This window comes from Papaver somniferum, chromosome 6 (genome assembly GCF_003573695.1).
Source record: "Papaver somniferum cultivar HN1 chromosome 6, ASM357369v1, whole genome shotgun sequence".
In the NCBI taxonomy this organism is placed as follows: domain Eukaryota; kingdom Viridiplantae; phylum Streptophyta; class Magnoliopsida; order Ranunculales; family Papaveraceae; genus Papaver; species Papaver somniferum.
In genome coordinates, this window is record NC_039363.1 from 5,874,435 (window position 1) to 6,003,165 (window position 128,731).

Consider the following 128,731-nt stretch of genomic DNA (forward strand, 5'->3'; position numbering starts at 1 on the left):
ATTTTCGACAATGATGCAAAACTTACTTAGTTTTTGCCGTTGTCTACCCGTTTAATTCCTACAAGTAAGTAATTCTTAATTTTTGGTATCCATGTATCACTTATCCATTTGGCTCAGAACGGGAAAGAAAGAATCTGTTGCATTTTTATCTTGGAGCTAAATTTCGAGGATGATGCAGCTGTAACCTTAGAGCACAACTTAGAAGACTTTATACGGCAACCCAGCAGAATCAGGTGCAATGTTGGTGTAGTTGCAGAAAATCTAACAATATACTAAAAAATTATGGCGAAAATTATTCATTTATTTATTAGAATCTTAAGTTGGATACAAGATAATCAATGACTTTACTTGCTCTCCAAATAAACTTTCTCTCTCCTAATTTCTTATCTAACACACCTTCTCAGATCTCTCATTACATGATAACCCTTCCCTTTATATAGGATTTTACATAGTGGATGACAGCTAATAGATCCCTTATTTTCGGAATCATTGTGCGTTACAATCGCTCATACACATTCACTCAACTTTGCACACTTTACACTTCGCACAGATCATCACACTTTACTCGTGATTGTGCTGACATCACCAGATACGTCATCTTAATTCTTCTATGTGCGATGGTCTTCGCTTGTGTTAGATGATCTTTGTTTCGCATATATAATGAATGTGCGATATTTCACTCCTACGTTTTTCCTCTTCTCATGTCGTTCTCTTTATAGAGTGAGCGATATGAGAAATCCCCATCCTAAAGTATCGCACGTGTTCAACTTTTCATATTCTGCCTTGCCAACACACTTCCGGAATCTGAGCTTTCCTAATTTACGCGTGTCTTCTTGACCATTCATTATCTGACACGTCCTTATAACCGCTCCTTTTTATCCGTTTATTCTTCGCATTAAATGAAATAAACCTCGGGAAAAGAGAGTAAATCATCTTATATATCTTCCTTCATCTTCTTCTTTTTACTTCTTCTTTCTTTTTCACCTGTTACTGCAATTTTTATCTTCTTCATCATCTTTTTTTTTTTTTTTTTTTTACAGTCTATCATCTCTTCCCTATCTTCTTTATTGTTCTCCGCGTTTTCCTCTCTTTTTCTTATAATCTAATCTCAATTTCACTGATTTGATCTTGATCAAGATTTTTTTTTTTTTTTACTTATAAACCCATCATTCCCATTCTTACAATGGCTCCTGCTGGCAAAAAGATAGAGATAGAATTCACCAAACTCAAGAAAGAATTTGATACTAGAGGTTATTCGCTTCCTTTTTTTTCTGATTCTGATTATTCATCCAAACTCAATCTTGAGTTAATCAATTCCGTACAATGGACTGATCAGAAGATTATCGTATCATTAAGACAACTTCTGAGTAATATCCTATCCCATTGTATAATCCAGAAATCCCCTTGTTTTACGAAATTCTGGCTGATAATTGATTCGCACGGGGGATATTTCAGCTTAGTGGTGATGCTATTAGAATAATTTTGGAATATTCGCGTCGCGTAGCAGGATTAGGAACTTCTTATTCTTATGAAGTACGGAATGAATTGTTCCATGATAAAGCTATGTATACTGCTGATTATACTCTTGATAACTTCTTCAAACACTACCATGTTGCGATCATGAAGAATGAATCAACCAAGTGGGCCATTCGCTTAAGAAGAAAGGATGGCATTTCTGAAGATGAGAAGATTATGCGAGATGTAGATTGGAATGAAAAATCCAATAGTACTGTTCGCAGGTCCAATGACACATGTTGGCTTAATTTCCCTGTAATCTTAGAAGGTCCTTATGTGTTGGGAAAATCTGCTGATGGTTGCGATCTTCCCTTGCCTGAGAAATTTTCTGCTTATCAGCCTTGGAAACTATCTCTGTCCGAAGATGAGAATAAGAAAGCGGTATGAGATTTTCGCAGAAGTATTCTAAATTTCGCATAACTTTATTTTCTTTTTTCTTATTTTCGTACTCTTTCAATTCCAGATTGTTAAGTCAAAGAATATGGCTAAATGGGCCAAGACTTCGCACGATGCGTCATCTTCGCAAAATATCGAAGTAAGGAACATTCTTTCTCTAATTTTAACATTATTGTTGCCTCTGTTCCTTATCTTGGTTATTCACGCAGGTTGAAACTTCGGGTGTTAAAACTATGGGTAAAACTAAGAATCAACCTAAGAAACCCATGTCTAAATCTTCATCCAAAACGTATTCTTCGGATCTTTCCAAGAAGCATAAAGAATTTGACCCTTCTTCAAGCCCTGAATCTGACGATGATGATATTCTTGCTTCTGAAGATCCATCGATCAACTCCTCCATGAAAGATTTATATACCCTTTTCTCTGATACAATGTCAGCTATTAATGATGATGAATTACAACGCACTTTTGGAATGGTTTCTAAATTCTGCGATGCTTCCATTTTGTAGGATCCATCTCTTCGCGGAGCTGCTTCTGTAATAAACCCAAGTTTCCAATATGCGTTTGGTTCTATGATAATTTTCTCATCTTCGCAGTTTCTTTAATTATTACTTTTATTCTTTCTTTTTATTTCATAATTCCTCCCTTATACTTTCGCAGGTATCTCGCTTATCTTATGTGGTTTCCTCAGATTACCAAAGGAAACTCCTCAAGCTGAAGGGAGAGAATTCCAAGCTTAAAGCTGAAAATTCTTCCAACTCCGAGCGTATTCGCGAAATCCGAGAAAGAAATGATAAACTTATGGGTACGTAATTTTTATCATTCCCATTCTCCTTGCTTTATGTGATAATTCGCGCTTCTTATTTTTCCATATTCGCAGACATTTATAACCTTTCTGGTGAAGCATCCAATTTTTCCGATGAGGAAACTCTTTTAGAACATCTCAATTCTTCTTTAAACAATTATCCTACCAAAGGATTTGAGAATCTTAGTTGGAAGAATTAAGACTGAAGTATACCGCTCTTATAATGGATCATAGACCCCTATTGATTACACTCAATAACTTCAGATGTCGTCTCCATGAGAATAAAGAGACAATTCAAATTTTGGAACCAAGGAAGAACAAACTCATTAGTGAAAAAGATGAGGTTGCTCTCAAGGGTGCGAAGGCACTAGAAAAATTCCAAGAAACTGTCCTTAAATCTCAAGTTGAACGTGACTTAGCTTTGAGCGAAAAGAACGCACTTATTGAGGAAAAAAATTTAATTCTCTCTCAACTACTTATAGAAAGTGACGCTGAATTTAGTTGGGTTGCTAGGGTTATGAACGATGCCATCTAGGGTTTAGCCGTAAACGTGAGCCTTCAATCTGAACATTCTGCACTGGTTAAAGACATTATTTCCAATCATGAAGGTCATTAGTTGCTCTGTCTTACTTGTCATTTCTTCAGGATGATACCTTGTTTAACTCTAACTTGCTTATTTATTCTTCGCAGAGAAAGAGAAGAACTATCTTGAGATGATTGAAGAATTAGAGATGCAATTATCTTCCCGCAACTCCAAGTATCATAAGTTAAAGAAGAATTACATCCTTACTGTTTCGAATAATGGCAAGGATGCCACTCGCGCTCGTGATGCAGCCGTTAAGAAAGTATGTGTGGAAGATGCTATTCCTTTCTCTAAGTATATATTCGTAGACGTTCCACCCGATGAGATTGTTCCTGATATCTTTGACAGCGAGGAAGAATATGAAGAATATGAAGAAGAAGCTAGTGATTCTGAGGCCGAGCGAAATGATGAAGATAAAAATTAGTCATTCTTCACTTGCTTTTAAATTATTTTTCTGCCTCTTGTATATCTTCATGTTTCTTGGAATGAACATGTCTTTTGGAATGAGCATCTTTTCTCCTTTAATATATGTTCCCTTTGATTTATACTTGTATTCGCACATAGGTTTAACACTCTTTAAAATGTCATTATTTCTTGCACGTGCATGAGACTATCAAATGGGGAAAATAACATTCCCCTTACGTTTGCATTCCCATTCTTGCCTCTATTAGTTGTCACATATTGATAGGCTGATGAACATAATGTCGTCCTAATGCAAAGTTATTCGCAGTGTATTCATTTTTCATGCAAAAAAAAGTTAGAATATTTTTGTCACGAGGTCTTATTTTTCCTTCATAATTAAAGGTCTTATTTTGCCCAAAAAAATTGCTTATTCTTGTGCGACGAAATCGCACGACGTCTTTACACTGCAGTGTATCGACCCATTGATCTCTCCTTATCTTTTTCTTGTATTATTACCTCTTCAGGTCTCTTATGTGCGTAAATATGACAATCCTTAATACTCCCATGAGTAAAAAGCCTCATGACATTTAAGTCTTTTGACACAATTCAGCTCCCTAATGGAGGGTGTCGTCCTTATCTTCCCCCTGGTTGCCCCTTCGAGGAATATTACCTATACCGAGTTAAGGTTGGCTCCTCCCATCCGGTAATACAAAAACCAGTTGATTTCGCAGTCTCTTATCCCTCCACCGATTAGGTTTATGGTTACGAGACTGCACCCTAAGTGGGGTATCTTAGGACCGAGTGCATCATAGTCAGGAATTGTCAAGAGTGGCAAGGTACCGCCCCCGGCAGTCTTGACTCAACCGTGTACCTCGGCGCCCTGATCGAGTTTCTGCACTCCTTGGGAAAGATCTTATTACCCCAACCTTTCGATTTAGGTGTCTTTCCTGGATAGGTATTTTCGTTTTTCTCACCCCAAATCTCCATGACTCAAGTTCCAGGGTCGATGTAGCTTTCCCTTGATTCATGCTTACCAGGTTTTCCCCGAATATGACGTGCGATAGGTCTTACTTTTTTCCTCTTGCATTTATGCGAACTAGGTTGCACGCCACATTCGGATGCCTAGCCTCCCTAATTAGAGTTTTTATTTTTGTTGCCTTCTATTAAGGTCTTATTATTATGACTTACATTTTCCTTCTCTTGATATGATATCATCATATGAAAATAGAATTTTTCATTCCATTCTTACTCTTGAGTTATACAACTCTAGTACATAGAATTCTTTTTAATTTCTTACTCATGAAGAAAAACATTTGCGCCTTTCATACTATTCATTTTTTTCATCTCTTAAAGTTCGCAGAGACTCCTCTGTGCGAGAATCGTCACACACTTCACTTTTTTCTTAAAAACACAACTTCTGTCTCTGCATTCGTTCTCCTTCTTTAGAAATAATCTTTCTGGCTCGTTTGGTATTATTATTCGCAGAAGATTTTGCTTCAGTACCCTGTTTATCTGTTTTTCCATCTTTGGACACTACATCTACCATTAATCTTTCACCTCTTTGATTATCTTTAGCATGCTTCTTCCAATTTCTTCGTTTGTATTCCCGCTCTTCGCACTTGTCAATATCAATTTCCTAACAGCTTCTTCCTTCATTTGTATATCCTGTTATTATGCCAAGACCTTGAGGTAAAGGAAACTTTATGCATTGATGGAACGTCGAAGCCACACCCAAAATACTATGCAGCCATGGTCTTCCAATCAAAGCATTATAAGGGGACTCGACATCAACAACGCAGAATACAATTCGGATTGTCACTTCTCCTTTTGGCTTATTCGCAGCACCATTAAAGCCGTAAATTTTATAAGTTGAAGGAATTAATTCGTCATCTCTCCCGCCCATAGTCTTGTATGTATGATAAAATAGAATTTCAACATAACTCCTAGGATCTATGAGTATTCTATTTATAGACCAAGTATTCGCTTCAACCTTTTCGTCATCCTCTACTTTAGCCTTCGGATTAATCCCTAACCTCACTACTAGTGGACATTCATGTGGTTCTCCTACTCCCGGTGTTTTTTCTGCACTGAACGAAATAGTATGCTTTTGCCAATACTTTAATGGTGACACCTTCGCAAGGTTAAAGATTTCTCTTCCATAATTGTCTCTCGTATCCACCCGACTTAAGATGTTGTCATGAAAGTCTTCTATATTCTTGAACGAATGTGTAATCGAATTACAATACAGGTTCTTCGTCTTCGTACCAACTTCAATTATGTATGTATTCTTTCCTTTCTCCGCACCATATGCATTTCCTCCTGGTGGTAGTGGTGGTAAATTCTGTGGCTGTTGTGCTAAGAAGTGATCCAATTTTCCTTGCTCAATCATTCGCAGTATGATTTTCCTCACATTTCTATAATTACTTGTTGTGTGACCATGAAAGCGATGATATACACAAAATTATTTGATCCTTCTTCCTGGTGGTGGCTCATTTCCTACATTATGTGGTTCAGGAATTTCTTCCATTAGTATAACAACTTCCCAGATTTTGTCCACTGTAATATTCAACTTTGGCAAGTTTATCTATTCCCAAACTATTTTCCCAGTTCCTTGTTTCCTATTATAATATAGTTGTTGTCCTCCATAGCCTTCTGTAGGGTTATCCATTCTTTGAATCTTATTATTTCCTCCATGATTTTGAAATTGTTTTTTTTTACATTCTCTTTCGAATTCTTCTTGATCTGCGCTATCCATGGCTACCAACTTTTGTTCCACCTCTTTAATGTTCTTTCCTTGATTTCCCTATGATGTACTCGCAACAGCATTTGTCATCCTTGGAAGTAAACTTGTATTCCCATTATTCGCATTAGATATCGCAACTGGGTAAGACTCCATATCTCTCTGCTTCTCCTCAAGTGATATATCCTCCTCTTGAAATTCGCACAACTCTGACATTGTTATGGTATCCTTTATCCTGAAGATCTGTGTATATAATAAATCTGTAGGAAAAAGATCATTGATAGAAGCTAGTATAAGATTTCGTTCATCCACTCGTCTTGCCATTTCACTACACATGGTCCTCCAACGCGTGGTTAGATGACGCAAACTCTCATTGATCCTTCTGCGAAGTCCAAAGGCCATCTCAATCCCTGGTCTTGACATATTATTACTGATATATTGTCCCATAAAGACGTTCTGTAAATGACGAAATGATCTAATGGTCCCCACCGGCAACCCTTTGAACCATTGCAAAGCTTCCCCTGTTAAGCTCGCAGGGAAATACTTGCACAATACTGCATCATTCTCTTCCCATTGCAACAGAGATCGGCTGTAAGCTTTTATATGTCGTAGTGAACATGTGCTTCCATCAAATATACTTGTGAATACTGTTAAATTTCACTTAGGTGGTATTATTGCAACTTGTATTTTCCTCGCGAAGGGTGTTTTTCCAGCTTCCTCTACCGCTTCTTCCAACATTTCTGCGCGCAGTCATCATTTCTCTTAGCTATGCCATTTCTCTAAGAATTTCTTCACTCATAGTTTGATCTAAATCATGTCGCATGGGTCTTTTTAATATCGCTTGCCTCAATATATTCTCATGATTATTTTGTCGCATGGCCTCTTGGATCTCTCGTTCTTCAGATTTTTCTCTTCTTGGCCTACGCCTTTCTCTTTCATCTCTCATTCGTTCACGAATAACATTATTTCTTTCATCCTCTTCTTCGCATGCATATTTATCTCTCAATATTTCTCTACCATGCAATATAATTCTTCCTTGTTCTGGATCATTTTCTTCATCATTACCTGACCCATAGCGTGTGCGACGCTCGCCTGCATTTTGATGTCTGTTATTCCTTTGACCTTCTTGTCGATGATGATGCTCACGCGGTTGCTCTTATTGGTCATATTCTATGCGTCTCTCATCACGTTGATCTTGTAAATTATCACCTACCTGTAAGTTCTCATCAATATTATCAAAAGATTTCTCTCGCCTAGCATCTCTTTCATTAGATTGACTTTGTCTTGATGAACTTCTGCTTGCCCTAGATCTTGATCGCGTAGTACTTATTGATCTATGTTCTTGTAATCTAAGATTCTCTTGTCTTAGATCATCATTATGACATATCAAGTTCGTACGCTCTTCTTCTTCTCTTCGCCGTTGTGCAATCAATCTTTATCTAAGTTCTGCAATTGTCACAATTTCTTCATTTCCTTCAATCCTTCCTGCATCTCCAGTTTGTTGTTCCTATTCATTCGTAGAATTCATTCGTGCAGTATGAACACTCACTCGATCGTAATCAATATCATTTTTCTGCTCTTGTATGCGCTAAGGTCCAATTGGATTTGCATTTCTTTGATTTTCCCTTTCTCCTACCTCTGGTTGTTCAGGAATTTCGCCTCTTCTTCTTTCAGCAATTCTTTTACTCCTCCTAGTTGTCGTCGTTCGTTCAACAGTAGATCCGATTCGTTCCATTACCACTTTCTTGTAACAACAAATGAAAGACTATTTTAAAAAGAATTGAAAGGTTCTAATGATGAAAATATCAATTGTTTAAAGAAAAATGTGAGATCTAAAACTCCACAGACTTGATTTCTAAACGAATTCACCAACAGGGTATATCACTCCAAGTTGTTTCCAGCGCCAACATGTAGTTGCAGAAAATCTTACAGCCACATCCATACAAGAATCTAACAATACACTAAGAAATCATGGTGAAAGTTATTCATTTACTCATTAGAATCTTAAGTTGGATACAAGATAATCAATGACTTTACTTGCTCTCCAAATAAACTCTCTCTTCTAATTTCTTGTCTAAAACACCTTCTAAGATCTCTCTCATTACATGATAACCTTTCCCTTTTATATAGGATTTTACATAGTGGATGACAGCTAATAGATCCCTTATTTTCGGAATCACTGTGCGTTACCATCGCTCCTATACATTCACTCAACTTCGTACACTTTACACTTCGCACAGATCATCACACTTTACTCGTGACTGTGCTGACATCACCAGATACGTCATCTTAATTTTGCTATGTGCGATGGTCTTCGCTTGTGTTAGATGATCTTTGTTTCGCAGACATAATGAATGTGCGATATTTCATTCCTACAGTTGGAATTATAATTTAACTGGGAATCTGTCATATATATGGTTGTTTTTGTCTTAAAAAAAGAAAAACAATTACCTTCCTTATATAGGATTTGTAGAGTTGTAAGTTTTAAGAAGTTGTTTTAGGGTTTGTAATAATGCCTATTAAAAGACACCGGTTATCCACTTTGAAAGACATAACGTTGCCCCTTTTTCTTTGTTTTTCCGATTCAATATCAAGAGCGTTTTAGGGTTTTGAACTTTTGATAACTTCTCCAATAATTCAAAGATGCATCCTGTAAATCAAAACCGTCTAGATATTAATCAATCATACGGTCACAATAATGGCGTGATAAACAACAATATTATTGCGGCAAACTATCAAATTATGGATCGAGTCACTGTATCTTATCAAGGAAATACCTGGGTTTATGATTCTGTTTCACCTGATAATGTACAAGCTGTGCTGTCGTTATTAGGTGGATATAAAGTGCCTAGTTTTGGATTAACTACTACTCCTCTGAATGTTGATCAGACTCAAAAGGATGGTGATAGTGATATTCCAGGACGTTTCAATCAGCAAGAGAGGGCTATTGCCTTGAATAGATATCGTGAGAAAAGGAATCATCGTTGCTTTGACAAGAATAAAATTCGATATTCAGTTCGCAAAGAAGTTGCAGAAAGGATGCAGCGTAAAAAGGGTCAGTTTGCGTCCTCGAAACCCACTCCAACAGATTCTGCATTCGGGTCTGCTTCCGATGCTCTGGTTCCATTTGAACAATTAGAAACTATGTGCACACACTGCGGTACCAGTTCAAAAAACACTCCAATGATGCGTGGTGGACCTCAGGGACCAAGGTGTCTTTGCAATGCGTGTGGGCTTAGGTGGAAAAGCAAGGGAACTTTGACAGATCTTCCAAGAACTGTAACTGCAGCCATGAACAAATCTGTGAGCCAAGACGAGGCTAAAGTTGACGGTGACGGCGGAAGTGGTGAAATGGGATGCACTAGTCAGGCACTTGACATTGTTCCTTCCACACAAACAAGACATGAGGAATACAACTTTGCATGCTTATTGACGGACAAAAAGACAGAAGATGGATGGATGTGCAGCCGAACAAATGGATAGAAGATGGTAATTGATTATCTTTTTCATCTTGATTTTATATACTTATTTCTATGTACAGTTAATTATCAGTTCTCGAATCTTGAAACCCTTTTACATGTATATGTCATCGTTTTGGTGGGGAAGAAAACTTCAAATCAAAAGCTATAAATTTTTATTTTGATTAATAAGGTGCCAGACAAATTTCGAGCTCAAAACATTAGTATATTGGTGCCCAATAACTTTACCATTGTTGCTGACATCGATAAAGAAGAAAATTATAATTGTGAACCACATAAGAATCTCAGTTAAAATTTGTTTTCCATGTGTAAGATTGTGATCTAGCGAGATGAGTCCAATACAATAGGGGAAGATTTTTCTAGCAGAGACCCACACCAATAGATGCAGGAGCCAGGCATCCTCTTCAAAATAAGAGGTTAAGGACTAAAAAAAACATTTTCTTCAAAATAAACATCTTCCGATTCGTTTAGATGACGACTAAAAAGAACCATCCATGATCCGAACTAAAAATACTGCTAAGTAGTAGTAGTAACACTCAGCCCCTTGGGTGTGAATTTCTTTTTCATCTTCGGTGGAGGTGGTGGAATTTTCCTTACTATTGCTGGGAGTTTCCTTACTATTGGTGGAATTTTTTTTCATATTCTGCCATATGCGGCGCGCTGGTTTTACTGGCTTCTTTGGTTGTTTTCGAGGCACATAAATTGGCTTCTTCAGTGGTTTTGGAGGCACATAAATTGGATTCTTCCGTGGTTGTGGAGGCACATATGTAGCTTCTTTGGTGGTGAAGGTGGAGATTTCTTAAATATTGGTGGATATGATCTCCTATTTGGTGGTCTTGGAAAGTTGGTGGTTAGGCAGAGGTGAAACTCATAGCAATTATCACTGGTAGAGAACCAGTAGTTAAAAAAGTCTTAACCGTGCAACATGGAAACTAATTAGTATGTTATTAAACTAGAAAACAAAGGCTTAACTAGTTTTAGAGATGACAAGGAATCAAATGGTTTGCTTAAAAAATTACGACGAAGTTTCCTTATGTCAACCTCTGTTGGTATAATGGCCATTCAAAACCATTTATGAGTAGCATGGTTTCCTTTTGCCAGTTGACACTCGTTGCATATTTTTATCCAGATTTAATCCTATGACTAGATCAGACGCCTATAGCTAAGAATATCTTTAAATATTATCTCACGTGAGAGGTAATTTAATGGGGTTGTGACTTGAACGTGCATCCATTTAGTAAAAAAAGAATGTTCTTCTACTCAATCAACTTGGCATCCATGCAGATGGAGATCTATTCTATATGAGCTGACTATTTGAATTGTACGCCACGATGACACGCCGGCAACTTCATTTATCCAGTTTGCAATTACTCTAGATAATCTCTTGTGACACTCAAAACCAGCTGCCTCCTAATGACTCGTTACCAACTTGGTTCATTGTATACTAGAATGACAAGGATAGGAATTAATGTCAATGGTAGTCACAGTGTCAAACCTTTGGCTCTTTCCTAACAGCTCCCTCTAAATTTCAAAGCATATTCGTTTCTTTTTGCATCCTATATAAACACAATGTGATAGCATCAACTATTCACATCATTCATCTTGTTAATCAAACACAACACTTGATTAAAAACATTACTTGTTTCTGATTAAACAAAAACTTTCAATCAATGGCTTCTTTCGTTTTGTGTTTCCTTTTATTTCGTTTGTCTCTTCCATTTCTCTTCAGCTACAGGCAGGAAACTCAATGAGTTAGTCCAAGACCCACCTGCTGTGCCGTTATTATACCACGACGGCCCACTTCTTTCCGGTCAGATTTCTGTTAATCTCATCTGGTACGGCAATTTCAAACCTGCCCAAAGAGATATAGTCTCTGATTACTTCAATTCTCTTTACATCACACCTAAAAGTACTCAATCTCCTTCAGTTTCGTTGTGGTGGAAAAAAGTTGAAAAGTACTACAATCTTCCATATTCTTCCGAGAAACCCACTTCTTTGGTTTTGAAATCAGGGAGACAAATCTTGGATAATAAATATTCATTGGGTAAATCTCTTAACAATAAGAAAATTGTTAGATTAGCATCAAGAGGTGAACAGAGTAACGCAATCAATGTTGTGTTAACTTCAGCAGATGTTACTGTTGATGGGTTCTGTTCAGGTAGATGTGGTACTCATGGTTCTTCATATTCTGCATCAAAGAAAACAAAATTTGCATACATTTGGGTTGGTAACTCTGAGATTCAATGTCCCGGGCAATGCGCTTGGCCTTTCCACCAGACGATTTATGGACCTCAGGGTTCACCATTAGTTGCACCAAACAATGATGTTGGTATTGACGGTATGGTTATCAATCTTGCTAGTTTATTAGCTGGTACTGCGACAAATCCTTTCGGAAATGGGTATTATCAAGGACCAGCTGGAGGCTCGTTAGAAGTCTCTTCGGCTTGTACTGGTATATACGGCAAAGGAGCTTACCCTGGTTATCCAGGGAATTTGCTAGTTGATTCGAGTACGCGTGCAAATTATAATGCGAATGGAGCTAATAGAAGAAAGTACTTGTTACCTGCATTGTTTGATCACTCAACTTCCACTTGTTGTACTCTAGTGTAAAACAGGTGGTGGTATGAAGTACGAACACTACAAAAAACTTAATATATTGCAGCATCCTATGGTTATGGCATAAACCCCTATTAGTGTCGCGATAGGCTATGTAGCAAGAAGTCTTTATTGCGGTACCTATCTTTATTGGTGCAGAAAGAGATTATATTTTTTTGCCTCACTCTTTTTTCATATTGTTGCTACATTTGTGTGGCAAAAGTTTCATTTTGCATCAGGAAATTATAGTTTTTAGCTACAGTTTAAATGTATTGTGACTAGAAATTTATTTTTGCAACACCTATATTAAAGGTGTGGCAATATATGGTGTAGCAATAGCTATATTTTCTTGTAGTGGAAGTTGGAAGTAGATTCGTACAACCTGGGGAACCAAGCAGGACTAAGGATGTAAATCTGATACAGCGTGGTGACTTGTATATATAATGTACTTCATTTATTAGCCAAATATATCTCACGTATATTTGGCAATGTGTTGTATATAATATCTTACCTAGTTTAGGATATATATTGTGCATATCTTGTATATTATCTTGCCTAGCTTAAGAGATCTTGTTTTGATGATAGATTATTTTCTAGCACTAGACTTGTTTATATAGGAAACCATTCTTTGTAAATCGCAAGAATCAAATCAAAAGAAAAGATTGTGTTCTTCATATTCTAGTGGTTCCACAAACCTTCATGGTATTGTGAGTCAAATTTTCGATCCATGGGAGAGAATTTAGTTCACCAAACATTGGTTCAACAACCTTCGGTTGAACTACCTCCTAAGTCACAACCTTCGGTTGAACTACCTCCTAAGTCATTGTATGCATTAGCTCCTAATGATGGTCCGGGAACGCTTATTACTCATGTTGTCCTCAAAGGTTCCAATTATGAAGAATGGGCTAAAGGTTTTCGAGTCTCCTTGGGTGCTAAACGCAAGCTTGGTTTCATCAACGATACGTATAGTAAACCTGATGATAGTTCCACTGATCTTGAGGATTGGTGGACTGCAAACTATATGATTGTTGCTTGGATTTTTAATACCATTGAGCCAAGCGTTCGCTCCACAATTTCTTATCGTGACACTGCTTATGATCTTTGGGAAGATATTAAACTTCGTTTTTCACTGGGTAATGGTATAAAGATATATCAATTGAAGTCCGCTGTTGCTAGTTGTAAACAACAGCCTTCTGAGCCTATGTTAGAATATTATGGACGTTTAAAGAAGATATGGGATGACATCAATGACTTTGATGCTCTTCCTTCTTGCACTTGCACTGGTTGTAGCTGTGGACTCAATGTTACTCTCCGTAACAGACGTATGGCTGATCAGGTGCGTCAATTCCTTATGGGTCTTCAACCATGCTATGACAATGTTAGATCTAATCTCTTGGGTACAGAACCGCTGCCTTCTATACATGATGTATACTCACGTCTTATACAAGAAGAGGAAGTTCAGATGCATATTCAACGCAGAGCTGAGACATCTGTTACCCCTATGGCGTTTGCTACACCCAGCCAAAAGCCGTCAGCTTCCAAATCAGGAGGGGGGTCGAAATCCCTATTAAAGTGCACTTACTGTGGTTTTCATGGTCATCTGGAGGACCGATGCTGGGAGAAACATGGTTATCCGGAAGGCCGAGAACCTCGACGTTTAACTGCAGGCCGTGGTAAACTTGACAAATCTTTCAAAACTAATGTTACTCTTGGTGACGTTTCCGCTTCTTTGAATCATGTTCGTCTCAATGGTAAGGATGCTCATATTTGGATTATCGACACTGGTGCTTCCAATCATGTTTGTTGTGATGAATCTCTTTTTCATTCTCTTTATACCATTCGACCTATTCAAATAGGATTACCTAATGGTGAAAGCATTAAGGCGACCAAAATGGGAGTTGTGAAGTTAAATCAATCTCTCGTTTTATCTGATGTATTCTTTGTGCCCACATTCACCTGCAATCTCATATCTGTATCTCAATTCTTAACCTCTCGACATGTTAAGAATATGATTCGTTTTCAATTCACTAACTCTGAATGTGTTATACAGGACCATACCTTGATGATGACGATTGGTACGGGTAAACTTATGGGAGGGCTTTATTGCCTAAAGTCGTGGGAACCAACTCGTGTTAATGTCATGTCCGGGACGTCTTCTATATCTTTATGGCACCAACGGCTCGGTCATCCCTCCATGCAAGCAATGAAGTTCTTACCTCCAATTTGTGGCACTACTAGTCAGTTAGATTTCCATGCTTGTGATATCTGTTATAGAGCCAAGCAGACTCGTAATGTTTTTCCATTAAGTGATAATAAAGCTACTGATTTATTTGAGTTAATTCACTGTGATGTTTGGGGTCCTTATCACGCTAATCGGGAATGCAGCTCAAGATATTTTTTGACTATTGTGGATGATTATTCTCGTTTTGTTTGGGTTCTTTTGATGAAAACTAAAGATGAGGTGCCTCATTTAATGAGAAATTTTTTTGCTTTGATCGAACGACAATTCTCCAAAAGGGTGAAAATCATGCGAAGTGACAATGGGACCGAGTTCAAAGGTCTTGCAGAATACTTTCGCATGAACGGTATTATTCATCAAACTTCTATAGTCAAAACACCTCAAAAAATGCTAGGGTGGAACGAAAGCATCGTCATATTCTCAATGTTGCTCGTGCTCTTCGTTTCCAAGCTTCTTTACCTATTGATTTTTGGGGAGAATGTGTATTAACCGCTGCGTATTTGATTAACCGAACCCCTTCTCGTGTACTCGATTTCAAAACTCCATATGAGTTTTTATATGGTACTGCTCCCACTCTCGATTCCCTTCGAGTGTTCGGATGCTTATGCTATGCAAAGAATCTTCATCTTGCGACAAGTTTGATAGTCGTAGTCGACGGTGTATTTTTCTTGGATATCCTTTTGGGAAGAAAGGTTGGTATCTGTTTGATCTCTCGACAGGCAATTATTTTGCGTCCCGTGATGTTCAGTTTCTGGAAGACACCTTTCCTTTGGCTGATCCCCAAGAGCTGTCGAAGTTTCCTTCTCTTTACTCCGATGATTCGAGTGCTGTGTATCATCATCTTCAAGCTGCTGACTTCTCTGACAGCGTGCATGATTCTCTCAACGTCCCTGAATCTGTTACTCAGTCACTGCAGCTTTCAGCCACTTCTGCAAACGAAACTGGAAATCCTGCTAATACTTCAACGCTTCCAGTTTCCAGTTCAGACTCCCTGGTACTTCTGCGAACGAAACTGGCAGCTCTGGCAGTTCTTCAACGCTTCCAGTTTCCAGTTCAGACATCACCGGCAGTTCTGCAGACGACACTGGTAGCTCTTCAGTACTTCCACTATTCAGTCCATCACCAGAACTGCGTGGACGTCATGGCAGGGACTCAGCAGCGAGTTTTCTACCAGTTTCTGTGTCCGACAGCATTGAAACAACACCGTTATCAGTAGAAGAGGATGTGAATACCAGGATGTTGACTGATGATGCCCTTGGTCGTGGCAAACGCACTCGTACAGAAAATGTTAGACACCGAGATTATGTTCAATGGGAGAACGTTAACACGACTTTGGGTTCTCTCGACTCCTCACCTGTACCTGTCCAATCCTCAGGTAATCCCTATCCTATAACTCATTTTGTGAATTGTAATGCTTTCTCTCCTGTCCATCGTCACTTTCTTGCAGCTATTTTATGTGATAAAGAGCCAACTTCATTCAAGGAAGCAATGGCTGATCCACGATGGCGACAGGCAATGAGAAGAGAGATTGATGCCTTACTGCTCAATCACACATGGACAGTTGAATCTCTACCTCCGGGAAAGACTGCTATTGGTTGTATGTGGGTCTTTCGCATCAAACACAGATCTGACGGCTCAGTTGAGAGATATAAAGCCAGATTGGTTGTATTCGGTAATCATCAAAAGGAAGGGATTGACTTCACAGAGACTTTTGCTCCTACTGTCAAAATGGTTACCGTACGCACTTTTTTGGCTGTTGCTGCTATTTACAATTGGGAATTGGTTCAAATGGACGTTCATAATGCTTTTCTTCACGGTGAGTTGAATGAGGAAGTATATATGCGACTACCTCCCGGGTTTAGTCATGGCATGTCTGGCAAGGTATGTAAATTGCGTAAATCGTTGTATGGCTTACGACAAGCTCCACGATGTTGGTATGCAAAGTTGGCGAGCGCTTTGCGATCATATGGTTTTTCTTCCAGTCCTTCTGATCATTCTTTATTTGTTTATCGGAAGAACGACGTTATTCTGCATATTCTTGTGTATGTAGATGATCTTGTTATTGCCGGCAATAATAGCATTGCTATTCGTAAGTTTCAGACTTATCTTCATAAGTGTTTTCATATGAAGGATTTAGAAAATTGAAATATTTTCTTGGTATTGAGGTAGCTCGAAGTTCAAAAGGGATATTTCTATGTCAACGTAAGTATGCTCTTGACATTCTAAAAGAGACAGGTCTTCTTGGTTCTAAACCTGCGAGCATTCCAATGGAAGAAAATCACAAACTAGCTCTTGCGTCAGACAAGCTCATGAGTGAACCCGCTCGTTTTCGGCGCTTGGTGGGAAAGTTAATTTATCTTACTATCACACGGCCTGAACTTTCTTACTCCGTTCATATTTTATCTCAGTTTATGCAACGCCCAACTCACTCGCAATGGGATGCTGCTTTACGTGTTGTTCGTTACTTAAAGAGCAGCCCTGGACAAGGTATTTTGCTTCGATGTGATTCTACTCTTGTTCTTAATGCTTATTATGACGCTGACTGGGCCAGTTGTCCTCTTAGTCGTCGATCTTTTACCGCGTATTTTATTTTACTCGGGGGGTCTCCTATTTCTTGGAAAACAAAGAAGCAAACGACAGTATCTCGATCATCTCCTGAAGCTGAATATCGCGCAATGGCCTCAACTACTTGTGAAATTATATGGTTAAAAGGTTTGCTTCGAAGTCTTGGTATAAAGCATCCTACATCAGTTCCTCTTCATTGTGATAGTCAGGCTGCTTTACACATTGCCAATAATCCTGTTTTTCACGAACGAACCAAGCATATCGAGATTGATTGTCACTTCATACGTGATGAACTTCTTCGTGGTACTATCGCTCCATCTTATGTTCATACTACTTCTCAGTTGGCTGACATTCTCACTAAAGCATTGGGTCGTAAACAATTCCAGTCTCTTCTTCTCAAGTTGGGCATTTCGACTCTTCATGCTCCAACTTGAGGGGGGTATTAGCCAAATATATCTCACGTATATTTGGCAATGTGTTGTATATAATATCTTACCTAGTTTAGGATATATATTGTGCATATCTTGTATATTATCTTGCCTAGCTTAAGAGATCTTGTTTTGATGATAGATTATTTTCTAGCACTAGACTTGTTTATATAGGAAACCATTCTTTGTAAATCGCAAGAATCAAATCAAAAAAAAAGATTGTGTTCTTCATATTCTAGTGGTTCCACAAACCTTCATCATTCAATTTGAATATATGTAATTTGCGGATTATTTTGGCACAAGGCCCATGCGCCTAAAATTTCAACAATGATCGTTTGATTGTTTGGTATCACAAAATCTCATAAATTGTTTGGTAGTCTACAGCTATGAGCCCAAGAAACTTATTTTGCATTTGTTTATGAGAATCATATTCTGCCATATCCTAACTCAAATCTTACGCCAAATTCTTCAGTGTAATCTTCTTAACTGCGACAAGTTTGCAAAGCGAGTATCTCACTAATCAGACTAATGAACACTTGAGTTCAATATTCTCCACGCAAAATAAACAAACAACAGTCCGTTGTAGTCTAGGTGGTCAGGATACTCGGCTCTCACCCGAGAGTCCCGGCAACGGAATTCCTTTTTCGGTGATACGATCACCTACTATGGGGTTGCCAGTTGGACCCTCGTAGAATATAAGCAGATTTATTTTTATTTATTTTTTTGGAATCCCATTTTTCGGTGGTACGATCACCTACTATGGGGTTGCAAGTTGGACCCTCCTAAAATACAAGCAGTTTTTTTTTGTTTTTCTTTTTGAATAAATAATTATATTAATCATCATCCTCATTTACAAGAGAGTTGGTTGGTAGCCCAGCAACAAGCTGGGTACCACTCTCTTTCGCAATAACAACCCAAATTCTATGAAAAATAAAATTACTTACTTTCGCATTAAAGTCATGGCTAGCTATGCAAGATCAGAGTCTCTTCAGAAAAGCTACAAAATCCTCGCGGAGCTCTCCAAGAGTAGTAAAGGTCAAAACCCCCAAACTGTAACCCTAAGATCTACATTTTTCAAAATATTTCTTGTGTTTTCGGATAATCGCATTAGAGATAGCACGACCGGGCAAAAGAGCACCACCACCAGCAAAGGGAGAGACTCCAGTAACATCAAAGAAGGTGTCTTGACCATTGTTCCATCCGTAGACCACTATATCTGCGGTCTTAAGGTGGAACCATCATCAGCTAAAAGACCCAAAAACATCTCTTTTCTGGCAGGCACCCCAGCTCTGTAACAAGCATCATCTAAAATATCACGCATAAAGTCATGACGAAAATTTAGACCAACTTCGTGGGCACAATGTAAACTGTGATCACCATGAATATCCATCCCTCCTTTACAACAAGGGCACAACACTACCTTCCTCAAAAAGTGGGATACCCATTCGTTAACATAAAACTGAAGCAAACTGGCGTGGACCAATGTTTTGATGCAACCCAGTAATAGGAATAGCCAGTAGATAGTCTTGTGCATGCTTGATTTTGTTACACTCCCAGAGAAACAAGTCGCCCTCAGACATAGAATACTTTGTCGGCATATTTTTCTTAACAGCATCGAAGTAAGGAACTGCCAAGGTACTCATTAGGTGGGGGCAGTATCAACGACGCTGAAAGAGGAAGGGAGGGAGCCACAAATTTGTAAATAATTATCAAGCGCGCACTGGCAAATGAGGCTAATTCCAGTAATTAGAGTTTTTCTCAAAATATTGTCTTGCAAGTTCTTAGTCTGAGCCCAGGAAGCCACAAAGCAGTAGTGTGCTGAGTCTTCCATGGTATAAAGGCCCAAACCTCCATCTCTAAGGGGGAGAGTGGCTAGGCGCTAATGTAGAGGCCCAAAACCAGGCCCATCTAAAGTAATGAGAGAACGAAGATACTGAAACAAATAGTTATGGTACCTTGTTTGAGCTCGTCGAATAGCATCAGGAATAGTCGTTCGCACAGAAAAGTACATGCGTGAAACCCCAGCGCAAATGCGCAAGAGAAGCAATTCACATTGTGGGTCGCGTAGTTTACGAACAGAATCCATCAAGACTATTATTTTATCGACTCTTTTCAGCACCATCTCGGCCGAGAACTGCAATTCCAAACTGACAGGATCTCCTAACAGCTTAACACCATCAACTAGCCTGCCAATATTTTCGGGAAAAACCCCAACCTCCAGGCACCTAGGATCAATGGTGGGCCAAAAAACTTCAGTCTTGGATATATTTAACTGCAACCCTCTAGCAAGTCCCTCTTTTTGTATGATCTTAAGAGCTTTAGAAACCTCCATTGTGTCACCAATAAGAGTGTTATCATCTAACTACCATGCATGTAACCCTAGGTTGCAGCTGCTGTCAATCTTACGCACGAGAGGATGTAAAGCAAGGGCAAAAAGTAAGGGCCCCAAAGGATCACCCTGTTGAACACCCTGCGTTGAAGCTAATAAATTGTCCCTATAGTAACAAAATTCAACCCACCTAGAAATGGATGGACAAACACTTCTAGCTTCATCAATAAGTGTGGTTCTGTCGACTAGATTGAAAGCGTTGCTAAAATCTACCAGAACCATGGCCATGTTGCCTTGTTTACCTTTCTCCTCTAAAATCTTGTTGACTGAATGAAGGATACCCTCCCCGCCATAAGGAACACCCACCCCAAATTGGAAATCTCCCAAGTAAGAAGCCATTTCCTTGCCTACTGAAGCTGCAGCTAACTTTGAAACCAGTCTTCCCCACACCGTACCAACAACAATGGGTCTCAAACCACCACCAAGTTTTAACAGAGGGGTCAGTGGCGCACTTGCTATGAACTCTCCTAGCTCAGCTGGGCAAGAGCCCACCAGCCAAAGATTAACCAGTCCAGTAATGGAAGCGAGCAAGTCATCTGCCACAGCAACCGCCGGTCCACTTATAACATCAACTAGGTGTTGTTCTCTTAATCCATCTATGCCACAAGCTGTGCCCTTGGTAAAGCTTTTTATGCCGCCTAGAACATGAGAGGAACTGACAGAGATTGCTGCCACGTTGATAGGTGTCTTTGGGATGAAGGGTGGGGGCGCAAAGGGGTGTTTCAGCTGCAGTTCATGTAAAGTGTCAGGCGTAGGTGGAGCTACACCGTCTGAGTTGAGAACCCTGACAGCAGCAGCATAATGACCGCAGCTGATTTTCCTGTTGGCAGCAACCAAGTTCCCAGTTTTGCGCTTCTTAGTCTGTCTCTTAGTAGTAGCTTTAGCAGTTATATCATCCTACAGAAGCTTGGAAACTAGAATAGAGCATCCATTAGGTTCCCTACAAGTACTCAGGGCATGGTTTATGCTATCCATTTGCATCTTCTTGCGATTATCAGACCTTTCTTCTTGGGATTTAGAAGGGGTAAACACACCAAGTGTGCAGATAGGGAGAAACAGCAATTGGATCCATGAGACTAAATCTTTAGGTCTCTGCAGTACAATATCGATAGTGGACTTTAAAGCCCTGGAAAAATTCAACCTGCACTGCACAGGAATACAAGAAACAGTTCGAAATTGTTTATTGTACAAGTGATTAAGCATCTCCAGATCAAGTTTTTCAAGGCCGGCTGTTTCAGTGATATCACAGTCAAGAACCGTCCATGAGCTAGGCCTGACAATACCCATGATAGGTTTACCTTCAACGGGAACTGATGCAACTTCACCATCATGAGACTTACAAGATTTATTCAGAGAATACAGCTGCATACATTTGGAACATAGCCACTGGTTAATCTGAAAAAGTGTCTCCTCCATAGCATCATAGGTATGAGCCAAGGTAGATAATATCTCCCTGCATGCGTTTTTCCCTTCAACTGAAGCCATATGCTTTGTCTTCAAATGCCCAATAATGGAGGTCTTGGCCAATCCTCTACCACTGCCATTACGACATCCATCAAAGTCCTTGAACGGGCAGTGAAATCTATCACATTGAGATTCAACATTCAAAACCTGTGATAAAGATGTACCAAAAGCATTATTCTGTGAAGAAGAAACGTCTGAAAATATAGGCTGCCAAGAAGATGCAGTCGTAGCCCTAGGCATGAGAATCCAGAAGAGAATCAAAACCCCTGAAGCAACTCTAGACGGGATGTGAAAGCAGTAGAAGAGCAGGTTAGGGGGTGCATTCGAAAGGGGAGAACATGCTTGATTGAAATGGGAAACAGGTGTTGTAGATTCTGAGATTCAAACACAGCAAGATGGAGCGAAATCAATTTTTTGGGTTTTCGGTCGCCCAAAAAATCATGCCCTAGGAAAATCGATTGTCTGCAAAAATCGCTTGTCCGCAATTGTTGTTTCGAAACAACAATAATACTCACCCATATTGTAATCGCCTGTCCGCAATTGTTGTCCGCAAGATTTAATTATTCTTTTGATTTTTCCAATCCCCTCCTCTACCATGAGAAATCAAAAAGCCTAACCAGCTGGATTCCTCCACTCCAAAAAAAATCATGTTGAAATCTTTGAACCCTGCCATTCCATTCCTCAATATTGGTTTCTAGACCTCTTTCATGATCATTATTGACACATTCGTTCATACTATGTTGTATAATCATGGCCCATGCTACACTTAGGCTGAGTCTTGTGGAGAAATTGTAGGTAACGATGGTATATAAAACCGTGGTCTAAATTAAAAAGTTTTTAATCCCCTTTCTCTCTGCTCGAAAACAGGTAACGTATACGAGGATTTCAAAATAGGTGAGAATTTAATCCTCACCCAAAATAGTGAAAAGCGAGAGACAATCCTCGCTTTTTCTTTTATTATAATAAAAAATCTAATAAAATATATTAATATCAGACTTTGGAACCACCTTTAGACTAAGACCTTTATATTATAATATGGCTGAGGAAACAATTCTCAACCATATTATAATTACCTCCCTTACCACTAGACTAAGACTTTTCTCCTACGTGATGTTTTGGCACTGTACAAGTACCCCTTACCTCCTCCACTAGACTTAGTCTTAGAACCAAGAAAATATTGGTTTTAAGGTTGAAAATGATAAACAAAATTGGTGTAGACATTTTTCAGTCTTAAAGTGATCTACTACTACCGAATCCACGCTATACATCTAGTCACACGTCCATTAAATCGCCTAAAATTTTCATGGGACATGGCCGGCAATGATTGTGGTTCAGTGAATCAACTTCATCCAAAATCACTCATCCTTGCATACTTGCATCAAAGTACGCATATTCCTTCACTCTAAAGGTTTTGCACAACGGAAGTCTTTACTTCTTTCTCTCTAACTCTTCATTCCCCCATAAGCATAAGAGGTTCTGTCATACATCAATAAATCTCACAAAATCAGCAAACAATCAACACAAAGGCATACTGCAACAAACCCATTTTATTGCGCTAAAGGAAGATTATGTCAAACAGTCCATCGCATAGACCAAACAGGCCCTCACCCTCTTGGTGATGCCTTATTCTCTCAATTATGAGACTACATGTCTACAAAACTATTTATATATAAGACTAGTGATTTTCCCACTCCTTAGGACTATTTATACATCAAACTCACTAGCCAAAACCGTGCAGAACACTTGCACTGTTCCATGTGTCCCATAAAGTAGTTTCCCTAACCGCCTACATTGATTTTCAACTGCTAACTTTTGTGTTGTCTAGCCAATTGACGCCACACCTGTTCTTGGTGGTTATGAACACTCCCACATGGTTATAAACTCCTTCTATAATTGTTCTACCTTGTCTCGAGTCATTGGCATGCTTGTGAAGCCCGTAATCAACTTATAACCGTCACTTGAGCTGTATTGCACAACTGTTGCGCTTTACTGAAGCCTTGATCCCTTGTTCAGCCGTCTCGGCCCTGCCAACTTTTTGCTCTAAGATAATGCACGTACCATCCTTGTGTTTCAATCATGAAGTCTAATTCCTTATACTCGTTCTAGTTACTCATGGCGTCATATGCTTCACTTAGCCAATTTTTCTTGACAATAGCAATGCAACTCTTGCATTACTAGCTTGTTTGCATTGTTCAAGCTTTGGACCTGCCTTGAACTAATGCATATACCAACTCTTGGTCTATTCTACCTTATTGCATCATCCTTTAGTTAGGGCCAACTCAATTCCATGGATATGCCTTAATGCCAACATCGCATGTTGCATCTTGTCACTTTGGCATGTCTTGTCTTTCTCTCAATGAAGCTTCATTGTGTCATCCAATAAGGTTCATTACTTAGCCAAATGTATTTACAATTTATCTCCACTCTTGCGCTTCATTGGCCCTGTAGGGTTATGCCATTCTTAGCAGTTGACAGTCTATGCAGTATCGCGCAATCATTATTGGACACTAACTTGGCCTGCAACTTTGTAACGCGCAATCATTGTGCGCCACTTGCCTGACCCGTAATAGACCTCCCCCACCTAATTGTTAAACGTCATCGTTGAACGTAACAAAGTATACTCGTTATACTTGTTCCCTGGCCTTGTACACTTCTGAGCCTATGTCAGAAATCAGCAAACTTGCTTGGCATTTTCCCTAGCAAAAACTTCTCTTCCTAGTACATATGCCATCACTTAGCTTACTTCCTTGTCATTGATCTTACTGACTTGTATTTTTGTGGTCACGTTGGCCTACGCTCCAACTCCCACTACAATCGCATATCAACACCCAAATGCAAACTGGAAATTCCTCTTTCCAATTATATGAATTAGGCTTGAATTTCGCTTGAATCATTTGCACCTAAGTGTACGCAAGAAATGATTCTTCCCAACTAATCACAATGATTGATTCCTTAGTCTTATGCCTTCACTTTCCGACTTTAGTTGCACCACGCAACATAACAGGACTTATACAAGACTCGGCCTCATTCTTTAATCATATATGCCTACGCCAAATCACTCCATGTCTTAAGGCATGCACCCTATGATTCGATACCATTCTTGGTAAGTGCCACAATCTATAGCCTTTGCTGCACTTTGTAAACTTCAGGACTTTCACTATATTTGGCCTCCAAATCATATTGCAAACTTCACCTTCTTGGACTTGCATCATCTGTATGCCAAAGAACTCGCACCTTGCTGTTCTTTTCATGTATTGTCGCAACATCATGGTTGAAATGCATGACTTTTGTATCCCACCGTCAGTTTGGGACAGGCATCTTCTTCACGCGCCTTCGAAACCAGCAATTTAAGCATCACTATTTTTCAAACTGTTACGCTTTAATGTGGCGGAAAAACAACATCATGTTCTTCCAAATTATGAGTTACTCTTAACTCATATACTTGATGGGCTTACATCTCCATTCTTGATTCGTTACTCTATGATATCGTTGCCAAATACTGCACTTCCACATAACTCTCAACAGCAAACTCGACTATGCCACCAACTCTATTCGCTTCTTTCACTTCCAGCGTCTTCTATTTCATATTTTGGCTGAATATGCTACGTAGCATCTTCCAGGCGAACTAGCTTTACTTTGAACGAAAGAGACAAGAAATCTCGTTTCAAATACCCTCATTCACTACTACCTTACATAGAGAGACTTCATTCCAACACCAAGGTCCACTCGACCCAAACTGAAAGTATACTCAAACTTGAGGAAATACTCGCGCCAACTGATTGCAACTTGTAAGACCTAACAAGCCTTGCAATATTGATTTCATCTTCACTTCTAAGCAACAAAGGAAGCAAGACATCACCTAATGTCCCCAATGTAGCAATTCACTTTGCCACATGCACTCTTCCAACTATCAACGTTCTTATGCAACTTCCATAACGAAGCACAATATAATTGACACTTAGTTGAATACTCCTTCAAACTGATGCTATCATGTTGCTTTATCTTTAATGAAGATTTATCCAAAAATGACCTCATGTCATTCTCATGCATCACCACTACTTTTTCCTTCCTTTCCCGCATCCATAGTTTGGCCTAACTTACACCTCCAACCGCATCATGCATCCTGTCCATGCCTAAATCTCAGTTGGCGCATGCTACTGTTGCATTCATGCTATGCCAATTAGCACCCAAATCTTGACACAAACTTGTGAACCTTTGCACAATTGGAACGTACTTAACTTGGTGATTCTAAGCATCACCATAGAGCTCAGCAAAATCATATCACTCAAAGAATTTCGCAGACAAATTCCCTTGGACAATCTTAACAAGGACACAATCCTTGCAAATGAGGCGCCACTTCCCACGTTCCATGAAGAAAGAATGCCACATTCTTCTTCAAACTTGGAACTCATTTTTACTGCCCATGCACAACCGGTTACTCTTGTCTTTCCCCTTCTCCAAAATCATCTTTGTAGCAATACTGAGTTGTAGTTGAAAAGAACATCCTCTTGTGCTTATGATCAAATACAGGTCTTTGGATACCCCTGTCCAAGCATATTGATCTCACTCATAAACCAGGTGCAAACACACTCTTTATGCGCATCTAGCATCAATGAATAACTCTTTGCAAACACAAGACCGTGGTTTATCGGTTTTTCCCTAACTTGCGCTTCTTTCTTCAGCCTTCCCATAAGCTTTATGTTAGATAAGAATGGGCCTTCCAATTCTCCTTTTATGGAATCACATTGCCACAAAAATGTTGATTCACAATCATACTTTGCATTACCACAAAGGTACATGCATTTAAGAGAGATAACTTTAATCTTCCATCAAAATGGCTACGATGAGACACCTTTAATTCTATCGCATATATATGTCCTACATCTTTTTTGCCACTGCAAAGGCCAACAACAATTTCGCATTAAGGAATTTTCGCAAAATTCCCATTACTACTTGTGATGTACTCGCTACTGATAACAATACGAAAATACGCATTCTAAATGCATAATCTTCGCATACTTGTGAGAAACATAGACTTAAACTTCTGAATCGAATCATAGAAGTCCGCATACTCCTTAGTTTTGTCATGCAATCACTTGAAAACCCGGTTTCCAATGATTCTTTCACGTTTGTCTAACACTTTGGGCAGGAATTTTGACAACTGTGTCATAAACTTTCATGGCCTGTTGCAACTTTAAACTTCAAAGTTCATTCCAATTAATATTTCCACACAAGATCAAATTCTTCTAGTCTCCATACTAAAGAAACCCAAAAATTCACCACTGAATTTGATAAACAAATGACACCAACTTGAGTAAAAGAGAGAAAAATCAAGAACAGTGTCCCCAAACACCGCTCTGATACCTGCTGTCACACGCCCATTAAATCTCCTAAAATTTTCATGGGACATGACAGACAACGATTGTGTTTCTGTGAATCAACTTCACCCAAAATCACTCAGCCTTGCATAATTGCATCAAAGTACGCATCTGCCTTCACTCTAAAGGCTTTGCACAACGAAAGTCTTTACTTATTTCTCTCTAACTCTTCATGCCCCCATAAACATAAGAGGTTATGTCATACATCAATTCCAATTGACAATATCACAACATCAGCAACACAATCAACAAAGGCATACTGCAACAAACCCATTTTATTGCACTAAAGGAAGATTACATCAAACAGTCCATCGCATGGACCAAACAGGCCATCACCCTCTTGGTGATGCCTTATTCTCTCAATTATGAGACTGCATGTCTACAAGACTCTTTCTATGTAAGACTACTGATTTTACAACTCCTTAGGACTATTTATACAGCAAACTCACTAGCCAAAACCGTGATGAACACTTGCACACACATGGAACAGCCATGTGTCCCATAAAGTAGTTTCCATAACCGCCTACATTGATTTTCAACTGCTAACTTTTGTGTTGTCTAGCCAATTGACGCCACACCTGTTCTTGGTGGTTATGAACACTCCCACATGGTTATAAACTCCTTCTATAACCGTTCTACATTGTCTCGCGTCATTGGCATGCTTGTGAAGCCCGTAACCAACTCCTAACTGTCACTTGAGCTGTATTGTACAACTGTTGCGCTTTACTGAATTTAGCCTTGATCCCTTGCTCAGCCGTCTTGGCCCTGCCAACTTTTTGCTCTAAGATAATGCACATACCATCCTCGTGATTCAATCATCAAGTCCAATTCCTTAAACTCGTTCTAGTTACTCATGGCGTCATATGCTTCGCTTAGCCAATTTTGCTTGACAATAGCAATGCAACTCTTGCATTACTAGCTTGTTTGCACTGTTCAATCTTTGGCCCTGCCTTGAATTAATGCATATACCAACTCTTGGTCTATTCTACCTTATTGCATCATCTTTGAGTTTGGGCCAACTCAATTCCATGGATATGCTTTAATGCCAACATCGCATGTTGCATCTTGTCACTTTGGCATTCTTTTATTTCTCTCAATGAAGCTTCATTGTGTTGGCCAATATGCTTCATCACTTAGCCAAATGTATCTACAATGTAGCTCCACTCTTGCACTTCATTGGCCCTGTTGGGTTATGCGATGCTTAGCACTTGACAGTCTATGCAGTATCGCGCAATCATTTTCGGACATTGACTTGGCCTGCAAATCTGTAACGTGCAATCATTTTGCGCCACTTTTCTGACCCCTAATACAGCTAATAAGTCCGAGATGGCGTGGTCCACTTTAGTCAGCTGGTGGTTCTTTCAGTTTTGTGTTTAAGAGGAGAGTGGAATGGATGAATATGTAGCTTACTTAACTACTCCATAGAGATGGTCGATGTGCTGCTGTTGCTGCCTTGGTGGAATGATCTTGACTGCTCACCATGCTCGGTTCATGCATCCCAACATGATGCCTATCCTCCTTGAATTCATTTGTCCAAGTACTTGTAGCAATTTCCACTCGTGCACTCCCCCTTTCATATCTCACGCATGCTGTGCTGTTTTAGGGACATATTTTATTCCTTTTTTTCGGATTCGAGCTAGTCATACAAAAATTGCAAGTGGCTGAGCCAGCCTATTGAAAAGATGTGCACTTGCATCCGTGCCCAGTTGGTTCATAAGCCTATTTTAGGTCCATTAGGAAAAAAGATTCTATATCTTATATTTGCATTTTTGCACCCCATAAAAAAAAAATTGTTTGCACCTATAACAAATTTTGCACCCTTCGTAATAAAATTTTTGGCTCCGCCCCTAATTGCAGCCACCTTGAAGAGAACACTGCTACAACCGCCGCCGACCACCACCACACTACTAGCACATCCCTCGGGTTACTGTCTTGGGACTTTGGAGAAAATCCTACTCCAAAACCAAAATTTGACTTCTTGTCCGTACACGATCAACATAGTCGATCAATGACAACAATAGTAAACATCTCTTACTGTACCATTCCTCGTCTTGGCAATATAGCCATATCATTGTCCCTAGAATGGGATAGCATTGTACAGTTAACTAGATTTGTGTTCGTGCTATGCACCTAGCATTTTTTTTTTTAACTTGGTGTATCGCGGGATTTCGTCCCGCCCCGTGGTTATGTATTTTTGATTTAGTGTAGTGGGATGAACACATTAAATAGGTGGAGAAAAAATAGGAAATATGATGGATTTTATTAAAATGTTTTCTTTTATTTTCGCATTATTTATTTTTCTCCATTTATTTTCACATAAAAAATATGAGTGAAATACGTGGGTTACTTTTTTTTTTCTTTTACGTATTAATTTGGAGAAAAGAATCCTAATATGATAGGTATTCGATTTCTAAATCAAATTTGGACTTCCATAAAAATGGAATTTGGATTTCCGTATAATTCCAAACACTAAATTTTTCTTTTGAGTTTGTAATTTTTAAATTTATTGTACGTTGCCTAGTGTCTTCACAAAGACGCTCGTTTCACAAATCTCAAAAAAAAAAAAAAAAAAATGTTTATATCCGCCTATTTAAGGTTAAAAACTGGTCTCTAGCACAGAGCTTGCGTTCCTACTTATCTTTCTCATTTGGGTCTGCTGGTTCACCCGGTGTGCCTAGGTTTTCAGGTTGTCATTCATTGTCATGATGCTCCGTTTGGAAAGCTTCTTCCGCATTCAATATCTTTCCAACACCACAAAGTTACAAAACTTCTTTGGACTCGTATGAAGTACATGAATCTAAACCAGGTTAAAACAAAAAAAAAATAGTGTCATGAATTCACCGTTCAATATACAGGGTATATTTGTAGTCAATTAGAGATAGAACAAGTGTGGGTTTCAGACTCAGTTCATTGTCTCCACATTTCATGACTATCTCTAAATGTCATGATATCTTTGGTAACTGCCATCAGAATGATTTAGTACGGAGAAACAAATCACAAAAATGTTACCATTCTTGATGTTCTTATTTCACGGTCGCAAGGAATGAAAGAAGTCTCTCTTTACTGCCAGCACTACTGATGGACTTATATTCAAGAATACGTATTCATGCTGAGAATGCGTAATTTCTCGCCATGTACCCCAAGTCCAGCCATCATGCAAAAAATGAAAGCAAGAAGCTTCCAAACATCAATGGCATTATTTCTCCTTTATAAGCGGTCAGTATTAAGACCACACTTTAAGTGGTGCTGTACAAGTCACGGTCGGTTTGTATCCGGTTGTAATTTTCATTTTCGGTCTTGTTTTAATCAATTCTTATTTCTTCAATAGAATGACTCTTTCACGATAAAAAGAAAAACACTTTCGAGTGAAGAAAGAACCAAATTCAGGACCACCACATTACGCAGTTTTAGTTCTTCCTCAGGTTTGAAAGGTACGGCCATCAATAGTTCTACTGATATGACCGTTTATTTAACATGGAACATACATTTAAGAAATCATCCAACTTTGTACTCAATTTATTTGATTAATTATATGTAGTATCTCTACACAGCTTTTATAGCAATAGTACTCTTGGATTCATTCACGCGTACATCGAGAAGTGTTTAATCCTGTTTGAGTAGCCGAGAAGGAAACCCTACCGTAATCGTACGCAGGTAGTTGATAAAAGCTGTTAGAAATTGGACATCTCCATTGGCGGGGTTCTCGAGAGTCACTAACCATTTTACCAAACAGAATCCCTCACCTGTCGGAGTAACAGAGACCAACTTGAGCTCAAAATTCATCGCGTCTCCCTCCACAATCCAAGTGATTTCTCTACGTTTGTTGTTCACGGATACCATCCTTTCCTTGGCTGTGATAAAATGACCATCTGTTCATGAAAAACAAAAATATGTAAAACACGTGCATCTTTATGTGGAAATGGAAGAATTTAAATATGATAAGTTCCCCGTAGGACAATGGATTATAAAATTATGTATGTGTGCCGTATATATAAAGTTACTGAATACCGAGATTATATTTCCAGAGCCTGACGCTGCCAACATTAGGTCCTTATCCTTCAATAACATGAATGCTCTCATACATCTCGGGAAAGAGATTTTTGAGCTCAGTTATGTTGTTCTTGAATAACCCATAAAACACATCAGCGGAACACTTGATTTCAGCTTCGAACCCTCGCGCAGGAGCCATGGCCCTACTATGAATAGCGATATATCTAGCAAGTGAAGGTCACAAATCACAAGTAGTTAAGTGAATGAATTGTCTGGCCGGTCTATGTATATATAGAAGATTAATGCCGTGCACATAATAATTAATATCAACTGCAAAACCTAACTTGTGCGTTTATCAGAAAGGAAGCATAAACTTAAGTGGAAATGTGGGCTCTCTTATACCTCATTGTTCTTGGAAGAAAGCCAAAACATATGCGGCTCCAGTCACAATCTTATAATCTTGGTAATGGAAACAAAAAGAAAAATCCATCGAAAATGCTCCATTGCCAAACTATTTAAAGTTTCCCCGGACAGATATTGGTTTCCATACTGCCTCACCTTTTAAGGAAAAAAGTTCAAATCTATTTAAGGAAAAAGAAGAAATGAGATTCAAGAAAAGATCGACTTTTCGAAATAATATTAAATGAAAAGCCTCATTTGTGCATTCATCATGGTTATACACTCTGCTTGCACTAAGCTAATGTCTCTTAATTATTTCCAGATTTAGCAAGTGGAAATGTTGGCGCTTTTGCCTGAATGGTTCTTAAAAGGTATCTGGTCTTTGTAAGGAATATAAATAAAACCATAAAAAGTGTCGAAGTGTTGCAGTGGAAAATACACCCAAAGTAAAGAGGCAAAGAGAGGTTTCTATTAGTCAGGATAATAGGGATACATGGATACAATTTCCTCTATATACATGTAAATGTAAAGGTAAACTCTAGCTAATTAGATGGACCGTACATCCATGGGACGTAGGCCCTGTAAAACTCCCCCTTATGCGGTTCAATAACAAAACTTTATACATAGTACTTCACATATAGTGCTTTGATTCAAGTGTCGTTCTCTCCTTGATGACTTGTGCCGAAATCAATTGCCTTACTAAAATTTTGACAAGGAAATACCCAGTGGGATAAAAACTTGGTACAACTCTTCACATGTAGTACTTCACATGTTGTCTCATACTTTACATGTAGTTCATCACATGCAATACGATCTTCAAAGATCGATGAGTCTATGTTAATTGTCTCGTTAAAACTTCGTCAGGCTAACCCAGAGGGACAAAACCTGAACTAAAGAAAAATAGTACAATATTAAGCAAACTTAAAACATAGTTGGACTCGAATATGTTGCATCATTAAAACCTTGACAAGGAAAACCCAGTGGGATAAAACCTCGACGAAAGGAAAAGAGTACAATGTGACAGATGCAAGTAAAGGTGATCTGTTGCTGATGATCACTTTGTTCCATTGAAGTTGACTAGTTGCTTGACAACTCTAAAGGCCTCGTGGAAAACACAATAGCCTTGGCTTGGAAATTACATTCCCGGTGTTTGTTGTTGTCGCATTAAAAACCTTGCCGAGGAACAAACACATGTGGGAAAAAGCAACCTCGATGAAGGAAAATAGTTCAATACACTAATAGATGCTCTCCCTGATGTCAGACAATTCTTATTAGTCTAATGCAGTCAAAAAGAGTTTATCACACTTTACCTTGGTGAGTTAGATGCTTATAAGACCATGTTGTTGATTCTGGAAGTTACGTTGCTAAACAGACTATCGCGTTTCATTTCTTTGATTCAGATATTTTCAATAATATCAACGTGATTTTTATGCCTTCAACGTTCAATATACTTGATGTTTTAGTATTGTCTCGCTGAAAACCTCGTGGAGTAACAAAACCCTTTGGGAAAAACTATTCTCGATCGAAGGGAAAACGAGTACAACACGGCTTCAATTTCGAAGTAAAATATGTCGACATCATATCCTTGGATCCTCCCCCTGATGTCGGCATCTCCCCCTGATTACTTTTAGAGTTGTTCCAGATAGTTCCTTTAGTCATGTATTTTTCGAAACTGAATATTGGTAATGACTTAGAAAGTAGTATACAATATCTCCCCTGATTACTTTCATCCGGGAAGAGATTATTGTTCCTTCATAATCAACAAATTTTGGATTTCACTTTCATTAGCATTCCTTTTTATGTCTTTGCAGGAATAAAAAAAATTTATGTCAATGGTTACTTTTAAGTACATGATTACATTCATTATACATTCATTATACTTTTAAGTACATGACTTACTTGTCTATCCCCTCCAAATCAAATAGCCACTTAGACGGGTATACAACATCCACCTGATTGATTCAATCTATAACTGAATGTTTTATCTAACTGTAAACGCACTCCGTCATTTAGAGTCACTTGATTTGGGAAACAAAATGCTATCAATTACTTTTGTAAATATCTACTATCTCTTGATTCATTCAGAGATACCTAACAACCACATACATATGCTGCATTCCAAGTCCTTTTGAAATTACCAAGCTAACTAAGTAGCGGAATGTTATAACGTTTATTACAAGAGAACAATTCCAGGGCTTTGTGAGAAACCTCGCACCACAAGGCGAGTCTTTATACTATAAGATTGCTTTCTTCTCACTATGCTTTGTGACAATTTAATCATGTATGTCCCATAGGCTTTAAACTTGGTTGGTTAGCACTACCACACCAAATACTTGTATATTTGTCAAAGAATCAAGTTCTACCTAGATTGTGTAGGCCAAATATGCTCTTTGTTGATATTCAAACAATAAGAAGCATGGTTCGATCTCATCGTCTTCAATTTTCTTGAGCAACTATATATGAAAATAATAATCAGTAATATGATCGCATGATCTTTCCATTGACTCGTATGTGTTCTCATAATCCTTTTGGATTTCATTGTTATCTGGAATCATTAGACTTCGGAGTGTCCTCCAGTTTGATTCATGGACATAATCAGAGAAGATATAATGAGATGATTTAATTAATCCGGTGCGGCTCGATGATTTAATTAGGTTATGCCTTACTCATTTAATTAATGATACAAATTAGGTTGTGCCTTACTCATTTACATCCTTTCTGTGTGAGTATTGATCCGGTGCGGCTACGATGTGGAAGTATGTGTCCCTTCTTTAAATGATGACACGTCGCATAAAGTAAGAAAAAGTTTGGAAAACAGTTTTATTATTTAACTATTTTTCTTCTTTCTTTCTATAACTTCCTACTTTTTCTCAAAAAGTGAAATAGTTACGGGGATTTGGAGGGGGCGGGTTTTTTAGTTAAATAGGTGTCAAAAAATGAAGAGAGGCCCCATATAGAATAGATGTAGCCCGACCATATCGTATATGGGGAGGTATTGATCGAACCTGGTGGTCTCTCCATCTTCCATGGTGGATCCATGTCCTTAACTACACTTCCACCAAGTGTAGTTTCAACACCTTAGTCTATGGTGTATTCCATACTGAGGATTTCTAACTATTAGAGAATTGCTTAGTTGAACCCACTAGCGTTGGTATGTCAAGTTAGTTGTTAATTTTAGTTGCCAAAATGCATCTTGATTTAGTATACTAAAGATAGTTTCGGACTAGATTAAATCTAAGAAGTAGAATCGAAGCTATCCTTGAAGCATGAAGTTTGAAGACTACAAGAAGACATCCACGAGGACTTCATCAACAAATGTATGTGGTAATTGATTTCATTTGTATTTTTTCAATTCTATCTTTCTAATATATCCAAACAAATGCTCACCCTATGGAACAATTCCTATGACGGTATATGTACTTTTTTGTATACAAACTCGAGTTTATTTGAACCACGACTTTTGTGAAAATAACTTTTATCCCTAGAAAGGTTGTTATTCTATAGTGGATGTTATGAATCCAACGAGCCAAGAATCACTCAATTCCGAGTTATAACGATGAAGTTATGAGTGATTTATTAAAGTGATAGTTATAAGTGTTGTTGTAACTGTTACAGTTCGTTAGTAGGAAACAATCCATGGACTGTTTGCAACGGTTCACGGACTTGGGCCCAATTATGTGACTAGAAGTCTTTTTTAGTCAAGTTGGTGATGTTTCCTTATCTAGGCAAGATGTCTATTAATCCAAACATATTTGATTACCATATTAAAGTGTTTGTGATAACTTCTAATTCCTGCCTAAGTTAAAATGTGATTTATTCACGTAAATAGAATATTTGCTAATTAATTATTTATTTAGTTATTTTGGCATGAGTTGTAACTTAGAAAATACTCCCAAAATTAGGAGAGTCTTGAAAAAAGAAAATATAATTTCTTAGCTTTCAAGCTATTGTTCACTATAAATAAAGGGTTAGAGAGTGCTACACGTTTTTATCCCTTTTGGAAAATTGGTGTAAGCTTCATAAGGTTGTTTTCCATGTCTTATGTTCTTCGGGAACGAAAGTGAGATAAAAGTCTTTGTATTGGGGATCACAAAGCCGAGTTGGATTTAATCTTCGTGATTGATTATACAACTTGTAATCTAGGTTTTTCACCTCTTGTCTATTATAATGTTTTCTCTTCTGATATAAAACCATTCAAGAGTTGTTGATCATAAACCCTAACTTTTGATAGATTTCAGTTTCCGATTGTATACCAACAATTGTTAGTCGAAATTGGCGACTAGAAAGAAAACTTCGATTAAGGTATCTCGTAAAAATCCTTAAGAAGTTTTTAAACAATATATCTCTAGATGTATTCTAGTTGTTCTTGTTGTCTCTTCCTATTTTTGAAGAGTATAATAATCCCTAATCTACAAGTTTGTTTTGATATTACTTTTACCTAGTAATTGTTTTTCTCAAAACAAACACGAGATTTCCAAAACCTTGATTCACACCTAAATGGAAATCGATTCGGTGTTTTGTGAAAACAAAAGATCGAAAAGTATCAATCGTGTTGGTGCATCTTCTAAAGAGAACTAATGTTCTGCTAGAAGATTTATGAGAATAATTCCTAAAGAGAATCGGTGTTCTGCTAGGAGTTCTATAAGTGCTTGAATACAGCTGAAGCAGGTATTACATCTAGTCCGAATAGGTAGTAGGAAATTGGTGTAACAGCTTTTAATCAGTTTGTGTTTATTCTGGACTAGGTCCCGGGGTTTTCTGCATTTGCGGTTTCCTCGTTAAAAAAAATTCTGGTGTTTTTGCTATTTCTTTTCCGAATTATATTTGGTTATATAATTGAAATATCACAGGTTGTGTGTAAGTTCAATCAATTGTGAATCCGACCTTTGGGTTGTTGATTAAATTGGTTGACACTTGGATATTGGTTTTTGATACCGTCCAAGTTATTTCTTATATTCAATTGGGCTCGCAAATTCTTGTTTGTTTGATTACGGAATGAATTGAGAAATTGATATATAAATCTTTGATATACTTCTCTTAAGATTGAGTCTGACTGCCTAGTTGATTCTCTTGAAAGTATATTGGAGTTAGTCCATAAAGATTTCCAAATGAATTATTGGGTGTTCTTTTCAGACCCCCACTTTTTCAATTGGTATCAGAGCAGGCAAACACACTAAGACCTCATAAGTTTGTAGCAATCTGATTCTATGGACAGAAGTGATCTCTCTATACACGTACCGCCAGCCTTCGATGGCATGCACTATTTATCGTGGAAAATTGCTAGCGTGCTTTTATTCAAGCGCGAGATTTTCAATCATGGGTTCGTATTGTTAATGGCTATAATCCTCCATTAGTTACAGTAAATGGTGTAACTAGGATACTGGTGATTACGATGATCTTGAGATTCTTGCTGCAAAGAAAAATTCTGATGGATTAAATGCTATCATCCATGCCATTATCCCAGATCTTCGGCATCACGTGACTACGTGCAATAAGTCTAGAGATGCGTGGGATATCTTAGAGACCGTATTTGAAGGGAATGTCACAGAGAACGAAGCAAGGTTTCAAAACCTAGCATCTGACTGGGAAAACCTTCGCATGTATGATGATGAAACCTTTGATGAGTTTAACCAAAGACTTTCTCAAATAGTTAACTCCTCATATTTATTAGGAAGAACTATTCCGGAGAAAGTTATTGTGTGCAAAATTCTCAAGTATCTACCATCAAGATACGAGTCTAAAAAACATGTCATTGAAGAAGAAAATGATCTTTCTATACTCTCCAGAAATATTCTTGTTGGAAAGTTAAAGATCTTTGAAAATAAACACCGGTATGGAGAAGAGGTGATATCTTTTAAAGCTGCAAACAATTTAGAAAAATCTGGATCCTCTAAGGATAAATCTGGTAATTCTGCATATGCTAAGGATGTTTCTCCACGAAAATTTAGAAAAATCTTCCTAAGGATGTTTCTGAATCCTATAAGGATAAATCTGGTTCTCCAGAAACTAAGGATGTTTCTCCACGACAATTTAGAAAAATCTTGAGAGACAGGAAAAAAAGTTTTTCTAAAGATGCAACATCTCCTAATGATGATGTACAATGCTTTAACTGTCGTGGTTTCGGGCACCTTTCTTCAGTATGTCCTAGCTGGAGCCATAGACAATCGGCATATGCAGCATCTTTGACTACTTTTGATGATGGACCCGAATATTATGATCACAAAGAGTACGTATGATAGGTTGCATTAGCTTCTGGAAAAATTCTTTCGGATAGTGATTCTGATTCTGACGAAGAAGTGTTCCATGTAGATCCATTTGCTAATAATCTTCTTAAGGAATGTCATCAGAAACTCTCGGAGGCTGAAAGAACCATTTTCAGTGAGAAAGTGAAATATGACAGACTTCGTAGTCGGAATAAACACTTGCAAGACCAACTTAATTCTATTGGTGCAAGAGATTATCTCAACGAAATACGAATTCTTAAAGAAGAAATTGCCGGAAGTCTATATCGGGAAATTACTCTTCAAGCGAAGCTAGATAACTTGGATAACATTGAGATGAATTTGTTATTTGATTCGGAACGATAAAATCTCAAAGTTCAATGTGAATCATCCAAGAATGATCTAGTTATTGCGCTCGAAAATTTCAAAAGGTTGGAAGAAGAAAACTCAAGCTTAAAAAAGAGTTTTCTATAAATAACAGCTCGGAAAAATAACCTCGATATTGGGAGCATGTAGAATTCATCGTGATACATGAGGATTGGGCTATGAAGGAATAGACGCTTCTGGAATTTGCAAAGAGGTAAAATTTGTCAGAGCGAAAGATTCTTATAAACCAAAACCTTCCATGGTTGACAGTGAAGTATCTCTACCTTCCATGGATGAAAATAGAAAAATATGTCAAGCTCCAAAGCAAGCACATACACATTCAGGTAACACTAAACATAATTTTTTTCCATTCTACTAAACATTGCTTTTATTGTGGAAAACCAAGTCACTTGCAAAGGAATTGCTGATTTCTTAAACTAGATAAAACCAGATCTGATTTTGTTAAGATGACAAGATCTGATGTTCCAAACTGGAGAAAAACTGAGTCTCATAATATCAGTTCTTCCAGTATTCCCCCCAAGAAGTTCCATAATTATATTGGGGAGAAAAAGAAATACTTTGCTCCAAAAGCTACTCAGAAATGGGTACCAAAGAAAATCAATAAAGCAACGAGTGCTATTAAGATAGATCTCCCAGAAAAGAGTTCGACAAAGGATAACATCTTAAAAAGGTATGAAACAGTTATTGAAAGTTTCAAGGAAGTTTTTAAATTCCTAGAGTCTATGCAAGATTTTGTTTTGAATACCTGTGATGAGCAAGATTTTGTTCACCTCAACACAACCTGATTGTTTTGGAAGTGCATCCTCACCACGAAGCCCCGGTAAATGCGGTGAGGATTGCAAAAGAAATGGGGCGTACATATTATATTGGGTAATTTTTGAATATGTGAAAAAAATTTATTGTTTGGAGCTGAGTTTAACTCGCTTACATATTTCTAGAAATATGTGTTGATAAGCTTTCTCTTTAACCAAGTTCATCTTTACTCGTGACGAAAGTCATGTTGATTATTTCAATAACTTGAAAATCGCTTTGATGAAAAATAGCTTGTGAATAAAAATATATAACATCCTCTAAGAAAGTTTCAATGATTGAAATGAGAGTTTAGAACATGTAACCATGTTTGGATATAAACATGGTGTGTTCTCAGATTTGTGTAAAAGTCCAAAATCGGGAAACTAAAGTATGCTTATCCGTACGTGTACTGGCGGTTGTTGGAAATCCGGGTACGCATACTGGAGGAAAGTTTACGTCCGTGAATATCTAATCTCGGGTTCTAGGAGTGTTCAGCAAAGTTTATGTGGGTTGTCAAAGCTAGGTGGATTAGCATGTAAGGTTACCAAAATTTTATGGGGGTTACCAAATTCTCATAAAGAAAACTACAAATACGAAAATAAAAAATACATCAAATGTAGTCCTAGAGTTAACAATCTTAATTTTTTTCTGATAATTTTTGGTTATGCGGGGATTTATGGCAGTCGGCCTTTTCTTTCAAGCTATGGCATGCAATCAGTTGTATTAAGATGTAAAATACATCTATTCTCTTGATTCATGCACCGGATTCGACAGGAAAAAAAGTAACATGCAGCTTCAAATAAAATAAAAATAAATAAGTATTACTTCTGTTGGTTGAGAATCTCTAACGGTTGTAGTTCTTATTCAAGAGATGAAGAAAGGTGTGTAGGATGATTCAGCGGTGGAAAAAGTTTATGTTTAAATCTAGAAGGATTATTTGTATTTAAGTTTACGTTTCTGTTGGTCCTTATATTGTTTCCAATAGATCTTTTTGTTTCACCCTTTCTATTTGGTTTATCTCGATCTCAAATCTTCCTTGTAGGATTAGTGAAGATTTTTTTTCTTTGTAAAATATTGTTGCACAAGTCTGATAGATTTTAATGCGACATAGAAGGAATTGTTGAGTAACAGAGAGAGTCTCAACCTCCTAACAATCCTGCATGTTTCATTGTGAAATTGTTCAATTTGTTTTTTACTGGTTGCCATGTTTGAATTTCTTTACGATTGTTTATGATCGTAGTAGTGGTATGTAATACTTGGTGGTATTGTATTAGAGGTTTTTATATACATTATTAGATTTCCCTTTTCAGCTGGATTTAGTTTCCTAACATAGTCAGGTTTTTGAATTATAAATCTCACCTCCTGAATACGAACACCAAAATTTTGGCTTTAACAGTTTCAGTTCCAAAAAGAATTTGGTTTCCTTTTTTTTCCCTGTTTTCCTGAACTACTTATACATTGCCAAGTGTCCTCACCAGAACGCTCGTTCCACAAAACTCAAAAAAAACTTATTTTTGCCGATACGAATCGAGGGATTCCTCACTGTTTAACGTGGGAGCTTTATTTTTATGGGAAAGGTTCATCCTAGTTCATCATTAGCCAAAACAAAAAATAAAAATCAGGGCACATCAACCTATATATAAGATATACATTCATTTGATTTATTTTTAAACGAAATATCGGCAGTAAAGTTACCCTGGAAAGCCAACCTCATCAAAGTCTAGGGACGGGTGGAGAATGTCTCGTACAAGACCTGTAGATAGCCAAGTGCTACAGCAGAAAATCCATTAATTAATACTCGATTATTCAATCTCTCTTAAATAATATTTTTATCCGGTCCCAAGTCGGGGACAATGTGCCAAATTGATAATTCGCTAAAATTATTAAATGATACATTCTTTTATTACCTATGTAGTCCCCATACACTACACCAAAAACAGCCGATTTGGGACGCATATACTTTAACCAACACCTATATCCGTTGGTAACATGGCATAGCAAATTTGTGTGCAACGCCAAAATCCGATGGGCAAATTAATTTGTGCAACGTATATAAAGGTTACTCCATCGCTTTAGCAACGTTTAGGTTTGCAATTTGATCAACGGATTGTTAAATTTGTGCAACGGAAAATTAATTTAGGCAATGTACTGCCCTAACGTAAGCAACACTTATATACGTTGCAAACATTTTTACAGGTAAAATTAAAAAAATCCATCAGAGTTCTGCACCTAAATGGTATATTCAGGTTCATGGTCTTTAGTTAATTCACTGAATAACCCACAGACAGGGCATGCAAGCTGCCAAAGAATAACCCCATGCCTATGCAAACTGCGAAGTGTACATAAGAATGTATAACACCAAGGAAGAAGGGCTCCATTGGTTAAAAATTCTAATTGGTCGCCCATAAATGCAGAACACTTGCAAGCTACAGCCACTTCGTGGTTACCAAAAGCTAACTAGACTCGAGCCAGTAGTCCATCTTCTAAACTCCGTCTGACAACAAACCATTCTCCATCGTCATTGCTGCACCATGAACCAACTTCTAATTTATGTCCGCCTGAGATTCTTCTTCGCTTTGCTGCAAACAACTCGAACACAGCACCATTACTCAGCCTGTCCATTTGTTGCCCTCCAGAATCTCATCACTGCTAACTACACTGACTGCCAATTTCTATTCCACTTAGTCTTCTGATTCACGACTAGAGCACCAGCTCCGGCAGTACAACTCCATATCCCACTGATTCTTGTTGACTCAGGTCACGACGCCACTTTCACAATTTCAATCCTTCTGAATCTTTTTCTCTGACTCCATTCTCCATCTCATGGCCTTCTTCCACTGTCACAACAGCTCAACTAATAAGAAACGACAACCTTCAATCCAACAACAGCGCCTTTCTAGTTTGAAACCACAGCTCCGTTTCTTTCTCATTCTCTTCCATTCACAATCTTGCTTTACTCCATTGGCAGTTGCAACCATCTTCCATCGCAATCGACCGACGCCGCAGAAACTTCATTCAACACTTATATCACCACCAGCTGTTTATTTCCAGCAACTGTCAGCAGCTCCTCTCCGTTCACAATCCTGATGCTTCTTAACATACCATTGTGCAGTTGAATTTACAATCTAGATAAAGAAGTTTAAGAGCATCAGCCACACTACTGTATTCCAGACTGATGTAATTGAGAGATTCCACCACTTCTGTACCTGATTGTACGAGAGAATTAAGTAAAACACATTTTTAAAGCCAGCAAAAGAGAACTTAATGAATCAAGGCTGTGTTTGGCACTTAGGATAAAACAACTAGGGAAGAAATTTATGTACTTTATGTAAGATTACCATAAGATGAATCAACAGAGACGTTGTATTTTGTTTAACCACACCTTTTTAGCTTCCTTAGATTAGGGAAGGTTTAATAATCCAACTAGGATAGAAATTTCTAGCCGAACTCGACCTACAAGAATTGGAAGTTATCACCCCCAGGGTTGAACAATCCCTGTTACTGAATGGCAAGTTGTAATCGTCTGACACCAAATAAAGCTTGTTTGAACAGTTGAAAAATGTTTTTATAGAAATACCAAGACAGGCATCCCCCAGAAAGGTGACCCACCATACGATTTATTATATATATACATGTGTAAATTCTTACCAAATCATCAGTTATTATTTATATGCAGATACATCTAATACGGATATCGCATAAGTGAAGTTTACCTCGTCGCTTGATGACACAGGAGCTCGGGGTGCAATGCACTTCTCTTTGGCAGCATGTAATTTGCTAATAAGGTTAGGTAGGACGGAAGAAAGTCCTGGGACAAAACCAAGCACCCAGATCAACTCATTCTCAATCCATTCAAGAAGCTGGTTATTGCAAAAAAAGATGGTAAACGCTGTCTGCATTCAAGAGAACAAAGAGAACTCTTAATTGAGAAACCAAGTAAAAGAGTTGTTCATAGCACAAAGTCAAATAAACTAAAAGATAACACAAACTAAAAGACCACTGCAGCTTCCTTCTTGGTCTCAAACTCGGCATGCTGGAGAAGATGCAATACAGGTCCAATGATATTAGCTTCAATAGCATCCTGTTCCATATACATATGTCAATTTAATTATCTGATCAACATTTCCATATACATCTGATCAACATTTCCGGCAGTGATATTTGAGATGGCCCAACATGTTTCTCTCTTAATGTTCTTACTGTAATTTTGAGTCAGAAGTTGATGGAAACAAGAAAGCACTTGGTAGTCAATCAACACCTGAAAACATTAACAGAGATTTGTCCTTAGAGATATGCGACAGTGCCCAGCAAGCATCTGTAAGAATTTCTTCATCACTGAGTGTATAAGGTGCTGAAGAACTGGCAAAGCAAAATACAAGTAATAATTATTGGAAAGAAACCTGGTACTAAGTTAAGACAAGAAAAAAACTCAACAACTCCCCCCCTCACCTGCTCAAATGATACTGCTGGCTCGTCACGACATAAGTTGGATAAAGTCTACGTAGCAGTCCTCAATATAGATTCTTTTGAGTGCTTACAAAACTGAGATAGCAGTGGCACCATTGCACCCTGAGAAAGAACATAATCTCTACAGGCTGGCGAGTCACCAGCGATATTCCCCAAAGTCCACAGAGCCTGTTGATTAGAAATAAAACAAAAACAAAAGTTACATCCACTGACTAAGAAGTAAGTTTATAGGACAAAGATAGGACATTGGTGTAGACCTGTTCACGAACATCAGCATTTCCAGAGCTAAGAAGTTGCACAAGCTTTGGAACAACACTATGTTGAATCACAACTCGTGTATGCTCTGATGTGCTTGCTGCGATATTCGTCAAAGCCCACGCTGCCTCAAACTGCTCACAGCAAATACATAAGCTGTAATTGAGGTTAAACAAAAAAAAATTGCAGCTTAAACTAATTTAGTTAAAGAGGAAAAGCATGAAGTATTTCATAGCTGGAGTTGAGGAAAATCGTTCCTTGCTAGAAATTCTACGAATCGTAGGACAACACCGTCTTTAATTACCTTATGAATCGGTAGGTCACGCTCTATATAGATATGTGATCACAATTGAGTGAGTAAAAATAAAAAAAAAAAAGTTTAATAGATACTTATATAAAATTAGTCTTAGAGTTGCATACCAAGAGATACAAGCTTCCTGAATTTAGTGGTCGACTCCAACTGTGCTTCTGGATAAACAGACCATAATTCTCCCACCATTTCCCGAATTATAAATGAACTCCATTAAACATACAAAACTGCAGAAACTAATAAAGAAAGTAGAAAGATGCATTGTCTATCTAATCTTCCTACAGCCGAGAAACACCAGAAAAAGAAATATGTAGGATTCACCAGTGAATTAAGAAATCTTCCTTGGTCAATATACCAAAAAAAGATGTCTGTTAGATCTTCTCCCTTTTCCTCCGACTTGACCCTTGCATCAAAACACAAACCATACTTTAGAATTTTTCATCTGACAACAACATAGACAACAATGATAACTACAACAACTGCTAAAACTTCTCCTTTCAGATGAATGAACTCCTAAAACAACAACAGTTGACTTCAAATCCACCTCAAAGCCATAAACCCCAAATCCACCTCAAATCCATAAACCCAAACTCTGTATGTAATCCACTCACTTTTATATGAGACTTTACATAAAACCAACATCAACAAATCATTAAATTGAAAGCAAAACACACCCATGCCTCAAAACTTTACATAATACCAAAAAAAAAAATCTTTATAGCAAAACTTGAAAGTAAGACCCCTTACTTCAAAACACCAAATTAACTTCAATAAAACACACTAAACTGAAATCTAAATACACCCCATGCTTTAAATTTTCATAATGTAAAAAAAGAACACCAAAAACTATACATGCAGCAAGACTCCAATTTCACAGAGTTAGGTCAAACAACAGATCAAAATATAACCAACAAAATCAAAATTAAACATCAGTAGTAGCAGATAATGGTTTATACCTGATGATAATCAACAAAGAAATCAACTATTAGATGAATTGATTTTGGATTTCAGGAACAAAATTATTTTCTAGGTTTAGGAATTTTTAAGATTTTTAGAGCATAGATCGAGATTTCTGGGTTTACTGAATGAAAAGTTTTGATTTGGTCAGTAAGGAGAAAGAGATCTATGGGTTTTGATTGTAAGAGAAAAATTGCGTTTGATCCGGGTTTTTTCTTCGCAAGAAAAACTCTCTGAAACTAAGAGAGAGAGAGAGAGAGAGAGAGAGAGAGAGAGAGTAAAAGATAAGGATGATTTTAAGATCTTGTAAAAGAGTAATAATAAGAAAAAAAATATCCGAGATTAAAAAGACACGACTACTAAAGGCCCATTGAAATATCTGATATTACGTAAATACCATTGAAGTACAACGTTTTTACACGTTAGGGAAACGTTGCTCTGTTAATTTTATTTAATACACCGATATTAGTTATTTTGCGCAACGTATTTTTGGGTGCGCAACGGATACTGGCGTTGCGCAAGGTACAACGTCAATATCCATTGCACACCTCCGAAATTGATATGTTGCAAAATACAGGATATGGTGTAGTGATATGAAATATAAATTAATAGTTCATTATATTTATTCATTACATTAATGATTTATGAAGATTTTTTGTAAAATAACTTAATTTTTTTCTGTTAAATCAATATCGAATTGAATTTCATCCCTAATTTTTCTTATTATCTTCAGAATTTTCGGTGTTGTTTTCTCATAACTCAGCAAGAAATTATTTAATGTGATTGTCGTTTTAACGACCTCGTTTCGTGAAGGGGGATCTATTGTCGAACCTTCATCATCTTTGTAGCGCTCCCGAAGCTAGCAGCTGACTAATCCAAGAGATTAACTAAATAAAAAGGCACTAAGAATCTAAATCAAATATTTAAACATTCAATTAAGAAATCTGCTACAAAACTTAACCCAAAACTAACCCCTCTTAGAAATATATATATATATATATATATACAAGAACTTGTATCAAATGATACATATACAGTAGTCATTTGGTTTACAAATATAACATGCAATATAATAAACATGGTCGAAGTTAACCAACTAACAGACTCAACTCCTCGAAGCTTCCGCTGCGCAACTCTGATCTGTCTCTGAAACTGAAAGTGAAAATGGGTGAGCACGTCATCCCTAAAAGGGATGCCCAGTAGAAATAACATTTAAATTTCAATAAATCATGACAAGACTTGGAAAACATGTAACATTAAAAAATGACCAAGTCACTGAAATAAACAAAAATGTATATGTAAAAACTCCTTCTTCAAACAATGTATAATATGCTTGTAAATTCCAAACCGGCAATTCACACCTAATAGCTATTGATATCATCAATTCCTAACCGTCAACTGATGACCCATAATAAGCATAAAAGTTGAATTCATGTAGATATAAATGTGAAGGAACATATCATATATACCACAAGTGGAAAATCGTATTTTCCATAACAATTAATGACATTCAAAACATCACAAGTCCTTTCCTAATCATGGAAAGATATAAAAACCAACAGGACAATCATAAAATAAAATAAACAATGCATGGGATACATAAAAACAGATAATGCATGAGTTCATTAAACATAAATTTTTGTAAAAGAAACAACAATGGTTTCAGAAGAGTTAAATGTAAATTTACACCTCTTTTGATGACAAGCCACGCCTACCTCGTGATCCACAATCCATTGTTTCATCCTTTGAATCGATCATTGTTAATATAGACTAACTGTTAATCACACAAGAACTTTAAGAATCTAGCCAAAATGGCTCACACAAGAATCATACAAGTCTATCTAAGCCCACTTATGGTTGTACACTTTTTATTATCTATCTTAGCATACCTAAGAGTTACTAATTCAATTAGATTGGTTCTATAGTCCATTAGCTAAGTCTTAAGAATATCTACAACTTTGTAGAAGAAGCCAAAGGCTAATTCGGATCATAAGGGGTCCAAACATCAGACGAGGAAAATTAGTCCTAAACCAAAATCCACTAAACCAGCCCATTAATCTAAGTTCAGTCCATTTAAGTCAACTAACAGTCACTAATGGTCAAACGGACGGTCAAAGGAGTCAAGTAACAGTCAACGTCTAAGTTCAGGTCAAAGTCTAGTCTGGTCAAACGAGTCAAGATTGGGTTAACTCTGTCACTAAGACTGATTCAGATGAGTCAGCTAGACTGACTGGGATGACTAAGGGTATGTAACAACTTCAGTTTCAGTTTCATTTTAGCTCTAATTCTTATAAACATTATGATATCACTTCATTCATTTTTAATTAAACTTCATTATTTATTCTCAAATACAAAACTAGCTTACCTTTAGGTAGCAGGGGCAAGCATTCATAGAGACTGCCATCAAGCCATACAACTACATCTATGAACACATCTCTAACCAACAAACCCTCAGATTTCTTTCCCCTTATACACCACATTCTTAACCTAACTACAACAACAACTTTATAAGAAAATCACATCCCTTGTACATCATTTATCTTTAACACAACCAATTGTACAACACTTCAACCATCTAATCTGAATTCAGCTTCATTCTCATATTAGTTTCCTCCTTGTCCTGCATACACTGCCTGCAATTTCATTTTTACCAACATCCACATTTCCAATTCCCAGTTCCAATTCCAGGCACACACTGGTTTAATCTCCCTAGCACCTACAACAGTTCATACACCCATTCCAGTGACACTGCAAACTCCATGAACTGCAACACCATCACCACTGACATTACCACACCTTGCTCCTCTGGTTCTTCCCAATACACACACACACACACCAAAAGAGCATTTCTTGAAGATGCATCCATGCATGCAATAGTTCTTACATTTATATTCAGATCATTTGCACCTCCAAATCCTTACAACTGTAGCTGAGAAATGACCTTCTTTCACACATCCCAGTTTAATACCGCTAATCATAAATCAACCTCAATCTGAAACAGTTTCATAGTTTAACCTAAATCATTCATCTAAGGCCTCAATTCCAAGTAACTAAGAACACCCAACTCAAAATAACATCATCAGCTTAATACTACATCTGCAATACCAGAAATACCACTATCCAATCCATCTTTCACATCAAACAACATCAACTTCTATATCTCAACCACATACTCCTCAACTGTACTTCATTACAACCTAATCCACATATGCAATTCCATTACAGATTCACATAACCAATTCAATATTAGCTCCGTTAACAACATAACATCTAATAATCAAAAGCAACAGTTTTACAAGAACAATTACCTCTTAACAGCCTCACTCAGGCAATTGAAGTAAGATTCTTCCTTCCCTGGATTCAATTGAGCAACCATCTCAAATACAACCTCAATCCCTTGAATACTTTCTCAAAACAGCACCATAACCACAATTAAATGATAACCCCTTTTGCTCAAGCACCAATCAGTTCAATACTCATAATAACTACATCATCTTCTTATTAACATAATTCAAATCTAATTCCATTAATAACTTCAATCATGCATCATAGCTTCAAACACAAAAATCTAATTCAGATAAAACCCTTGTCTAATTTCATCTAATTCATCTCTAACCGAGCATCTAAATAATCTTCTGACAAATCCTAATTATATGCTTATTCTTCAAAACAACTACAAAACTGCAATTAAACCTCAACCCTTGCTTCTTCATCTACTCGCAAACCCTATTCTTCATCTATCGATCTTAATCTCATCATCATCCCCACCTTCACTGATTTACAGAGAAACCCTAAATTCGCTACAACGGCGTCAACCCCATCTTCTCCTCAGCTCAAACAATCACAACATCAACAACATGTTCTACTTAATATGTTCTCCCTCAATAATTAATTATCTCAAACTGAATCTCAAACTCACCTCTCAACATCGGCAGAAGAAAAGTAGAAAAGAATAAAAACGAAAGAGAAGAAGAAAGAAAAGAAATGAATAATTCTTATCGATTAGGTGTAGATAAGGCTGAGCAGGATTTTTAAATACACACGACCAAAAGATAAGGGCTGCTAAGTCATTTAACTGCAAAATGACTATTTTTCCCTTCAAACAAATCTAATGATATCTTCTTCGTCCGATATCCGAATGACACATTTGAGTAGTCCATTGCGCACAACTTTTCGATGCCTAATCAGTGATACTAGTTTCGTATCTAGATCGCTGTTTATTCTACTAATTAACATTCGTGTTAAGCTAATCGAGTAACTAGCTGCTAAGACGTCTCTTGACTGGTCTAATAGCGTTGACGAGCTTGAGGGTCTTTACAATCTTCTTTCACATCTTTATCAGTTCTTGTAAAACTCTCAATTATTTCTTCACTAGTCAACAGTTGCGTAGCATCATTTTCTTCATGATTTTCATGACATTTTGACATTCATTTAATTGCGATGACCCATCTTTCCGGTCAAATTTTGTAAGTCGTGAGTGATTTCACTGTCTAACTGTTGATCTGAATTGTCAAAACTTGTGTTATATGTTGATCGAATTTACAATTAAGCAAAGTGGGAGATTGCAGGGTTCTTTGAAGAATTTAATATTCTACAGTATTTAAAAAATAATTATTTGATAACAAATTTCTAAGTTAATAAGATATTAATGAATATAATATAAATTAATAATTATCAATTTATCGGTTAATTAATATCTCGCTTAATTAATACTCCCTCCATCCTAAATTATTAGTCCGCTTTGACTAAGTCAAGATATTAAGGAGACCGGAGGAGTGTACAAAACGTTAAATAGTACATTACTCCCATTGTACTATTCATGGTCTTGTCAATTTAGGCTTGGGAAAATTGGAAATATGTCCCATTTTCACTAATACGTTTGGGGATCTATCCCATAACAGAAAAAAATTAAGAAATCTATCCCATCTGTCCAAAAACACAGTCAAGTAGTCAATATCAGACCTTGACTAGTCAAATTCCCTACCGGAATTGCATATACACCTAAGGGTGCACATGGTACGGTTCGGGTCTGTTCTTGCCGAGGCCGAGTACTTGTACCTCCCTAGCCTCGGTTCCAAAATTTTGGACCGATACCTGTATCTTGTACCTCGGTTTCGGTACCAGGTACGGTACCGGTACCGATCGGTACTAATTAACTTCAGAGAGGTGTGGTGTTCGCAAACAAACTATAACTGCAGTTTGAGTAGTAATTAACTTCCTAAACTGTGGTACAATAACAAGTCATATGCTAGTGCAGTTGTGCAATTGTTATAATGACTAGTGTGTTGAACTGATGATGCTTCTGCTCATCGTTGATGAAGAATGATAGAGATAGGTGGTTGTGCTGGTTGCGATGGATGGACGTCGGTAGCAAACGATAATGATGATGTTGATGATGGATAATGAAGACTGAGATGGTTGGGAGAGTAGGAGTCGAGGAATGGAGAACAACTCGACAAAACAAGGAAGATCCCAACTGCCATTGTTGATCAGTGGTGTTGCTGCCATTGACTTTTGAAGTTGAGCTTGGTTTCTGAGACTGTTGGAATTGGAGATCGGCAGTGATAATGAATGTTGGAACACAGTTGAGGAACAGAAGATGTCGTGAGTTACGTAAGAAGCTCGAGTTATTTGTTTCTGACAAGAGGTTGAGCAAAAGATGCTTGGTGATGGGTAAAAGATGAAAAAAAAGAAGAAACCCTAGTAATTTTTCTATATATACCGGCACCATCAGATACTCATATTAATCCCTAAATCTAACGACTATTACTACTCGGTACAATCGGTCCGAGACGGTACGGGACTGGTATAGGACCGTGTATCTGTACCTCCCTGGCCTCGGTTCCTATTTTTTGGACGGGTACCTGTACCCCCTTCCTCGGTTCGGTACAAAAACAGGTACGGTTCCACCGGTTCCGGGACGGTCCATCGGTCCGGCTCGGTTCCTGTGCACCCTTATATACACCCTTAAATTCATCTTCATCCTTTAGTTCTTCTTCATTTTACTAAACACAGCAGCCATGAAAGAAACTTGGATCTCCTGCATCTTCAATTGACCATTCAGGCATGATTTTTTTCATCTTCTCATGACAAATCAATCCTTGTTCGGACTTTGAACATGCTATTTATGATAGAACCCTAATCTCATCTAAAACCCCAAAAATTCAAATCGATGACAACTCAGAAAACAAATTTTTTTACACAATCAATGAGTACCCATTCATCAACTTGAAAAGTAATCGTATTCAATTGCAAGTATATAACAACAAAGATAATATTCAACAGGAAAACAATAATTTCAATTATGTCATCTGCTTGAATCGGTAAAGGATAACATCCATATTAAATATTTAATTAAAAATTCTAATTAAAATTCTAATTTCAACTTGTTTTACGATAATAACAGTAAATCCCAAAAACCCTAGCCCCCGGATTCATAAAACGGTTCTTATATGTCTTCTCAAAGCATAAACAAGTTCATCACAGTGGAGATATTTCTCATAGCTGTTTAGTATAAGCATTGTCTAAGAAGATTGCTTCTTCATAAATCTGCAAACACCATATATTGTGTAACTAAAAATTCAAACAAGTAGGTTTAATGGATTGGATGAAATAAAAAATGGGGGAGTTGTTTTACTTTTCTTTTTTTGAGTAAGAAACAGAGAAGAGGAGAAGACGAGAGGATAGAGAGTACGAAACTAGGTTAAGAGTCTCCGCATATGTGTGATATTGACTAGTTAACGGAACATTTGTACGGATGGGATATATTTCTTAAGTTTTTCTGTTATGGTATAGATCCCCGAACGGGTTAGTGAAAACGGGACATATTCACAAATTTCCCTTTAGGCTTTGATGATACAGTTATTTTACCTAAAATGGCATACCGTCTTACAGTTGATAACGTCAAAAATGGTGGCGTCCATCTCTATAAGATTGGAAAAGGCCAAAACCAAACACTTAAATATGGACTATATCTCTTACAAAATACCACTCTCTATTTGCTAGTCGACCAATAGTCTTACATGAACGTATGCTTTGATTAGCTTTCTTGGTATAAATCGTTGATCAATTGATCTTGATTGCCTAATGCTTTCATTTTCATCTTCGGTTGAGGTGGAGATTTCCTCAATATTGGTGGAATTTTATGCGATGGCGGTGGTTTTACTGGCTTCTTTGGTGGTTTTCGAGGCACATAAATCGGCTTCTTCCGTGGTTTTGGAGGCACATGTGGTAAAGGTGGAGATTTTTTTAAATATTGGTGGATATGGTCTCTTATTTGGTGGTCTTGGAAAGCTGGTGGTTTCTTAGACAGAGTGGAGGTGAAACTCATAGCAATTATCTTTTTTTTTTTTTTTTGCTAGAAAAGTAAAAATTTCATTCATTACTGAGAGTTTATGTCATTTTGGAGGAAGTAGCGACAGTTGTGCTCATCCCACTTCCTTGTTCGGGATTACAGACCCAACTCTACTATATTTGGCAGCAGTGTCTGCTGCTCTATTCAGATCTCTCTTGAGATGTTTAAATTGAATAATTGTTAACATCTTTTGACAGAAACAAACAATCCTCTAATATAGAGCAAGAGGTCTTTTAAAAGAAATAAACAATCCTCTAATATAGTGCAAGAGGTCCAACTAGTTTGTCCCTTGTAATTATTAAGATAGGCCATCACAGTTTTGGCATCACTAACTAAATAAACATCATCAATTTTCCTCCCTGATCCATTTGGAAGCTTCAAATAGTGCAGCACTTTCAGCTCCTTCAAGACTCTCAGCATTCCCCGAGACTAATTTGCACCCTTTGAAGGTACCTGCAGAATTTATAGCCTCAGCCCCAATACCAGACTTACTAATATCCTTGTCATAAGAGGCATCACAGAATATGACTATACTATTATGGAGAGTATTTTGTAGAAAATTAGAGTCATCATCAGATGTAGCAGTATGACCCATGTTAGGCATGGAAGGAGAAACTAATGCACAGGCAGTTTCAGAAAGCTATTTTAAGAGCATTTATAGCAGTAGCCATTGGGTTTAAAGGTGCATTTTCAAAGACTTTGGCGCATATATCTTTCCATATGCACCAAGCAGTAGTCAAGACTGTGGCTGAATGGGACTGCATTTGACTTGGGGTTATCCATTTGGATATCCAATCTTTTACACTTATATGAGTGTCAAAATCCTGCGAAACAAATTGACTTGCAACAGGGATATGAGACCAAACATTTTTAGCAAAAGAATAGTGTAATAACATATGTTCAGGAGTTTCACTAACATTTAAATTACACAGACTGCATTTATCATTGCGAGTCTTATTGTATCTGACAAGTTTACTGCCAGTAGGGAGGATCTTTTCAAAACACTTCCAAAGGAACAACTGAGTTCTGGGAAGCAAAGAGGATTTCCAAAGAGCCTTATAAGTGTAAATGTCAGGGTTTTGAGCTGAGTTATGTGGAAGTTCTAAAGCAAGCAATTTGTAAACTGATTTGACTGTCATTATACAATTCTTGGCATAAGGCCAAACTAGAACATCCTTACCATAAATAGGAATGCACATGTTACTTATTTTCTGACTATTTTCACTAGTAAAGAAGGCTTGAACTAAAGGAGTATTCCAAGACTTAGTATCCTGTCTAATGAAATCAGATACCTTGTAGTTAGGATTAGGTTGGTTGAGGCAGAGAGGATAAGTTGGATTTGAAATCCAGTTATCTAAAAAAGCATTGTCAGAATTACCATCTCTAATATCCCAATGAGCACGCTGTTTCAGAATATCTAAGCCATGACAAATACTATACCACACCCAAGAACTATACCAAGGTTTTTTATAGACATATTTTGTAAAAGGGTCGTAACTTTATGGTAGAATTAGGGTCTGGGTCCATGCACTTGATGTATTAGGGTCGTTGACTAACTAGAGACTGTTAAGTCAACTGTTGCTTGAATTTTTGAAAATGGCCAATCTAACATCCGTCATGTCCACGTTAATTCGGCAGTCTGAGGCCTAATTGAAAACTTAATTCACCACCGTCTTCTCGACCTTGAATTACACCATCATCGATGAATTAATTCAATCGGATAATACAACATACTCGTATTCAACCAAAATCAGTAGAAAATATGGTTGGAAGTTCTCAAGAAAACCTACCTAGATTCCTCTCTCTCCATCTAAACTTAGAGTGATCTTTTACTGAGAGGTTCCTGCATTATAATTTCCATGAGACATTTCCACAAACACCTTAATCAAACATGAAGTAACCATAGCAGCATCTTCTAAACCCGGTAAGAAATACAAACCCTAGAAATCAATCATTCTTGACAAAGAAATTCACAAAAAGAAATCAAACTCTCACTAATAAAAAGTTCGATCTACACTTCCATTTATAAGCTCAGATCATGCATGTAAGGACCCTCAAGCTCGTCAACGCTATTAGACCGGTCAAGAGACGTTTTAGCCGTTAACGACTTGATTAGTTTAACACGAACGTTAATTAATAAGAATTAATCTAACAACGAACTAGATGCGAAATTAGTACCGATGGATAGATCTCGAAAAGTTACACAGAATTGACTACTCGAACATGTCATTCAGATATGAGACGAAGAAGATATCTTCAGATAAGTGTGAAGGGTAGAATCGTCAATTATATCTTAACCGCCTGGATGCCCTTATCAGTTCGGGTGCCTTTATCAATCTTGGTTGCCCTTATCTCAATGAGGAGATAAACTCGTTATTCTTTTCTTCTTCTTTTTCTTCTTCTTCTTCTTCTTTCTTCTTCTCTTTCCCCTGTTCTTCGTTTCTCGTTCTTCAGTAAGAATATTTTTTTAGTTTTGAGATCGGAAAACTTAAGAAAAACACTTAGGTTTCTCTATTGGTGCTCGAGTGGTTTTGGTTGGCCAGGAAAGCAGAAGAAATGGTAGATTGGTTAGAATCTGGAGTTAGGTTTTTGATATTTGGATTTAATTGAAGTTTCACTAGTACAAAAATGGCTTTTCATCACGGTAATTTACCGTGACCAAAGGTCTATGGTCACGGTAATTCATTTTTAAGAAACCGTGTCCAAAGGCTGCGAGGCCAAAAGTATGTCATTTGGTCACGGATAAATCCCGTGACTATTTAATATATTTCACCGTGACAACTGCTTCTTTAGTCTCGTCATTTTATTTCACCCGTGACAAGTTTGTGTTTTGGACACGAAACATTTAGATTCACCGTGTCCAAATTTGCTCATTGGTCTCGGAATATATTTCCCTCCGTGACCAATCTGTGTAATGGTCACGGATCTGTAAAACTCACCGTGTCCAAATCAAGCATCTCCATGAAGTCGTGCACAGTTTTTATTATTAATATCGTTCCCAGAAAAATCTCCAAAGTGGTAACCAACACTAAATTGGATTTTTATTAATTATTAATCAAACAACATTATCCTTGACATGAATTTCCATAAGCATATATACAGATGATGCTTACTGTTAACAAAGACTAAACAAGAAACGAAAGATGAAATCCCTATTTACAATACTGATATTACTTGTAATGACTATAACCCAATGGGAATCTAATCACGGAAGTGATAGTTTTGCACACACTCACTCCCAACAGAATGCCTGACACTTCCATGTCAGTCTTACTGAGAGCATTTATTGAAGTGATCACAGCTTCACAGGTGTGGTTTCTTTATCCAAAAATACCTCAGTGAGATCATAGGAATAGATTAATGAAATACTTTAAATGAATTTAGTTAGTGTGTTTAAGTCTCTGACATCCTATATGTGGCATCTCCATTAGCAGCTTGGTGTGCCTGGAATCGAATGGCATGCTGCCTCTGCATATCTTTACACTTCACCAGAAATTCCTGAAATGTATCAAATTTGTGTGGTTCACCATTTTATCATATTTCTAGATCAAACACTACAGATAAAGTTCTTTGTCTGATATATCAACGATATAATGAAAGAAACAATTTGTATGTCGTAAGTTCAGTTTATAAAATTAATGATCAGAATATAACCTGAGCGAACTGCTTTTCACTGCGGATAACTGTTGTAGGTCTAAGTCAGGTAGCCAACCGTTCACCACTTCTGCAGCTCCAATCACCTGAGGAAGTAGCAAAATTATTTTGACTCTAATTTGTTTAAGCTAAATCTACCCAACACACCATACTTGAGTAACCAAGTTGACTGTTTTCTTTATTCTCTGGTCACATGTAGGTGGCTATAATCAATTCAACCAAAGGGAACTACAGCCGTCAAGAAGAAGCTGATCCATACAATATATATTATGAAGGTATTTTGATGCAATATATTCAACAAAGACCACCAGGAGAGACACAAGTCAAAAGCTCTTCCGAAATACTGAAATAGTTTTAGAGAAGCATTCAGAATACTGGTTTACCTTTATCGGAGGGTACTTCGAGAAGGGAGCATGACCATGGGCAAACTCTAAAGCAGTTTATCCCAAATGACAAGATATAAGCTTTGCAAGATGTATAAACAAAGAAACTTCACAAGAGTAGATAGTGGTTCTCTATGTATCAGTAGTTAGACCTGCCGAGTAAAAACTGTTATACAGTACAGTAAGAGATAGGAAACAACCACTCACTTGAAATCGTATCCACTTCCCAGCTGCAAAACTTCTAAGCCATCCTGTAAAAGTAAAACATGGGAACGTTTCTAAATTCAAATTGTGTACAGCAATGATAAAAGGAAAAAAATAAGGAAGAAATAGTAGATTTGCATTCAGAAAAAGCTTGTTAGAAGGGAGGAAAAAACTGATGAGCATGCAGTTCCTACAAAAGAGCGTTGGCTGTCACCCTTGTCAAATACACAAGCTGAAACACCGATATCCCAAAGCTTCACTATTCCATCGCTGTCAAGAAGTATGTTCGCCTGCATAGGTACAATCCTTCAATTCAATCCATCTCTCCAAATAAATTACAAAGGGAGCACATATGTATCTGTTTAGCTTCTAGTAAAAAGCAATATGCCTGAACGTGATAAAAAAAACTTTAACGTCACAATGTATATGCCATACTAATAGTGACAATCCATCATAATGTACACCTCCAATCTAGTTTAGTTGTACCTCGCCGAAGCAATCGCAATAAACTCTCCAGTGAAACTCAAAACAGTAATGCAGGAGGAATATCAATTCAGCCAAATCAACTAGAATTATAATCAATCTGAATTGATAAAATTAAGTAGAGTCGATATTTATAATACATCTAAGAGATAAAGGGTGCATCTGAATTGAATTAACTTCCCAAAGATATTCTACATTCACATTAAGAAATAATATAATGGCTAGCATGATATAATCAGTGACCAAGACTCCAAACTTCTCATCTTACCCGCAACATATTCACCTGATAAACAAGGATTAGAAAAACAAACGAACAACAAAGAAAAATCAAAATAGTACATTATAATAAAAATTACCTGATCAAAAACCCCAGTGATGAAATCCCAGACACCTCCATAGACTCGGTAACAACACCCAACTCCTCAGAGACCCATTTCCTATTAGCTGGGGTAGTAGAAATGTAACTAGCATGTGTCGGAAGATCCTAAATTCTGAGGTGCAAAATTCTAAATCACGAGATATAAGTAATTCTCCACATCTTGGTAAGTTTTCAGAAGTAGAAGATAAACTGACCTTTGATGGTGGTTAATATAAACAGAAGAAGCATCCGACATGTTAAGCATAATATTTTCCAAGCCACTTAAAACAGTACTTGCCATTAACTGAAAAAATCTTCATTGCTTTTCTTTACCTCGCAAAAAGTAATTTTGGTTTGTTTCAATAGGTTTTAAGAATTTAATGGTGCAGCCATACATGAAAATATCCAACATAGATAATGGAAAGGTAAATGAAAAGAAAAAAAAGACTTACCAGGGGTTGCCATACCCCCAGCTGGCTACTAGCACATGACCTTCATTGCCCTTGATTCTTGATGCTTATGTACGTTGCAGAAATTATAGTAAAGGTCAACATCGTAAGTCTATGATGTACGTTATATAGACAGAGTGTCACTGCCATAACACACTAAACAAGAAGCGAAGATTGAACTTCAATCATAGTCTTAACTGTAGAATCACTGAAAACACTGAAAAAATGGAACATCAATGGGAGAATATGACAGAATATTGATGAACACTTTCTATTTATTTCAAGGAAACCCTTATCTAGCATCAAAATTCTGCTGGTAATTCAAGCTAGTAAGATATTCTTGCCAAGGCATTACAACGGATTACAAAACATAATTAACAAGTAAAACAACATAAGAACTTAAATATATGTGTAAATAGAATGCAGATATGGAAGTAAATGATTTTGAATCTGCCGTAGCACGACAACTACACACAAAATCCATCCTCCCTTCATAATAACAAGCAAGAGGAGTTACCTGCATGAATGAAGCATGGATGAAAGATAATCAGATTTATGGGCACATTACCAGCTTGTGAAATTACAAACTGAAAACAAATCTAGCTTCTTCGAAACTGTACTGTTAACATACTGAAACTGGTGGGTCTCTTACCAGCTGTTGCTACCATCTTATTGTTCAAAGCAGGGATCAACATATATCCCCTGACCATCATCGCGAAAATAAGAAGTGTCAGAATCGTCGTCCACATAAAGTGAGCTCATATCTATTGCCATATTATCTTCTGGCCGACGATTCTCAGACATTAGCTCATCCTCAGCAATTTCATCGACATCATCGTCATCCATATAGTCATTTAAAGGGCATGATATAACAACAGACCACCTTGGATCTCCTTGATCTTCTACATAAAAAACTTGATTAGCTTGGGAAGCTAAAATGAAAGGATCCTTTTTATGCCCTAATCTGTTGAGGTCGACTAGTGTGTAACCAAGTTCATCAGTTTTGACACCATAACCACTGTGTACCCAATCACACAAGAACACGGGTATCTTTACGCAGTGGTAATCAAGAACCCAAATCTCATTTATCACTCCATAATAGCGCGATGTAGCAATCTTTGGGTTACTGTCCTTCGCACTAGCAATGTGCATTCCTGACGCCTCCAGGCTAACCCCACAGTTTTGGTTTACGCCAACATCATGAATTTTAGTGCGATACCGGCATCCATTTATGTCATATCCATTGTACTTTACAACTAAATGACGCGGGCCCTGTGATATTGATGAGTGCCAAATATTGTATATATTTATCCCTTTTTGTTGGCATTTTAACTCATCTTTTGTGCATTAATTCTACATTTTATCCCATATTCTGTATTTTCATTGTTTTCAAGAATAAATATTTTTATTAATTAATTTTGCATTTTTAGGTAATAAATAAAGTTCGGATGAGTCGCGGAGCAAAAAGAGCAGAAAAGTAGTGAAAAGCCGGGAGAAATTACGCAAGGAAGCCGCAAAGAATGGTGCGCACAACCTCATTTTCTACACACAAAAGCGCCTCCGTTCTCAGCCGTCAGATCAGTTCCCAGAAGCATCCGATGGTCGCTCCTTCATAGAGCATCAAAATCTGAAGTCTCTACCAAGCACCACAGCGCTGAAATTCCAAGCCTTCAGATTAGATGGTAGTTGAATCCAACGGTCGCTCCCTTGCTGTGCATCGAAGTTTGATATCTCCGCCTTACACTACAACACCTAACCCCATCTAGAGCCGTTAACTTCGTTGTATCAAAAAATCTGACGGTCGCTACAAGCTTCACTTAATCTCACCGTCCGATTGATCTTTCATCTCCCTATCCCACGGCTCAGCGTCGCAGATCATCAAACTCGATACACCCGATTAACACCCTAGCAACCGAACCTATACCAGCTAACCAAACACGCCCCCTACCCCAAACTCAGTCGAGCCACTCTCCCCCATTCCTCTCTGCAACTTCACCACCGTCTTCAACAGAACCGTACCACCACCTCTCCCTGCCACCTTCTGCCACCACCATACCATCACCATCACCACCCCATTCACTCGACAGCAACAAAGCCCGAAATCACTATCCCCCTAACCTAGTTGTTTTACCATCTCTCACCTTTCGAAACCTAGGTGAGGGCAGATAAAACACCTCGAGTTAGGGAATCAGTAGAGTTGTTGGAGCAGGAGGAAGAACAAGTACAGAGGAGTTATGGGTCGACAACAATTTCAGAGAATTAGGTGAGATTTCTCCAATTTCTAAAAGCCCTAATTTCTCAAATTTGGGGATTTTTATTGTAAACCCTAATTGGGTATTGGGTATAAATATGTAGTGTGGGATTTGTGTTAAAAACTATGCTTGGAGTAGCCAACATCCAGGACTTTCATGTCCTGTTAATTTCAGTTCAACTTTAGTCCACAGTTCAATTTTGAGTGTTATAATATCTTGTTAATTCAGTTCACAGTTGTGTTAGTCTCCTGCTTAATTTCAGTTTAATTTCAGTTGTGTTAGTCTCCTGCTTAGTCTCCTGTTACAATTTTGAGTTTCTGCTTAATTTCAGTTCACAGTTGTGTTAGTCTCCTGTTAGTTCAATTTTGTTAAAGTTCATGTTAGACTTTCATATCCTGTTAAATGTATCCTGTTAATGTGCTTGTTTAATTTCATGTTTGATTTCCAACTCATTCCTGTTATATTTGTCCTGTTAACATGTGTTGTTGCTCACTGCCATGTAATGTTCACTGTCATGTTTAAATTTGCTGTCACAATTGATGGAATGCTAGGCTAGGTATCTGTAAAGCTTTGAACTAATTGTGCAATGGAAGAAATCAGTGCTCATAGCAAGCTGATTATCTTGCCATTCCTTGTGTATGCTTAGGTTGCACTATTGATTGAGCATTGGGAGAAACTAGTGCTCATAGCAAGCTAGTTCTCTTCCCATTCTTTTAGTATACCTCCTGAATGCCTTAGTCTAGCCTTGCTTCATTTCAGTTTCTCCACAAGAGATGCCCAATTGAGTAGAACATAGTTAAACTGCACAAATATACCTAAATGGAAAATTTGAAAAACCACTGAAAATTGATGAAATGATTACCTTTTTGTTCAACCATCGACGGAACGTTTTATTGTGTTCATTTTGCAGCCATACTTCATTTCTAGCTTTCTTTCCATACTGTTGCTTCAATTCGGACATGTGTTGGCTGGCAGTGAGAAAGAAGTTATTAGTTCCACTGACTTGAGTTAATAAACTTGTATGAAAGGAAAAAGAGGAGGACATACTCTATGTAGGGTTTTACTTCTTCAGTATTGTGTAACACAACGAGGTGGGCTTGGGACAATAATACGCCATCTACCACATCCTCCTGAGCACCTTGTAATGGTTTTCCATCTGATATTATACTTGAACCCTCCGAAGAACTAGCTCCAGTATACTTTAAAGGAGGAATACCGATTGTTTCCACGCCAGATAACCAATCGGCAGCAAACTCAACAAATTCCTCTAACTCGTTACAATTTACAATACAACCTTCAGCACGATTTTTATTTCGAATGTATCCCTTCAAAATCTTCATGTACCTCTCAAATGGATACATCCATCGAGTAAAGACTGGTCCACACAATTTCACTTCTCTGACTAGATGCACGGTGAGATGAATCATGATGGTAAAGAATGACGGTGGAAAATACTTCTCAAGTAAGCATAATGTCTCCACCAGGTCCCTTTGTATATTATCCAATTCAACAATATCAATCTCTTTTTTGCATATTGACCTGAAGAAGGATGACAATCTAATGATGGTATTTCTTACGTTCTTTGGAAGAATCGATCTAACCGCAAGTGGCAAGAATTGCTGCATAAGAACATGGTAGTCATGTGATTTGAGACCAATCAACTTGCCATCTTTTAGCGACACCAGACTGCTAAAATTAGAACAGTACCCTTGTGGAACCTTCAACTCATACAATGTTTTGCAAAACTTCACCTTCTCTTCTTTCGTCAATGTGTAGCAGGCAGGAGGAAGATACATCCTTTTTCCTGCAACAACAGGTTCTAACTCAGGCCTTATCTTCAAATCATTCAAATCCATGCGAGCTTTATAACCATCTTTCGTTTTTAAAGGATCATTAAGCAATGTCCCTACTAAACTCTCGCACACATTCTTCTCTATATGCATCAGATCAAAATTATGTTGGACAAGATTGTATTTGAAGTATTCAAGCTCTTTTTCCCAAATTGACAATTTCTTCAGATTAGATGAATCCTCGTCCTCAAACTCCGACCTTGTTGATTTTCCCAATGTTCTACCGCCATTACCTTTCTTTCCCCATGCATTTTCAATTGACTTCGCCTCTTCAAACCTTTGTAACCCACTCACTGGTTCAGGAGCCACACCGAATTCTTGATTGCCATCAAATGGCTTCATTTGATATCTGTAACGATGGCCAGACGGTAACCATTTTCTATGACCAGTGTATGAAACTTTTTTAGAGTACTTAAGCCATGTGGAGTGTGTATTCACACCACATGTTGCACAAGCATCATATCCACCAACAGTACAGCCACTCAAATTGCCGAGTGCAGGATAGTCACTTATTGTCCACAAAACTACAGCCCTTAATGTGAACCTTTCTTGTTTGTAGGCATCATACGCTTCGACCCCTTCATCAAACAATAATTTCAGATCATCAATAAACGGAGCTAAAAAAACGTCGATGTCATTGCCTGGTTCTTTTGGTCCTTGAATTAACATTGTAAGCATCATGAATTTTCTCTTCATGCATAACGATGGGGGAAGGTTGTAAACCACTGTTAGGATAGGCCAGCAACTATAACTTTTCTTCTTACCACGAAATGGATTCACTCCATCAGCTGACACTCCTAAGCGAATATTTCTAGGATCCTCAGCAAAATCAGGGTATCTTTCATCAATCGCCTTCCATGCTTCAGCATCTGCTGGATGACGCAGCAACCCATCTTTGTTTCTATCACGATCATACCATATCAATTTTCTTGCTATGTACTTCACCAAAAATAAACGTTTCAGTCGTGGAATGATCGGGAAATACCACAAAACCTTTACAGGCACCCCCTTGCACTCCTTCAATGTTATCTTATCCTTTTTCCATCTTGATTCCCCACATGTTGGGCATACTTCTTTGTTTTCATGATCTTTCCTATATAGTATGCAATCATTAGGACATACATGTATCTTCACATAGTTCAACCCTAACGGATTAATGGATTTCTTAGCTTCATATGTAGAAGAAGGAATTTCATTACCATCAGGAAGCATCTCGTTCTTCAACAAATCTAAAAGCTCACCAAAAAACTTGTCTGATACTCCATGCTTCGCTTTCAAGTTGTACAGCTTGATTATTGCCGACAGCTTGGTAAGTTTCGAGTCTCCTGGAAATAAAGGCTTCTTAGCATCCTCTATTAACTTCTCAAACTTTCTACGATCACCTGGAAAGTCCTCTAGTATCGCGTCGACCATCTTTGTTGCCTCTGCAACATAATCTGGAGCATCATCTATAGTACTGTCTGGAATATCACCCAATGGCCCCTCTTCAAACTCATGTTCTGTAGAAGTATGAGTTTCAAAATTAACAGTACAGCTACTAGCATGAGGAGCATGAAGATTCTCTCCATGTTTAGTCCAACAAGTATAGCTCTGGTCAATACCATAGCGGAGCAAATCATATCTTACTTCGCTTTCAATTTTACGACAATGGTTAACACATATTTCACATGGACAAAAGATTTTCTTTAGTTTCCTTCTCCGTGCATCTTGAGTAGCAACTTTGATAAAATCGTTAACTCCTGCTCTGTATTCGGGTGATAATCTATCCATTCTCATCCAAATTTTGTCCATTCTGAATGCTTGAGCTAATGCCCCTTCTTATCAAGTTTATTCTCGCAGATTCTGTGTAAATGAATGTTGTAGGACAAAACCCTAACAATCACCAAACAAACACCCAAATTAGATAAACAAAATCACAAATATTAAAATTTTAGAAAAGTAAAGCAAACTTTGGGTCACTTTTCTACCTGCGGTCCTTACTCTCCAGGACGTTCTGCACCCAAAATATTTACAAGGGCATCTGTATTAGCTTCACAGACAATTGTACCCTCTTTGATCTGTTTTGAGCAGTCATCCTGTCACAAAACCAAAATTTTGCACACATTACAAATTAGGATAACTACTTACTTTGTACAAACACGAATTTCATCGGTTTTATATTCCCAATTTTTATTTTGGCGTGCAAGTATCCCAATTTTAATTCTCGTGGAGGGGGTGCATCACCTGTTTTCTTTCTTTCCCTTTTCTGAACAACAAATACATTAATATCAGTATGATGCTTATGTTGAATAATACTATGTTTCATCTAAAATCTTATATCAACAGAGAAAAAAACAAAACTGAAGTTAGAAATTTCTGAAGGAGATACCAATCTCTAGTAAAAAACAGAAAAAAAAAATGAGAATCATGTATACACAAGCTCTCTCAGCAATAAATTTCAACATTTTTCTAGAAAAAAAAATAAGTTATGAACGCATACCTTAAAAAAATGATGAGTTAGGGGAATGATTAAGAGCTTATGTCTCTTCTTCTCAAGCACATTTAAGGGGATTCACGACCCTACAATAAAGTAGGAAAACCCTAACAATGAGTAAACAAAAACACAAAATTAGATAACCAAAAACTCAAATTTAAAACTTAAGAAAAGTAAATCTAATAAAGGGTTAGAAATAAGTCAGATCTAAAAGAAAAGATGAGTTAGATTGAAGATTTAGAGATTACCTTGTTGACGGAAGTTACAATGGAGACGATTTCACTGTAAAATTAAAAAAACCCAATACTATCACCATACGAATTCGAGTAATTCCAGTACTCGAAACAGGATGTTTCTAAGATGAAGAAATAGGAAACGAATATTAAGTTAAACTAAAATTAGTGGGGAAACTGGGGGAGGTGCCTTCTAGATTCTTCGATCCCGCCATTACAGGGTATAACGGGGAGGATTGAGAATACATTAATCACCACGATGAATTCTCTCCTAATAAAAGTAATAAAATAAAATAAATGGAAAGAGAATATAAGTATTATGCAGTTTACATTAGAACGAGCACTGTATAAGTATTTCATGGGACATTTTGGCAAAAATAAAAATTCTCACACCATGCACAAAATCCCACTTGTAATCCAAAATATTAAGGCATAAATATTGGTTGAAGAGTAAAGAAGGTCTCCAAACAACAATAAATTTATGGTTGGTTTGTTTTCAGAATTCACTGTTTTTAGGAACTAATAATCCTATAGGATTATAAATTTTGGATTCATGTAATTTTTTGTGTGTTTGGTAACTCAATAAAAATTCCTAGAATTTATAGGATGTGTTTGATAACAGAGAAAGGAAACAATTCCATGGAAAGTGTTTCCATGAAATCAGTTTCCCGGAGGAGGCAAGGAAAGACTTTTCATGAAATTCCACGGAATTGAGTTTAAAAAATACCTTAGGTCACGCTTTTATTGCAATTCCATGGAAATAAATTTTTGACCAAACGGCGGAAAACACGCTATTTCCATGGAAAGATGGCTAATTCCATGGAATTAACTCCTATCAAACACAGCCATAGAGTTTCTTTTATTAAACTCATCATTGACTTCAAAAGAAGTTATTCGAATTCGGTCGATTAGGGTGAACCTTAGTCAAAGAGATAAAATAATGTAGCCTCATACTAAAAATGGGGGAAGGAAACCTCTTGATTTCATTAATATGTCAAAATTGAATACATCAATTCCAAATACTTCAAAGATGGGAACAATAAAAATTTACATATATCTTGTTTTATAGATGAAACTGGTATTTGAAATATGGCATGTGAAATAAATTCCTGCCATTTGAATTTGTCTTCTACATTAAGATTAAAATTTCTCGGAGGAGAATAATATGCCCTATTTAATTTTTCTTATTCTTTAAGAGTAAAGTGTCCCAGAAGGGAATAGTATCCCCAAATCATCGCTATCACGATCACTTCTTGTTAGCCATGTACCTTCAGAAAATCATAGAATCATGGCCGCTTTTAAAAAAATGTTACTGATGACATATCTGTGATGAAAGCAATCAATGGAAACGCCATTACGGCTGATATAATCTTCTAATTGGCATATAGGAGCCATTGGATGACCAATCAATTGATAAAAAAATACATATCATAATCATAGTTACTACTGATCTAGATTAGATTGATGAGTTATTTCTTTACTGGCATGATCATACCCTTGGCATATCCCCTTTTGCTATTAGTTGGCCAAGTATGTGTACTATTGTTATGTGGTTCATTTGGAAGTTAAAGTATGATGTAATCTTCAAGAGTATTACTATACAGATTTGAATAAAGTTATTACGGATGCTAGAAGAATGATTAACACTTATATTGCTCCCCTTTATTGATTAAAAAAGTGAATAAAGATGTTAAAATTCTTAAAGAAGTGATCTTCTTGAAGACTGTCGGAATTTGCTTTCTAGTTGTCATTCTTTTAAAATTGTGTGTATTACTATAAGGCGTGTTAAAAAACAATCTAGCAGACCGACTTGCACATCGGGCTAGAAAATACTGTGTCAAGGATATTTGGATCTCCTTTCCTTATTTTTTGGATAGTCTTGTTAGGAAGGAATCCTTAACTGGAAGAAGTCTTAATGAACCCTAAATGAACCCTCCGCTTCGTTAAATCTAAGGTAACTTTCTCACCAAAAAAGAAGAAGGAAGAAGTCCTTTGAAACCTATCACAGACTCGAAACTTGTAACCCATAATCATCCATGCAATACAAACTTTAAGTAATGTGACCCGAAATCCACTTTCTATCTCAAGCATTTCCTCTTAACCCGAAACCTACATTTGACCGGAGATATGGTTATTCACCCAAAGTCATCAAGTGATTCAAAACTTGGACAATATAACCCAAAACATAAACTTAGCTAGAGAATCTCCAATGCAACGGGCCAAGGTTTTAAAAAAGCATGACATATAGGATTTAATATCTTTTTCACCAAATTTTCATATCCAATGCAAGGATGAAGGTCATATAGAAACATGACTAAGTGGGGGTAAAGTAGAAAGTCTGATCTAGACTTTCTTCATAACCCTGGGTCTTCAGTCTAAAATCTAAATCATCTTTTGTCTCTAAATTTAAATAAAAGGTGTTAATAAGACCTTGATATTTTTTTCTCTTTTCTCTCTTTCTCTTCCCTTTATAAAAAACAACCCTAGAACCGTTTTGCACAAATTTGTTCCTTTTGGGCTAGATTTGAGCAAAGATTCTTTTTCTTTTCAAGTTTTTGGTAGTAGTAGGTAACTGAATAAGATGCATTTACATCACTTTTCGTGTTTTTGACATATTTCTTCGCCGTTTTGGGGCGATTTTCTTCGTCGTTATGGGGAGAGTTTTTCAAATTTTAATGGTTGGTTCATGGCTTGCTATTCTCGAATAAAAACATCGACGATTCATTATGACGTCTTTTTCTATCGGCATCTGCGTTCGTGTGGATCGACAAGTTTATTCGAAAACTACTCCTTTATTTTAGGAGCATCTCTTATCGAAGAAGAATATAATCAGATTAAATGGTCAGAATTTACTTGTGAACATAAAATCATCTCTCCCTTATACATAAAAAGAAATTGGATATCATTACGGTTTATTGTTCTTTCCCTTCGCGATATACTTATATATGTCCTTATTTGTATTAGGGTCTTAATTATCTTGCATTTTAATGTTTTTGTTATTCTTGTAAGCGAACATGTGATCCCTATTTTGATTTGTATGTATTGAAATATGTTAATTATCTAAAAAGTCTTATCTTTATTTTGTTTTGCCATTTAGCAATAACTCACACTCAATTCCATGCTCCCAAAATTGAGCACTTTGACCAAAAATATTCTCACTCAGTTAGTACATGCCTCACATGTGATCGAAACACATGTTGTCAGAATCTATCTTTGGTTTAAGTAATCACGGAAACCTGTTAAGTTTTCCTTCACACAGATCCCCCTTTTAAAGTTTCTCTCATGCGCAGTGAAGGATATCCTATTCAAAATGAATTATGAGCACCATTTGCATTATAAATTTAGATTAAAATTAAAACAAAAAGAAGAGAGAAGAAAAATGAACACAATATCAGACAGTTAAGACTTAGGAACACCATTTGCATCATAGCTGCACCAATCCTTTAAAGTTCAAACTAAAATAAGGAGCTAGGGAAGACAGTATTTAAAACGTCATTAAGTTAATTAATTCAAACTAAACAACAATTTTTTTCTCAATACTTCTTAAGAATTGGTGAAAAAACATCAAATTGTTTTCTCATACTTCTCAAGAATTGGTGAAATATAATCCATCCACTCCCTTTTGATTTCATCAATTTCTGTCGCACCATAGTTCATCCCCGACTTAAACATCTGCAGTCAAAGAGTTCAAACACATGTAAGCTCTGTTAAAAAAAAAATTTAGTATCACATCGTGGAAACATATTGAGCTGCATGAAGAAGTTGAATCACTACCTCCTTAGGGTTCCTCATTTAAGTGTCATAACTTTCTATAATGTGCTTCATATATAGCATCACAAAAAATCCACACTCCCAATCTCCTTTTTGTTTAGGGTTGTGCTGCATGTATCAATTCTACGTATTTGAAACATACTCTTTAAGAGTTAACAAAATAATGGTAAAATAATGGTATTAATCTTAAGTTTCTTTTTCTTACCTTCACGTCCACCCAGAATACTTTCTCTTCAGATCGCTTGACACCTAATTTTCTTAAAGCTTTTGAAACACTGGTGAAGAACAAAGAGATATATTTATTAAAAACTGGATACTAGTTTCACAAATCCTTCAATGGAAGTGCCATGAGTTTAAGCATTTTTCCTTCTATGCATACAAAAAAGTTCAAACCCAAAATCAACTTACGTGCTCATTTGCTCCTCTAGTTTGTATCTACACTTCTCATCCAACGAATTTAAGTAATAAAATATCCCATCGAAAAATACAATTAGTACCCAATGAATTCTACAAAGTGAACAGAGAATAAGTTAGTATATGCAAGTATGCAAAAGCAATGTCAGCAACACCAGATGATATCAAAGAATACCTTAACTATGCTTCAAAAAAAAAACAAGGATACCCTAACTCTAATAGTTTTTTTTACTTGATATGCAAATTAAGGTTAAATTCTGAAGAAAAAAACATATCTAAATTCGAGATGAATAATGCAATGCATCTTCCGCTTACCCTGTATTACAAGGAATAAATATGTATTTTCGACTCGGCACTGAATCTTTCAGTCTATTTAATACACTTTTCACGAGTTCTGTTTTATTGACTGAAAAGTGAACTGCCGCTGGATTCATAAATCCGAACTTGGTTTTGCGTGCATCGCCATCCAATTTTTCATACAAAAATCTAGGAACAAATAAAAACACGAGTTCCAATAGCATACCATTAGCTAGTCAAAAAGAAGTAATTATTTATGAAAGCAACAATCAACAGAGACTTACCGGATGAATAAGACTATAGCATTGTTCGTAAGTTTCTGAGACGTGCAAACAAACTCAATATCTTCTAGTGCCATATGTATAGGCACATCTACAGTTTGACCAAACACATCGCGATGCAACTCAACTTTGATCGCAGCCCTGCTTCTGAACACTTCTTTTGCTCTCTTAACAAATTCATCAAATGCATCCAATCTCGTTCGCCCCTGCAATAAAAAAGTTCAAGTACAAGACGACCAACACCTAAAAGAGATATTAAACTACGTTGTAAATGATTTCATAATTGAAAAAAAATAGAGATTAAAATACATTTCCGACAAGGACCACCAAGTGTTTTGGCCATTGAACAACACTTTCACGGGCATCATACACAGTAACAATATCACCAGATGGATATGGAAGTATTGCAGTTTTTATCTCCACAAAATCCACCGACACACGCAAACAATCATCACGCATTTTTTTTCCATGAATCATTTTTGAGTCGCTGTGAATAACATGTCCCAGCGCAACAACCCTGCTGATTTTGTCGTACAATTCACACGGATGGCTCTACATGACAAATATAAAATTATATTTGGAGTTATCTAGTTTCAGATGAGAACGCCATTAGTAGGGGGTCTTTAGATTAAGAAACTTACCCTGTTAGAAGGCGGATGAGGTGGTCCTGTTGGTGGCTGCAGACGTCATATAATAACATATGAATGTCCTGCATAATCAATTAATCTGGTTTTATTTCTAACAAATTAAACAACTCACCTGTGCAACCACTTTTTTTGAGGACAACATCGTATTAGGTACCTAGATAAATTAAATGAGTAACAAAATCAGGATAACCAAAATAAACTATGATTTATCACCATATCATAATTAGGTACAAGATTTCAAACATTTGAGGATAAAAAATGTAGAAAAGAAACCGAATAAAACACTCACTTGGGCGGGCGCTTTAAGAGAGGCCGGGATAGATGTACTGTTCAATTCTTGAGACGTCTTTCTAGCATCCAGTTTAGAGCTTTTGGCCCCATTATGTCTCTAAAAAATTGATATCCAACGAAAAAAAAATTATCATTCTCAATATATCCTGATTGGTTACTGCAACTCGATTACGACAAAGGTATTCGTACACAAGAACAATAAGTATATGTCTAAAGTTCAAATTTTGACAAACCCGAATATTTTGGGCCTTTCCTTTCGGATCGTGAACAGCTTCCCCCCAAGTTTCAGCTAAGTCCTTATCCTCAGCACCCTGAAAAATTTGCAATGTCATTTCCATTAAGGTGTTCAAAAACGATCAAACCAGATTAACCCAATTCATCCGGGTTCATGATACCACAATTAACTTCATCATAACAAATATTAACTTGTATTTACTTCTTCATAACTTTCTATGTTCAGCATACTATCTATATTTCTATTTAATTAGAAATATAAAATAAAAAAACAACTCACTAAGGCAGGGACATTTTCTGAGGACATCATAGGTGGCTGAATCGTATCATATTGGGATTTGCCCAATAATTCTTTGAACTGAAGGAATTGTTTCTGCAATTTTCTCTCTGTGTCTAGTGACTGTTCCTCCAATTGTTGTTGGAATTCTTTTCTCAAGTTGTCTTCACTTATTCTTGCTTGCACATCTTTCACTCTTAGTTGCTCTTCCAGTTCTCTGATTTTATTCAGATTATCTTTATTTGATGATCCACGTTGTCGAGGAGTGTCAAAATACTGACTATGGGTCACTCTTGTACCTGCAGCCCTTACTCTTCCACCATGTTCTTCACCCAAAATCTTTACAAGGGCATCTGTCTTACCTTCACAGACAATTGTACCCTCTTTGATCTTTTTCGAGCAGTCATCCTGTTACAAAACCAAAATTTTGCACACATAAAGAGTTAAACTGGATATCTACTTATTTTGAAATAGAACTTGTGTATAATTAAATTGAAGTTGTCTATCTTACAATTTGAGCAGCAACTTCACCAATCTCATCAGTCTTATACTCCCCATTTTCATTTTGGCGTGCAAGTATCCATAATAATTCTCGTGGAGGGGGTGAATCACTTGTCCACTTTCCTTCTCTTTTCTGTACAACAAATACATTAATATCAGTATGATGCTTATGTTGTATAACACTATATTTCATCTAAAAGCTTATGTTGACAAAACACAACAAAATTGAAGTTAGAAACTTTGGAAGCAGATAGCGAACTCAAGTAAAAAACAGAAGGAAAAAAAATGAGAATGTATACACGAGCTCTCTCAGCAATTAATTTCAACATTTAACTTCACAAATTAAAAAAAAAAAACAAAAAAACACTTATGAATGCAAACCAGTTTGTCCTTTAATCCAGCATAGGTCCTTCGTCCCATCCTATGCAGATATTTGTGGTGAGCTTGTACCGTTCTGCCAATTTCAGACAACTCCTGAAAATTAAAAATGTATTAGCTCTATATAGTAACAAAATAATTCTCGACCCAATCTTGTTTAGCTCAATTGACATACCTTGCCTTTGTCGCTCAATCTCCGTTTTACAAACTCTTTTCATTCTTCTTGTTCTACAAAACCTCTTAAATCTGAAGGAACATTCTTAAGCTTTTTTCGGCTTTTTTCGAATGGGGTAACATGCTTTGCAGCAGTTCGTTTCCTCCATCCTCGCCACAAGTCAGAAAATTGTCTCAATACATCTTTCCTCTTTGATTCGTCGAGATCAAACTTAAACTGGAGGTAAATAAACATCGACTAAGTGATATATATATATATATAAAACATTGGTAGGGATTTTAACATTGGGCATTTCATTAATTAATACATACCGTTACGTCCTCCCATAACTTTTTCTTCACTACAGGTGGAACTTCTTTCCAACATGTATACTTCAGTCCAAGACTTGGACCAACTTCGCTGCCTATGTAACTTGAGAGCAAGCAACCATTTTTACCGGTTGCTTGGTTGGCTTCATCATAAGTAACAGTCCGCCTTTCACCATTAGTATCCCTTAAAAGCTTTGGTAATCTTGTCTTACCCCGCTTTCCTTTATTTGCATCCACGTTATCTTCACTTGAAACTTGAGATCAAACAAAACAGAAAAGAAAAACGAATTAATAAGTGTTTGGCGCGGTACAACCTTAAGGAGATTTATATTGTCAATTTTTTTGGTCCAATCAACCATGTATACTGCAAGAAAACACTTAAACAACAAACCTGATTGTTCGCTGTGGGAAACTGACTGCTGTTCGCTGTGGGAATCTGAATACTCTTGAAGCCCGCCATCAGACTCCGTGTCTGAAGTATCCATGAAATGAGCTGCAAGAATAGATAATATATAAGCTGCTAGGAGCAAAAAATTACAAACATATCCAAGAACAGATAATATCTGAAGTTCGAGATTACTAGTAAAGACAATAATAAAAAATTACAAACATATCCAAGGTGCTATTACTAATGAGAGATCGGCTAGTATTTGCTATTACTAATGAAAATAGATTTCTATTCAATTTTAGCATGAAAAAATGTGGTTAACTAACGAGAGACCGGCTAGTATTTGTTAAAATGAAGCACTTTCACTATACCAAATATCATAACCATTCAAGCCATTTAGCAATCAAATGAAGAATTCAACTTAAACTGGTACGAAATTCACGTCCTGCAACAGCTTAGAGTATGCACTACAGACCCTGTCTTCCTTTTCTTCTTTAATTGTGGTCAATGCAGAGGTCTCCCTAACACCTGATATCACTAGCCCCTTAGTTAACTTACTCTAATCCTATAAAAACAACTAAAAGGAAAGAGATGCAACAGATATAAAAGACAACAAATAAAGAAACGCAAAACCAAAGGTAACAACACTTAATCTTTTCTTTCTAAAATACTGAAAGTGTGAGAATCAGGCAGTATCCCATTATTTGACATTTCACCAAGCACCTTGTATGCATGGCCCATTGATCGGAGTAGTATAAGATACCGAATTCGGAGAATGATCCCAAGACAAATATAAGAGAAAGATTTGATTTTAGGAGGGGAATACCTTGTAATCAACTGTTTACGCTTTCACCTTTCAATATATTAGTTTCAGGGAAATAGAAGGATTTTGCTTGATTAACATCAGATAGAGAAAACAACTTGCAGTTGGCTTCACGTAATCTCTTCAAAACTGCTGCAGTTTCAAACAAGGAAATGATGGAGAGAAAATAGGGAGTGGAGTGGTGTTGATCGTGGGATACCAAAATTGGCAGTAAATTTGAAATGGGTACATCATAGGCGCGGGTATTAAACAGTTGCATCAGACACGATTTAATGTAAGCCGTGTCCAATAAAAAATCTCCGTGGGATCTCATCGATCAATAAAATCTTCGGTAGAATTAGCTGAATGGATAAATTAGTTAGGGATTGATAACAGGGGAGAATGGGTTTTGATTTCGAATTGAAATTTGGCAACAGGGGAGAATGAGATTGATAGCAGGGGAGAAATTAGGTTTAGAAACGGGAGTTGTGCTTCATCTTCCAGGCTAGAACCTTGTCTCCCCCTTTGTGAATTTCGTTTGTATCGAAACCAAGGTCCTAAATCCACAACACGTCTCTGGAGATAAATACGTGTCCAATTTACTGTCTCGGCTATCAATTAAATACTGCCCAATTTACACGTCTCTGGAGATAAGTACGTTTGTAAAACCGGGTCTATTAAGTATCTAGAAATCTAGTGTCTCGGCTAAAATGAATGCCGGGACTAAAGATATCGTGAATAGTCCCGGACCTTTATATCCCCGAGACGAACTCAATTTTGGTCACGTGTTTACATAAAACCGTGACAAGGTCAACCGTGACTAAAACCCCTTATTGTACTAGTGTTTATGTAAAATTGAGAATGAAGGAAAGTAATTCACGGATGGGTTTAATTAATGAATTGAAGGTTTATATCGATTTTTTGAGATCGAACTGTAGAAGAGAAGTTTGGGAATGAAATTAAGGTTTCTGCATGTTGTTTTGGAATTCGAATTGGTCAAAGATTGAGATGATTTAGATAGAATTGGAAGATGGGTTTGTCTAATTGAAGCTTCTGAAGTTGTTGAGGATAAAATCAGTGAGTTAGGGTTTATGTTCTTCATCGAATTAAGAACTAGGGATTCGTGAGAAGAATTCAGAGAAGATTAGAAGGTGGAATTAATGTTCTAGGAAAGGAAATAGATGATGGGTAAGCTTAATTGGAAGTTATGGGTTTAACCTGAATTAGAGTTTGAAGAAGAAGATTTGCAGAATCCAGTCAAGCAAGAAGAAGGGTTGATTTGTATTGCTGGAAGGGTTGATTTAGGAAAGTCTCATTTAAGATAGGATTAGTGGTAGTAGAAATATTTTTGAAATGAGAAACAAGAAGGTCCTCAAGAGTATCTCTATCCTCAGACCAAAGACCATTAGCTAATTTAAGAGAGCTAATATGATTGAAATGCCTCCTTCTGTTAACATTAGTATGGTAGTAGGAGGTATTTCTATCATAACTCTTAATGAAATCAACTCTGGATTTTTGAGTATAAAAGGATTCTTGAGCTTTTTTAGCCAACTCAAGATTCTGTTCTACCTCCCTTGTGGCCTCATTATTCTGAATAAAATAAGGATTTCTATTCAGATTTCTGAGTTGATCAGTTAATGAGTGAACTTTATGATCAATGTTACCATAATGGGTTGTATTCCATTTCTTTATCTCATATTTTACATTTCTAAGACAGTTGACCAATTTGAAAGCATGAGAGCCTCTAAGATTTGTTTTATAAGAATCCTTGATAATTTGCTGACAAGTTGGATCCTTAAACCAGCACTTGAAATATCTATATAGATTTTTCCCTTGGTGATCATTACCGTTGGTAACCAAGAGAATTGGCAGATGGTCAGAGACTATTGCATCAATATGAAACAATTTAGAGTTGTTATAATGATGCAGCCAATGACTATTCACCATTGCCCTATCCAATCTAGCTTTGACATTATTAATCCCAGATTTTTTATTGGACCAAGTAAATTGAGAGCCTATATATCCTAAGTCAATTAGGACAGAGCTATCAATGACTCGTTGTATAATAGGAAACTCACAGATAGTTGGTCTAGTGTTGGAAGATCTTTCGTGAACAAACATAGTCATATTAAGGTCCCCAATTAAAACCCATGAAAGACTCATTGAATACCCGATACTACTAATGTGATTCCATTTTTCTATTTTCTCACCATGGTATGTGGAACCATAGCAATTATCCCTAGTAGAGAAGCAGTTGTAAAAAAAGTCTTAACCGTGTAACATGGAAATTATTTAGTATGTTATTAAACTAGAAAACTAGAGGCTTAAATAGTTTTAGAGATGACAAGGAATCAAATGGTTTGCTTAAAAAATTACGACGAAGTTTCCTTATGTCAACCGCTGTTGGTATAATGACCATTCAAAACCATTTATGAGTTGCATGGTTTCCTTTTGCCAGTTTGACACTCGTTGCATATTTTTATCCAGATTTAATCCTATGATGACTAAATCAGACACCTATAGCTAAGAATATCTTTAATAATGTCTCACGTGAGAAGGTTGTGACTTGAACGTGCATCCGTTTAGTGTTCTTCTTCTTCTCTATAAACTTGGCATCCATGCAGCTGGAGCTCTACTCCATATGAGCTGATTATTTGAATTGTCGGCCACAATGACACGCCCGCAACTTCATTAATCCAGATTGCATTTACCCTAGATAATCTCTTGTGGCACTCAAAACCAGCTGCCTCCTAATGACTCGTTACCAACTTGGTTTATTGTATACTAAAATGACAAGGATGGGATATAATATCAATGCTAGTCACAGTGTCAAACCTTTGGCTCTTTCCACACAGCTCCCTCTAAATTTCAAAGCATATCCATTCCTTTTGGCATCCTATATAAACACAATCCGATCTCATCAACTATTCACATCATTCATCTTGTTAATCAAACAAAACACTTGATTAAAAACATTACTTGTTTCTGATTAAACAAAAACTTTCAATCAATGGCTTCTTCTTCTACATCTACTTCTTTCGTTTTGTGTTTCCTTTTATTTGTTTGTCTCTTCCATTTCTCTTCAGCTACCGGTAGAAAACTCAATGAGTTAGTCCAAGACCCACCTGCTGTGCCGTTACTATACCACAACGGCCCACTTCTTTCTAGTCAGACTTCTGTTAATCTCATCTGGTACGGCAATTTCAAACCTGCCCAAAGAGCTATAATCTCTGATTTCTTCAATTCTCTTTACACCACACCTAAAAGTACTCAATCTCCTTCGGTTTCGATGTGGTGGAAAAAGATAGAAAAGTACTACAATCTTCCAAATTCCTCTAGGAAAACCACTTCTTTGGTTTTGAAATCTGGGAGACAAATCTTGGATGAGAAATATTCATTGGGTAAATCTCTGAGTAACAAGAAAATTGTCAGATTAGCATCAAGAGGTGAACAGGGTAACGCAATTAATGTTGTGTTGACTTCAGCTGATGTAACTGTTGACGGGTTCTGTTCAAGTAGATGTGGTACTCATGGTTCTTCATATTCATCTTCAAAGAAATCTAAATTTGCATACATTTGGGTTGGAAACTCTGAGATTCAATGTCCTGGTCAATGCGCTTGGCCTTTTCACCAACCGATTTATGGACCTCAGGGTTCACCATTAGTTGCACCAAACAATGATGTTGGTATTGACGGTATGGTCATCAATCTTGCTAGTTTATTAGCTGGTACTGCGACAAATCCATTCGGAAATGGGTATTATCAAGGACCAGCTGGAGGCTCGTTAGAAGTCGCTTCGGCTTGTACTGGGATATACGGAAAAGGAGCTTACCCTGGTTATCCAGGAAATTTGCTGGTTGATCCAAGTACGCGTGCAAGTTATAACGCGAATGGAGCTAAAGGAAGAAAGTACTTGTTGCCTGCATTATTTGATCACTTTACTTCCACTTGTTCTACTTTAGTGTAAAACAAGTGGTGGTATGAAGTATGAACTTGAAAGTAATTTCATACAACCTTCGAGAAGAGAGCAGAACAAAGGATGTTAATCTGATACAGTGTGTTAACTTGTATATATAATGTACTTCATTCTATTTGAATATATGTAGTATTGAAATTTGCGAAATCGCGTTGTTGGGATTATTTTGGCACAAAAAAACAAAGTATCTGTGCCTGTGGTTCATGCCGTCCTTTACCCCATTTGATTCCTGAACCAAAAAATTTGAAATTTTTTATGTGCAACTTCAGCACACTGTCATGTAGTCTATACTAGTCTACAGCTACGAGCCCAAGACACTTATTTTGCATTTGTTTATGAGAATCATATTCTGCCATATGGCCCATATACATAACTTATATCTTATGCCAAATTCTACGAAACAGATGCACAAGTGTAATCTTCATATAAACCGCGACAAGTTTGCAAAATGAGCATCTCACTAATCAGAATAAGGAACACTTACAAATCCAATATTTCCTACACAAAATAAACAAACATCGATCCGTTGTAGTCTAGGTGGTCAGGATACTCGGGTGAGTCCCGGCAACGGAATTTCTTTTTTTTTTTTTTTTTTTGTCGATGGTTCAAGATTTGGTGGTATCGCCTGGGGAGGTTTTTCTAGTAGACCCACCAGTAGGTACATGAGTCATCCATCCTTGAGGAGAGAGTCCACAATGTCTGCAGTGATTTTGCCAGCACCCATCTACCAAGAGAAGTCAAAGCCCAACCAGCTGTAGATTCCTCCACTCCAAAAAAATCATGTTGAAAATTTTGGACACTGCCATTCGCTCAACATTGGTTTCTCGACATCTTTCAGGATCATCATTTAACGCATTTTCTTCACACTATTTTGTATCATCATGGCCCATGCTGCACTTGGAACCAAGAAAAATTTGGTTTTAAGGTTGAAAATGATAGACAAAACTAGTGTCAATATTTTTGAAACTTAAAGTGATCTACTACTACGTAATCCACCCTGTACAGATAATAAGGCCGAGATGGCGTGGTCCATTTTAGTCAGCTAGTGGTTCCTTTAAGCTTTGTGTTTAAGAGGAGAGTGGATGAGTATGTAGCTTAATTAACTACTCCATAGATATGGTTGATGGAATGATCTTGACTGCTCACCATGCTCGGTTCATGCATCCCAGCATGCCTATCCTCCTTAAATTCATTTGTCCAAGTATTTGCAAAGTTAAAATTATAAGAATTGTAAGCAGGTACCTAGGGAAATAAGGCTCTTATTGTACCATTCTTCGTCTTGTCAATATAGGTTTCACTTATTTAATGGCATATCGTTGTACCTAAAATGGGATAGCATCGTACAGTTAATAACACGTCAAAATTGGTGAGGTCCATATCTTTAAGACTTGAATGACCCAAACCAAACACTTTATATGCACTTGATCTCTTACAGTGTACTATTCTCTAATTGCTATTCGACCAATAGTCTTACATGAATGTATGCTTAGCTTTACTTGGTATAAATGGTTGATAGTACTGCTTGATCAAGTGGTCTCGATTACCTACCATGCATGCACATCCAAGCAAATTTAATGCATGATTTTGACAATAGAAATTAAGTTTGATAGTCAGTGCATCCAACTCTTAATTTCATTTCAACGAACTCTCGTACGAAAATTTAGTACCTAAAACTCAATAATTTCCTATCAACGTCCACTCGTTCAAATTATTTAATCGGATATTTCTCATTTTTGAATGCCTTGCAGTACGTTTTAATTATAAAGCATGCGTGCAAAATATAGATCGCAGTGGTTCTATAGTTACAACTTACAAGGATATCATATTAGTATTATTTGATTTCTACCTCCCTCCCTCCGTAACATTGTCATCTAGGCTACAGCTATAAGTCCAAACAACTTGAAGAGGTAATCGGTAGTGCCTGGCGAAGGTTTTTCTAGTAGACCCACACCAATAGATGCATGAGCCATCCATCCTTGGGGAAACAGGCCACAATGTCTGCATTGATTTTGCAACTAGCTGAACCTTGAGAAGTCAAAGGCTAACCAGCTGTATAGATTCCATTCCATGTTGAAAATTTGAACCTGCCATTCCATGCCTCATATTAAGCCAAAAATTAATGATGACAAAGTTTGAGACATGGCTTCTCTCTCGACCTCTTTTTGGTTTTAGGACATTCTTTCACCAGGTTGCATCATCATATTCATGGCCCATGCTGCACTCCCACAAAAGAAAATTTGGGTTTAACAAAGATCGAAGATAAAAGACAAAGTTGGTGTTTATGATTTTGAAACTCAAGTTAACTACTACTACTTGTACCTAATCAAGCATACCATTATACAGCCAATATGGCCGAGATGGCGTGGTCCATTCTTAGTCGGCTAGTGGTTCTTGCGTTTTGTGTTTATGAGGAGGAGAGTGGCTTAATTAACTACTCGATATATGTGGTTGATACTGCCTTGGTGGAGCGATCTTGACTGCTTACCATGCTCGATTCATGCATGCCAGCAATGCCTATCCCCCTAAAATTATTGCAACTAACACAAAATGATGCAAGTGAGAAAGTCCGCGCGTTCATTTTTTGTAGTGGATTGCCACCATTTTTCTTGTGGCCCACTTGGCATAGTGATCGGAGTTAACCGACTTGGTACAAGGAAACTACATAGACCTCTCCTTTCACTCAAGATATTGACACAGAATTCAACATCTCGCTTTTCGGTCTTCTGAAGTTGACTTGAACTTTTACCATTGTAAGCCCCGTCTAAAAATCAGCATGTGTCATCATATCCTGCTCAAGACAGCACCGACCAAAACAGTTTCACGCTACAGATCACATTACATATCCATTTTCAGCACCACCAGCAGCGGAGATTGTGAACTTAACCTGCAAGGACTTTCAAGGCAACTTGCGTTTGACGCTAGCTAGTTTATGGGTCACATTAACCCAAGAAAAGAAAAATTGAGTCTTGTATTTGTCAATGTTCAGATTCCAAAACTCTTCGCCATATTGATTGTCATTCAGAAAAGGCCACGGTGGAAAAAAGCTGCTCATTCAATTGCCTGTGAATTTAGGCTTCAATGATCCCCATTGCTCAACCTATATAAGCGTATGATTCAAAAATGGCGAGGTCCATCTCTTCAAGTACCAAGCAAACAATTGCTGGTATTGATTAAGCCTTTTCTAGAATAATATTCTCATCAAGAGAGGGTAACAAATAGTAAATGCCCTGATTGTACTCTTCATCCATCGTCTTGTCAATTTAGGCTTAAATAATCCCATCGTTGTACCGAAATAAGCATATACAGTTAATAACGCCAAAAAGAATTGGTGATTGAGGTCCATCTCTTAAATTAGGTCCCAAACGAAACACTTTATTTTGATTAAAGCTACTTCTAGATTATTCATTCTCCTGCATGTAGCCAGTGGGTTTTCTTATGAAATTTGAAGGATGATTATTGTGTCCTCGTAATGGGGTATACCGAGATTAATTGGGGTATACCTATTTTATTCCTATCCAAACTAGTGTGTTAAAGGATGTCTAAAAAGGATTAAAAGATCAAGTTGTCCATACTAAAAAATCATGCCGACTGAAATTTGGTTTTGAAAATTTTCAAAACCAATTCACCCTATGAGGTTCATCTGGGATGAAATCGAAAATCAAAACAAAACTAGAAAAAAATCAAAAATCCAAATCAAAACAACAACAACAAAAAAAAAAGTGGCTACGGGATTTGAGATTAGGTATGATTTTGTACCCACTCTCAAACCGAGTACAAATTCATACGCGGTTTGAGATTGGGTACAAAATCATACCAAATCTCAAATCCCTTATGAATTCAACATTTTTGTTAAAAGTCGGCAGGGTAATTTTTGTCGACCTTGTCGACTAATACTAGTCGGCAGCTTTCTAGGTTGAATATCATGCCGACTTTTCATCTCTGAAATTAGCATTTACAGGGTCGGCAAGGTATTCATCCTTATATCTTGTGACTATAGTTTAGCCGGCAGGTTATGAATTTAGTACCTTGCCGACTAATCATGCATTTGTAACACCTTTCTCTGTATTGCAAAAATCCTATAGTCGGCAGGGTATCTTTTTTGTCGACCTTGTCGACTATAAGTTAGCCGGCAAGGTAAGAAATCAATAAGATGCCGACTAGTGAAGCATTTACAACAGTCTCCTGTGTGTAAAAAAAAAATTCGGCATCTTCTTCATTCGGCGACCTTGCCGGCTGAAGTATAGTCGGCATCTTCTTCTTTCGACGACCTTGCCGGCCAAAGTACAGTTGGCATCTTCTTCATTCGTCGACCTTGCCGACTTTTCATGGTTTCAGAACTGAAAGTCTTGATTTCTTCTATAATTTTGAGTATGATTTCATACATCAGCTTTGCAATCCCCTTTGGAGAAGTGTTTGGGTAATATGCTTTCATTTCCGTTGCAAAAACTTTTTTCAAAACAATTTTTTTTCATCAAAAATCTTCCCACATGAATTCAATCAAAAACAAAATTTCATAACTTAAATTCATAAGTTTTAATCTACTCATAAGTTTTAATCTAAATTCAATTAATTAACCTAATCAGAATTTTTAGTGTTAAATAAACAAAGGTATATTAGCCATTTAAAAAATACAAAGTTAAGGGATGGTTTCTTTTACTTCAAAATGATCTAGCTTTTGTCTCATTAGATATACCTCAATTAAATTTGGGTATTATCCCAATCAAGCCAGGTTAAATTGTATCCGTGCATATCCTAGTGAATTCATTGAATGCAATACTTGCATAGCGCTGCAATGTGGTCCAGAAGGTAGGACTCAACTATGAAAGACAAAGATATTGGAGCAGAGTCAAATATACCGCCTAAAATTCCAGAATCACACAAGATGCTACGTTGAAACTACTTGAACCTCACCTCGGCCCTAGTTGATTTTTGGCGCAAAAATTCAACACTTCACTTTTCAGTTCAAAGTGGCTTTTAACTCCTCTGCTGGCCAAAAGCAACTCCCACACGTGCACACCCTCTCTTCTGCTCGCGCGTGCTGTACTTTTCTGGGGACAATTTTTATACCTTTTCTCGATTCGAGCTAGTAGTCATTTGATGCCGCCCACATCTACCACCACTACCACATCCGACAAACTCAGAGTTACTGTTTTCGGGGAAACAAATTTCAAAATCTGATTTCTTGGCCGTATACGACCATTACCAACATCGTTGATAAAAGATAGCATACATTTGTATCGTTAATTTAACCTTGCTTGATTGGGATAATATCCACATCAATTGGGTATACCTAGTGACACAAATCTGAGTCATTTAGAAGTAAAATGGGCCACTCCTTAACCATGTATTTTCTAAATGATTGATGTATCCTGATTTAATTAACTCTAAAAAATTTGATTAGCTTAACTAATTGAGTTTAGATTAAAATTTTGTAAATAAAAATTCAGTAGATTAAACCTTTTGTCTGTCTTATGAGTTCGATTTCGATTAAAAAATTCGGTTCTCAAAATGTGAAAAGTCGGCAAGGTCGAAGATTGAATAAGGTGACGACTAACTTTGGCCGGCAAGGTCGATGTTTAGCTAAGGTGTCGACTATTTCTGGACGGAATGGTCTGTGAATGAAGAATACGCCGACTATCTTGGGCCATCTATGTTATAGTCGGCATATAAACATTTCCTACAATACCGGCTATCATATAGTCGGCATGCAAATAATTTTTAACATTGTCGGCTGACTTATAATCGGCATGCAAATAATTTCTAACATTGCCGGCTGTTGAAAAATCGGCAATGTAACCTTGCCGACCTTTAGTTATACCCAACAGAAAACAGAATATGGGAAGATGTAATTCACTTTATTCATGCAATTTTGGTTACTACATTGATTGAAACATAAACTATAACTCCTTCTCGACGGAACAACGAATGCACTTAGCATGTGCATCAAGCCTTGGAACCTCTAGGCGACCCTATTGGACGAGTTATAGTATCGTGAGGGTTTATATAGAGATCTACCCACAAAACCTACACTAAAACTTTTAAAGCCGTCAATCTTCGTCCGAGGAATCCGACGACGATACACCCTCCATCATCTTCGGGCATACTCCGGGATTTTGGATATCATGAATTGATAGCTTGCATCGAATGCGAATGCTTCCCCCTTTTCCTCCAAGTAGCGCGCGCTGACGACTTCATGCTACAAAAACACAAACACAAACTTACTTTGTTAGTGCAGTTTAAGTTGGAAGATCAAACAACTTGGATCACGTAAAATAAACCACAAAAATACTTATAAATTGTTCAATGGACAAGTTGAAGTGGATAGCGTTGAAAATCGGTTTTTGGATAGCTAAATAAGCAAGTATCGCATTTTCGATGACTAGGTGCCTGTCATGAATTTGTTGAACACTTCTTCCATTAGAATTCCCAAACTCTTTCCTATATTTGTTGTATACCCTAGCCCAAAAGGTTACGGCATCCACCCTTACGGAGGGCTGCCTTCTAACTCGATTTTCCGCGTACCAAGCTTTGGTTATTGTCAAATCTTCATTTGAATCAAATGATGCCATTGTTGATTGTAGAGGTATTGGGAGAGTTAAATGGAGTATATGGTGATATGAGCTTTGGAGAGTATATGCAAATAGGTGTGTGGTGTTTTTTAGAGAGAACTAGTGTATTTATAGGATGGTGCCCAAATTTGGCTGTTATGGTAGTCAATCAATGCAATTGTACTTGCAAAAATTTGAATTTTGGACTCGCCGGCAGGGTCGTAATTTTCTTACCCTGTCGACCTTATTATGATTTTAGGCATCAGGACTTCAATTTCTTCTGTATAACAGTCGGGAAGGTATTTGGTCATTAGCGTGTCGGCTTTCTTATAGTCGGCACGATCATAATTTTATAACCCTGTCGACCTTATGAAGATTTTAGGCATCAGGAGAAGGTATTTCCTGCAAAACATAGTCGGCAGGGTCGATAACATAATACCTTGACGGCTGTAAAACATACGTCTAGGTATTAATTTGCTTACCTTGCTGACCCTGGTAACTACACCATTTCTGCTGTCAGGGCCGGCAGTCTGACAGTTCACAACCTTGCCGGCCCTGGTTTAGTCGACAATGTAACTTAACAAAAGCATGTCGGCGGAACTATTAAAACTTTACACAGCTAAACAAACCATTCATTCAACAACTAGAAATCCCACATTTTTTGTCCAAAATACGAAAATATGTCCCGTAAATCTTTAACAAAAAACATTTGTCCAACCATTAACCTTAACATTTGTCTACCGCAACATAAAGAAATTGAAAAGGCAGGGGTTATTTCCCTCAACGATGGCATGCTTCTTAGACTCATATCAAGATGGAAGCGATCTGAGAATTTTCATCACAATATCCTTTTCAGGAATAGTCTTACCCGATGCAAAAGATGCATTAACAATTTCGGACACTCTGTGATTAAACTATTAAAATATATCTTCATCTGCCATACGAAGGTTCTCCCAATCGAAATTAAGATTTTGAAGTCTGGCTTCCTTTTCACTGGAGTTACCTTCAAATACGGTTTCTAAGACATCCCAAGCATCTTTAGACCTAGTGCAATTTGACACATGGTACTGAAGATTTGGGGTAATGGCATGTATGATTGCACTCAAACTGTAGGAATTTTTCTTTGCAGCAAGTATCTCGGCAGGACTGTATTCACCAATATTCTTGGGAACGTTTACATCTCCAACTGCCACAACGGGAGCATCATACCCATTAACAACATATACCCATGATTGAAAATCACGTGCTTGAAGAAAAGCTCGCATAGCAATTTTCCACCATAAGTAATTAGAGCCATCAAATACTGGCGGTACGTTAATAGAGATAGCACCTCTGTTCATAGAGTCAGATCGCTACAAACACAGACTTGTAAGGTCTTGAACGTGTTTGCCCGCTCTGATAGCAATTTAAAAAGCGGGGGTGTAACAACACCACCCATTATTTCGCTTAGCAATCTGTATGGACAAACTCGAATATACTTTTAAGAGAATCAACAAGACTCAATCAATTAAAAGTATATCAACGAGTTTATATCTCCCTCTTGATTTGATTTACTCAAGCAGGAACTGCGAGTTCTAATCAAATGCAAGGAATAACTTGGATGGTACCAAAGACCAATATCCAAGGATCAATCAATGACAATCAACAACCAAAGGTTGGATTACTCTAATTGATGATCTAACGCACAACCTGTATTATTTCAATTATAAAGATAAAACAATATAATAAGGAAATTGAAATAACACAGACACCAGAAAAAAATTTAACGAGGAAACCGCAAATGTAGAAAAACCTCGGTACCTAGTCCAGATTGAACACACACTGTATTAAGCCGCTACAGACACTATCCTACTCAAAGCTAACTTCAGACTGGACTTAGTTGAACCCCAATCAATCTCCCACTGATCCAAGGTACAGTTATGCTCCTACGCCTCTGATCCCAGCAGGATACTTCGCACTTGATTCCCTTAGATGATCTCACCCACAACTAAGAGTTGGTACGACCCAAAATCGCAGGCTTTGACAATAAACAAATATGTCTTACACAGACAAGTCTATCAAAGGATCAATCTGTCTCCCACGGATAAACCCTAAAGGTTTTGTTACGTCTTTTGATAATAATCAAGGTGAACAGGAACCAATTGATAATCCGGTCCTATATTCTCGAAGAACAACCAGGAGTTATCAATCACCTCACAACAATCTTAATTGTATGGTAGCGAAACAAGATTTTGCGGAATCATAAACAATGAGACGAAGATGTTTGTGATTACTTTTTATATCTTTCCTATCGGAGATATCAATCTCAAGCCAATCAATCTGATTTTACTCGTACAATATAAGATGCAAGATCAGATCACACAACTACGATAAAAGTAGTATCGGTCTGGCTTCACAATCCCAGTGAAGTCTTTAAGTCGTTAACCTGGTTTTAGAAGAAGAAAACCAAAGGTTAAAGGAGAATCGACTCTAGCACGCAAACTAGTATCACACGTAAGGTGTGGGGATTAGTTTTGCACAATACTAGATGTCTCCTTTATATAGTCTTTCAAATCAGGGTTTGCAATCAATGTTAGCTTAGTAACAAAGCATTCAATGTTCACCGTTAGATGAAAACCTGATATAGATTCAAGCTGATATTTCTCAACCTTTAGATCGAAAACTTAGCTTGTTACACACACTTGGCAATGCACGCTTCTAGGTTTGTTAACCGTATCCAAACATATGCATTTTTTGGTTCAACAATAGTTAACCAAAAGGTTAGCCATATGAGCATTTCATATCAACCATGTTCTTCTTCACCATAACTAGTTCAAATGACTTCAAATGAACTAGTTAGAGAGTTGTTCAATTGCAAGGAAATCTTATGTACCACACAAGACACAATTGAAGCAAAGATGATTTGGTTCACTTGAACCGGTTCATGAACTTTTATAGACACGGTTTGCAAACTGCATTCCTTAGTATTTTTAAATTTAAGTTCAGAAATCATCTTCAGATATATAACCTTCTCAAGTTCGCAGACTAGGTTCGCGGACTTAGCTTCACGCAAGTAGTTTGTCAACTCCAGCAGAAATTCTCGGGTTTGAGAACTTCGACAGTTCGCTTGATCAACAAAGTTCTCTTGATCAACAAATTTCGCTTACTTTGGTTCAAGGAATAAGAGTTATACATAAATTTGTTTCCACAACAATGCTTATGTCCACCATTGGTTATGTAATCTAAACTCTCATTTCAATCATTGAAACATTCTTAGAGGACGTTATATAGTTGTTACACCATTTCTCGTCAAAGCAATTTTCAAGATGATTGAAACATATCACGACTTTCGTCACATGGTAAAGATAAACTTGATCGAAGCAAAAAGCTTACCAACACATATTTCGAGATATAGATAGGTGAGGTATACTCGGCTCGAAATACCAAATATGTATAATCCAAGTTTATATATATAGCATACGACTTCTTGTCTCAAAGAGTAGGAGATAGAGTAGATACACTTTTGAGTGATAGATAAGTTCAAGTCTTCACGTACGTTTTTTTCGAGAAGTTCCACCGGTTCCTTGAGTAGTTCTTCCACTTGTATGATGAATCGCCATGAAGTCCTTGAGCTCAACTACACTTTCTATTTTAGTCCGAGACTTAGCTATAATAGACTAGAAATCAAGACTTATAGTTTTGATCACTAACATTGACAAACATGCTTGAGATAGAAACGCATGCGAGTTCGACCGAGCAATGCTCCAACATAAATAAACTAGGAATGCATTCATTCACCACCACGACCACGACCCCGTTTTGTATTTTCACGACCACCACCACTACCACTACCACCACCACGGGAACGGGCCCTCTTTTTGTCAGCATTCATCTTGGCTTGTGCTTCCCTCCTGACTTTTTCTTCCCTCTTTACTTAAGCATCAGCTTGCTTGAAAAATTCATAGGAATCCTCATTGTCAACATTGCTAGCATAGTTTGCTCTTCAATCGACAAAGGCTCTCATCTTTCTCTCGCGCAACACATCACCTTCACAAGGCTCTTCAAATGCTCCTTATATTTTCAATTAAACAACAAACAATTAATAGAATGATTCGATAATGTAATTTTAAAACCGTAAGAGCAACTCTAAAATACTTATAAAGAACTTAAGACTTGTTGATGGGTCTTTCGCTGCCGTCTTCCTCTTATGAGCCAATTTTTCAGCAGTTTTTCTCTAATCACAGTAGGACGAGCCTAACCCAAGTACCACGGCATGTAATTCTCATGATCTTCATGACCTTTGGTCACCTCGTCCAAAAGACTCGTATCGACTTTACGGTTACGTCTTCCATTCCAATGATCTTTACCTGGTGCTGGAGCGTAATGGACGTCAATACTTTTTTGGGATGTGGTGTACCCTGCCCTCTCCACTTTAAAGAACGGCTCAGCATCGAAATGGGGTTCTTCTTGGACGTAGCCCAGTTGTCGCATTATCCGATGTGGATTGTACATTGAAAATCCATGGGTGAACAACAAGGGACCGTAGTAGAATGCAACATCATCTCTACGTTGGATTAAACCTTGATTTCTAGCATCTCTATACAGATCAAATATTACCTCATCCGCAGTCAATTTCTCCAAGACGATTCACACGTTGATAAGCAGATGCGGCATATCCTTATCCTGAGCACCCTTAAAACTGTATCTTTGTCCTCTTGACTTATCAATCACAAGATTCTCATTCACTTTGACATAGGAGTTGGCTTTCACTAAAGTAGGGAAGTGCTTCTATATCCAAAACTATGCAAACACAAACTTTAGTAAGAATCTTATCTTACGATCGTTTTGCAAATATAAATGATCTAGACAATAAAATTACTTGGAAAAGACATAGATTTGCATTGACTTGCGCAGTGAGTGCCCTTGAAGCCTTTGTAAACTCATTGTTCAAGTAGGCGACCACTGAAATACCCCAAAAATACTCATGCATCTGATCTAAGGGATCCAATAGTTGAAGATACTTGGCGTCAACCAAGCTTCCGGAACTGTCGGGGAAGATACATTTGCCCTGGATGTATAGAAAATAAGCTGACGCGGTACCATTGATTCGCACCAAGTCCACCCTTCATTCCTTATCATAGATTTTCTTGGTCCCTGATAATGTATCCCTCAACTTCTTCAGATTAAACTTCTTGCTTAGATGATCATCCTTCATGACAAGCATAGACTCCGTCTTAATCTGACCCCAACCGAACAAGTTCTTGGTCAATTTGAAGATATCATCCCAAGAAATGCTATTATCGAAGCCCTCACTGATTGCTTTTCCCTCAACCTTGACGCCTAGAATTTGATGAGTATCATCTGGAGTTATCGTCATCTCACCGAGTGGGAATAACATTGTATTAGTCTCTCCGTAGAACCTCTCACATAATGCAGATACGACAACTCTATCATACCCAATATTCGATCTCTCCACTGCAGGACACAACCTGGAGTTCTTGACAATCGCTTGCACCTCGTCACATTCGTCGTCAAGTGCCCATTTCTTAATCATTGAACATGAATCTTGGCACCTCAAGAGACGGATGGCATGCTTTTGATCCTAAATACCAAAAACACAAAATTAAAAGAAATACAAACACTTGAAGAAAATTTAAGATAAATACACATAAATAAAAAACAAAGACGAATTGATATTACTTACGACAGTATTTTGGATTTCACATGCCCATGTGTCTTTGTATCCAAAAAGAACATCTCCACCATCTTCTGGGGTCCCCTTTAAAGGCTCACCTGGTTTCAGTTTAACCTTCAAGTGAGGGGGAGGCATGTGGGAATCACCTGGTTTAGTGATAACCCTCTTCTTCCTTCCGCTTTAAGTTTAAGTTTAAGCTTGGGTTTGTTGATCATTATCTTGAGTTTGTTCTCCATCTTCTTCTTCTTGTTCCTCTTCCTCTTCAACAATTTCATCTTCAATACCCTTATCTTTATCTCCATTACCATCATCATCATTACCTCCTCCAACAAGTGGCATGTCTTGATCATCATCATCATCATCATTGTTACCTCCTCCAGCAGCCGGAGTTCTTTCAACATCATCATCATCATTACCTCTTCTACCTGATGGAATTGATTGGTCTTCATCTAGAGTTTCATATGAATCACTGGGTTCCGGTGGTGGTTGAGAATCATTCCGTTCACGGATCTTGACCGTTACCGGCTTAAAAAATGCCCCTCGATGTGTTGCAGTCAAGAGTTTTTCACCAACACGAGGAGGTCTTGATGGAGGAGTAACAGTTTTATTCTTTCCTTTTTGCGACCTAAACAAGAACAATTAAAAACAAATCAACAGTCGGCAGGGTCGATAAATATAACCTTGCCGGCTAAACAATGGTCGGAAGGGTCTATAACTATAATCCTTGCTGGCTAAACCATAGTCAGCAGGGTCTTACTCAAATAACCTGCCGGCTTATAACAACTCAAATAACTTGAAGGCATCAGGAGACACAAAAAAATTGAAATACAGCCGGCAGGGTAAAAAATTGTAACCCACCGACTAAAAAAAAAACTAACGCCGGCAAGATCTTCAACCTAAGAGCTTGTTGACTAACCCTAAACATGAAAAGTCGGCAAGGTCGTGTAACAAACACCTTGCCGGCTAAATAACTGCAAATTCACAAATTCGATTTTTCTGACCTAATTTGACATGCAAACATGAAATTGAAGTACTAGAGTGAGTTTAAGTAGGCCCTTATTTTCTTAATCGCGTCATTTCTTCGGTTTCAGCGGTGTTGATCTCTTACTCTTCGACGGTTTTTTTCTTCACTTTCCTTTGAACTAAATTTGCAATTCCAGGGTTATACTCATTGGGTTTTCGATTTGCTCATTTCATATGACTAGCCCTCGGCCGTGGTGGCTCCATGTTTGAAGATTAATCGGAATTTTCGAATCGACGATTACGACGAATTAATCAACGAGTTTCGGTGATGGGGGATGGAGAAGAGCCGATAAGGTGTTTGAGGAGGAGAAGAAGAAGAGGAGAAGATGAAATGAAAAAAAATGAAACTGATTAGGATAATAGGAATTATAAAAGATAAGGATAGTATTGTAACTTCACCCATTAGAACTTCTCTTAGCCCTTAAGAAAAGTCCATTTAAAATTGGATATAGCCCAATTAATCTGGGTGTATACCCAATCAAGCCTGGTAATTTAAGCATTATTCTACCTAAAAATGACAAAAAAATTGTATAGTTAATAACGTCAAAAAATGGTGAGGTCCATCTTTTAAGACTTGAATGACCAAAACCAAACACTTAAATATGGACTAGATCTCTCACAGAATACTATCATTTAATTGCTATTCGACCAATAGTCTTGCATGAATTCATGTTTGGCTTACTTGGTATAAATGGTTGATAGTGCTTGATCAAGTGTGATCTTGATTGGCTACCGTGCATGCACTTCCAATTACATTTAATGCTCTTCAACTGTTTACTTCGTATTGATATGCTTTTTCTCAATAATTTCCTATCAACGTCCACTCGTTCAAATTGTTCAAATTATTTGATTGGATGTCTCAAATTTGGAGGCCTTATGATACTGTTTGCATGGTGTCTGTTTCGGCTTTTTGTTCGAATACACAGTATGTTTTGCATTTTGCTAATGTGACTCGCTGCACAACCGTGTTCCACCGGGTAGGGCTCAAAGATATTGGAGGTTAGTCAGTACACCGACCAAGAGTCTAAAACCACACACGATGCTACTTTGAAACCACTAGAACTCCTCCTCCTCAGCCCTATTTGACACAAAAATTCAACACGTCACTTTACAGTTCCATTAAAGTGACATTTTTTAAATCTTCTGCCAAAAGCAACTTCCACACGTGTACACGATCTCTCTTCTCACGCGTGCTGTACTTTTTACGGCCTCAATTTCGAGCTAGTCATTGAAAATGGCAACCACCTCGAAACACACTGGTTAATCCCGCCGGAAACATCTAGGCAGCTAGGCTGCCCACCAAGGAGCGACGACCACATCTGACAAGGCTTAGAGTTAGTGTACCTTCGGCTGTATACGACCATCATCGTCGAGAAATGATAGGCAGCTATTACAACGTTATTACTCTTATCGTACTATTCGTGGTCTTGTCAATTTAGGCTTAAATGATCCCATTATTGTACCTAAAAATGGCATATCATTGTACAGTTGATAACGTCAAAAATGGTGAGTCCATTTTCTTAAATGACCCCAAACCAAACAGCTAATGTCGATCACAAGTATTCCAGAATAGTTTTCTCTTATTGCTGCTAGTCGACCAATTAAAAGTCTTACTTTACATGAATGGATGCGTAGCTTATTTGATATAAATGATTTGATAGTGTACGATCAAAGTGATCTTGATTGACTACCATGCATGCATATCCAAATAAAATTTAATGCATGGAATTGACAAATAAAATTAAGATTTAACGGTTAATTTCATTTTTTTTCTTTCTTGATACACCAAAACTAAACAACTCTCACCATCCTAGTAATTTCATAATTCTGTTAAGATTTAACTATTAATTTCATAATTCTGTTAAGATTTAACTGTTAATTTCATAATTCATATCAAAAAACTCAATAATTTTAGTACCTAATTAAAACTCAATAATTTTCTGTCAAACATTGACTCAAACTCAATAATTTTGTGTCAACGTCCACTCGTTATAATTTTAGAACCTAAAATCCAGCAATTTCCTACCAATTTCGACTCTTTAAAATTACACAAAATTGGTTAAAAAGACCAAAACCCATAATTCTTGGGTGAAACAGACTGGTAATTTTGGATATTGTTCAAATGGACAGGAATCAAAAAGATATTGTTCAAATATTCTGTTTGGTTATTCCACCCAGAATTTGACCTCATATTATAACAAAACTGACCTGTATGCCCTCGTCACTTACAAATTAACATCACCATCAGTTCTTCACCGTAAACAACCAATTGATCACAACGTCCCTGTTTTGCTTTGTATACTCGAGCTCAGACTATCCATTCTTTCACAACAACCCACTTATTCTTGTTTCTCTCTCGAGATCGTCAGCACCATGAGACCACATCCCTGACCTTCTCTATCGATAATGGCAGCAGCCATCAACCTAACTTAGTTCCTTCATCATCAAGAACTAATGACAAAACTCAACAGCTCGACTCCTTTCGAGCTCCATATGGCTGCAGTCGATACCGAAAGCCACTTTCATTTACAGAACTCGACACCCAGAATTTTTTCTTAATGTTGTTAACCGGCAGTGGAGAATGAGAGCCATTAGATAAGATTAAAAAGTAACCTTATTTTGAATTCATTTGAAATTTAATATTGAATCAACAAGTCAAATGTGTATCTCTCTTTCACACATGCTTAATTACATTTTTTACCATTGAAAATCAATTTGTATTTTTCGATTCTAATTTTAATGGTGATGGTGTAGTGTTTTTATTACAGAAGATTATGTTTTTAATGGTCGCGGTGGTGGTGGTGAAGGGTTGTAGGTGATAAACGAGATGAACCCAGATTCATCCTGCTTTAGATAGGGTTGAATATGGTTTCATCTATGTTTAAGCTACGATGAAACTAGTTCTATCCTGTTATATATATATATAGTTGAATTTAATTTGGTTTTATCCGTGTTCAATCCATGATGAAACTGGTTTCATCCTGTTTTAGATTGGGTTGAATTGGTTTCTTCCAAGTTTAAGCCAAGATGATATTGGTTTCATCCTGTTTTGAATTGGGTTGAATTGGTTTGTTCTAAATTTAAGCCAGTTTCATCATGTTTTTAGATTTTGTTGAATTTGGTTTCATCTATGCTATGATGAAACTAGTTTCATCCTATTGATATGGTTGAATTGAATTTGGTTTCATCTATGCTATGATGAAACTAGTTTCATCATGTTGATATGGTTGAATTGAATCTCGTTTCATCTGTGTTATGCTATGATGAAACTCGCTTCATTTATGCTAGGGTCCGTCTTAGATGGGGTTAAATTGGTTTCTTACAAGTTTAAGCCAAGACGAAACTAGTTTCATCCTATTTTAGATTGGATTGAAATTAACAAATTGAATTATTTATTTTCAAAAGTTACTTGCAAGAGATAATTTGAGTAGCGATGGTGGTGTTAATGGTGAAAGATATATTGAATCTTGCAGGTGCATCTAGTTTGAACTGGGATAAATCCATACACATCCAAATTAGGGAAATATTTATGGAATTTAAAATAAAATTAAAGCTAGTTCTGTTAATCGGAATTCATGTCGCTGTCGATGAGACTGGAAACCATGACGGAGTTGGTCGCTGTGGTGGCAGTAATAACGAGGGAAGTTGGTGATGGTGGTAACAATAAAGAAAGTTAGTAAAGATGGTGGCGGTGATTGTAACAGTAGGGGGAATTAATAAACATGGTACATGTGGTGAGCGAGATAAGAGTTGAAATAGGTGGTGGTGGTGGTGGTGGTGGTGGTGACTGCGGGGAGAATTGATGAAGGTATTGGATGACTTTCGCCGCTAAAGAGAGATTGAATATGTTACAGAGAAAATTTCGAATCTGGTTTTGGGCTATAATTGCCATCATAAGAATTAGCTGGCACCTGTCCATTTCACCCAGGCTAATAGTCTACTCGTCCATATGAATCGGAAAATATACTTTTTTGGCAAAATAACCCATTTTCTGTTAAAATTATTTGGTTAGACTTTTCGACCTTAAAGGTTTTACAATACGGACTTCAATTACAAAGCATATGTGCAAACATCGTTCAGGTTCAATAGTATTATCTTACAGCGACATGATAATATAAAATTAGCTGAATCTCTAAAACAACATATTTTCGCTTCTAGTAATTCTATATTCACCGAGAAAAGAAATAAGAAACTCCTACAAATGTTTTGTAAGATATATTTTACGTATATGGTGTGAATCTTGTGAATTATCAGGCCCAAAATTTGTGAGTCAATGATTGGGATCTCCCCTTATACTTTTCGTGGAGTTTTCCAGAACAGCTTAGACTAAGTTCTATGGGCCAGATTAGCCATAAAGCATTGCAGATTACACAAAATGCGTTGCTTACTCTGTAACACTACTTCTCTTTCCAGGTATATCTCGCATTCCAACTAGTAGCGAAATAGTTTCGTTGAATAATTCAGCGCAGAGAAAATCAACTTTTCGCTGAATGGTTTAGCACAGATTGATTTATTTTTTAATCTGACGGTAGAGATGGTTGTGTGGTTCCATTCAGTACAATCTAATTATGCTTTTCATTGTTCCATTCAACGCATCTAGATGCTATATTAAAAAACCATAAGACTTAGCGTTAATGCTATTTCACGTCTGCAAAATCGTTATATTCTTGCAGTTGCAACCCCCATCTAGTTGGTAACACACAGTTTAACAAAATTTTGCACAGTGATCCACCGGGCATGCCGACTTGAAGCAACCTACTTATAGTCTTAGAATCTAGACAACTCCCTCCCCCACCGTTAGATATTATGCTTGGCACAAAAATTCAACATTCAAAATCTCACTTTATAATTTTAACTCTTACCTGCTTTTCTTTTTCCGACCCCCACAATAAAGCCATAACCAAACAAAGTTACAAAGCCTCTTTTCATTTATCGACCATCCTTTGTTGACCAACCAAGAGACACGTGCTCACCCTCCATACAGTCACGTGCATTGAACTCTACCATAGAAATTTCCTCTACATTCCCCTCCAACTCCAACCGGCCCAATATCTTAGAGAGCTACTCATTGAGAGACGGGTCCGGGGTCCTCCACTACCGCCACCACTTCCATTTCCCACCCAATATAAGCACCCAACCGTCCCACCACCACCACCACGACCGCCACCCACGGCCTAGGGTCACTGTTTCTTGGCATCATCCAAAACCAAACACATTTTTAATTCTTTCCCAACCCCAAACCAAACAACAAGCAGATCAGATTAGGTTCCTCCGAACACTTCTAAATAAAATACCAAAAAAAAAAAAAAGAATTTATTCAAATTTTGCTTAAAAATTAACTTTTTATTGTACTTTATTTATTTATAATATTCACCACCATTATTGTCGAAAATCGAACCCTGCCTAAAACGAAATGAATCCTTTTTTCTTAGATTTATTTATATGATTATACCATCTCACTGGTCCCATCGAACTCATGGTGAAGGTTCATGTCATCACCCTATGATTATTTCCCTAACCCCACCCTACACCCTTTACCTGCAAATCTAATCCACGTCACCGGTGATTCACTACATCACCTCAGAATATTGTTTTCAGTGTTTTATCCATTTAATTTTTGTACCACCACCAGATCATGATCATTGATGATCATTAACAATTATTTTGATCAATGACTTGAGACCCACCGTGATGACATGGAAATTTCGATTAGTCCATTTCAAATTTTAACTTAGGTAGCGTGTGTTACACAATAACATTTAATCATCATCATGAAATGTCTTATTTCTAGATCTGCTGCTAGTGGTCTGATTCTTCCTTTCAAAACAGTGACCTATAAAAAGAGACCCCTAAAATCTTTATGTACACGTCAAGACATACAGTACCCTACAACAGCCTGTCTCTATACTGATATCCTATCAGTACATCACACGTGTCGTCTCTTTAAACTCCATCCCCTTCACAGCTGTTACCCATCTCATCGTTTTTCATCATCATCTTCTCCCCTATATAAACCCTCACACCTCCTCTGCATCCTCAAATCACCTCCTCTGTTCTTCTTCTCTACTGTAAAAACCATAAACCCTTTCAATGGCATTTTCATCTTCTAAACCCTTTTACTGTTTTGCTCTTGTAATTTCACTTGTGTTACTAGTTGCAACAAACCCATCAATGGCTACAACGAGAAAATTATCAGCTCTGGTAGAACAAGACCCACTTGTTCTGAAATACCACAAAGGAGAACTACTCAAAGGAAATCTAACTGTGAATCTCATCTGGTATGGTAAATTTACACCAACCCAGCGTTCGATTCTTATTGATTTCATTCAATCATTGAGTCCATCAAGAAGTTTGATTTCACCTTCGGTTTCATCATGGTGGAAAACAACTGAGAAATACAAAACCGGTTCATCAAAGATCGTATTGGGTAAACAAATCGTCGATGAGAAATACCGATTTGGTAAATCACTGAAGAACGTTCATATCGTGTATTTAGCTTCTCAACTGAAGATGCACAACTCCATTAATGTTGTTTTTACTGCCAAAGATGTTACTGTTGAAGGTTTCTGTATGAGTAAATGCGGTTCTCATGGTTCAGCAAGTATTGGTAAAACCAAGGATAGTAAAAAGTTCGCTTATATTTGGGTCGGTAACCCGGACACTCAGTGTGCGGGTCAATGTGCTTGGCCATTTCATCAACCGATTTATGGCCCTCAATCACCACCTTTGGTTTCACCTAATGCTGATGTTGGAGTTGATGGAATGGTTATCAATTTAGCAACTGTTTTAGCTGGTACCGTGACGAATCCGTTTAAAAATGGGTTTTTTCCAGGTCCGGCAATTGCTCCACTTGAAGCTGTTTCAGCTTGTACCGGGATTTTCGGAAAAGGTGCTTATCCGGGTTATGCAGGTGATGTGTTGACGGATAAAGTTACCGGTGCTAGTTTTAATGCTCGTGGTATAAATGGCCGGAAATATTTGCTTCCTGCCATGTGGGATCCTAAAACTTCTACCTGTTTAACACTTGTTTGAACACGGTGGTGGTGGGATTATAATCATGGGAATGCTGCCTTGTAAATAAATGGGTTTCTTGATCTTTTTCTTTTTTCATTGTAAATGTTTGTGTGCAAGGTAAAATATTCCAAAAGAGTTTGGTAGTAATAATAAATATATGCAGCAGTTTTCTGTAGGATCGGAATGTTTGCGAGCTTTTCTTTTCACGTTTTTGTCATTTTAGTACCAGAATTGCGCTTACGGGGAGGGAATTTAGTGGTGGATATTCGTACTCGTTTTACGGATGAAAAGAAAAAATCCTGACAGAAAAAAATCCCGATAGGTGCTACTAAATTTAAGGACCCATGAGTATTAAGGAAGCGTAACCTGTTTATATAACATGAAAAGAACACAAAATGGTCCCCTTGTAAATGGACATGATTTTTGTTTCATAATGTGGTTTGGACTTTGGAAAAGAAAAGAATAGAGCTTTATGTTTAAGTGGTGGAGGAAGGATTGGAGATAAGTTTGAATTTTTTTTTTTTTTTTTTTTGAGAGGATTTAATTATTATTAATTATGGTTAGTAGTAATAATTAAGACGACTTGAGAATTCCATGCATTACTGGAGATAAATTAAAATTTTAGGAGTAGAGCCGTTTTTCGAGGTTCTCTTGCATTTGTGATTTGTCGCTTCTGACTGTGGTGGACTCTTGATCTTATTGTACTATTTGTTTTACACAACTGCATTGCTTTCGGCTTCATTGTTTCTGAGACTGATTTTCATATTTAGAGTCCAGTCTAACTCACGGTTAATAACTTTTAAAAATAAAAGAAAAAAAATCTTATGCTAATTGGATATGTCTAATCCATAATGTGTTAACAAATTTCTTTTCTTCTTTATCGTCCACACTGTTTTTGTGGATGATAACTTCTTCAAGATAACATTAATTAAGACACTAATCACTGGTGTTCCCCAGGCATGACCCTTCTCTTATGCAGGATCGAGTTGATTTAACATTGACATTCATGTAATTATCCTCATGTAATCTCTTTTTCTTTTTTTATTTTTTGCCTTTGGTTAATGGTTTATCATTTTTTCTCCTCGTTTAATTGGGCCCAAAAAACAATTGGGGGCCTCACACTAGATGATAAAAAAGGTCACGAAATAGCATTTGGAGGATATCCCTTATCCTATATTTTTTAAATGCCAAAACTACCCTTAAAAATTATTACATATGATTAAGTTAATTAAATGGATTAAGATGTTAATTAGTTTAGTTAGATTAGAATCAGATTTGGGGATAATATGTGGATAAAAGGAATATTGTGTTTGTGTGTTGTGGAGAAGGAGAAGTTGAGTTTTTGTGGGAAAAGTTAGGGTTATTTGAAATGAGTGATTCTAGTGGAGGAAATGATGTTGGTGAAGCTTCAAACAACAACAATGATTGTGTCGATGGCAAGAATGTCTCAACTAATCATATGGATTGGATGTTTGATGAGGAGATGTTGATAGAGGAAGCTATGAACAATGGTGCAAATGAAGATCCCATTGCTCAAAATGAAGGAACCAACACTCAAAATGAGGGACCCCAAGCTCAAAACAATCAGGTAAACATCTTATACCCTTAGATTTGTCTGTTTGTTGCTCCAAGTGGTCGAATCATCCACACCATGGAAGAACTCAGTGTAAGGGTCGTCATAGTCGGGGTTGTTAATACACAAAAGACTCTAGAATGTCGTCACTATATTGGCACTCCCAATGACGATTAAAACCTGCAACTTTCCTAGGTTATGAAAAATCGTTAGGCTAGTGTGATAAATAGTAACGACCCTTTTTACCAGGTCAATTAGAGTCGTTATGTCAATTTGTTTACACAAAAACGACCCCTTCTCTGTAGAAACATAAACTCAGGGTCGTTAAAAGTTTAGTCCTATAAGATGACGATCCTAATTTGCCGTTGCAAATTTTAAGTGGCGTCATTAGGTTCCCTAGTAATATTGTGTAACGACTCTCACACTGGATTATCATAATTTTGATTTCATAAAATCATTTCATTGAATCTTAAAAGGCATAAATCTTTCATAGGGCTACATTGAAGGAAATGAAACACAATAGATATCAATGGTGGTCGTCTACACTTAATCATAAAGCATGTAATTATACATGGTGCCATGCAAGATAAAGTAGCAATCGTGTAACTCAAACTTTTTTCCACGAAGCCCCTCATAAAATCCATGAGCCTTATTCATCTGAAAACACAAACGCAAACATACTTAGTTAGTATCGATCAAAGCGTTGGATATATTTTACCTCTTGTTTAAAGTACTTACTCTTATAACACCCATCATATCCGGAAAAGCTTCCCTTACGGCCGTAAATTCTCTTTTCAAAACATCACACTCGAATTTCATCTCCTTGAAGCGTTCCTTGACTTGTTTCAAAGACCTTGAGTTGCGATTTCCGTCCAACGCCACAAAAACGATGAATACACGGTTCCACCAAGCATCCGATGTTTGATCAATGTCTTTGTCTTGATCTTCAAAGTGGTTTGTGACTGTCAACCAAGCTCTCGTAATGGCACAATTCTCTTCAGAAGTGTAGGGAGTAGTCATCTTGAAGATATCTTCTTTTTCCTTTTGAATGTTAAATCTATGAGAAAGGTTGTGAATGTTGAGAATTATGGTTTGGGTGAGGAAGAGGTGATATATGGGTCTCTATTTATAGACTTGAATCACCCAACTGTCATTTTTTTGAATTTTTGTCCGTTGGTCGACTCAACCACATTAGGTGAATTCAAAACACACATTAACTGCTAATATGGTCGTTACCTTATATATTAACAAATCGACGACTCTTGAAGATACAAAAAAGTCGCCATCTGTCTTGTTTACACACCGGAACAACCCATTAAGAAAACTGAATAGATTGGTGTGTGTTTTTACGTCAAAAGTCGTTAGTATTATTTTAGTATCGTCATTTTTTACCAGTTGATTCGTTCGCCTGCTATAACGCCCATGATGACCTATCCCTGGTACACATTTGACATCTCCTCACTCCCTATTGGTCGTCAATCTGCTAAAACAGTAAGTCACGACCCTAGTAAATGTAAGAATTTCCAGTTTTTAAGGCTTCGGAGTCGTTGGTCTCCAACTTCCATGTATGACGACTCTAGCCTTGGCAAGGTTACTTAATATAGCAGTCTTCATTGTTTTATTATACATATTGACGACCCTCTAATGAATGTTTTGTGCTATGTTGCAGTTGGTGGTGCAACCAAGCTCTCAACCAGAACCAGTCAATATAATGGGTCCGGACACCTCTCAACACTACATGAATGATTTGGTACATTTACCTTAACCGTTTAGTTATATTTAATTTAGCATTTTTTATTTAGTGATCTCATGGATGTGTAATTTTTTTGTTGAATGTAGACATGGAGAGACAAGGCTGAGGCCAAGGAATGGCTTATCACAAAGGCAAAAGAGATGATGTGCGTGGTTGTTCAAAGAAAACACGTCGATTGTAAGAAGATGGAGATGGTATGCCAGAGGGCGGGGAAAAAGGGAAAAAGTCATAAAGGTAAGAATTACAAATATGAGAAGAAGACGACTAGGGTCTACAAAACAGCATCGAAGAAGTGTAAATGTCCGTTTAGGATTTATTTCAATAGGCATCATGAAACTGATCGATGGAGATTGGATAGTATTCCTGACGGTCGTCACAACCATCCTCCACCTAAAAGTTTATATAGACACCATGCATATGCCCGATTGAAACCGCATCAAATGGAGAAGGTCCGCCAGATGAAGGGATGTAGGCCTCTTTAGATCCTAAATGTGATAAGGAAGGAAGATAAGGATAACTTGTCTATCATTTCCACAATTTACGCTGCCAAAGAAACGATCAAGAAAACCGAATGGAATGGTAGATTAATTATGCAACAGTCTGAGTGGTTGGCAGAAACACTTATCCACGCCATGCAAACCATGGTGGGTGCGGACAATAAGGTGACTTATATTTTTCTTGCCCATCCTAGGATGGTGGATTTGTCTCAGTGTTTTTACCAGGTTCTGTTCCTAGATTGCACCTACAAGACAAACAGGTATAACATGCCGCTGTTGAACATGGTCAGTCGTACTTCGGATAAACAATCATTCACCGTGGCATGGTGCTTTATGAAAAAAGAAGAAACAAAGGATTATGTTTGGGCATTGGAGCAAGTGAGGTTGATTTACCGTGGCGAAGAGACACCGCGGGTTATATTTATGGATCGGGATTATGCAGTTATGAGTGTCGTCCGTCAAATTTTTCCACTAGCTCAACAATTTCTTTGTACGTGGAACATCCAAAACAATCTTTTATATAATTGCAAGAATCAAATCCAAAAGATCCATACTAAGAAGGGTAATCAACGTTTGAAGGAGGAAGACGAGCATCTAAATAAACTTTCCAAAAAGAAGAGAGCGGAAGAGAGAAGAAAAGAAAAGGAAAAATACAACGAAGAGGGGTACCTATGGAAGGATTTCTGCACGGATTGGGACTATTTGGTTCATTCGAAGACAGAGGTCAAGTATTATGCTAACTTGCAGAAGTTTATTGATGATTGGAGCACGAAACATAAGAAGGTGGTAGGCTATTGCCTAGATACTTGGTTGAATCCTTGGAAGCAGAAGTTTGTTTATGCATGGACCAATAGATACAAGCACTTCAAAAATGAGTCTACAAGTATTGCAGAGAAGTCTCATGGACGTTTAAAAAAATTTGGAAGAGAATAATGGTGGGGTAGTTACGGTACCAGAAGCTATTCACGAGCAGGCAGAGAATGATCTACGCAAAATAGTGGCTCAAATGGAGATAAGTAAAGACCGTTTTCAAATGCAATTCATAAAAGAACAAGATTTTCCAAAGGGGGTTAGCACAACGAGTTTCTCGCGAGGCACAAACGGTATCGACGTGACGCCCAGGATGCATATACCAAATGGAGAGGAGAGCCGTTTTATCACATCGAAGCCGCAATGGTAGTTCAATCTCGCACCAGGAAATTAAGTAACATGTAATTTGTTGAGTACGATTTATGATAGACTTGATATATTGTAGTTTCAACCAAATGGAGTTTACATTTATTCTGAACAAATGGAGTTCCTTTTTTATTCTGTACAAGGGTCGTCAATACATATTTATAACGTAACGACTTTTGTTCTGGATTTCAAAATATCTGACCATTACAGTTTCCTTCTATATAATACATCCCACTCCTCTTGAGAAAAAACCCCAAAACATTCAGTTTTCAACCAAAGTACTTCAACTTTTAGTGGCAATGGAGGAATGGGAACCGTATGAATATTTGTGTCTTGTTAAATCGTTTGTTAATACGTTTCGTGAACGTCCAAATGAAATATATTCAATATTTTGGAAGAGAGTTAAAGAGTTCTTTAACGGGCGAAACAGGAATCACAATAACCGTAAGTGGAGAGACTTGGCTTTTCGTTTCAATTACATGAAAAGTTCAATGCGAGAGTATGTTAAAGTTAGGAATATGGTGTATGAATATTATCCACAAGCTCCTCTTAGGGAAAAAGTAGGTAATCCGATTATATTCATCGTTAAAAGTTGGCATCATTTAAAGTTAGCATACTAGAGCTTAATGGCTTAATAATTTATTGAATTTCAGTTGGAACACTTTAATGGGCTATGGAGAATTCATAACGGGGAAACAAACTTCATTCACCACAAAGAATATACCACATTGTACCGACGTACTAGGAGGTTCATCAACGAACATTTGATGTGTCAAATTCTAGAATACCCATATTAACTCTTATGTAATACGAGATTAATGTAATGTTATTTTCTTTATGAAATCAAAGTCCATTCTGGTTCATCGTTTATACATACAAAAATGGGTCGTCTACGTATAGGGAGGGTAACAATAACGACTCATAACTTGGTTTTCTCCAGGATGTTGGTGTTATCTAGAGTCGTCATTTATTACCATATAAACAGAAGCGAATCTATATGCCTTAAAGTGGTGTTCCTATGATTTAAGCCACAAATAGAGTCGTTACTTTTGTATATATTCAACATAACGACTCTAAAATATAAAATTTAGTTCACCTCCTGGATGTTTTTGTAACTTAAGATCGTCATGCTTTCCATTTAAAAAGTAACGACTCTAGATTTTTTCGGTAACAGTTGTTGATCAGCTATATCAATAACATAACGATTGTAGAGGAGAAATATTAGCTTGATCTCCTGGATGTTTTGGTTCGGTAGTGTCGTCACTTATTTCTATATAAGTAGTAACGACTCTATTCTAAAAAAACAGATGCACATTCTGGATAATATTCAGTAAGGGGCGTTACTATTTATACGAGTCTTATGACGACTCTTGTTATGTTTAAACTAATTTGTTAACAGTCGTCATCCTACACAGTCATAAGATGACAACACTTATGGTGGTCATTAGTTTGAGTCTTATTATTTAAAAACATTAACTCTAATTTTATAAATAAAACTACTAACATATAAAATAAAGCAGCGATGTGTTAACAAACCAAGTTTAACAAGAAGTAGATAGTTGTAGCTTCTGAATAACCAAACAAACAAACTAAAGTTCAAGGTATTTGAAACTAAAGGTCTTCCATGACTATATTATAAGAACATCTCCTCACTCAACAATACGACCTCTACCTCGGCCTCGACCTCCACCCCATCTACGACCTCCACCGCGGCCTCGACCTCTATCTCGCCCTCCCTGACTTCCTTCACCAGCTGATGTACGGCTTCTCTTACGACGACCTTCACTAGCAATTTGGGAATCAACATCTTCTGTTTCCTCCGGGATTTCCTCACCTTGGCTTCCTCCACCTTGACTTGCTTCAGCATGTTGAGCACGTTCTTGTCTCATTTGTTCTCGATTTTTCCTGGGCCTCTTAATTTTCTTAGCCAAATCAGCAAACATCTTCTTCGCCTGTGGATTTTCAATGTAGTTGCAATAATCAACGTACTTACGATGTCGCTCGGGTTTCACCACTTCTCCTTTCTCGGTCGTGCAACAAAATGCCTTGATAAGAATCTTCTTTCGTTCCCTCTATTTGCATTTAAATACCAATTCTTATTAAATAACCCGAGGTTAAATAACTTATATTTGTGTGTTTATGAATAACACAATACCAAAAATAAATACTTACCACAAGCTTAAGAATGGTGGAATCATCTCTGGTGTCAGATGTAGAAGCCGATGAAGATGCTTTGTTGATCCTTCGAGTGCCAGGAGGATCTATCCGGATAACCCGAGGGTGAGAGAAGCGTTCATACCATTCCAAGTAATCTATTGTGGACTCTTGACCTTCATTCACATGCTCCCAATAAGATATGTCTATCTTGCTATCATGTTTGTGCCTGTCATCCCAATGCTTGGTCTTAGGTTCAGGTTCGTAAACAACCACTAATTTCGCCTCGTTAGACTCACATTTGTCTAACTTGTGCTTGAATCGCGGTTCATAATCAGGTACGGGTGAATCTTGAATATACCAAGCTGACGCATGATTCTCATAGGATTGTAAATTGAAAAGCCGTAAGGGTAAAACAGAGGGCCAATGTAATATACAACCTCTTCCATTGTGCTCACCTGATCATTCTTATAAGGATCAAAGACTACCTCTGCAGCTGTGATGTTGTCTAATTTTTGGCGCATTTCTAACAAAGCAGCTTTTTGTTCCTTATCCTGACACCCAGTGTACAAGTATCGAGTCCCTCTTGGTTTAGTTTTGTTCCATCCTGGTTTGATTGTGACGTCGATATTGTCTTTGATCAATGAAGGGAAACGATCGTAAATCCACACCTATATTGACACCAAATAAAATAAAATAAAATAAAACTATCCGATAGGTATAAAAAAGTTCAAAGAATAAATAAACATAAATAAAGTAGACAATTTTGTCCAATCCAATTACCTGGAATAGAGCCGTATTCCCATGGATTTGAGAAGATCGTTCCCGAGCTGCGGTTGATAATTAACAATTCAAAGATGCAACCATGGCAGTCCCCCAAGAGTACTTGTTCACATCTTCCAAAGGATCCAAAAGTTGAAGAAGGTTGACACTCACCCGGTTACCCTTACTGTCGGGAAATATAACTGACGCAAGTGTGTACAAAAAATACCCATCCGCCTCTTAACGACATTCAGCATCAGACAGACCATCAACTTTTTCTTTGATGAGTGTTCCAGCAAACATCTCCCTAATATCTACGAGTTTGAACTCTTTCTTCGGGTATTTCTTTCCCTTCACGAAAAAGCCATTTGTGGTCTCTTGATCCCAGCCAAACAATCTCTCGGTCAATCCATAAATTTCTTCCCAACCAAGCCTTTTCTTGAACTTGTCATTGGTGGATTTTCCTTCGACGGGAAGCCCTAATATCTGATCTGCATCATCGGGTGTCAATGCCATCTAACCAAAAGGGAACAAAAATGTATGGGTTTCGCCGTAAAACCTCTCACTGAAACTTGATATTGAAACCTTGTCATATGCAATCACAGAGTTCACAACGACAGTATACAAAGCACAGTTTTCAATAATCTCTTTGACTCTTCCACATTCATCCTTTAGATCCCACAAGGACATTTTCGCATAAGAAGATTGCCTTCTGAAAAGACGTACAACATTTTTACGATCCTACAAAAGAATAAACAAGTAAATATAAAAAAAAAATTAAAGTTAAAATCAACAAATCAAATATTCAAGCAAAGTTGAGATTTTTACAATTTTTTCGTAGATGGTATGAGCCCAGCTTCCCTAATATCCAAATAGAACTTCGCAGCCATCTCTAGGTTCTCCTCTCGCCTTACCACCACGAAGACTTTCTAGCATCAAATGTGTGGGGGGAATGTGTCTCGCGCTCTCTGCAACTGGCTTCCCATCCTTCCGTGTACGCAGTTTCACCTGCTCTTCCACTATCTCCTCATCATCACCACCAAAATCCTTACCATCATTACCTTCATCATCCTCTTTCTCCTCCTCATCATCATCACCACCAACACCCTTACCATCATTACCTTCATCCTCCTCCTCCTCCTCCTCCTCCTCCTCCTCCTCATCATCATCATTATCATCATCACCACCACCACCAGCACCACCTAGTCCAAAACTACCATTACCATCGTTACCATCGTCATGAATCTCTTCTTGTTCCATAATTTCTTCCTCATCGCTACCGGAAGCAGATACAACAGGGGTGGAAGAAGGCGACGAATCATTATGTGGGTCTCTTGGTTCGTTCATAAACAACGGTACCTCATCCGGCTTTCTTCCTCGGAATGGACCGGCGTTTAAGTATCTAGTGTGTCCAGGAGGTTTGGAAGGAGGAGTGGGGATGTGTTTCTTGTCTTTCTTTTTACTACATTGGTAACATACACAAAAAAAGGAACAAATAAGTTCAGTATTTCATGCTATCAGAACAAGGTTCGTCACCCTTTTGTTTAAAAAAAACGACTCTTATACCTAATAGGACGAGTCTAACTAATAATTTGATGACCCTATCAATTTTTTGGACAGTGAGTATTTTTGTTTCTGTACAAGGGTCGTCATCTGTTACTATATAGACGTAACGACTCAAATCTAAACCAAAAGAATTCAATCACTACGCGCTTATATATAATGACGACCCTACCAATTTTTAAGACAGAGAGACTGTTCTTAGCAGAATTAGGGTCGTCAAGGGATTCGGTTACAGAGTTAACAAGCCAAATCTAGGACAAAAATTTGTAGTAACGAGCCAAATCTACAAATTAACGATTTTTCATAGAGTATACATGTAGATATAGGGTCGTCATGTTATAACATCATACAGAGTAACGAGCCAAATTTAGGGCAACAAATTGTAGTAGCATAATTAGGGTCGTTCACTAGAACATCATACAGTTTAACGATTTTTCATAGAGTATACATGCAGAAATAGGGTCGTTATGTTATAAAATAATACAGAGTAACGACCCATTCACTGTAACTGAAAAAAATCGGTTCGACAACTCAATTTCACAGTCAAAACTGAAGAAAATATCAAAACAGAAGTGGGTTTTAGTTACTTACTTTCTAATCGACGCCATTTCTTCTTCTATTTCTTCCCGGCTTGATATTTGCTTGGTTTTGAGATTAATCTTCAATTTGGGTTTCTCTACCAACTTAGGGTTAGCAAACTTTCCTTTGTACTCATTGGTTCGAGCCATGTTTTTAGAAGAAGTTAATCGTCGATTAAAGTTTTTCGTATTGACGATTACGACGATGAATCGACGAAGAAAAAAAAAATTGGGTCGTCAATGATGGATAGATGAGAGAACTCGATTATGGAAGGGAAGGGAAGGGGAGGGAAATAATTTTTGATTTTGTGTTAGAAACTGAATTGGGGGTCTTATGTTTAGGTTAATAGGTATTTAAGTAGTAAGGGTAAAACAATATTTTCACACTCTTTTTGGAACCTCTATAATGTTTTGTGTGAGTATAAATTGATCAGGATCCCAATTGTTTCTAGGAGCCCCAATTAAACGAGGTTTTTTTTCCCTCGGTTTGGTGGTCCGGAACGAGTTGTGTAATTTGGTAGACCATGACTTCCAAAATTTTGTGCAGCCTTCTGCTTGAGGCCAATAGTAAGTCATAATATACTCGAACGGATATTCCTATATTCTCCACAACACTCGCTCCAACCCATAGTTCGGAAGAGTTTCCCACACCACCAATTATTGGAGTTGTACGGTCATGTTTGAAAAATACAAGGAAAACACTAATGTAACCGGGATACTGAATGTAAAAACAAAAAGTTGAATTGTTGGTAAATATATGCATTAACGGGCTTTCGGAATCAATTAACAAGTGGTGATAATTCCGTCCTAGAAACTAACTCCCTTATGGACAGAAAATTATTATGTTAAGCCGGAACATGTAAACTTCCGTCCACTTCAGAAGGTAGTGTGGACACACAAACTACGTGGGGGTTCGAATGCTCACAATCAATCATTAACATCTAAAGAGAGTATGATGATGATACCCTGATGTTGATTCATTGGCTCAAAACCTTCGGGTTTATCATGGCCTCCTCCAACATCCCCGTGCGTGACGATCATGCATGGGATACAAGTATTTAAGGAAAACAAAACATATAAGCAAACACGTGCGGAGCTAAATGAATGTAAAGTGCTGAAATGTAAATAAGACCAAGGTTTACGTGGTTCAGCACTAAGGCCTACATCCACGGGGTTTGTTGTTCTACTATATTATTCACGGTTACACGAAATAGTTGAATGACTTTGGGTTTACATGTTTCTCTCCACTAAGGGATTAACTTACCCTTACTATTCTCTCTCTCTCTCTCTCTCTCTCTCTCTCCTTCCCTTCCTGATGTTTTTCGATCCCCTTTCCTCTTTGTGGAGATTGGGTATTTATAAGGTTGGAACGTGGGACCCATCTCTGAAGACCGTTGGAACCTTATCTTCTCGTGTCCTTGCGTCCATCACGCGGAGGTCTGCGTTTCCCCCTCGATCCCGCAGAGGCATCTTCGCTCGTTCCACAGGTTGGTCGACACGTACACTGCTCAGAGTGTTTAATGCGGGTAGTTGAGGGGTCTGCTCGTGTCAGACAAGTGTCTTCTGCCCCTTTCAGTCCGTGTCAGCTAACTTCCTCTCCACCGTTGATCTTAGCCCCTCTTCTGGGGATGAGATAAAGCAACTCCTCGTGGTTTATTTGGTGCTTCGTGACGCATCATGTTTTGATGTTTTGGCTTGCATGCTTTCCACGTACCTTTCTGTATACACGTGTCCGATAGTGAGATATTATGTGTACACAATTTGCCCCTTTTCTTCGGGCTTAAATGACTAATGGGTGCCTTGAAGAAAAACTATCGTCGCATATTCTTCTCACTCCTAATAACTTCTCCTAGATACTTGGGCACGTCTTTTATTCGTGCATTAACTGCTTATGTAACGGGCACGTTTTCCTATTTCCCCCTTAATTTCCTCTTTTCTTTCGGGTATTTTAAGGATAGAGAGAAAATTTAATTTCATTCTTCCTAAACACTCTCTCAGTTCGTTCTTCCTTTAAATTTCCTGCCTGCCTTCATTGAACCTAGAGCTGTCAAACGGGCAAGCTAGGGTCAACCCGGCCCTAGCTTGCCAACCCGTACTAGGGTTAGGGTCAACCCTAGCCCTAGTACTATTCACGAACAAGCTCAAAACCTCAACCCTAGCCCTAGACGGGTCAACCCTGACGGGTTGGCGGGTTGGCTTGTTATGTTATCAATTTAAAAATTAAATTTAAAATTTAGGATTGTTTAGGATTATTCATTTAGTAAAGGTCGAACCTAGGTCAATTTGGTGTTTAACTAGAAGCCCCACCACTGAGTTGTTAAGTGGACGTTTTTATTGCCACTTAATCAACGATATAGCCGGTTACGGCGCTTTAGTTTTCTTAGGCAGAGAACCCTAACATCAACTAAGCATTTTACTTTTTTTTTATCATTTTATAAGTTTAAATTAATGTGAGTAAGACTAACTCACTGTTTAAATTATGCTAGTCCTTTTATCAATTTAGGACATCCCGAATAAATATGTGATTGATGAATGTAAGTTGTAATTTAATTTATTGATTGATTATTTAAAATCTAAAAATTGTTATATTTGTTTGGGTAGATCCAAAATTAGCTTTATTTATTGATTTAAAATTAACTACTTCTAATATATGTTTGCAAATCATGGATTTTAAAGAGTTGGTGGGATTGAGGGATATATTTATTAATTTTGACGGGTTGACGGGTAACCCGCGGGTTGGCCCTAGCCCGGCTTGTTTTCTAGTAGGGTTGTATATGCCAACCCTAACCCGACCCGTTTAGACAACAAGCCAAGCCGGGCCGGGTTGAAACAAGCCGGGTTAGGGTCAACCCGCAAGCCGGGTTATAAATTGACAGCTCTAATTGAACCTGTGACCTTAAATTCTTTGTCAGTCTTCATTGCACCTGTGATCTTAAATTCTTTGTCAGTCTTCATTGCACCTGTGACCTTAAATTCTTTGTCAGTCTTCATTGCACCTGTGATCTTCAGTTCTCTCTATCTTAGCATTAACCACGCCCGCTTCCCCTGTTTGTTTCTTCTACTTGCTGTTTTTGCCGGTGAGTTTTTCTTTTCTTTATTTCACTGTTTTATGCCGTGTTGATTTGTGAATTTTCTGCTACTGTCGTTCCTTGTTTGTGATGAAGAACTTTTTCTGATGGTTGCATACTAGTTTGCCCCTGTTCTTCATCTTAAATTAAGGAAGCCATTACTTCGAGGGTGAAATATTGAGCATGTATCCTAATTTTAGGGATGCTATGTTATCGTGGTTGTATTGCTATGGATGTGTTTTTTGATTTTTGGTTATCGTGTGTAACTTGTTCTTGATTTTATTCTTTCCGCAGCCATGTCTGACCGTCCGCGGCCTACTTATCAGACTCCTGATTCTAGGTTGTCGAGATCTCCTCAGCGTCGAGAGTCTCAAGATGATGTTCGTCGGAGTCGAGTTTCTTCCGGAGCGAAAGCCTCGTCCTCTCGGGAAGAGATTCCTCCGATAATTCCATCTGGTTCACGAAGAGTCTTTAATCACTCAATGGTGCGTCCTCGTGAAGATACTAGGAGTACGCAGGCTCCGCCCCGCGCTGTTGCTTTTGACGTTCCTCCTTTACGTTCGTTAGTGCCCGAGCACCATCTACGGTCTTCTCCGACTTTTAAAGGGAAGAATACAAAGGGCGTAGCTCCTAGGGTTGAATCTTCAAAGAATCCCCCCGTGAAGAGAAAAGCGTCTGAAGCGTTTGTTAGTTCGTCCGGCCCCGCCGAGGAGGATGAGGCTGCTCCCTTGATACGCAGTGTCTCTGTTAGCAGGAAAAAAGTAACCTTCAAGCATATTGATCTTGAAATATTCAAGGAAAAGCATGAGCTTCAAGCCTTCGGGGTTCGTTTCTATGCCCCCGAGGATGATATTACGTATGAGCTTATCTCCAAGTAAGAATTCGATGAGTTTCATTTGTTAACGACGGTTGGGGCCTTCGAGGCTGGTCTGATGCTGCCTTTGTACAAATCCGGTGATTCCTTCTACTACGACGTGCTCGCTAGTCGTGAGGGTTCTTCCACCAATACTCATAGGCGTTCCGTATCCCAACTATCGGGGAATTATCTTCGCGCCCTGAAGGAATGCTATCTGCGGAGTAAGGGGGAGACGTCGATGACTTGCTACGTCCCCAATCCCTTGGAGAAGGAATGGTACACTCCTGAGAATTTCAATAAATCCTTCGGTGATTACGTCAACAGTAGGAATCGCAAGACGTGGAGTGTCAACCTTCGGAATCTCCCTGCTCCTCGAGGCGAGATTCGTCTGTTAAATGAGGTCAGCGATGCCAAGCTGAAGTATGTTCCTGGCACGGAGGCGTCCAGTCGTCGGAAACTCTTCCCCGCGCGAGAAAGGATCAAGCGCGATCATGACTACGAGTGGCACGCCACTGTTATTGAGATAGTTGGTCAGTGGGCTTACGGTTGGATTCCTGGTCCCCGCGGATGGCGGCCTACCGAGAATAGTAAGCCGCGCGAATCTCCTCCTGTTCGCTATGGAGATTTCTGCCCCTAGCGTCTGAACTTTGCGGGCATGAATTTTCCTTATGCCCTGGATGTCGTAGAGGGAGACGAGGAGGATGGTTCCGGTGCTATACCCCCACCGAAGAATATCTCAGCTGCTCAGGTACGCAGATTCTAGCTGCGCTTCGTTTTTATAACTTCCATCAGACGGGAAGAATAATTCCTTTTGTGGTGTCGGTTTCAGGTATTGAAGAAGAAAAAGATTAGGCCGAAGCAGTCTTCTACTACGGTGATGGGCGAGGTTGAGGCCCAAGAAGAAGTTACTAGTCCAGTGAACGAAGAGTTTGCTGAGGACGAGATTACAGATGGGGAGGAACGTACTGGTACCTCCCCTATCAATGTCGAAGAAGAGGTCTTCGCTGGTCACGCTGGTGATGAAGGAAGGAACAAAGATTGGTGGCGGATGATGTTGTCATCGGGGATGTTTCCGTCCCTGCTGGTGATGTCGCGGATACCCTTCCCACTTCTCAAGAATTTTCTTTCGATCGGATGTATTCCACGGGGGAGTTCTTTGACGAAGCCCTCGATTTTCCCGAGGACTTCTCTTTACTTTCCCCTAATGATGATTGGGATGTTCTTGGTGGTGATGGTAATGGGGATGCTACTGTAGAGTGTTGGTGCGGAGGAGCCTGCTGTGCATGTAGGCGCGGAGGAGCATGCCAACATTCATGCTGAGGGGTCGAGTCAGAGAAAGGAAAATCTGTTGTTGACGCGCCCGCCGATAGTCTTCCCCAGTCGCCGATGTCTGAGGGTGAGGACGCCATCATGAGTTGGTTTAAGGAGAAGAATCTTCTGTTTGTCTCTCATCCCGCTCCTGTGTTGTGGGGAAAAGGAATCAACCGCGTATACCCGTCGCATGATGGAGATGTCTTCGAAGGCGCAGGTGTCTGAAGCCTGGGGAAAAAGGTTGACTGTTCCCGAAGCTACCCTCGTGCCGGAGCCTCCTACTTCCGTTGCCGATATGATGGCTATTGCCGACGGGTATCAATATGGCTTTCCGCAGCAGCGTGTGCTGGAGGTAAATTTTCGTACATGCTTGTACGTGAGAATCGGACGCTTCGGTGAATAATGTTTTGTCATCTTGATGTGTAGATGATGAGGAGCGAGCATTGCAACCACGTGCTGTATCAGTTCTTTAAAGCGAAATCTCTGAAGCTCGAGGCTAAGCTTCGTCACCGGAAAAGGAATTATCTGCGGCTGAGGTGGAAATAGAAGAGCTGAAGAAAAGCCTTAAGGAGAAAGAAAAGCTGGGTGAAGCAGAGGCTGATCTTCGTTCAGAACTTATTGCAGTGCGCGCTGAGTTAGAGCAAACTCGTAGCCAAGTTTCCACTTTCACAGGTTTGGTTCTTTTCCCTCGCCGTATGTCGTCATTCTTTTATCTCTTAGTTGTTCTGTCTGAGTCTCCCCACCCTATCCAGTGGGTGGCATCCCCGAGCTGATATGGCTTCGAAACGAAAGAGCTCGGCAAAAATCTCGTATTAGAGATTTGGTTGAGAAGATTAAGAGTGAGCTAAGAAATGGGATGCTCGGGCTGAGGTATGGCGCGCGCGGCATGTTCAGATGGTCGACATGCAAAATCTGTACAACCATGATCGTGCTTTATTTAATGGCACACTGCTGTGGACCAGTGATAATCTGCGGGAAGCCCGTGAGCGTACTTCCTTGTTGGAATCTAGGATTCAGCTATTGGAAGAAGAATTACAGACGGCGATCCATTCCTCTTTCAGGGGTCCAAGATAATATGCTCTGTCTTGCCAGGGAAGATGATGCTCGTGCTGAAGTCTACGCTCTCAGCAATGCTCTTTCCGCGTCTCGTGCCGATGTAGCTCGTCTGCTGAGTCTGAGAGGAATCTTGAAGTGTGCATGTACAGACTCAGCAAAGGGGTCTCAGAGATAAATAAAGAGGTCGACCACCTTCGTCATATGGACTCGATGAAGCAGGTAGAATTAGATGCCTGTCAATTTACTCTCACCAACCTTCAACTAGACTATAAGAAATTATCCGCGGAATATGATCATCTTGATGAAGCGCGAGATGCGGTTGTTAATGAGTATGAAGAGGCTTCGGCTTGTGTCGAAGGTATAATCCCAATTCATCGAGTGTGATCTTGTTTTTTTTCTACGCTAACTCCGTGGTGTTGTCTTTTTCAGAGCTCGAGGGACGCCTTCGCGTCACAAATGAAAAACTTGAAAAGGCTCAATCTTCCTTAGCACAGCAGAGGAACAAACCAATCACTTCAAGAATTTAGCAGCCACCCGCGAGGAGGCCGTTGGTGCTGCTTCCAGAGAAGTGAATCGGCTATCTTCGTTATTATCCCAAGCCCAACAGCGGACAACAGTTATTAAACATAAGGCTCGTTGTCAATTGGCTGAGGAGACGAACAAGATGCTGGAGAGGATAGAACTTGGCCTAAGGAATGAACATGGTCTCGTGAAGAACTATCCTCGTCGTCCCGTTCCTGCTGCATTGCCCAGCTCCTCGGGCCCCTCTTCTGGTGGGAGCGTCCCATCAAGTCTTCGGAATAATCCTGACGACGGGACCGCCACCTAGGTAGAGATCGCAGCGTTCTGTAGGGTCCGCGGCATATTATACTTTTTGTAACATGTAACAAGGATGTTTTTTGCTGATGATCCTGTAAAAGGAATGTTTTTTGATTGTGTATCCTTGACTTTGGCCGTTCACTTCTTGTAATCACCCTTTATGAAATGAATCCTCTTCTTGATATACCTACAATGTTGTTTTGTGTTTTATTTTAAGTTTTGAAAAATCAAAACAAAAGTTAAGTGTTTTTGAGTGCGATACTGAAGGAAGGTACCTTCGTGATCGTCTTGAGACCTGTCACCCCGCTGGCAATCCTGGGCCAGAGGATTCCCAGACGGTGGGGGCCGGGGCAACGTTCTAGGATATGGGATAAAATATTACGCACCCATTCCGTCGACCCGTTGCCTTAAGATTGGTTGGGTATCTCTTTCTGCTGGGTGCCTTCCCCCTGGTCCTACACTTATGGACACTGATGGGGGAGCCCTGAGAGATTGTAGATTAACTACTTTCCCCAATATTGTAGGTAGATTCCACTGACTTGATAATTTGAAAGCTTGTTTGATTGATAAGTTGAGGTCTGCAATTCCTCTTCCAGAGATAGAAACATGTGGGCGGTCAGGCTCCTTTCTTCTTCTGGTACACTCCCAGCAGATTCAAATCTGCGTTGCTTCTATGGGAAGTATGGTTTGAGCCATTTAGCATTCCAAGGATGCCGGAGGACCTCACCTTTTAGATTACGAAGGTAGTAGGAACCATTACCCGCAATGTCGTGGATCATAAACGGTCCTCCCCATGTAGGTGCTAACTTTCCCCATTTCTTTTCTTGCTGATATCGTGGGATTGTTCTCAACACATACTGTCCCTCTACAAAATTTCGTAGCTTTACCTTTTTGTTGTACTCCCTTGCTAGTCTTCGTTGATAATTTTCCATCTTTTGCAATGCTACTTCCCTTCTTCCTTCCAAGTCGTCCAACCTTTCTAACATCATATCTGTTGTGAGGCTCCCAGGCTTCGGTCTTCGTGGTTGGCATGAGGATTTCCGTAGGTATGACTGCTTCAGCTCCATAAGTAGAAGAAACGGGGATTCCCCGGTAGCGGATCTTCGTGTTGTCCTGTATGCCCATAAGACATTGTGCAGTTGTTCGCACCATCTTCCCTTATGCTCGTCTAATTGTTTTTTGAGTATAAGGGCGAGGGTCTTGTTGGTAGCTTCCGCTTGTCCGTTGCTTTGAGGGTATAAGGGGGTGGACTTGTTCTTTCTTATTTTGAAGGTGTCGAAGAGCATGTCTATATTTTTTCCCTGTAATTGCTTGCCGTTATCAGATACAATTTCAGCAGGTATACCAAATCTGCAAATGATGTTCTGGAATATGAAAGTGAACACATCCGCGTCTCTGATCCTGGCCAAGGCCTTAGCCTCCACCCATTTACTGAAGTAGTCCGTGGCTACTATCAAAAATCGTCTCTTCCTGATCCTTCGATGAAAGGCCCGACGATGTCTACTCCCCATTTTGCAAATGGCCACGGGCTATCGACAGAGTTTAACATTGTTGCCGGCGCGTGGATTTTTTTCGCGAAGCGCTGACATTCTTCGCATCGTCGGGACATCCTCGCAGCATCTTGTATCATGGTCGGCCAGTAATATCCTTGCGTTTTTGCCTTGTCAGCTAGTGATCTCATGCCGCTATGATTCCCTGCGTCACCATAATGGATATCATTTAGAATTCGATGCCCTTCTTTCCGGGACAAGCAGCGTAGTAATGGTCCAGGAAGGATTTTCTATACAGGACCCCCTCCCGAAGATCGTATCTTCCCACTTTGGAGAGCATCTTTCTAGCTTGTTCCGATCCGCAGGTAGCTTCCTTTGTCGAGGAAGGCATGTATTGTCACCCTCCAGTCATCTTCGTTGCTGAAGTCTTCGTCTTGATTTGCTTTTGACAAGATGTCTTCTTCATCAAAGTCGTTATGGATGTCTTCTCCTACCTGGTCTTCGATATTCTTCCATCGTATCTTGATTGGTAGCGAAGGAGAATTGAGATGCAATCGAAGGCTCGTATACCCTTGCTATTTTAATACCTTCGGCATTTTTATCCCTCAGCATGGATGATATATATGCTAGGGCATCCGCGTGCCTGAGGTCCCTTCTGCATAAGTGCCGGAACTTAATGTTCGGGATTTGTGATGCCAATGTTTGGACCAATGCCATGTAAGCTGAAAGGGTGTCATCGTACACATTATATTCGAGCCCAATTTGCCGTATGACCAGCTGCGAATCACTTGTCAGCCTTACATCGGTTACCCCCATCTCTATTATTATACGTAGGGCATGTACGACAGCTTCGTATTCAACAATGTTATTGGTATGCTCTTTGAATTCCAATCTAAGTGCCTGTATGATCCTTTCTCCAGTTGGGGTGATAATGACAATACCTATTCCTGCTCCTTCCTTATTTTTAGATCCGTCGACAAGACTTCCCATTGTCTATGACTCGCAGGTTCGAGGATATCCATTGGATCCTTGATTGCTTCCTCGGCTTCTGGTATTCCCTTAATCTCTTCGTCGTTGTCTAGAGGGAGGTCTGCTAAGAAATCTGCCAGAACTTGGGACTTCTGAGAATGTTGAATTTCATGAATGATGTTGAATTGGTCCAGATGGGTGTTCCATTTGGCTATTCGGCCCACTTTTCCCGTGCTTTTGAGGACTGCTTCCAATGGTGCTTTGCATGGTACCCTGACGAAGTGAGTTAGGAAGTAGGTTCTCAGTTTTTGGGTAGCCCATACCAGTGCGAGGATGAGTTGTTCAATCTTAGTATAATTTCTTTCCGCGGAATTGAGTGTCTTGCTGACGTAATAGATAGGCTGTTCTATCTTTGTATTGGTTTTGACTAATACCGCGCTGACTGCGTCCTCCGTTGCTGCTGCTATGTACAGTGCCAAAACTTCATCAGGGTCTGGCTTCTGCAGGATAGGGATTGAAGCTAGATGTTCTTTGATTTTGGAATGCTTCCTCGCATTCGGCGGTCCATTCGAACCTGCTCCCTTTTTTAAGAATATTGAAGAAATGTTTGCATTGTCCGAAGACCGTGCAATAAATCTGCCCAACGCTGCTATGGACCCATTGAGCTTCTGCACTTCCTTCAGATTCTTTGGTGACGGCATCTCTACTATGGCTTGAATCTTAGCTGGGTCTACCTCGATGCCCCTTTTCGTCACCAGATAACCGAGGAACTTCCCCGAGGTGACACCGAAAGTACATTTCTCCGGATTTACTTTCATGTGATGCTGTCTCATTGCTTGAAGATATTCCTCAGGTCCTGGTGGTGATTTTTACGCAGCTTGCTTTTGACGAGCATGTCGTCCACGTAGACTTCTAGGGTTCCTCCAATCCATGGTTTGAAGATAGCATCGACCATCCTTTGGTATGTTGCCCCTGCGTTTCGGAGCCCGAAAGGCATTCTGGTATAGCAATAAAGGCCATGTGGTGTATAGAATGCTGTGTGTGGCTGATCTTCTTCTGCCAGGGCTACTTGGTTGTAACCAGAGTATCCGTCCATAAACGACAGCTCTCGTATCCTTCAACTGCTTCAACCAGTTGATCTATGCTCGGCAGGGGATAGCTGTCCTTTGGACATGCCTTGTTGAGATTAGTAAAGTCGATGCATATTCTAACCCCTCCATTTTTCTTAGGAACAATGACCATGTTGGATATCCAGGTAGGGTACTTGACTTCCTTGATAAATCCTGCATCTAGTAGCTTCCGAAGTTCTGTTTCTACCGCCTCATGATATTCTGGAGCCACTTTTCGTATTTTCTGCCTGAACGGGGGCGTGCCCTGTTTGATGCGTAGTTCATGTTGGATTACTTTTGGGTCAATCCCCGGCATATCTCCTAACTTCCAGGCGAACACATCCGCATATTCCTTAAGTAATTTGGTTAAGGAATGTTCTCTCCCGCCATGATGGTCCCAATTTTGACCATCTTCGGGTCTTCTTCCGTTCCTATGTTGATTTCCTTTGGGTTCTGGTGTGAACATAGGCTTCGGGTTTCCGAGGACTGGGGCGCTCTTTAATTGCTATTTAGCGTGTTTCTGCTCTTTGTTGAGTTGAGGTACTTGTTTCCGAGCCTTGGACATTACCCTCTTTCGTCAAGCCTTTTCCTGTAGTTTCCTTAAGGAATAGGTCTACGGCTTTCTCTTTCGTGGTTTCTTGATTTCTTACTCTTCGGATTTTTCGCTGTTCCTTGCTCATTGTTGATATGATCCTGAGTGGCCTGGCATTCTCGCGTAGCGATTCGATCTCCCTTGATCTCCATTATTCCCTCAGGTGTTGGAAATCTGAGGTACTGGTGGTATGTTGCCGCAACTCCTTTGAGCTTGTGTACCCATTGTCGTCCAATAATGGCGTTGTAGGGGGAAGGGGTATCCACCACACTGAATCGGGTATCCAGTTTCATGGGCCCTGCGTTAACCTGTAACACATGTCTCCCAAGGGCTTCGTGGCCGCTCCATTGAATCCGTAGATGGTGTGATAAGAGGTCATCAACTGTTCATCATGGAGCTTCATCCGCTTGAATGCATCATAGAATAGGACATTCACAGAGCTTCCCCCGTCTATGAGGATCTTTTTGAGGTTACATCCAGCTATTGGTAATGTTAGGACCAAGGGATCGTTATGGTCTTCCATATCTTCTTCGATATCCTCGGCATCGAAGATGACAGGAATTCCATCCATTTTTCATGTTCGTCCACCGTTATCCCATCGACCTTATATAACTCGCAGCGATCTTCGAATTGCTTCCGTAACCTTTTTCCAATCTGTGCTGTGAGTGAGGGTCCTGTGGCTTCGGAACACGAGATGGTGTTGATTGTTCGGTTTTCTTCCGGAAGTTGGACTGGTTTGGTTCGTTTGGATCTGTCCTCGGTAACCTCCTTCTGTATGTAATGTTTGAGCTCTCCCGCATCAATTAATTTTTGGATCATTATTTTAAGGTTCTTGCATTTTTCGGTCTGGTGTCCGTTGAAACAGTGATACTCACAGTAATCTTTAGACTTCTCGGATCTCGGGGGCTGCTTTCCCTTAGACCATGGCCATTCTAAGTTTTCCCTCCCTTTGATCTCTCGTAGGATACGAGCATAGCTAGCGTTGAGTTTCGTGTAAACTTGATCTTCGAATTTTCGGTCGCCTGTTCTTCGTTCATCCCTCCGTTCCTTCTATCTTCGTGAGGTCTCTCATCTGAGCAACCCCTTTTGGCCCCATTGGTTTGTTCTGAATTGGTGCGGTGAGACCTCTGCGGATATGCCCTCGGGTTTTCCCGTTGAATTTCTTCAAGTCGAGCGTGCTTCTCGATAATTATTCGGAGATCGCCTTCTGTCTTGGGCACGCTCCCGTGAATTTCAACAAATAGGGGACTCATTCGGTCTAAGCCCCATTTAGCAATTGATGCTTACCACTGGGTCCACGCTTCCTATGGCTTGGCAGATCCTATGCCATCTGTTTGTGTATTCCCTCGTGGTTTCCTTGTAGCCAATTGCTAGTGAAAAGAGCTTATCCATCCCGGTGTTTACAGTCTTGTTGTACATGTATGTTCTTAAGAATTTCTCTGCGAGTTGGTCGTATGAGTGTATGGAGTTTGGTGGCAGATTATCAAACCATGATAACGCCGATCCCTTCAAGCTTGACGGGAAGTATCTACAGAGTACGGCGTCGTTCTGTCCCCATCTAGCTAAGACACGGTTGTAGTACCGAACATGTGCAGCAGGGTCGCTGGACCATCATAGCATTCGAACGTCGGGACAGGGCATTTCAGTGGAATAGGGGTGTTGGCCAAGCGATGCGTTAGGGGCGTGGAGTTAGCTTCTCTCATGACCTCTTCTAACCTTCCCCCACCTTGTTTATTTTTCAATTGCCTGATCTCTGCCATCATCTCATCTCGTAGTTCCTCCATTGCGCGTTGGTGCTCTAAATTCTTCAGCTCATTTCCGACTCTCCATCGTCATAATCCGGGTCGGATACGCTATGTCTCCTTGTCGCGTCTTCATTAGTCGCTAGGACGACTCTACAGTCTTGGTTTGGCTCTGGTGCTTTGGAGCTTGCTTCATCAAGTTGTTGGCTGGTCTTCGTGCTTAGAGCAATCCGCTCCTTTAAATCTTGATTTTCTCTGGCCAACAGAGCTACAGCTTCTGCGTAAACCTGTTGGTTCCTCCTCAGTTCCTCGAGCTCAGCCATTAGTTGGTGTGATTGGTTGGACCCCTGATTGGGAGTCCCCGCGCGTGCCGCTACAGCCGTGGCGCCCTCCTCCATGGTCTGTACTAAAGGTGGCAGGGGTTCAGCTTCTGTTGCTGGTGTTTCCAAATTGGAGTGAGCGCCCCTCTGCGGTGCCAGAGCCGCCGGTATGGTTTGATTCTGGTTATTTGTTAGCGGCATTCCAAAGGTTAGCAGATGCGCGGGTTGGAATGTTCTGGATTCATCCACCCTTTCCCTTGGATGGTTAAGTTGACTCATGGCGAAGGTATTGCTAGCCTCCGCAGCCTTCGGGACTACCGCAGCTTCCCCGTATTTTATCGTTGCTGCTCTGAGAGCCGCCACTGCAACAGAATTAGCGTTCATGGGTGAAGTGATTTCTGCGGTATCCTGCCTTCGATTGGTCATTTTAGTTTTATCTCCTTTCTGCTTGCTTCGGGTGATGATCGGGGTTGTCCTGGGTGTATCTTTTGACAAATCTTTGGATTTTCCTGCTTCCTGCGTCTTCTCCATCACGTGCCCTTTTGTTGATAATGAAATCTCGCGTAAACTTGCCTTCTTTACTCACAACGCGTTCTCTCTGTATAAATTATTTCAAACAGAAACAGGAATATCCGCGTGAAGCGGGTTAGTTGGCGAAATACAATTTTTCAAGAGGGAATTAATACCCGCAGGCTATAAAATACGGGTTAAAGTTTTATTAAAGGCGATCCTTAGTATAAAAAACTACGAAAATTGTAAATCCGACGGATTAGGACAATAACCCCTGCTTAGAACAATAACTCTTATCGAAGGCAAAAGGTGGGTTTTTGAACATAATACAGTTGACGAATGATCTATACGGTCCGAGCTGATAAAATCGGAGCAATCGTATGCCAAATTAGAATGAAATCACAGGACAAGATAAATCTTTTACCGGGACGAAGTCCCTGTTTCTAGCGCCAAATTGTGGACACACAAACTACGTGGGGGACCGAATGCTCACAATCAATCATTAACATCTAAAGAGAGTATGATGATGATACCCTGATGTTGATTCATTGGCTCAAAACCTTCGGGTTTATCATGGCCTCCTCCAACATCCCCGTGCGTGGCGATCATGCATGGGATACAAGTATTTAAGGAAAACAAAACATATAAGCAAACACGTGCGGAGCTAAATGAATGTAAAGTGCTGAAATGTAAATAAGACCAAGGTTTACGTGGTTCAGCACTAAGGCCTACATCCACGGGGTTTGTTGTTCTACTATATTATTCACGGTTACACGAAATAGTTGAATGACTTTGGGTTTACATGTTTCTCTCCACTAAGGGATTAACTTACCCTTACTATTCTCTCTCTCTCTCTCTCTCTCCTTCCCTTCCTGATGTTTTTCGATCCCCTTTCCTCTTTGTGGAGATTGGGTATTTATAAGGTTGGAACGTGGGACCCATCTCTGAAGACCGTTGGAACCTTATCTTCTCGTGTCCTTGCGTCCATCACGCGGAGGTCTGCGTTTCCCCCTCGATCCCGCAGAGGCATCTTCGCTCGTTCCACAGGTTGGTCGACACGTACACTGCTCAGAGTGTTTAATGCGGGTAGTTGAGGGGTCTGCTCGTGTCAGACAAGTGTCTTCTGCCCCTTTCAGTCCGTGTCAGCTAACTTCCTCTCCACCGTTGATCTTAGCCCCTCTTCTGGGGATGAGATAAAGCAACTCCTCGGGGTTTATTTGGTGCTTCGTGACGCATCATGTTTTGATGTTTTGGCTTGCATGCTTTCCACGTACCTTTCTGTATACACGTGTCCGATAGTGAGATATTATGTGTACACAGGTAGCGTGGGCTGGGGTTTGTGTCTGAAGCCTCTTATACAAGGTACATGTTGCAGCGAGGGATGTCCCAAAACTTCACACTCGTTCGGTATAATCACCCAAACTAAAAGGAAATGGCATCGTATTGATTCACATACAAATGTACCTTTTTCTTAGCTTTTAAGGCTGCAACGCAGCTCGTTCCACTAACTTTAGGACATGGTTTTGCTTAAATCTTTGTATACATAGTTTGATAAAAGAAAGGGTGAACCAGAGAAGTCTTAAAAAATTGTTTCTAGCAGTAAGAGAATGATTAAGGTAGTATTTAAATTTTAAAGCACTGATGTGCAGAGCCTTTAACATAACAGATAAAGCCATATTTTGGGGGTTTTAGCATTGGTTGTTAATTCATAGAGGAAAAATTGGATAGGTGCGTGCATAAAAATAATTTTTCTCTCTCTCTCCCTTTTGTTTTTTTGCCTTGTCCATACATGCTTTACTTTATCGGTGTCTTTCCGTGCATGGTTTAGTTAAATATGTTGGTTCAAGGGACGAAGCCAAAGATTGACTAATCCCGATTCTAACCCCCTTATTAAACTCATGAAAAAACCCTTAATCTTATCGTAAATTTTATATTTAGTTTATCTGATTTATAAATTTAGTCCATAATTTATATAAAAATATTTTTTAATCCCTTCATTGTCAAAGTCTGGTTCCGCCACTCGTTGGGTTCATGTTACCGTTCCACTATTTTCGAATGTCCCTGATTACACCTAAGGTAAGTGCTCCGGCCTAGGGCGTGGTTGTTCTTTTTTATTTTAATGAACAAGATTAATATTAACATTAGCCTATAAAGTTTACATCTCTGGTTTACAAGCCGTCGATATTCTACTTTTTATTACACGCGGAGTGATATTGTAGATCTATTCTTTTAGCTTTATGCTTTTTAGAAATTTGCCACCAAATATGAACATTTGTTTACATTTGTATTAACAATTGACACTTTGACGAATTCAAACAACATGACATTTGTTAAGGTGTCTATCAAAATATTAGTAGCTTCCCAAAAACAAGGATTAGGCTTATTATTGGTGAAAAACACCATATATATTACAGTCACAAAATAACTCCATTTGTTTTTCTTGCTGAGAAAATGGGTTAAATTCCCACGAATCCTTAAAGTCAAGTTATAATGAATGAGTAAACTATTGGGCTCGATGAAATCGACAGGGAGAAATTAAATACAAGATTAACTACAGTACCCTTGATTCCTCTGTATATTAACTATAATATCCTTGATTCGTCTGTACATTTTTGAGGGGCATTTTCGGATTTTGATTAATTGACAGACACCAAATCCATTGTTTTTGTGTTAAATTGAAAAAATAGTCATGCTTCACATTAACATAGAGTCACCATATATCTAGAGTCTTCCCTAGTTTTGCTCGGCCGGCCTAATAGAAATAAATCTTTCTCTGGCATGCTAGAGAAATATGATGATAGATTATCTGGTTTGCAGTTCGAATATCTGAACCAACCAGGTAGAATTTGTTGGAAATATATGTTTTAAAACAAAACAAGACATATTTCCATTTATTATGTTAATAGTCTTAAAGATGTTCTTAAAAGAAATTTATTTTGTTATAAATTCCTTACCATTTCATATTAGAAGAGTACATGATTTCTATTAAATCATATTAATGTTTACATTAAACTCATTTATAAGATCTTTTGACTATAAAAATATATTTTGGTTGGAAAAACAATAGAGAGTATTTTCTTTAATGTTCTTGAAGTTTTTAAAGAAAAAATAAGAGTTTAGAGAGAAAGAAAACTAGTGTATGATTATCACTTGTTTTTCTATAATTTTGATTTTGAGCAAGAAGTAGAAGTCTACAAGTATCACATATTCTCAAATTGCAAGAGTAATTGTGAAAGAGATTTACTCGGCTGTTTTATTCCGGGGATGACGTGACATGGAAGAACTGTTTGCACAATTTTGAGCAGAGCCGCAAAACGTCTTAAAGAAAGCGACCTGGTCGTGACTCAGCCATAACATTATTTGTTTGATTTTTCTCTGTGATTGTTTTGCAGGCGGATTTCGGCAATTGTTCCAACAATTTTAAGACGTTTTATTCTGCCACACATATCGAAAGAAAAAACAATTGCTGAAATACGATAAGTATCATTGTTCTATTTCGTTTTATAGAAATATAAATGGTAAAAATCTTATTTAGCGATTGAACATGATGCTTGAGATTTTTGGTAACCTGGTACCTAAAGTTAATTTTGTGTCTAATTTTGGTGGACTCGGGTTATAATATGGATAATATTTTTTCATAATGAATACCTAATATAGAAAAATGTTATTGATGATAAACAAATGTCTTTAACATGTTGTAGAGTTTTATTTTTATCTCCTACACGAAAATGAATTGGGTCTTAAAATTTGTACTGGATATACTAGATATCATGAGAGTCATCCATGTCAAATTTCAGAATTTTTTGAGTCCGAGAAGTATTTTAGAAAACTGCACAACGTATCTGAAAAATTCTGACGAGCATAAATTTAGTCCTGATTGAATTCGTTTTTCCTAATCTTTGTGAAAATAATTTGAATTCGTGTCACATGAAACTTGTAGATCAGGAACTTATATTTAAAACCCAATTTGAAGTTTTCTATTTGGATTTTTAGATTGAGAGATGTGGTGATTTTAAAATCGTTGTGTATGTTTGTCCAAAATAGGACACATGATACTTTGAGATTAGAGATGTAAGAAATTAATTTAAAAATCGTGTTTTGATTCTAGTAGTTCATACTTTTGTTATGGTAATGACAACGAAGATTATTGTTAGCAATCAAACTAGTGCACCAGATATGTTTGCTAAAATGCTTGATAGAGAGTTATAAATATATGACATTATAACTATAAAAGTTTGAATCTTTGTTTGAAACTTAAGAGAAACTTGGACTTCTATGTGTTATTTGATTTTTAAGTAATTATGTAAGTGCATACCTTACTTATGTTTGGTTTCAAATGCTAATATGTCAATGATTGTCACAGGTGAAAATTCACTTACTTGAGCAAGTTTTTATTTTCCAATGAAATAAAAATTGCGGGAGATTAATCAATGTGTGGAGCAATTGGGTTGGTGATTTCTTTGTTGGTGTGCAAATAATGGTTTATGACCAATTGAGCTTTCAAAGCAAATGAGGCATGTTTGATGAACTATTTGTAGCTATTGTAATGATCAAATAATTGCTTTATAGATTGAAACTAAATTGATTGTTCAATCTTAGAATAAATTTTAGGGAAACAAGATATTGAGAATTATTGTGTATGACAATAAACATGTGACTCATATAAGTTTGGAACTTATGAGATGTAATTTTATACGAACCCAAAACAGAAATAATTAGAAGCCTAGTTAACACTAATGTGAATATCAAGTCTCACCAAGAAATGAACATAATATTGATTATGGATTTATTTGTTATTCTTGCATGACATTGAAAGGATATCAAATGTTATTAACAACGCTTTTCAAGCTAAGTTAATGTGAATTGTTGATACCGTGAGAGGTTGGTATATATTGGTGTTTTACACCATGTTTGTTTTGATAGGTTATGGTGCAAAAGTTGAACCAAATCGTTTGAAAGAAAGTGGTGTTGAGATACACTCACATTACTAGGATTTTAGGTATTGGTACGATCTCAAAGTTAACTTTGGGTAGAACAATCTTGTTAAAGACGTTCATACTTCCGAAATGAGCAAGAATTCTAGTTTCCGCCTATCTTGTTATTAACAAGATTGAGATTAGAAATTTGTTTAATTTGATCATTGCACTACTATAAATGATAGGTTATGGATAAAATGTTTGAATATACTATTTTATCATAACATGAGTTGAATTTTGAATATCTGAAATATGTGATTTTGTCATGCTTTTAAGAAATCGATGAGTTAGTGATGAATTTGAGCATGTTATATTTTCTTATAAACTCGGTGAATTTTTTGAATAACATGTATGTAATCTTACCTAACTCATAAATGCATATACATTTTCAAATCTTAAGCAACTTGCAATGACATTGGATGAAATAAAGTATTTGAGAATTTTATAAAGATGCTTCGAGTAACTTATCTTGATATCAAATTTGATTTTTGAGTAGTGAATTAGGAAATGTTGCTTTCAAGAAAATTGTTTGAATTTTTCTTTATATTGTGCAAAACGTTTTGGGTTTAGATCATTGGTTTATTATTTTTTCACAATTTTTGGGATCTTTGGATATTGTTATGAAATTCTTGTTAGAGAAAAAAAGATAGTGGAGGTTCCATACCCTATATTTTAACAAATTCGATTTAAAATAGAGGAACTAGAAAAATTAAGATGAACGATCCTAGAAAAGCATATTTATAGTGAGACTAAAATGTAGTCATGGATATTTTGTTGCTTATAGTTTGAAAGATAACTTCTCATAGAAAGGAACTTTGTTCTTTAAAAGGTTAATCTATGGAACAATAAATTCATGAGCATATTGTTTTTAGACAAGCAAACAATAAAAAAAAAGTTGGCACTTGCATTCATGTCGCTAAATTAACTTACATGCTTGTTTTGTTGATGTTGTTTCTATGATGTATGATTTGTTATAGTCATACGTAGAAATATATACTTTTATGTAAGTTAAAGATGAGAATCTATGTAAACCAAGCATGGAAAACTGTGTAGTTTCTACAATAAAAGAAAGCATGTAAGTTAGATAAGTTATCATTTATATGAAAACAACATTAAATCAATTTAAAATAAATAAATAAATTGTTCATTTGAATGATTTTAGAATTGATGAAATTGAAATGCACAATCTTATTGTTTTGTATGCATAAGTGATTTGTTGAAATTTTATTCTAACTTATACGATGAAAATGAAATTGAGAACATGCTTAGTTTATCATTTGATATGAAAGACTTGAGTGAAGATGGTGTATGTTTTTGAAATGAATTTTTTCTTTCTTTGGATCTATTTCATTTCAATGAAAATAGAAATAGAAATTTAAAAGAGATAGAAATATATATAGTCTGACTATAAACTAGTTTTCACTCATTTGATTTAGTGCTAATGATTTTAAGATTGTGTGTGATTGCACTAGACATGAGTATGATAGCTTGGCATGTTTCTTTACTACGTGATTGACTATATATATATTTTTTTACAGTGGGGGTGTAATATATTGCTTCCTCAGTGGGGGTTTTATATTCATATTTACCAATCCAAAATGGAAACTTGTAAAATTTTGAGAAGGTTATGAGGTGTTTCAAACGCATCTTACACCTAGAAATATATTATCTTAATGTTTACCAAAATCCTTTATGGATATTGTGGAACTGATTGGAAAAACTTTCAGATGAATCCTCTACGGGATGGAGCGATTCAATACTCTATTAGATAAAGGAAGAACCGAAATATTAATCCAATGTGATAGTACCGTGTCTATGGCAAGAGTTGAGAACCGTTAATTACAACGGTACAGTCGACATATATGGTGATAAAAAACATTTTTATGCTATGAAAATGGATTATATATAGTCTGAAAAGAGTTATCGTTGATCCTTTGACGAAAGGATTAATAAGAAGGTGTGAATACATCTTATGGGATGATATTGATTCCCATTAAGTATTGAGTCATATGTGATGGATACCCACCTGGAAATAGGTTCAAAGGGAATAACGATTCACAAATGATATGAACATAGTTGCTCGTGAAGGACACCCAACCTATAACTCAAGATTCCATAAATAGGTTCAAAAGGTAATCTCTACCTATGCATGGAGATCCCAAAATGTAGGTTCAAATGGGGCTAAATCACGGATAATATATGCAAACGTAGAATCATCCCACGACATGATATCCTGAAGCGAGTTAAGGTTGAGTTTTAGTTTCTAAAACTCTTAATGATGTTTATATTTCTATTTAGAGTGGGTAACTAAGCTACAGGAGTACTCTTGCTAGACTCACCTATATGGATGTGAAATTGTGGTCACTTTCTATGAGAATATGTGCAGTTATCTAGATCATTCATTAAACC

General features: G+C 38.0%; 7 protein-coding genes and 3 long non-coding RNA genes across 16 annotated transcripts; 4 read left to right on the forward strand and 6 right to left on the reverse strand.

Moving 5' to 3' along the window:
* Positions 1 to 9,183: 9,183 nt before the first annotated feature.
* On the forward strand, positions 9,184 to 9,924 carry LOC113290385 (GATA transcription factor 24-like). The gene has a single exon (XM_026539992.1). The coding sequence runs from the start codon at positions 9,184 to 9,186 to the stop codon at positions 9,922 to 9,924; it is 741 nt and encodes a 246-aa protein (XP_026395777.1).
* Positions 9,925 to 9,927: 3 nt separating this feature from the next.
* On the forward strand, positions 9,928 to 12,819 carry LOC113290386 (protein EXORDIUM-like). Its single transcript, XM_026539993.1, has 2 exons — positions 9,928 to 10,018; positions 11,623 to 12,819. The coding sequence occupies exons 1-2, from the start codon at positions 9,928 to 9,930 to the stop codon at positions 12,528 to 12,530; spliced, it is 999 nt and encodes a 332-aa protein (XP_026395778.1). The 3' UTR covers positions 12,531 to 12,819.
* Positions 12,820 to 31,461: 18,642 nt separating this feature from the next.
* Positions 31,462 to 45,001, reverse strand: LOC113286777. Of its 7 annotated transcripts, none has more exons than XR_003329510.1 (7): positions 44,756 to 45,001; positions 43,910 to 44,202; positions 43,492 to 43,623; positions 43,217 to 43,402; positions 42,968 to 43,025; positions 42,481 to 42,848; positions 40,925 to 41,973 (listed from the first exon to the last, which is right to left on the reverse strand). It is a non-coding gene; the product is annotated as an uncharacterized LOC113286777 (long non-coding RNA). The 7 variants fall into 7 exon arrangements; XR_003329511.1 differs by having other exon boundaries at positions 42,481 to 42,660; positions 42,765 to 43,025; XR_003329509.1 differs by lacking the exon at positions 42,968 to 43,025 and adding an exon at positions 43,026 to 43,126.
* Positions 45,002 to 58,310: 13,309 nt separating this feature from the next.
* LOC113290387 lies at positions 58,311 to 63,513 on the reverse strand. Its single transcript, XM_026539995.1, has 2 exons — positions 61,006 to 63,513; positions 58,311 to 58,913 (listed from the first exon to the last, which is right to left on the reverse strand). The coding sequence occupies exons 1-2, from the start codon at positions 63,511 to 63,513 to the stop codon at positions 58,311 to 58,313; spliced, it is 3,111 nt and encodes a 1,036-aa protein (XP_026395780.1).
* A 4,753-nt stretch (positions 63,514 to 68,266) lies between these two features.
* LOC113285370 lies at positions 68,267 to 69,890 on the reverse strand. The gene is made up of 7 exons (XM_026534274.1): positions 69,854 to 69,890; positions 69,522 to 69,764; positions 69,216 to 69,418; positions 68,950 to 69,120; positions 68,629 to 68,727; positions 68,426 to 68,495; positions 68,267 to 68,343 (listed from the first exon to the last, which is right to left on the reverse strand). The coding sequence occupies exons 2-7, from the start codon at positions 69,687 to 69,689 to the stop codon at positions 68,338 to 68,340; spliced, it is 717 nt and encodes a 238-aa protein (XP_026390059.1). The 5' UTR covers positions 69,690 to 69,764; positions 69,854 to 69,890; the 3' UTR covers positions 68,267 to 68,337.
* A 109-nt stretch (positions 69,891 to 69,999) lies between these two features.
* Positions 70,000 to 70,808, reverse strand: LOC113286227. The gene is made up of 4 exons (XR_003329181.1): positions 70,665 to 70,808; positions 70,384 to 70,461; positions 70,149 to 70,247; positions 70,000 to 70,013 (listed from the first exon to the last, which is right to left on the reverse strand). It is a non-coding gene; the product is annotated as an uncharacterized LOC113286227 (long non-coding RNA).
* Positions 70,809 to 70,845: 37 nt separating this feature from the next.
* Positions 70,846 to 71,583, reverse strand: LOC113285798. Its single transcript, XR_003328951.1, has 3 exons — positions 71,544 to 71,583; positions 71,173 to 71,295; positions 70,846 to 71,069 (listed from the first exon to the last, which is right to left on the reverse strand). It is a non-coding gene; the product is annotated as an uncharacterized LOC113285798 (long non-coding RNA).
* A 2,887-nt stretch (positions 71,584 to 74,470) lies between these two features.
* On the reverse strand, positions 74,471 to 75,340 carry LOC113290388. The gene has a single exon (XM_026539996.1). It carries the CDS (start codon positions 75,338 to 75,340, stop codon positions 74,471 to 74,473), a length of 870 nt encoding a protein of 289 aa, XP_026395781.1.
* A 708-nt stretch (positions 75,341 to 76,048) lies between these two features.
* LOC113286778 (protein EXORDIUM-like) lies at positions 76,049 to 77,336 on the forward strand. The gene has a single exon (XM_026535393.1). The coding sequence runs from the start codon at positions 76,224 to 76,226 to the stop codon at positions 77,178 to 77,180; it is 957 nt and encodes a 318-aa protein (XP_026391178.1). The 5' UTR covers positions 76,049 to 76,223; the 3' UTR covers positions 77,181 to 77,336.
* Positions 77,337 to 96,452: 19,116 nt separating this feature from the next.
* On the forward strand, positions 96,453 to 97,626 carry LOC113286779 (protein EXORDIUM-like 2). Its single transcript, XM_026535394.1, has one exon. It carries the CDS (start codon positions 96,525 to 96,527, stop codon positions 97,464 to 97,466), a length of 942 nt encoding a protein of 313 aa, XP_026391179.1. The 5' UTR covers positions 96,453 to 96,524; the 3' UTR covers positions 97,467 to 97,626.
* The last annotated feature ends 31,105 nt before the right edge of the window (positions 97,627 to 128,731 follow it).

Excerpts from the sequence above, each read along its gene's own strand:
- LOC113286779 (XM_026535394.1), top strand. The coding sequence starts at position 96,525 with ATGGCATTTTCATCTTCTAAACCCTTTTACTGTTTTGCTCTTGTAATT.
- LOC113290388 (XM_026539996.1), bottom strand. The coding sequence starts at position 75,340 with ATGACTATGTTTGTTCACGAAAGATCTTCCAACACTAGACCAACTATC.
- LOC113290386 (XM_026539993.1), top strand. The coding sequence starts at position 9,928 with ATGGTAATTGATTATCTTTTTCATCTTGATTTTATATACTTATTTCTA. Across the intron at positions 10,019-11,622 it reads GAATCTTGAAACCCTTTTAC|TCGTTTGTCTCTTCCATTTC; the intron begins ATGTATATGTCA and ends TTTCCTTTTATT.
- LOC113290387 (XM_026539995.1), bottom strand. The coding sequence starts at position 63,513 with ATGGATAGATTATCACCCGAATACAGAGCAGGAGTTAACGATTTTATC. Across the intron at positions 58,914-61,005 it reads AGGAGGATGTGGTAGATGGC|GGCCCGCGTCATTTAGTTGT; the intron begins GTATTATTGTCC and ends TCAATATCACAG.
- LOC113285370 (XM_026534274.1), bottom strand. The coding sequence starts at position 69,689 with ATGATTCATGGAAAAAAAATGCGTGATGATTGTTTGCGTGTGTCGGTG. Across the intron at positions 69,419-69,521 it reads TGGTGGTCCTTGTCGGAAAT|GGGCGAACGAGATTGGATGC; the intron begins GTATTTTAATCT and ends TTTTTATTGCAG. Across the intron at positions 68,728-68,949 it reads TTTATTCCTTGTAATACAGG|AATTCATTGGGTACTAATTG; the intron begins GTAAGCGGAAGA and ends TTCACTTTGTAG.
- LOC113290385 (XM_026539992.1), top strand. The coding sequence starts at position 9,184 with ATGGATCGAGTCACTGTATCTTATCAAGGAAATACCTGGGTTTATGAT.
- LOC113286778 (XM_026535393.1), top strand. The coding sequence starts at position 76,224 with ATGGCTTCTTCTTCTACATCTACTTCTTTCGTTTTGTGTTTCCTTTTA.